The sequence below is a fragment of the Heteronotia binoei genome, chromosome 1 (genome assembly GCF_032191835.1).
Source record: "Heteronotia binoei isolate CCM8104 ecotype False Entrance Well chromosome 1, APGP_CSIRO_Hbin_v1, whole genome shotgun sequence".
Classification (NCBI taxonomy): Eukaryota; Metazoa; Chordata; class Lepidosauria; order Squamata; family Gekkonidae; genus Heteronotia; species Heteronotia binoei.
The window spans coordinates 283,580,472-283,723,817 of NC_083223.1; the positions used below are offsets into that span (position 1 = coordinate 283,580,472).

The 143,346-nt window shown below is 50.1% G+C and overlaps 1 protein-coding gene and 1 non-coding gene across 2 annotated transcripts; both read right to left on the minus strand.

Moving 5' to 3' along the window:
* Window positions 1–4,223: 4,223 nt before the first annotated feature.
* Window positions 4,224–88,274, minus strand: VPS45 (vacuolar protein sorting 45 homolog). The gene is made up of 15 exons (XM_060256594.1): window positions 88,042–88,274; window positions 84,196–84,330; window positions 80,999–81,059; window positions 73,997–74,076; window positions 71,097–71,165; window positions 69,070–69,207; window positions 67,338–67,448; window positions 64,142–64,276; window positions 62,221–62,334; window positions 57,973–58,140; window positions 52,436–52,594; window positions 51,676–51,783; window positions 48,996–49,117; window positions 29,705–29,836; window positions 4,224–4,651 (listed from the first exon to the last, which is right to left on the minus strand). Exons 1-15 carry the CDS (start codon window positions 88,132–88,134, stop codon window positions 4,564–4,566), a joined length of 1,713 nt encoding a protein of 570 aa, XP_060112577.1. The 5' UTR covers window positions 88,135–88,274; the 3' UTR covers window positions 4,224–4,563.
* Window positions 20,202–20,276, minus strand: TRNAL-GAG (transfer RNA leucine (anticodon GAG)). The gene has a single exon. It is a non-coding gene; the product is annotated as a tRNA-Leu (tRNA).
* Window positions 88,275–143,346: the final 55,072 nt, after the last annotated feature.

Below are 143,346 nucleotides of genomic sequence, written 5' to 3' on the forward strand. Positions count from 1 at the left end.
CATAAGAACATAAGAGAAGCCCTGTTGGATCAGGCCAGTGGCCCCTCCAGTCCAACACTCTGTGGTCTCATAAGAAAATAAGAGAAGCCATGTTGGATCAGGCCAAAGGCCCATCCAGTCCAACACTCTGTGTCCACACAGTGGCAAAAAAAACCCGGGTGCCATCAGGAGGTCCACCAGTGGGGCCAGGACACCAGAAGCCCTCCCACTGTGCCCCCCCCCAGCACCAAGAATACAGAGCATCACTGCCCCAGACATAAGAACATCAGAGAAGCTATGTTGGATCAGGCCCAATGGCCCATCCAGTCCAACACTCTGTGTCCCATAAGAACATAAGAGAAGCCCTGTTGGATCAGGCCAGTGGCTCCCCTCCAGGTCCCAACACTCTGTGTCTCATAAGAAAATAAGAGAAGCCATGTTGGATCAGGCCAAAGGCCCATCCAGTCCAACACTCTGTGTCACACAGTGGCAAAAAAACCCAGGTGCCATCAGGAGGTCCACCCAGTGGGGCCAGGACACCAGAAGCCACCTCCACTGTGCCCCCCCCCAGCACCAAGAATACAGAGCATCACTGCCCCAGACATAAGAACATCAGAGAAGCTATGTTGGATCAGGCCAATGGCCCATCCAGTCCAACACTCTGTGTCACATAAGAACATAAGAGAAGCCATGTTGGATCAGGCCAAAGGCCATCCATTCCAACACTCTGTACAACATAGTGAACCAAAAAAAACCAGGTGCCATCAGGAGGTCCACCAGTGGGGCCAGGACACCAGAGCCCTCCCACTGTGCCCTCCCCCAGAAGCACAAGATACAGAGCATCCCCTGCCGCAGACAGAAAGTTCCAACAATACACTGTGGCTAATAGACAGTGGTGGACTGGTTCAGAAACAGCAGGAGGAAGGCACGGCAGCATGTGCTGGAGAACTCCAACGTCTCCACCCCTGCGGCTCTTGATAGGGTACATCTGGGTCAGCTGAGGCTATCTAGATTGGAGCCTGTAGGCACAATGGAAACGCCCAACGTTTGCCCCCGGAGACTGTGAGTAAGAGCAAACAAAACCCAAAGATGGTTGACTTCTGGGCTCCCAAAGAGGAAAGAGCAAGGACTATTATTCATTTATTTACTTCATTTATGCCCCCCCCACACTTTCTTTCCAGTCTGAGCTCTCTGTTCACGACCTGAGTTCAATCCCCGGCAGAAGCTGGGTTTTCAGGTAGCCGGCTCAAGGTTGACTCAGCCTTCCATCCTTCGAGGTGGGTCAAATGAGTCCCCAGCTTTGCTGGGAGGACAGTGTAGATGACTGGGGAAGGCAATGGCAAACCACCCCGTAAAAAGTCTGCGTGAAAACGTTGTGAAAGCAACATCACCCCAGAGTCGGAAACGACTGGTGCTTGCACAGGGGACCTCCCTTTCCTTTCTTTAAGACCAACAAAAGAGAGCCCCGTGGCATAGAGTGGTAAAGCTGCAGTACAGCTAGCCCTAAGCTCTGCTCACGACTGAGTTTGATCCCCGGCGGAAGCTGGGTTTTCAGGTAGCCGGCTCCAGGTCGACTCAGCCTTCCAAGGTTGGTCCAAGGAGTCCCCAGCTTGCTGGGGGAAAGTGTGGAGGACTGGGGAAGGCAAGGGCAAACCACCCCATGAAAAATCTGCCGTGGAAACATCGTGATGCGACGTCACCCCCGAGTGCGAAACGACTGGGTGCTGTGCACAGGGGGACTGCCTTGACCTTTTTTTCTCTCTAGTAGCGACCCAAAACAGCTCATGTCATTCTTTCTCCTCTGCTTTATCCTCACCACCACAACCCCTGCGAGGTAGGTTAGGCTGAGAGGTGTGGCTCGAAGTCACTCAGTGACCTTCCAGGGTGGAGCGGGGAATCCAGCCCGGGTCACCTAGAACCTCGTTTGTGGCCGCCACCACCTCCTGTGGCAGTGAATTCCACATGTTAATCACCCTTTGGGTGAAGAAGGACTTCCTTTTATCCGTTTTTAACCCGAACTGCTCAGCAATTTCATCGAATGCCCACGAGTTCTTGTATTGTGGGAAAGGAAGGAGAAAAGTATTTCTTTCTCTACTTTCTCCATCCCATGCATTATCTTGTAAACCTCTATCATGTCACCCTCCGCAGTCGACGTTTCTCTCCAAGCTAAAGAGCCCTAAGCGTTTCAACCTTCTTCATAGGGAAGGTGTTCCAGCCCTTTAATCATTCTAGTTGCCCTTTTCTGAACTTTTCTCCAATGCTATAATATCCTTTTTGAGGTGCGGCGACCAGAACTGCACACAGTACTCCAAATGAGACCGCACCATTGATTTATACAGGGGCATTATGATACTGGCTGATTTGTTTCCTGCTTCCGGGAAATTAAACAATTATCAAAGGCGTGGCTTGGAATGCGATTAGTCACTGTGACTCTGGTCTCTGCAGAAAAGGTATTTGAAATAAACTGGTGTGCAGCTTGCTCCCTGGTCTTAGTGGGGGGGGGGGAATCAAGACAAGAAATGATGCAACTAAAACCACTTTCAATTTCAGCAAAACAGCAGCTCTTCCATTCAGGCATCGGGTTCCAGAGGAGTCCCACAAAAGCACTAGATTCTTTGGGTGGGGCAGGCATGAGTCCCTGTCCTGGCTCTTCCTCAAGGGTACCCCAAGCACAGATTCCCAGCCCCACCCTCCTCTCTCTCTCTCACACACACGCACACGACTATATGCCACTTTCGAGTCAGGTAGCATTTTTTCTCCAGGCCGGTTTCACCAGGGATCCTGAAGGGGTTTTTTGCCACCTTCTGGACATGAAGCAGGGCATCATAGAACCCTAGTATAAATCAATACATAAATCGATGGAATACTGTGTGCAATTCTGGTCGCTGCACCTCAAAAAAGATATTATAACCATTGGGAAAAGTGCAGAAAAGGGCAACTAGAACGATTCAAGGTTTGGAACACTTTCCCTACGAAGAAAGGTTGAAACGCTTGGGACTCTTTAGCTTGGAGAAACGTCGACTGCGGGGTGAACGTGATAGAGGTTTACAAGATTATGCATGGGATGGAGAAGGTAGAGAAAGAAGTACTTTTCTCCCTTTCTCACAATACAAGAACTCGTGGGCATTCGATGAAATTGCTGAGCAGTCAGGTTAAAACGGATAAAAGGAACATAAAGAACATAAGAGAAGCCATTGTTAGATCAGGCCAATGGCCCATCCATGTCCAACACTCTGTGTCACACAGTGGCCAAAAAAAATTATATAATCTATATACACACACACATTGTGGCTAATAGCCACTGATGGACCTGTGCTCCATATTTTTATCTAAACCCTTCTTGAAGGTGGCTATGCTTGTGGCCGCCACCACCCTCCTGTGGCAGTGAATTCCACATGTTAATCACCCTTTGGGGTGAAGAAGTACTTCCTTCTATCTCGTTTTAACTCTGTCTGCTCAGCAATTTCATCAAATGCCCACGAGTTGGTTCCACCTCTGAACTACTCTGACTGTAATTCCCCCCTTCCCACCCCTTAATATCCAGCCGGTACTTTTCTGCTTGTCATTTGAGCTCGTTGCTTCAGGTCCTATCCTCAGCTGCCAAGCAGACCAGCTCCTTGCCCTCCTCTAGATGGAAAGGAAGGTCCCCTGTGCCAGCACCAGTCGTTTCCAACTCTGGGGTGATGTTGCTTTCACAACGTTTTCACGGCAGACCTTTTTACGGGGGTGGTTTGCCATTGCCTTCCCCAGTCATCTACACATGCCCCCCAACAGCTGGGGACTCATTTTACTAACCTCGGAAGGATGGAAGGCTGAGTCAACCAGCTACCTGAACCAGCTTCTCCTGGGATCAAACTCACGTCGTGAGTAGAGGGCTCCGACTGCAGTACTGCAGCTCTACCTACCACCTGCGCCACGGGGCTCTTTTTTCCTCTAGATGACAGCCTTTCAAATATTTAAAGAGGGGCAATCATGTCCCTCCTCTCAATATCCTCTTCTCCAAGAACTAAACATTACCAGTCACTGGATGTTTCTGTGTCGGGGGGAGGTAGTTGTGAGTTTCCTGCATTGTGCAGGGGGTTGGACTAGAAGACCCTGGAGGTCCCTTCCAACTCTGTGATTCTATGATTCTTTCTACGGTAGGAGCCCACAGGGACAAGTCTGCCTCACGAGTAGGGCCAGCTTCTTCCGTCTGCAGGCCTGCCGTTTTCAGCCCCTCCACTCAAGAAGAGCCCACCAGCATCTGCCACAGAATCAGAAGAGCCTTTATTGGAATTCACACAAGGGCTTTTTTGAGGGAGGAGACCCCCACGTGACACGGGGCAGAGGGCTCGGTGCCTCAGAGGGGAGAGAGACAGCGAGGAAGTGGGGCCCACGGAAAAGATCAACAGGCGGCCCTTGTGAAAACACATCTGGAGAGCTGCACTTCCTGCCCACCTCTGGCTGCTCTTTCCCACCCCCCATCCTGAAGAATGTCGTGATGGAAGAAACAACAAGCGCGACGCCCGGCGTCCATGGACTGTGATGGCGCTTCTTGTCCCGAGCCGGAGCAGGGGGGGTGGGTGGATGGAGAAGGGCCAAGACTCATCGCCTGCTGGCTGCCCTGGCTGCCGCTTGAGAACTCTCCATGCCCCGTCCACGGAAACCGGCCGCCGAAACCTCTTCCAGGAAGCTGTGGAACACAACGACACGGGAGGAAAATGAGAAAAAGACGTGCGATTTCACAGGGATGGCTAACAAGCGCTTGAAATCCCCCCCCCCCGCAGCCCCCCTGCACTATGGGAGGGGGTGGTTAACGGATCCGGTCTGCAAAACACAGGCGGGGGGAGGGGCGGGTGCAGAGAGGCATGGAGGGGAAGTGATCCGTGGGAGCCGGTTTGAGGGAGGCCAGAAATAGAAAGCTGAACGTCAGGCGGCTGCAGCCCGCCCACCCCTGACTAGCCCCGATCCTGTGCGGAGACTGAAGCTGCGAAGGAAAGGCATTTTGCAAAAACAGGAGGAAGTGAAAAACGGAAAGCTGGAAACAGGAGACCCTGCCCTGTCCCCTCGGCTATTTAAGAACATAAGAGAAGCCATTTGGATCAGGCCAATGGCCCATGCAGTCCAACACTGTGCCACACAGTGGCAATATATACACGCACACACAGTATATATATACTGTGGCTAATAGCCACTGATGGACCTCTGCTCCATATTTTTATCCATCCCCTCTTGAAGCTGGCTATGCTTGTAGCCACCGCCACCTCCTGTGGCAGTGAATTCCACATGTTAATCACCCTTTGGGTGAAGAAGTACCTCCTTTTATCCGTTCTAACCCGACTGCTCAGCATTTCATCGAATGCCCATGAGTTCTTATATTGTGAGAAGGGAGAAAAGTACTTCTTTCTCTACTTTCTCCATCCATGCATACTTTTGTCACCTACTGTCATGTCACCCCGCAGTCGATGTTTCTCAAGCTAAAGAGCCCCAAGTGTTTCAACCTTTCTTCATAGGGAAGGTGTTCCAAACCTTTAATCCTTCTAGTTGCCCTTTTCTGGACTTTCTCCAATGCTATAATATCCTTTCTGAGGTGCGGTGACCAGAATTGTACACAGTACACTCCAAATGAGACCGCACCATCGATTTACGCAACACAAGCACATCACCTTGATCTGAGTCAGAAGAAGTCTTACCCTCCACAGGCAGAGGGACATTCCCTCCTGCTTCTGCTTCTCCTCTTCCCACCCCACCAAGCCAGGAAATAAAGCAGGAGTCACGTTGCACCTTTAAGACTAACAATTTTCATTGAGAATGTCAGCTTTCGTGTGCTCTTAAGCACGCTTCATCAGACAAGGAATCCAGCACAGTAGCTCACTGTGCTGGATTCCTCGTCTGATGAAGTGTGCTGAAGAGCACACGAAAGCTGACGTTCTCAATAAAACGTGGTTGGTCTTAAAGGTACCATTTGACTCCTGCTTTGTTCAGCTGCTTCAGACCGACACGGCTGTTTTTGGTTGCTTGCTGGAATTTCCTGTGTTGAAAATGTGGGGTTGTGGACCTCTCCTATCAATTTGTCCTGGGAAGAAGGAAACCACCCGGCTCACTTGCACAGTTGCTGAGTTCTCCCAGCAGCACAACTAAGCTTGCGACTGCAGAGATCAGAAAACGGCTGCTTTGGAGGGTGGAGTCTGCTGGGGACCCCGCCCCCCTTCTCAAACCCTGTTCTCCCCAGGCTTCACCCACAAATCTCCAGGAACTTCCCAACCTGGAGTTGACAACTCCACTCACTTGGCTACTGCATGGCTTCAATTATTATTATTATTATTATTACTACTACTGCCAGCTTAAATTTCTATCACGCCCTCTCCGCAAGCAGACTGAGGGCGGCTGACAGTTCAGACGTTTTAAATTTATAGTTAAAACACAATAAAATACAATTACAATTAAAACATTCCATGGCACTGTACAACTTCGATATAGCTGAGAACATAAGAACATAAGAGAAGCCATGTTGGATCACGCCAATGGCCCCTTCAGTCCAACACTGTGTCCCATAAGAACATAAGAGAAGCCCTGTGGGATCACACCAATGGCCCATCCAGTCCAGCACTCTGTGTCCCATAAGAACATAAGAGAAGCCCTGTTGGATCAGGCCAATGGCCCATCCAGTCCAGCACTCTGTGTCACATAAGAACATAAGAGAAGCCCTGTTGGATCAGGCCAATGGCCCATCCAGTCCAGCACTCTGTGTCCCATAAGAACATAAGAGAAGCCATGTTGGATCAGGCCAATGGCCCATCCAGTGCAACACTCTGTGTCCCATAAGAACATAAGAGAAGCCATGTTGGGTCAGGCCAATGGCCCCTTCAGTCCAACACTGTGTCCCATAAGAACATAAGAGAAGCCCTGTTGGATTAGGCCAATGGCCCATCCAGTCCAGTACTCTGTGTCCCATAAGTACATAAGAGAAGCCATGTTGGATCAGGCCAATGGCCCATCCAGTCCAACACTCTGTGTCACATAAGAACATAAGAGAAGCCCTGTTGGATCAGGCCAATGGCCCCTCCAGTCCAACACTCTGTATCACATAAGAACAGAAGAGAAGCCCTGTTGGATCAGGCCAATGGCCCCTCCAGTCCAACACTCTGTGTCACATAAGAACATAAGAGATGCCCTGTTGGATCAGGCCAATGGCCCCTCCAGTCCAACACTCTGTATCACATAAGAACAGAAGAGAAGCCCTGTTGGATCAGGCCAATGGCCCATCCAGTCCAGCACTCTGTCCCATAAGAACATAAGAGAAGCCATGTTGGATCAGGCCAATGGCCCCTCCAGTCCAACACTCTGTGTCACATAAGAACATAAGAGAAGCCCTGTTGGATCAGGCCAATGGCCCCTCCAGTCCAACACTCTGTATCACATAAGAACAGAAGAGAAGCCCTGTTGGATCAGGCCAATGGCCCATCCAGTCCAGCACTCTGTCTCATAAGAACATAAGAGAAGCCATGTTGGATCAGGCCAATGGCCCATCCAATGCAACACTCTGTGTCACATAAGAACATAAGAGCACATAAGAACAGAAGAGAAGCCCTGTTGGATCAGGCCAATGGCACCTCCAGTCCAACACTCTGTGTCACATAAGAACATAAGAGAAGCCCTGTTGGATCAGGCCAATGGCCCCTCCAGTCCAACACTCTGTATCACATAAGAACAGAAGAGAAGCCCTGTTGGATCAGGCCAATGGCCCATCCAGTCCAGCACTCTGTCCCATAAGAACATAAGAGAAGCCATGTTGGATCAGGCCAATGGCCCATCCAGTGCAACACTCTGTGTCACATAAGAACATAAGAGAAGCCACGTTGGATCAGGCCAATGGCCCATCCAGTCCAACACTCTGAGTCACATAAGAACAGAAGAGAAGCCCTGTTGGATCAGGCCAATGGCCCCTCCAGTCCAACACTCTGTGTCACATAAGAACATAAGAGAAGCCACGTTGGATCAGGCCAATGGCCCCTCCAGTCCAACACTCTGTGTCACATAAGAACATAAGAGAAGCCACGTTGGATCAGGCCAATGGCCCCTCCAGTCCAACACTCTGTGTCACACAGGGGCCAAAAAACCCCAGAGTGTGTGACTGGCCCAAGGTCACCCAGCCAGCTCCCATGGCAGAGTGGGATTCAAAACTGGGCCTCCCAGATCCCTCTCTGACACTTTGGCCACTAGACTACTCTGGCTCTTGCTATATAGAGGATGGGTGTGGGATTGTTTTCTGTGGCCCCAGAAGGTAGGACCAGAAACAGCGAGCTGAAATTAAATCAAAAGAGTTTCCGGCTCAACATTAGGAAGAACTTCCTGACCATGAGCGCGGTTCCTCAGTGGAACAGGCTTCCTCCTCAGGAGGTGGTGGGCTCTCCTTCCTTGGAGGTTTATAAACAGAGGCTAGATGGCCACCTGATAGCAATGAAGATCCTGTGAATTTAGGGGGAGGTACTTTCCTGCATTGGGCAAGGGGTTGGACTATATGACCCTGGAGGTCCCTTCCAACTCTAGGATTCTAAGTTCCCACAGGCTTCCTTGGGAGGTGGTGGGCTCTCCTTCCTTGGAGGTTTTTAAACAGAGGCTAGATGGCCATCTGACAGCAATGAGGATCGTGTGAACTTAGGGGGAGGGGTTTGTGAGTTTCCTGCATGGCGCAGGGGGTTGGAGTAGATGACCCTGGGGGTCCCTTCCAACTCCAGGATTCTATGATTTATATCCTACTTTCCCCAAGTGCTGGTATATAATCTTTACAACACTCCTGGGAGGTATGCACGGCTATCTGATAATGGCCGAAGGGTGGGACCAAATCCGAGAGAGAGGCCTGCCCAAGGGCGCCCTGTTTTGCTGGGGGAAAGCATCACCGTGGATAGAGTAGATCCACAGGACCTGACGCACGGGGCGGGAGGGGGGGGCAGGTGTCTGCAAGAGTATCTCATTAACAGCAGAAATAAAAATTTGACGACAAGCACGGTGACTTAAATAGAGTGCGATGCCCTGAGATTATTCCGTGCCAACGTGACTCATCCCTTTCAACACTATCGGACTGTTTGATAGCAATAAATTATCAGGGATTAATGCCAAGAGAACGCAACGCAGGTGAGACCGAAGGTGCAAGCACGGCTCCTGCGAAGACGTCACTGCGGTTTGCATCCTCCCCCTCCCCAAAAAAGCAGAGAGCACTTTGCTGAGGCCGTGAACCCTTCGGCCCCTTGCCAGAGCCAAAACCGGCCTGTCCCACTTCCAAGGCTGCAAACTCTGGGATGGTGAAAGCCGCAGCGGAGAGCTTCTGCAACGCGCTCTCTGGCCCACTCGGCCTCCTCGTTCAGTTACAGCTCCGGGTTCTCTCCCTCCCCCTCCTGTTTTATTTTTAGGCAGAGCAACGCTGCAAATCAGCTGGTGCTGCTCGGCGATTAAGAAAGCGAGCCAGGAGCCCGGCTGCAAACAGCACCCCCATCTTGGGAGTGTGGTGGGCCCCCGCAGGGTGGGCGGCAGGGAGGCTAGCTTCCAGCTGGGCCCCCCCCCGCAGAATTAGAGCTCATCTCTGGACCCCCCCGAGAGGTCAGGTCCCCAGGAGAAAAGGTTTATTTATTTATTTATTACCTTGGTGTTTTTATCCCACTCTCTCCGCAAGCGGACTCAGAGCGGCTAACAGTCAGTTCAAACGACTTCAGCAATAAATACAATTAAAACATTTTAAAACATTTTATGCTCAGCGACAACGTAGGTGGGATCGTCCTAACACTGAGCCCGTAGTGATCGCAATTGCTCAGTAGCGATCACAATTTCTCAGTAGTGATCGCAATTGCTCAGTAGTGATCACAACTGCTCAGTAGTGATCGCAATTGCTCAGTAGTGATTGCAACTTCTCGCAATTTCCTAGGTGCCAAAGGCCTGTCGAAACAACTCGGTTTTGCAGGCCCTGTGGAACTGAGAGAGACCCCGCAGGGCCCTTATGGCCACCGGGAGGGCATTCCACATTTCAGGTGCTGCCACTGAGAAGGCCCTGGTCCATGTACAGCCTGGCCTGCCTTGGTCCGGGGATGGACAATAGACGTTGTGTCCCTGAATGCAGTGCTCTCTGGGGAACATGTGGAGAAAGGCGGCCCCGTAAATAGAAAGGCCCTCGATCGTACAGGGATTTAAAGATCAGTACCAACACCTTGAAACAGACTCGGAGCACAATAGGGAGCCAGTGATGATCTTGGATTTATATCCACCCTATACTCTGAATATGAGTCTAAGAGCTGCTCACAGTCTCCTTTATCTTCTTCCCTCACAACAGATGCCCTGTGAGGTGGGTGGGGCTGAGAGGGCTCTCCCAAAAGCTACCCTTTCAAGGACAACTCTGCGAGAGCTATGCCTGACTTAAGGTCATCCCAGCAGCTGCAAGTGGAGTGGGGAATCAAACCCGGCTCTCCCAGATAAGAGTCCACACAATTAACCACCCTTTGAGGTGGGTGGGGCTGAGAGGGCTCTCACAGCAGCTGCCCTTTCAAGGACAACTCCTACGAGAGCTATGGCTGAGCCTAGGCCATTCCAGCAGCTGCAAGTGGAGGAGTAGAGAATCAAACCCGTTTCTCCCAGATAAGAGTCTGCACACTTAACCACTACACCAAACTGGCTCTCACAGAAGCTGCCCTTTCAAGGACAATGTGAGGGCTATGGCTGACCCAAGGCCATTCCAGCAGCTGCAAGTGGAGGAGTAGAGAATCAAACCAGTTTCTCCCAGATAAGAGAGCTCTGGCTGACCCAGGGCCATTCCAGCAGCTGCCAGTGGAGGAGTGGGGAATCAAACCCAGTTCTCCCTGATAAGAGAGCTCTGGCTGACCCAAGGCCATTCCAGCAGCTGCAAGTGGAGGAGTAGAGAATCAAACCAGTTTCTCCCAGATAAGAGAGCTCTGGCTGACCCAGGGCCATTCCAGCAGGTGCAAGTGGAGGAGTGGGGAATCAAACCCGGTTCTCCCAGATAAGAGAGCTATGGCTGACCCAAGGCCATTCCAGCAGGGGCAAGTGGAGGAGTGGGGAATCAAACCTGGTTCTCCCAGATAAGAGAGCTCTGGCTGACCCAGGGCCATTCCAGCAGGTGCAAGTGGAGGAGTGGGGAATCAAACCCGGTTCTCCCAGATAAGAGAGCTATGGCTGACCCAAGGCCATTCCAGCAGGGGCAAGGGGAGGAGTGGGGAATCAAACCTGGTTCTCCCAGATAAGAGAGCTCTGGCTGACCCAGGGCCATTCCAGCAGGTGCAAGTGGAGGAGTGGGGAATCAAACCTGGTTCTCCCAGATAAGAGAGCTCTGGCTGACCCAGGGCCATTCCAGCAGGTGCAAGTGGAGGAGTGGGGAATCAAACCCGGTTCTCCCAGACAAGAGAGCTCTGGCTGACCCAAGGCCATTCCAGCAGGTGCAAGTGGAGGAGGGGGGAATCAAACCTGGTTCTCCCAGATAAGAGAGCACTGGCTGACCCAAGGCCATTCCAGCAGGTGCAAGTGGAGGAGTGGGGAATCAAACCTGGTTCTCCCAGACAAGAGAGCTATGACTGACCCAAGGCCATTCCAGCAGGGGCAAGTGGAAGAGTGGGGAATCAAACCTGGTTCTCCCAGATAAGAGAGCTCTGGCTGACCCAAGGCCATTCCAGCAGCTGCAAGTGGAGGAGTGGGGAATCAAACCAGTTTCTCCCAGATAAGAGTCTGCACACTTATCGACTACACCAAACTGGCTGCAGGGCTTCCAAACGAAGGCTCCAGCAGGCAGAACCGAAAAATTAAACTTGGCCGTGGGGATGAGGAGGAAGAGAAGAAAGAAGGGCTGTAATTATACCCTGCTCTAAAAAAAGAGGATCTCCCATCCAGCGGCTCAGTTCTGTTGTTCCAGCTCATTGTGCCGCAGAAAGGACCAGATGGGATCTTTAGACGCAGATTTGTTTTTATTTAGCAACCGGTTCTGCCGCTGCCAGATGCAGAAAGTGAACCTAATCCTCAAACGTGGACACGCCGGGGGGGGGGGGGAATTAATCAAACAGGCAGATGTGGGGAGAGGAGGTCTCCTCTTGTGCCCACAGACTCCCCTGCAGGTTGCCAGCTGTTTTGTTTTTATGGGGGTTAGATCAAGGTGGGTAGCCGGGTTAATCTGCCTGTAGCCGTGCAAAAGAGCTGGAGCAGGGGTCCATCAGTGGCTATTAGCCACAGTGTATTGTTGGAACTCTCTGTCTGGGGCAGGGATGCTCTGTATTCTTGTACTGGGGGGGGGGCACAGTGGGAGGGCTTCTAGCCCCACTGGTGGACCTCTTGATGGCACTTGGGGTTTTTTGGGCACTGTGTGACACAGAGTGTTGGACTGGAGGGGCCCTTGGCCTGATCCAACATGGCTTCTCTTCTGTTCTTATGTGACACAGAGTGCTGGACTGGAGGGGCCACTGGCCTGATCCAACAGGGCTTCTCTTCTGTTCTTATGTGACACAGAGTGTTGGACTGGATGGGCCATTAGCCTGATCCAACAGGGCTTCTCTTATGTTCTTATGTGAAACAGAGTGTTGGACTGGATTGGCCACTGGCCTGATCCAACAGGGCTTCTCTTATGTTCTTATGTGACACAGAGTGTTGGACTGGATGGGCCATTGGCCTGATCCAACATGGCTTCTCTTCTGTTCTTATGTGACACAGAGTGTTGGACTGGATGGGCCACTGGCCTGATCCAACAGGGCTTCTCTTCTGTTCTTATGTGACACAGAGTGTTGGACTGGATGGGCCAATGGCCTGATCCAACAGGGTTTCTCTTCTGTTCTTATGTGACACAGAGTGTTGGACTGGATGGGCCACTAGCCTGATCCAACATGGCTTCCCTTATGTCTTACGCAGGTATGCTCTGTATTCTTGGTGCTTGGAGGGCAGCAACGGCGGGAGGGCTTCTAGTGTCCTGGCCCCACTGATGGAACTCCTGATGGCACCTGGTATTTTGGCCACTGTGTGACACAGAGAGTTGGACTGGAGGGGCATTGGCCTGGTCCAACATGGCTTCTCTTATGTTCTTCTATCTGGGGCATGGATGCTCTGTCTTCTTGGTGCTTGGGGGGGCACAAAGGGAAGGCTTCTGGAGTCCTGGCCCTGCTAGTGGAACCTCCTGATGGCCCCTGAGTTTGGGCCACTGTGTGACATGGAGGTGTTGGACTGGAGGGGCCACTGGCCTGATCCAACAGGGCTTCTCTTATGTGACACAGAGTGTTGGACTGGAAGGGCCATTGGCCTGATCCAACAGGGCTTCTCTTATGTTCTTATGTGACACAGAGTGTTGGACTGGATGGACCATTGGCCTAATCCAACATGGCTTCTCTTATGTTCTTATGTGACACAGAGTGTTGGACTGGAAGGGCCATTGGCCTGATCCAACAGGGCTTCTCTTATGTTCTTATGTGACACAGAGTGTTGGACTGGAAGGGCCATTGGCCTAATCCAACATGGCTTCTCTTATGTTCTTATGTGACACAGAGTGTTGGACTGGATGGACCATTGGCCTGATCCAACAGGGCTTCTCTTATGTGACACAGAGTGTTGGACTGGAGGGGCCATTGGCCTGATCCAACAGGGCTTCTCTTATGTTCTTATGTGACATAGAGTGTTGGACTGGAGGGGCCACTGGCCTGATCCAACAGGGCTTCTCTTATGTTCTTTTGTGACACAGAGTGTTGGACTGGAGGGGCCACTGGCCTGATCCAACATGGCTTCTCTTATGTTCTTATGTGACACAGAGTGTTGGACTGGAGGGGCCACTGGCCTGATCCAACATGGCTTCTCTTATGTTCTTATGTGACACAGAGTGTTGGACTGGATGGGCCACTGGCCTGATCCAACAGGGCTTCTCTTATGTTCTTATGTGACACAGAGTGTTGGACTGGAGGGGCCACTGGCCTGATCCAACAGGGCTTCTCTTATGTTCTTATGTGACACAGAGTGTTGGACTGGAGGGGCCACTGGCCTGATCCAACAGGGCTTCTCTTATGTTCTTATGTGACACAGAGTGTTGGACTGGATGGGCCACTGGCCTGATCCAACAGGTCTTCTCTTATGTTCTTATGTGACACAGAGTGTTGGACTGGAGGGGCCACTGGCCTGATCCAACAGGGCTTCTCTTATGTTCTTATGTGACACAGAGTGTTGGACTGGAAGGGCCATTAGCCTGATCCAACATGGCTTCTCTTATGTTCTTATGTGACACGGAGTGTTGGACTGGAAGGGCCATTGGCCTAATCCAACATGGCTTCTCTTATGTTCTTATGTCTGGGGCAGGGATGCTCTGTATTCCTGGTGCTTGGGGGGACAGCAACAGTAGGAGGGTTTCTAGTGCCCTGGCCCCACTGGTAGCTGCCACCACCTGCTGTGGCAGTGAATTCCATGTGTTAATCACGCTTTGGGTGAAGAAGAACTTCCTTTTACAGAGGCTGACCATGGACGACCCTGATGGGCTTCTGAGATCTGATGAGATCAGGCTAGGCTGGGCTACCCAGGCCAGTGGCGTAACACTACTATCTGGGAGACCCAGGTTCGAATCCCCAGCTCAGCCACGGAAGCTCGTTGGGAGACCCTGGGCCAGTCACATCCTCTCAGCGTGACCGACCCACAACTGCGATGAGATAAAATGGAGGAGAGCAGAAGGACATGGGTCATTTTGGGTCTCCATCGGTGTTCCCTCTAAGCTGAGTTAGTGAGAGCTAGTTCACAGCTTTTTAGCCTCCAGTTTATGCATTTTTGTCTTAGCCCAGGAAAAATGGCCCCAGTGCAAACTAATGTATGCAGGAGCTCACAACTTTAATGCCAGTAGCTCACAAAGTGGAATTTTTGCTCACAAGACTTCACAGCTTAGAGAGAGTAGAATCATAGAGTTGGAAGGGACCTCCAGGGTCATCTAGTCCAACCCCCTGCACAATGCAGGAAACTCACAAACACCTTCCTAAATTCACAGGATCTTCATTGCTGTCAGAGGGCCATCCAGCCTCTGTTGAAAACCCCCAAGGAAGGAGAGCCCACCACCTCCCGAGGAAGCCTGTTCCACTGAGGAACCGCTCTAACGCTCAGGAAGTTCTTCCTAATGTTGAGCTGGAAACTCTTTTGATTTAATTTCAACCCGTTGGTTTTGGTCCTACCTTCTGGGGCCACAGAAAACAATTCCACCCCATCCTCTATAGGACAGCCCTTCAAGTACTATCACCTCTCAGCTGCCTCCTCTCCAGGCTAAACATCCCCAGCTCCTTCAACCTTTCCTCATAGGACTTGGTCTCCAGACCCCTCACCATCTTCGTCGCCCTCCTCTGGACCCATTCCAGCTTGTCTAGATCCTTCGTAAAATGTGGTGCCCAAAACTGAACACAAGACTCCAGGTGAGGTCTTACCAGAAGAGAGTAAAGCAATACCATCACTTCACGTGATCTGGACACGAGACTTCTGTTGGCACAGCCCAAAACTGCATTTGCCTTTTTAGGCACCGCATCGCACTGTTAACTCATGTTCATTGTATGGTCCACTAAGACCCCTAGATCCTTTTCACACATACCACTACGAAGACAAGTCTCCCCCATCCTATAACCATGCATGGGATTTCTCCTACCTAAATGCAGAACTTTACATTTATCTCTGTTAAAATTCATTTTATTGGCTTTAGCCCAGTTTTCCAGCCTGTCATGGTCATCCTGGATGCTGTTTCTGTCTTCTACTGTATTTGCAACCCCTCCCAATTTAGCATCATCGGCAAATTTAATAAGCATTCCCTCTATTCCTCTAAATATTCTATTTAGTATTCTATTCCTAGAATACTAAATTATAGAATATAGAGTACTGGTCCCCATTGAGGGGAAAGATGGTGTATAAATGAAGGCAATAAAATAAAGAAGAATTTGCACTTTGAATTGTGCCCCAAAACTAACAAGATTGCCCACGAGAAACTCTCAATATTGGGCACCAAAGGTTCTCTACAGCTGCTGCCTACGGATAACTGAGCTGCAGCCTCCGGCACCAGCCGGGATTCCCAGACAGTCCCCAACGATAATGTAACCCCCCGCCTCCAAACTGGCTCCTGCAGGGGGATCCAACCTTGTCTAGACGGAACTCTCTAATTCTTTAATCCTTTCTCTGCTTTGTTGTCCAAGATGTAAGCCATACATGAGCAGGGAAACAGCAAAAGTCCAGTTCTGAGTTAATGCAGGGGAGGGAAGAATCCAATGGAAAACCTTTCCCTCCCTTTTAGGCGGGGTATTAATCAAATTAAACCTTAAAACCTTAAACCTTGGTGTAATGGTTAAGTGCACGGACTCTTATCTGGGAGAACCGGGTTTGATTCCCCACTCCTCCACTTGCACCTGCTGGCATGACCTTGGGTCAGCCATAGCTCTGGCAGAGGTTGTCCTTGAAAGGGCAGCTGCTGTGAGAACCCTCTCCAGCCCTGCCCACCTCACAGGGTGTCTGTTGTGGGGGAGGAAGGTAAAGGAGATTGTGAGCCGCTCTGAGACTCTTCGGAGTGGAGGGCGGGATATAAATCCAATATCTTCATCTACCTCATAGGGTGTCTGTTGTGGGGGAGGAAGGGAAAGGAGATTGTGAGCCGCTCTGAGACTCTTCGGAGTGGAGGGTGGGATATAAATCCAATGTCGTCATCATCATCTTCTTGCAGATGCTGGAATGGTCTTGGGTCAATCGTAGCTCTCGCAGAGCTGTCCTTGAAAGGACAGCTTCTGTCAGAGCTCTCTCAGCCCCACCTACCTCACAGGTTGTCTGTTGCGGGGAAGGAAGGTAAAGGAGATTGTGAGCCACTCTGAGATTCTGATTCAGAGAGAAGGCGGGGTATAATCTACATGTCATGGTATTCGTTATTGCTCTGTATGGGTTTGAAATTTGGATAATGAAGAAAGTTGACAGGAAGAAAGGGGATTCCCTGTGATATCTGGTGTTGGAGGGGAGTTTTTAATAGATACCGCCAGAAAGGAAAATTCGTGGGTTCTAGATCAAATTGAGCCTGAACTGTCCCTAGAAACTAAAATGATAGAACTGAGACTATCGTACCCGGGTCACCTTATGAGAAGACAAAAACTCACTGGAAAAGACAACTATGCTAGGAAATGTTGAAGATAGCAAGAAAAAAAGGAAAACCCCCCACGCCCCCCCCCACTTCCCCCATGTGCCTTCCCTGACACCCTGCAGTCGGGCAGATGCCCAGGAGGGCCACAAATAGGGCAGAGAGGCTGCTGCTGCCCCCTAACGGGCCTTTGGAGGTAGACTACCTCTACATGTGGAGGATTCATTCAGCCATGGGGGAGAGCCACTGCAAGCCATCTCCTCCCCCCACCCCACTGCAAAATTTAAAGCTCTCAGCTGGCAGCCAGTGCCATAACAGTTTCAGGAAGTTCATTTTGCGTTCATAGAATCCTAGAGTTGGAAGGGACCTCCAGGGTCATCTAGTCCAGCCCCCTGCAAATGCAGGAGACTCACAAATGTTGTTGTTAACCGCACAGTCAAGTCTGACTCTTTGCGACCCATGGACATGCCAGGCCCTCCTGTCTTCCACCATCCTCCAAAGTCTGCTCAAATTTGTGTTTGTTACATCAGTAACGCTATCCAGTCGTCTCACCTTTTGCTGTCCCCTTCTTTTGCCTTCTGTCTTTCTCAGCAGCAGAGTCTCCTCCAGTGAGTGCTCCCTTCTCATTTCGTGACTAAAGCATTTGAGCTTCAGCTTCAGCATCTGTCTTTTCCAGGGAACAGTCAGGGTTCATTTCCCTTAGGACCGACTGACTCACAAATACCTCCCCCTAAATTCACAGGATCTTCATTGCTGTCAGACGGCCATCTAGCCTCTGTTGAAAAACCTCCAAGGAAGGAGAACCCACCACCTCCCAAGGAGGAAGCCTGTTCCACTGAGGAACCGCTCTTAACAGTCATAGAATCCTAGAGTTGGATGGGACCTCCAGGGTCATCTAGTCCAACCGTTGCACAATGCAGGAAACTCACAAACATCTCCCCCTAAATTCACTGGGTCTTCATTGCTGTCAGATGGCCATCTAGCCTCTGTTGAAAAACCTCCAAGGAAGGAGAACCCACCACCTCCCGAGGAAGCCTGTTCCACTGTGGAACTGCTCTTAACAGTCATAGAATCCTAGAGTTGGATGGGACCTCCAGGGTCATCTAGTCCAACCCCTGCACAATGCAGAAAACTCACAAACACCTCCCCCTAAATTCACAGGGTCTTCATTGCTGTCAGATGGCCATCTAGCCTCTGTTGGAAAACCTCCAAGGAAGGAGAACCCACCACCTCCCAAGGAGGAAGCCTGTTCCACTGAGGTACCTGCCATAGAATCATATGGAAGGGACCTCCAGGATCATCTAGTCCAACCCCTGCACAATGCAGAAAACTCACAAACACCTCCCCCTAAATTCACAGGGTCTTCATTGCTGTCAGATGGCCATCTAGCCTCTGTTGGAAAACCTCCAAGGAAGGAGAACCCACCACCTCCCAAGGAGGAAGCCTGTTCCACTGAGGTACCTGCCATAGAATCATATGGAAGGGACCTCCAGGATCATCTAGTCCAACCCCCTGCACAATGCAGGAAACTCACAAACATCTCCCCCTAAATTCACAGGGTCTTCATTGCTGTCAGATGGCCATCTAGCCTCTGTTGAAAAACCTCCAAGGAAGGAGAACCCACCACCTCCCAAGGAGGAAGCCTGTTCCACTGTGGAACCGCTCTTAACAGTCATAGAATCCTAGAGTTGGATGGGACCTCCAGGGTCATCTAGTCCAACCCCCTGCACAATGCAGGAAACTCACAAACACCTCCCCCTAAATTCACAGGGTCTTCATTGCTGTCAGATGGCCATCTACCCTCTGTTGGAAAACCTCCAAGGAAGGAGAACCCACCACCTCCCAAGGAGGAAGCCTGTTCCACTGAGGAATCGCTCTAACGGTCAGGAAGTTCTTCCTACTGATGAGCTGGAAACTCTTTTGATTTAATTTCAACCCACTGGTTCTGGTCCTGCCTTCTGGAGCCACAGAAAACAATTTCACACCACATGGTGGGCTCTCCTTCCTTGGAGGGTTTTCAACAGAGGCTAGATGGCCATCTGACAGCAATGAGGATCCTGAGAAATTAGGGGGAGGTGTTTGTGAGTTTCCTGCATTGTGCAGGGGGTTGGACTAGATGACCCTGGAGATCCCTTCCAACTCCATAATTCTGAGTATTTATAACCCTCTCCCTTCTCCCAAAAGTGAGACCCAAGGCTGGACTAAGGGCATTATCAGAAGATGTTTGCATAAGTATGGCCAGGGCTTCCGGTCTGGACTGGGTATGAGGCAGTTCAGCCACCCCTCCTTCCATCACAAGGGCCCCCCAAGAGGGAGACTGTCTGGCTACGGGGCTTCACAGAAGAGCTGCTCAGTCAGTGGTGGAGCCGGGGAGAAAACCAAGCTAATAGCAGCAGAATTTGGTAAAAATCTGGGTTAATACAGACTTGCCTCGGTAACCTACTTTTGGGGAGTTACTCTAAGTCCGACATCCGGCTGAAGAGCTTGATTATTTGGTATTTCACTGACTGGAAAACTACCTTTCCCACCCCACACCCCCTGGGAGGGCAATCTCAGCCATTCCAGGAGCAAGAGACCCACGAATCATTTTGGGCTGTGAAGACTGGATCTGCAGACGGAGCAATTTCCGCAACCGTTTGGGAAGGAGAGAGCAGACCCTCACGTGCCCCAAAGATGTGCCACATCTTCAGCCACAGGGAGCCATGGTGCAAGGCCAGCCACCTCCCTAAATATCCTCCAGGCCTCCAGTAGAGGCTGACATGACTTCCAGAACATATGAAGCTGCCTTCTACTGAATCAGACCCCCCTCGATCCATCAAAGTCAGTCTTGTCTACTCAGACTGGCAGTGGCTCTCCAGGGTCTCAAGCTGAGGTTTTTCACACCTACTTGCCTAGACCCTTTTTTAGTTGGAGGTGCCGGGGATTGAACCTGGGACTTTCCTGCTTACCAAGCAGCTGCTCTGCCACTGAGCCACCTTCCTTCCCCAAACAGCTCTTCTGCTGCACCCTCTATTAACATATGAAGCTGCCTTCTACTGAATCAGACCCCCCTCGATCCCTCAAAGTCAGTCTTGTCTACTGAGACTGGCAGCAGCTCTCCAGGGCCTCACGCTGAGGTTTTTCACGCCTACTTGCCTGGACTCTTTTTAGTTGGAGATGCCAGGGATTGAACCTGGGACCTTCTGCTTCTCAAGCAGATGCTCTACCACTGAGCCACAGTCCCTCCCTTCCACATGCACACACACATGCACATACACAATACAAAATACCAAAAAACACATCCTTGCTTCCACCACCCATTAATCCACTGAGTGCATCATTAAAGGTCTCATTCATTCATTCATTCATTCATTCATTCATTCATTCATTCATTCATTGAGAGCCAGTTTGGTGTAGTGGTTAAGTGTGCGGACTCTTATCTGGGAGAACCGGGTTTGATTCCCCACTCCTCCACTTGCAGCTGCTGGAATGGCCTTGGGTCAGCCAGAGCTCTCTTATCTGGGAGAACCGGGTTTGATTCCCCACTCCTCCACTTGCACCTGCTGAGATGGCCTTGGGTCAGCCAGAGCTCTCTTATCTGGGAGAACCGGGTTGGATTCCCCACTCCTCCACTTGAAGCTTCTGGAATGGCCTTGGGTCAGCCAGAGCTCTCTTATCTGGGAGAACCGGGTTTGATTCCCCACTCCTCCACTTGCACCTGCTGGAATGGCCTTGGGTCAGCCAGAGCTCTCTTATCTGGGAGAACCGGGTTTGATTCCCCACTCCTCCACTTGCAGCTGCTGGAAGGGCCTTGGGTCAGCCAGAGCTCTCTTATCTGGGAGAACTGGGTTGGATTCCCCACTCCTCCACTTGCAGCCGCTGGAATGGTCTTGGGTCAGCCAGAGCTCTCTTATCTGGGAGAACCGGGTTTGATTCCCCACTCCTCCACTTGCACCTGCTGGAATGGCCTTGGGTCAGCCAGAGCTCTCTTATCTGGGAGAACCGGGTTTGATTCCCCACTCCTCCACTTGCAGCTGCTGGAAGGGCCTTGGGTCAGCCAGAGCTCTGGCAGAGGTTGTCCTTGAAAGGGCAGCTGTTGTGAGAGCCCTCAGCCCCACCCACCTCACAGGGTGTCTGTTGTGGGGGGAGAAGACAAGGGAGATTGTAGGCCACTCTGAGACTCTGTCCTTGAAAGGGCAGCTTCTGGGAGAGCTCCCTCAGCCCCACCTGCCTCACAGGGTGTATGTTGTGGGGGAGGAAGGGAAAGGAGATTGTAAGCTGCTCTGAGACTCTGTCCTTGAAAGGGTGGGTTCAGGGAGAGCTCTCTCAGCCCACCTCTCTCTTGCGGAAAGGGGGAAGGTAAAGGAGATTGTAAGCCGCTCTGAGACTCTGAGATTCAGAGGATAGGGCGGGATATAAATCCAATCCAATACCATAGTCATTTTGAAGACGAAAGCAGAAAGGATTAAAGAGAGGCAATGTTCTAGTTTGAGACTCTCTCCCTGCAAGGGTTTTGAACGCACCAGCAGGGGGAAGGACTCCAGGTTAGCATTCATGAAGCAATTCTACTCGGACTGTGGCTCTTGGGAGAGGGCTGGGGAGTGGCAGCGGGGGTGGGGGGAGAGTGGGGTTTAAGGGAGACAAGTCCCTCCCTTGTGCTTGACTTGATTCAGCAGGCAGAGTGCGGGCTGGCTCTCAAGTCCTGACGAAAGGGGGTTTCATTTATTTAATTAATTTGTTTCTGCCCCACACCTTCCTTCCCCGTGGGGGCTCACAGCCGCAGACATCCTTCCCCTCGCCTCCATTTTACTCTCACAACAACCCTGTGAGGTAGGTGAGGCCGAGAGCGTGCGGCTGGCCCAAGGTCACCTGGCAGGAGCAGGGATTCGAACCTGGGCCTCGCAGCTCCTAGTCCGACATTCTTAACCACCTCGCTGCTACCACAAGGGGTTGCGTGCTTTGCCTGGGCCCAGGGGTCATTTCGTAGAAAAAGAGGTTCTGGAGCTCATTGCCACAATTCATTTGCATATGCCACCCCTCCCCCGACATCAGCAGAAGGGGTACTAAATTATATCAGCTCAACATCTACTTTAAAATGCTTCTTGAATTAGAATTGTCAGGATAATGTTGTTAGCCGCCCTGAGTCCGCTTGCGGAGAGGGCGGGATAGAAATTTAAAGTAATACGTAATAAATAAGATAAAACTTTACTCCCATCATAGTTTCAAATATACGGCCCCAGCGGCATGAGGAAGATTTCCATCTGTCTAATTTATAGGTTTGGGTTCTTTCCCCATTTTTTGTGGGGAAAAATATTAGAAAGTTTGTCAAATCTTAAGCGTTCAGCAAAATTCTCACAGGAGGTTTCAACAATGGAGCCCAGAAGCAAGGGTTTTTTTGGGGTGGGTGGGTAAAGAAAGAAAGCCCCATGGCGCAGAGTGTTAAAGCTGCAGTACTGCAGTCCTAAGCTCTGCTAACAACCTGAGTTCGATCCTGGTGGAAGCTGGTTCAGGCAGCTGGCTCCAGGTTGACTCAGCCTTCCATCCTTCCGAGGTCGGTAAAATGAGTCCCCAGCTTATAGAGTGTAGTGTAGAGAACTGGGGAAGCGTAGAGAACTGGGGAAGGCAATGGCAAACCACCCCGTAGAAAAGTCTGCCATGAAAACGTGATGCGATGTCACCTCAGAGCTGGAAACGACTGGTGCTTGCAAAGGGAAGGACTGCTTTTACCTTTTCAAGAAAGAAGGAGCACAACAAAACTCAGAGGTCCCCAAGCGCTGCTCCTGTGAGCTGCTGCCCAAAATGAAGCTCCTCGTGCCAGGGCAGCAGCAACATTTAAAAAAATCTGCACAACCAGCCAAAGTCCCAATAGTGCAGGGGTGGCTGACGGTAGCTCTCCAGATGTTTCTTGCCTACAACTCCCATCAGCCCCAGCCAGCACGGCCGATGGCTGGGGCTGATGGGAGTTGTAGGCAAAAAACATCTGGAGAGCTACCGTTGGCCACCCCTGCAATAGTCCATCAGAAGGCTTGCTGGACAAGAGCCCTACCCAGTTCCTGAAAACATCTGGTGGGTGCCGGATATGGTGTCAGCAGGCAGCACTGCTGTGGGACGCCCTGATTTATAAGAATCCAAAGCTTCCCATTTCCCTAAACGTTTGTGGTGTTGTTGTTCAGTCACGCAGTCAACTCCAACTCTTTGCGACCCCATGGACCTTGTCACGCCAGGCCCTCCTGTCTTCCACCATCCTCCGAAGTCTGCTCTGAAGACAGCCAGTTTGGTGTACTGGTTAAGTGTGCGGACTCTTATCTGGGAGAACCGGGTTGGATTCCCCACTCCTCCACTTGCACCTGCTGGAATGGCCTTGGGTCAGCCAGAGCTCTCTTATCTGGGAGAACCGGGTTGCATTCCCCACTCCTCCACTTGCACGTGCTAGCATGGCCTTGGGTCAGCCATAGCAATGGCAGAGGTTGTCCTTGAAAGGGCAGCTGCTGTGAGAGCCCTCTCAGCCCCACCCACCTCACAGGGTGTCTGTTGTGGGGGAGGAAGGTAAAGAAGATTGTGAGCCGCTCTGAGACTCTTCGGAGTGGAGGACGGGATATAAATCCAGTATCTTCTTCTTCTTCAAATTTGTCTCAGTTAAGTGCGTGGACTCTTATCAGGGAGAACCGGGTTTGATTCCCCACTCCTCCGCTTGCAGCTCCTGGAATGGCCTTGGGTCACCCATAGCTCTGGCATAGGTGGTCCTTGAATGCTCTGGCAGAGGTTGCCCTTGAAAGGGCAGCTTCTGTCAGAGCTCTCTCAACCCACCTCACAGGGTGTCTGTTGTGGGGGGAGGAAGGGAAAGTAGATTGTAGGCCGCTCTGAGACTCTGTCCTTGAAAGGGCAGCTGCTGTGAGAGCCCTCTCAGCCCCACCCACCTCACAGGGTTCTGTTGTGGGGGGAGGAAGGTAAAGGAGATTGTGAGACTCTCTGAGACTCAGAGTGGAGGGCAGGATATAAATCCAATATCATCATCATCATCATCATCATCATCATCTTCTTCTTCTTCTTCCTTTTCCAGCATCAGGATCTTCTCCAGTGAGTGCTCCCTTCTCATTTGGTGGCCAAAGTATTTGAGCTTCACCTTCCAGTCTGGGTTGATTTCCCTTAGGACTGACTGATTTGATCTTCTTGCAGTCTGAGGGACTTCCAAGATTCTTCTCCAGCGCCACAACTGTGGTATAAAAAGCTAAATGAAGATGTCCGTCGCCTTCTTGTTAAGCAAGCTGTAATAGGAGCCTGCAGAGCACTTTTCTAAGGGATTCTGTAAACATTCTCTCCGGCACCAGACAATGTCTCAGTAAGACAGACAGCACTATTATTATCCCCGCGGCTCAAGAGCAAGAGAATTTGCAGCAGAGGCGATTTACAATCACCAGCACCTTGAAGTGAACACAGAAACCAGCAGGCAACAAAGCAAAGAGCACACCTAACAGCTGCCACATTTGCACACGCGGCAGTCCAAATCAACGTCAAGGGCAGCCCCATGTACATGAAGTTCCAGTAGTCAAGCCTCAAGGGAACCACTGCACGGATCAGAACCGCCAGATCTACGGGAGGCTTATGGGACAAATGCAGTTGGTAAGAAGCAGAAGAAGATTATATTGGATTTATACCGCACCCTCCACTCTGAATCTCAGAGCAACTTACATTCTCCTTTATTTTCCTCCCCACCCCCACAACAGACGCCCTGTGAGGCGGGTGGGTCTGGGAGGGCTCTCCCAGAAGCTGCCCTTTCAAGGACAACTCCTACAAGAGCTATGGCTGACCCAAGGCCATTCCAGCAGGTGGAGGGGTGGGGAATCAAGCCTGGTTCTCCCAGAAAAGTGTCCGCACACTTAGAAGAAGAAGAAGAAGATATTGGATTTATATCCCGCCCTCCACTCTGCAGAGTCTCAGAGCGGCTCACAGTTTTCTTTGCCTTCCTCCCCCACAACAGACACCCTGTGAGGTGGGTGGGGCTGGAGAGGGCTCTCACAGCAGCTGCCCTTTCAAGGACAACCTCTGCCAGAGCTCTGGCTGACCCAAGGTCATGCTAGCAGGTGCAAGTGGAGGAGTGGGGAATCAAACCTGGTTCTCCCAGATAAGAGCTCTGGCTGACCCAAGGCCATTCCAGCAGGTGAAAGTGGAGGAGTGGGGAATAAAATCCGGTTCTCCCAGATAAGAGAGCTCTGGCTTCTTCTTCTTCTTAAAGGTGTTGAGTTCTGTGCCGCACTCAACAATTCCACCTCTTTGATGGAAATCTACCGTAATTAGGTTTTATTTCTGAAAGATGACGACAATGATGATATTGGATTTATATCCCGCCCTCCACTCCGAAGAGTCTCAGAGCGGCTCACAATCTCCTTTCCCTTCCTCCCCCACAACAGACACCCTGTGAGGTAGATGAAGATATTGGATTTATATCCCGCCCTCCACTCCAAAGAGTCTCAGAGCGGCTCACAATCTCCTTTTCCTTCCTCCCCCACAACAGACACCCTGTGAGGTGGGTGGGGCTGAGAGAGCTCTCCCAGCAGCTGCCCTTTCAAGGACAACCTCTGCCAGAGCTATGGCTGACCCAAGGCCAATCCAGCAGCTGCAAGTGGAGGAGTGGGGAATCCAACCCGGTTCTCCTAGATAAGAGAGCTCTGGATGACCCAAGGCCATTCCAGCAGGTGGAGGAGTGGGGAATCAAATCCGGTTCTCCCAGATAAGAGAGCTATGGCTGATCCAAGGCCATGCCAGCAGCTGCAAGGGGAGGAGTGGGGAATCAAACCCGGTTCTCCCAGATAAGAGAGCTATGGCTGATCCAAGGCCATGCCAGCAGCTGCAAGGGGAGGAGTGGGGAATCAAACCCGGTTCTCCCAGATAAGAGTCCGCTCACTTAACCACTACACCAAACTGGCTCTCAGCCCCTTCTCAAGTAACAGACCTGGGCTGAGCCGGATTTCCAAGCTGTCAGCCCGAATCACAAGGCTCCCAGACTAGGACCACACAGAGGTCCATAAACAGCAAAGTCTTCCTCTGTGGCTCTGTGCAGCCAAAACCTCCAGAACGACACATGAAATCAAAGAAGGATGCGAGGGTCCCACATTCTCCAACCTTTCCCTAATACTTAGTGCTTTAAGGGCATATTTGAGGGGGAAAATCTCCGCGGGGAATGTTTCCAACCTGTCCTTCTCCACGCATCCACCGCATCTATGTTTAATGAGGTCTAAAAGCTTCCTTTCCCTGAGACGAGAGAGCCATCGCTCCAGAGCAGCTGCTGGGGATCTCCAAAGAGCTCTTGGATGTCACATTTGCTGAAGCAGCACCCAGGGAATGGATTCGGGTCCCTGTCCCCTGCCTTTTAAACTGTGGGCCTCTTTGATCAGCTGGCGGGACCCACGACAAAGGCAGCTCCACTCAAAGACGGGAGAGAGCACCATGTTTTGGAGGGGGGAATGGAGAGAATGCTTGCTTGGTAGCAGGCGGGCGCGGAAAGGAAGCTGCCCTTCGCCACTTTCCTTTTCCAAGAGAGGCCGGAAGGCAGAGGCCCAGAGGGACATTATTCTTTGGCCTGCTGCCGGGGGAACTCTCTCAGCCACCAGTTCGGACTGACAAGAGAGCTGGGAAAACAGCATTTCTTAGCAAGCACGTGGGATGGCTCTCTGTCTCCCTCCCCCCCCCATTTTTTAGCAACATACAACAGTGTTTGCAGAAAATGAGAGAGGACCCTAAGAGAACATAAGAGAAGCCCTGTTGGATCAGGCCAGTGGCCCCTCCAGTCCAACACTGTGTGTCACATAAGAACATAAGAGGAGCCCTGTTGGATCAGGCCAGTGGCCCATTCAGTCCAACACTGTGTGTCACATAAGAACATAAGAGGAGCCCTGTTGGATCAGGCCAGTGGCCCATTCAGTCCAACACTGTGTGTCACATAAGAACATAAGAGAAGCCATGTTGGATCAGGCCAAAGGCCCCTCCAGTCCAACACTGTGTGTCACATAAGAACATAAGAGAAGCCATGTTGGATCAGGCCAGTGGCACATCCAGTCCAACACTGTGTGTCACATAAGAACATAAGAGAAGCCCTGCTGGATCAGGCCAGTGGCACATCCAGTCCAACACTCTGTGTCACATAAGAACATAAGAGAAGCCATGTTGGATCAGGCCAGTGGCCCATTCAGTCCAACACTCTGTGTCACATAAGAACATAAGAGAAGCCATGTTGGATCAGGCCAGTGACCCCTCCAGTCCAACACTCTGTGTCACATAAGAACATAAGAGAAGCCATGTTGGATCAGGCCAGTGGCACATCCAGTCCAACACTGTGTGTCACATAAGAACATAAGAGAAGCCCTGCTGGATCAGGCCAGTGGCCCCTCCAGTCCAACACTCTGTGTCACATAAGAACATAAGAGAAGCCCTGTTGGATCAGGCCAGTGGCCCATTCAGTCCAACACTCTGTGTCACATAAGAACATAAGAGAAGCCATGTTGGATCAGGCCAAAGGCCCCTCCAGTCCAACACTGTGTGTCACATAAGAACATAAGAGAAGCCATGTTGGATCAGGCCAGTGGCACATCCAGTCCAACACTGTGTGTCACATAAGAACATAAGAGAAGCCATGTTGGATCAGGCCAGTGGCACATCCAGTCCAACACTGTGTGTCACATAAGAACATAAGAGAAGCCCTGCTGGATCAGGCCAGTGGCCCCTCCAGTCCAACACTCTGTGTCACATAAGAACATAAGAGAAGCCCTGTTGGATCAGGCCAGTGGCCCATTCAGTCCAACACTCTGTGTCACATAAGAACATAAGAGAAGCCATGTTGGATCAGGCCAGTGACCCCTCCAGTCCAACACTCTGTGTCACATAAGAACATAAGAGAAGCCATGTTGGATCAGGCCAGTGGCACATCCAGTCCAACACTGTGTGTCACATAAGAACATAAGAGAAGCCCTGCTGGATCAGGCCAGTGGCCCCTCCAGTCCAACACTCTGTGTCACATAAGAACATAAGAGAAGCCCTGTTGGATCAGGCCAGTGGCCCATTCAGTCCAACACTCTGTGTCACATAAGAACATAAGAGAAGCCATGTTGGATCAGGCCAGTGACCCCTCCAGTCCAACACTCTGTGTCACATAAGAACATAAGAGAAGCCATGTTGGATCAGGCCAGTGGCACATCCAGTCCAACACTGTGTGTCACATAAGAACATAAGAGAAGCCCTGCTGGATCAGGCCAGTGGCCCCTCCAGTCCAACACTCTGTGTCACATAAGAACATAATAGAAGCCCTGTTGGATCAGGCCAATGGCCCCTCCAGTCCAGCACTCTGTGTCACATAAGAACATAAGAGAAGCCATGTTGGATCAGGCCAGTGGCACATCCAGTCCAACACTGTGTGTCACATAAGAACATAATAGAAGCCCTGTTGGATCAGGCCAATGGCCCCTCCAGTCCAGCACTCTGTGTCACATAAGAACATAATAGAAGCCCTGTTGGATCAGGCCAATGGCCCCTCCAGTCCAGCACTCTGTGTCCCATAAGAACATAAGAGAAGCCATGTTGGATCAGGCCAATGGCCCCTCCAGTCCAACACTGTGCGTCACATAAGAACATAAGAGAAGCCATACTGGATCAGGCCAGTGGCCCCTCCAGTCCAACACTCTGTGTCACATAAGAGAAGCCATGTTGGATCAGGCCAATGGCCCCTCCAGTCCAACACTCTGTGTCACATAAGAACATAAGAGAAGCCATGTTGGATCAGGCCAATGGCCCCTCCAGTCCAGCACTCTGTGTCCCATAAGAACATAAGAGAAGCCATGTTGGATCAGGCCAATGGCCCCTCCAGCCCAACACTCTGTGTCCCATAAGAACATAAGAGAAGCCCTGTTGGATCAGGCCAGTGGCCCCTCCAGTCCAACACTCTGTGTCCCATAAGAACAGAAGAGAAGCCATGTTGGATCAGGCCAGTGGCCCCTCCAGTCCAACACTCTGTGTCTCATAAGAACAGAAGAGAAGCCATGTTGGATCAGGCCAGTGGCCCCTCCAGTCCAACACTCTGTGTCACATAACATAAGAGAAGCCATGTTGAATCAGGCCAATGGCCCATCTGGTCCAATGCTCTGTCTCACACAGTGGCCAAAAAAACCAGGTGCCATTAGAAGGTCCATCAGTGGGGCCAGGACATTAGAAGCCTTCCCACTGTGCCCCTCCCCCAAGCACCAAGAAGACAGAGCATCCCTGCCCCAGACATAAGAACAGAAGAGAAGCCATGTTGGACCAGAGCAGTGGCCCCTCCAGTCCAACACCCTGAGTCACACAGTGGCCAAAATACCAGATGCCATCAGGAGGTCCACCAGCAGGTCCAGAACTCCAGAAGTCCTCCCACTCTTGCCCCGCAAGCACCAAGAATAACAGAGCATCACTGCCCTGGACAGAGTTTTCCAGCTATACCTTGTGGCTCATAGCCACTCATGGGCCTCTGCTCCATATATTTCTCCAATCCCCTCTTGAAGCTGCTTATATCCACCCCCACTTCCTGCAGCAATGAATTCCACATATTCATTATTGTTTGGGTGAAGAAGCATTTCCAGCCCTAAATTTGTCTTGATGAAATTCACAGCACTCTTTAGAAATGAATGCTAAAACCTCGATGAAGCCTGGGGTTACCTTTTCGTGTTGTGGATGATGGTGCCGCCCAGCACGATTCGGACTCCAGGCGTGGTGCGATTCAGATTATACACCGTCAGGGCTTCCTCGTAGGTCGCCCCTCCGATAATAAACACGATGATGTCTTGCGGCCTGAGAAGAACAAGATACAGCTGTTTAGACTGGTGGAAAGGAAAAGGCAGGAAAACCAACTGAGCGGGCAAAATGGCAGAGCTGGCCTTACAGCGCCTGTGAGACTCTGGCCCCTTCCTCCCCCCCCCCCCCCCCGCCAAGAAACAGAAAAGCACTTTACATGGACTGGCAACGCTCCCATCACCCTGGTGTTAAAAAGCCCCACTTGCAAAGTAAAGAAATGTTTTTACTAACGCCTGGATGCTGCGATCAAGCGGAAGAAGGAACATGTCGACAGGCGTTCTGGAGGGAACTTGCATCATCCCCCCCCCCCCCCCGAAGGAAAGGGAATCTGCAAACGCTGGGGGTGGGGGTGTTACTTTACGCACAGTTTTGTTGCTGAAAAACCAGGTCGGGATGGTTGCGAGAAGGGCCTTTTCTGGTTACATCTTGTGCGTGAACTATTGCTTTTTCTAGAATCAGCCAGACAGGCTGTGCTGACTCCCCTGGGGTATGACTCTAAACCCGGGGGGGGGGGGGCAAACTTGCTAAATGTAAGAGCCACACAGAATAAATGTCAGGTGTTTGAGAGACACCAAGACATGAATGTCAGAGATTTGAGGACGGCAGGAAGGAAGGAAGGAAGGAAGGAAGGAAGGAAGGAAGGAAGGAAGGAAGGAAGGAAGGAAGGAAGGAAGGAAGGAAGGAAGGAAGGAAGGAAGGAAGGAAGGAAGGAAGGAAGGAAGGAAGGAAGGAAGGAAGGAAGGAAGGAAGGAAGGAAGGAAGGAAGGAAGGTAGATTGGGGGGAGAGAGGTGAAAAGAAAGCAACTTTAACTTTAAATGCATCTCCAAACTGCCAACTGGCTTGGCTTGGAGAAGTGATTTAAAAAGAGGACTGCCTTCTCCAAGTCCGCTGATGCGGTGGTGGGGGCTTTGAGAGCCGCACAATATGCATGAAAGAGCCAGATGTGGCTCCCGAGCCGTAGTTTCTGCTCTGAACTCTTGGAGTAGTAGAAAAGAGCACCTTAAAGACCAACCAAAGAGCTGGCAGGAGATGAGCCTCCAGGAGCCACCGAAGAAACATCGTGAGTTTCCTGCCTTGTGCAGGGGGTTGGACTAGATGACCCCGGAGGTCCCTTCCAACTAAGAAGGTGGGACTCACGGAAGCTCCTCCCCGGCCACCGATTCGCTTGGTCTCCGAGGCGCCACTGGACTTCGCTCTTTTCTGCTGCTCCGTAAAATGGACACCCGTCTCGATCGGAGCTCTCGGGAAAGAGGTGTCGACCGGCCAAGGGGAGACAAGCCCCTCCCTTGATTCAGACGGCAGAGTGCCAACTGACGACGACATCGGAGGGGGGGGGGGGGAGTCTGCCATGGCCTGCCTCTGCCCAGCAACCCTGGGCTTCCTTGGTGCCTTCCCACCCAAGTTAGTACTAACCAGTGCTGATCCTTCCTTCGCTTCCGAGATCGGATGAGGTTGGGCTAACCCTGGGCATCCAGGCCAGGGGAAGAGGGGTAGTTGGCCACGGCCTGCCTCTGCGTAGCAACCCTGGGCTTCCGCTGTGGTCTCCCATCCAGGGGCTAATCAGGGCTGACCCTGCTTCGCTTCTGATGAGATCAGGCTAGCCATTCAGGTCAGGGTGACACCACATTTTTTGCGGATGACACTAAATTGTTCAGGGTGGTGAGAACCAGAGAGGATTGTGAGGAACTCCAAAGGGATCTGTTGAGGCTGGGTGAGTGGGCGTCAACGTGGCAGATGCGGTTCAATGTGGCCAAGTGCAAAGTAATGCACATTGGGGCCAAGAATCCCAGCTACAAATACAAGTTGATGGGGGTGTGAACTGGCAGAGACTGACCATGAGAGAGATCTTGGGGTCGTGGTAGATAATTCACTGAAAATGTCAAGACAGTGTGCGTTTGCAATAAAAAAGGCCAACGCCATGCTGGGAATTATTAGGAAGGGAATTGAAAACAAATCAGCCAGTATCATAATGCCCCTGTATAAATCGATGGTGCGGTCTCATTTGGAGTACTGTGTGCAGGTCTGGTTGCCGCACTTCAAAAATATTTTAGCATTGGAAAAAGTCCAGAAAAGGGCAACTAGAATGATTATAAGTTTGGAACACTTTCCCTATGAAGAAAGGTTGAAATGCTTGGGGCTCTTTAGCTTGGAGAAATGTGGACTGTGGGGTGACATGATAGAGGTTTACAAGATAATGCATGGGATGGAGAAAGTAGAGAAAGAAGTACTTTTCTCCCTTTCTCACAATACAAGAACTCGTGGGCATTCGATGAAATTGCTGAGCAGACAGGTTAAAACGGATAAAAGGAAGTACTTCCTCACCCAAAGGGTGATTAACATGTGGAATTCACTGCCACAGGAGGTGGTGGCGGCTACAAGCATAGCCAGCTTCAAGAGGGGATTGGATAAAAATATGGAGCAGAGGTCCGTCAGTGGCTATTAGTCACAGTGTGTGTGTATATATATGTGTGTGTGTATATGTCTCTGTGTGTGTGTATATACACATACACATATATTGGCCATTGTGTGACACTGTGTGGCCATTGTGTCCAACACTCTGTGTCACATAAGAGAAGCCATGTTGAATCAGGCCAATGGCCCATCCAGTCCAACACTCTGTGTCACATAAGGACATAAGAGAAGCCATGTTGGATCAGGCCAATGGCCCATCCAGTCGAACACTCTGTGTCACATAAGAACATAAGAGAAGCCCTGTTGGATCAGGCCAATGGCACATTCAGTCCATCACTCTGTGTCACATAAGAACAGAAGAGAAGCCCTGTTGGATCAGGCCAATGGCCCATCCAGTCCAACACTCTGTGTCACATAAGAACATAAGAGAAGCCCTGTTGGATCTGGCCAGTGGCCCCTCCAATCCAACACTCTGCGTCACATAAGAACATAAGAGAAGCCCTGTTGGATCAGGCCAATGGCCCCTCCAGTCCAACACTCTGAGTCACATAAGAACATAAGAGAAGCCCTGTTGGATCAGGCCAGTGGCCCATCCAGTCCAACACTCTGTGTCACATAAGAACATAAGAGAAGCCCTGTTGGATCAGGCCAGTGGCCCCTCCAGTCCAACACTCTGTGTCACATAAGAACATAAGAGAAGCCCTGTTGGATCAGGCCAGTGGCCCATCCAGTCCAACCCTCTGTGTCACATAAGAACATAAGAGAAGCCGTATTGGATCAGGCCAATGTCCCATCCAGTCCAACACTCTGTGTCACATAAGAGCATAAGAGAAGCCATGTTGGATCAGGCCAGTGGCCCATCCAGTCCAACACTCTGTGTCACATAAGAACATAAGAGAAGCCATGTTGGATCAGGCCAGTGGCCCCTCCAGTCCAACACTCTGTGTCACATAAGAACAGAAGAGAAACCATGTTGGATCAGGCCAGTGGCCCATCCAGTCCAACACTCTGTGTCACATAAGAGCATAAGAGAAGCCATGTTGGATCAGGCCAGTGGCCCATCCAGTCCAACACTCTGTGTCACATAAGAACATAAGAGAAGCCCTGTTGGGTCAGGCCAGTGGCCCCTCCAGTTCAACACTCTGTGTCACATAAGAACATAAGAGAAGCCCTGTTGGATCAGGCCAATGGCCCCTCCAGTCCAACACTCTCAGTCACATAAGAACATAAGAGAAGCCCTGTTGGATCAGGCCAGTGGCCCCTCCAGTCCAACACTCTGTGTCTCATAAGAACATAAGAGAAGACATGTTGGATCAGGCCAGTGGCCCATCCAGTCCAACACTCTGTGTCACATAACAGCATAAGAGAAGCCCTGTTGGATCAGGCCAGTGGCCCCTCCAGTCCAACACTCTGCGTCACATAAGAACATAAGAGAAGCCATGTTGGATCAGGCCAGTGGCCCCTCCAGTCCAACACTCTGTGTCACATAAGAACATAAGAGAAGCCCTGTTGGATAAGGCCAGTGGCCCATCCAGTCCAACACTCATAAGAGAAGCCATGTTGGATCAGGCCAATGGCCCATCCAGTCCAACACTCTGTGTCACATAAGAACATAAGAGAAGCCCTGTTGGATCAGGCCAGTGGCCCCTCCAGTCCAACACTCATAAGAGAAGCCATGTTGGATCAGGCCAATGGCCCCTCCAGTCCAACACTCTGTGTCACATAAGAACATAAGAGAAGCCATGTTGAATCAGGCCAATGGCCCCTCCAGTCCAACACTCTGTGTCACATAAGAACATAAGAGAAGCCTTGTTGGATCAGGCCAATAGCCCATCCAGTCCAACACTCTGTGTCACATAAGAACATAAGAGAAGCCTTGTTGGATCAGGCCAATGGCCCATCCAGTCCAACACTCTGTGTCACATAAGAACATAAGAGAAGCCCTGCTGGATCAGGCCAGTGGCCCATCCAGTCCAACACTCTGTGTCACATAAGAACAGAAGAGAAGCCATGTTGGATCAGGCCAGTGGCCCCTCCAGTCCAACACTCTGTGTCACATAAGAACATAACAGAAGCCCTGTTGGATCAGGCCAGTGGCCCCTCCAGTCCAACACTCTGTGTCACATAAGAACATAACAGAAGCCCTGTTGGATCAGGCCAGTGGCCCATCCAGTCCAGCACTCTGTGTCACATAAGAACATAAGAGAAGCCCCGCTGGATCAGGCCAGTGGCCCATCCAGTCCAACACTCTGTGTCACATAAGAACAGAAGAGAAGCCATGTTGGATCAGGCCAGTGGCCCCTCCAGTCCAACACTCTGTGTCACATAAGAACATAAGAGAAGCCCTGTTGGATCAGGCCAGTGGCCCCTCCAGTCCAGCATCTTTTATTTATTTTTTATTTATTTTATTTTATTTATATCCCGTCCTACCCCACCGAAGCGGGCTCAGGGCACCTCACTGCATAAGTGGCCAAAAATACTAAGTGCCATCAGGAGTTCCACCAGTGGGGCTAGAAGTCCTCTCTGTGCCTTCCACTAAGCGCCAAGAATACAGAGCCTCTCGGTCCCAGACAGAGAGTTCCAACAATAGGCGGTGGCTAATAGCCACTGATGGACCTCTGCTCCAGATGCTTATCGAATCTTCCTTATCCATTGGCTGCTACAAGTCTACAAAAATCTCAAGGAAGCAAACTAGACGTTAATGAACATACAAAGTAAAGCAAAACGGTATAATAACAGATGCAGTACAATAGCAATAACAATGGAGATAAACACATAAATCTACAAATCATCCCTTCCCATTGCTACCTCGGCACGTATTTTCTTTGCTACGAGGGTGAAGACTGGAACTTTCTGGGAGATGTAAGCATCAGAGGAGGGCGGTCAAGATGGGGAGGGGTCTGGAGACCAAGTCCTATGAGAAAAGGTTGAAGGAGCTGGGGACGTTTAGCCTGGAGACGAGGCGGTTGAGAGGTGATAGGATCACCATCTTCAAGTCCCTGAAGGGCTGTCATATAGGGTGGTGTGGAATTGTTTTCTGTGGTCCCAGAAGGGAGGACCAGAACCAACGGGTTGAAAAATCCAAAGAGTTTCCGGTTCAACATTAGGAAGAACTTCCCAACAGTTAGAGCGGTTCCTCAGTGGAACAGGCTTCCCCCTTGGGAGGTGGTGGGCTCTCTTTCCTTGGAGGTTTTTCAACAGAGGCTAGGTGGCCTTCTGACAGCAATGAAGATCCTGTGAATTTAGGGGGAGGTGTTTGTGAGTTCAGGTTGGCAGTCTCCAGTCAGCCGAAGTTAAAGCTGCCTTCCAGGCAAAACTCCAGTCAAGAATTGAGGACCCCAGTTGCCCCACAGACCCTTCTCCAGAAGCACTCTGGGAACACCTAAAAACTACCGTCCTGCAGATCTCTGAAGAAGTCCTCGGGTTCTCCACAAGGAAGAACAAGGACTGGTTTGATGAGAACAATCAAGAGATCCAAGATTTACTGGCGAAAAAGAGATCTGCCTACCAAGCACATCTTGCTCAGCCCTCCTGTCCTGGGAAAAAAGCAACCTTTCGCGCTGTATGTAGCAACCTCCAGTGCAAGCTTCGAGACATTCAGAACGAGTGGTGGACCAAGCTTGCTGAGAGAACCCAGCTGTGTGCAGACACTGGTGATTTAAGAGGGTTCTACGAAGCCCTGAAGGCAGTATATGGTCCATCATATCAGACTCAGAGTCCCTTGCGTAGTGCAGACGGCCAAGTGCTCCTCACAGACAAGGCATCCATATTGAACCGGTGGTCGGAGTATTTTCAGGTTCTCTTCAGTGCCAACCGTGTAATTCAAGATTCAGCAATTCACCTCACCCCACTTCAACCAGTGAAAACAGAGTTGGATGAGATCCCCACTCTAGAAGAGTCTGTTAAAGCCATCAAGCAACTGAAAAGTGGCAAGGCAGCAGGAGTTGATGGAATTCCACCAGAGATCTGGAAGCATGGGGGCACAGTACTACATAGCTCACTTCACAAAGTACTTGTGACCTGCTGGGAACAAGGCAAATTACCACAGGACTTTCGCGATGCAATCATCATCACCCTATACAAGAACAAAGGGGAAAAGTCAGACTGCTCCAACTACCGGGGGATAACCCTGCTCTCCATCGCAGGCAAAATCCTTGCCAGAATACTCCTGAACAGACTGGTGCCCGCCATTGCAGAAGAACTCCTCCCAGAGAGCCAGTGCGGCTTCAGAGCTAACAGGAGCACCACCGACATGGTATTTGTTCTCAGGCAGCTCCAAGAGAAATGCAGGGAACAGAACAAGGCTCTGTATGTGACTTTTGTCGACCTTACCAAAGCTTTCGATACCGTTAGCAGGAAAGGCCTGTGGCAAATCTTGGAACGTTTAGGATGTCCCCCAAGGTTCCTCAGCATGATCATCCAGCTACACGAAGACCAGCGAGGCCAAGTCAGACACTGCAACGACCTCTCGGAGACCTTCCCAATTGGCACAGGTGTAAAGCAAGGCTGCGTTCTCACGCCAACTCTCTTTACGATCTTCTTTAGCATGATGCTTCAAAGAGCCGCAGTAGATCTAGATGATGACGATGGTGTCTACATCCGCTATCGCACCGATGGCAGCCTGTTCAACCTGAGGCGACTAAAGGCCCACTCCAAGACAATGGAAAAACTCATCCGAGAGCTACTGTTTGCTGATGATGCTGCACTCGTCTCCCACTCGGTATCAGCTCTGCAGCATATGACGTCCTGCTTTGCAGAGGCTGCCAAGCTATTCGGCCTAGAAGTTAGTCTGAAGAAGACAGAAGTTCTCCACCAGCCTGCACCCCAGGAAGATTATCACCCTCCCTGCATCACTGTGGGTGAATCAGTTCTGAAGACAGTCCAGCAGTTCAGCTACCTGGGGTGCATCATCTCCTCAGATGCTAAGATCGACAAGGAGATAGACAACAGGCTGGCAAAGGCAAACTGTGCCTTTGGCCGACTGCACAAAAGAGTGTGGAGCAACAAGCATCTGAAAAAAGGCACAAAGATCAATGTTTACAAAGCGGTTGTGATGACAACCCTCATCTACGGCTCCGAATCGTGGGTTTTATACCGTCATCACCTGCGACTCCTTGAGTGCTTTCATCAGCGCTGCCTTCGCACCATCCTCAACATCCACTGGAATAACTTTGTGACCAACACTGAAGTTCTCAAGCGGGCGGAGGTTACCAGCATCGAGGCACTGCTGTTGAAGACGCAGCTGCGCTGGGCAGGGCATATTTCTAGGATGGAAAACCACCGCCTTCCCAAGATTGCCCTGTATGGCGAACTCTCCACCGGCCATCGAAATAGAGGGGCACCAAAGAAGAGGTACAAGGACTCCTTGAAGAAATCCCTTGGCACCTGTCGCATCAACCATCACCAGTGGTCTGACCTAGCCTCAGATCGCAAAGCATGGAGGCACACCATCCACCAGGCTGTTCCTTCTTTTGAGAACGCACGCATAGCTGGTCTTGAGGACAAAAGGAGATTGAGGAAGAATCGCACTGCTACAGCACCAACCCTAAATCAGACTTTTCCCTGCAGCCACTGTGGCCGGACCTGCCTGTCCCGCATTGGTCTTGTCAGCCACCAGCAAGCCTGCAGCAGACGTGGACTATTGCACCCTTCTTAAATCTTTGTTCGCGAAGCCAAGCCGAGAGTTTGTGAGTTTCCTGCATTGTGCAGGGGGTTGGACTAGATGACCCTGAAGGTCCCTTCCAACTCTAGGATTCTATGACTGTTAAGAGCGATTCCTCAGTGGAACAGGCTTCCTCCTCGGAAGGTGGTGGGCTCTGCTTCCTTAGAGGTTTTTCAACAGAGGTTAGATGGCCATCTGACAGCAATGAAGTTCCTGTGAATTTAGGGGGAGGTATTTTTGAGTTTAGAGCAGTTTCTCCATGGAATACGCTTCCTTGGGAGGTGGTGGGCTTTCCTTCCTTGGAGGTTTCTAAATAGGGGCTAGATGACCATCTGACAGCAATGAGGATCCTGTGTATTTAGGGGGAGATATTTGAGAATTTCCTGCATTGTGCAGCAGGTTGGACTAGATGACTCTGGAGGTCCCTTCCAACTCTATGATTCTATCAGTATCCGATAAAAGAAATACTATTTTTTTTCTCATTTGAATAAGCACTTTGGCCTGACAGAATTCCATCTAAACATTTGGCCCTTGGACTAGAATAGAGCGGGCAGAAAAGTAAAGAGTGAAGTAAGTCCTCAATTGCATGAGAACTGCAAATGCATAAATGTTGAGCCACTGGAGTTAAAACGACCTTCCACGGCCGCTGTTGGCATTGACTGGAATCGCAAGGAGGTACAAGTTTGCTCTAAGAACGTGATTAGAAATGTTAGTTGTGTGAATGCCTCCTCTGAATGTCTCTTCCCCTGAAAAACCTACAGGGTTGCTATAAATCAGCTGTGACTTTCTTCCACAACCAGCCAGCCTTTGGGATTTCTGGTTCCCCATTTGCAAGCCATCAGCTGCGGAGTGAAAGCTGCTCTGCCTGACCCCAAGAACATCTGGCCAGCGTCCTCCCACTTCCTTCATGTTTGACTCTCTTCCATGGCCTTTCATCCCCCGCCTCTCCTCTCCCGTTGCCAGGCTCTGCGGCAGCTGTTAGCACTTCCCCGATGCCCCCACGCTTTCTGACGACAGATAAAAAGGACCCGGGCTTTGCAGCCAGGACGGATTCCTCTGCCGGAGGAAGAGGCCCAAAAGACGGTGCTAGAAAATGGTGCTCAGCCCCTGCTGGGAGGGGCCTTTTGCAGATGGTTAGCGAGGAAAAGGGGGCGGAAGAGAAAGGTTTCCGAGAACAGAAGCAGGTCCAGTTGAAACAGCAATGGCATCTCGGAATAGCAAGTTGTGCGGCGAGTGTCAGAAGTTCACGCGGCTCTCCCAGCGGGGATAAAAGAAGAGCCTCCTTGCATCCACCCCACTGGGAACAAAATGTAAGATCTTCCAGTACAGCAGCCCGAGGATTAAGCCAGATATATTTAGCAACTTCGGAGAGGCACATTGTGCGGGTCTGAATGGTTCGCTAACGCAGTGTGGAGGATTTGCGCACCAGCGCCAGCGTTAGTCACAGAGCATGCAGGGGGTGGGCAGAGCAGAGAGATAATCACTCTGCTGCGCGAGCATCCACCGAGGAGCTCTTTCGTTGGGGATCGGGCCCTGGCCCCAGCAAATCAGGACTCCTGTGCTCTTGGGGGCTCTTGCGCTGGTGGCATGGGGCCAGAGATGGGTCTGGCGTGCCACTTCCCCTAGCAAAAGTGTTTGGTCACCTTGCATTACCGCATTCTGCCGAGTCAGGCTCTTGGTCCATCAACGTCTGTCTTGTCTACTGAGACCAGAAGCAGCTCTCCAGGGTCTCAGGCTGAGGTCTTTCCCATCACCTCCTGCCCGGTCCTTTTAACTGGAGATGCCGGGGATTGAACCTGGGACCTTCTGCATGCCAAGCAGAGGTTCTGCCACTGAACTATGGCCCTCTCTATGGCTCTCCAGGATATCAAGCTGAGGTCTTTCCCATCACCTCCTACCTGGTCCTTTTTAACTGGAGATGCTGGGGATTGAACCTGGGACCTTCTGCATGCAAAGGCTCTGCCACTGAGCTATGGCCCTTCTCCATGGCTCTCCAGGGCTGAGGTCTTTCCCATCACATCCTACCTGGTCCTTTTAACTGAAGATGCTGGGGATTGAACCTGGGACCTTCTGCATGCCAAGCTGATGCTCTGCCACTGAGCTATGGCCCCTCTCCATTGCTCTCCAGGGCTGAGGTCTTTCCCATCACATCCTACCTGGTCTTTTTAACTGAAGATGCTGGGGATTGAACCTGGGACCTTCTGCATGCCAAGCTGATGCTCTGCCACTGAGCTATGGCCCCTCTCCATGGCTCTCCAGGGCTGAGGTCTTTTCCATCACATCCTACCTGGTCCTTTTAACTGAAGATGCTGGGGATTGAACCTGGGACCTTCTGCATGCCAAGCTGATGCTCTGCCACTGAGCTATGGCCCCTCTCCATTGCTCTCCAGGGCTGAGGTCTTTCCCATCACCTCCTGTTTGGTCCTTTTAAATGGAGATGCCAGGGATTGAACCTTGGACCTTCTGCATGCCAAGCTGATGCTCTGCCACCACGCGTCACGCACTCACAGTGACTTCAAGGTGACAAACTAGGCAAGAAAAGGCCCTGAATAATCCTAGTCATAATTACCCTATGAGCATATTAAGAAGATGATACAGGGAGAGGAGAGAAAGCACAAGCTGGTATTCAAAGGTTTGTTACTTCGGGACAAGTGCATGACACAAAGATGTTGTCATCAAAATCCACACCCCCAGACACACACACACACACACACACAGAGTCTTCATAACACGAAGCCTTCTGCAAAGGACAATGTGGGTGTCTTGCACGGAGACAGATGCCCAGAGGGGTGGGCACTGACTGATCGGATTCTCAGAAAGTGGGGTGGCTGTGTCTGATGGCAAAGATGGGAGCAGATGTGTTTTGAAAAAACAAGCTCTCTCTTGTGCCAATGAAGGCAGCCAGCTTACAGAGGGAAGCCGAGAACACAGACGGAAACAAGCCAAGACGGTGACTTGTGCTGAACAGCTCCAAGGCCTCCCCCACAACGTGCCAGAAAGCAACACAGAAAGAAGCCAGTTTTCTAACACAGACGTGGGGAGGCAACGGAAAGGTTGTCCCTCAGCCTCTCTGCCCTGTTGTTGGTCCTCCAGAGGAACTGGCTGGCCTCTGTGTGAGACAGGAGGCTGGACTAGATGGACCTTTGCTGGTCTGACCCAGCAAGGCTCTTCTGATGTTCTTCTCAGAGGAAGGCCTTGGCCTCTCTGCCCTGTTGCTGGCCCTGCAGAGGAACTGACTGGCCACTGTGTGAGACAGGAGGCTGGACTAGATGGACCCTCCCTGGTCTGACCCAGCAAGGCTCTTCTGATGTTCTTCTCAGGGGAAGGCCTCAGCCTCTCTGCCCTAATGCTGGCCCTCCAGAGGAACTGGCTGGCCACTGTGTGAGACAGGAGGCTGGACTAGATGGACCCTCCCTGGTCTGACCCAGCAAGGCTCTTCTGATGTTCTTCTCAGGGGAAGGCCTCGGCCTCTCTGCCCTAATGCTGGCCTTCCAGAGGAACTGGCTGGCCACTGTGTGACACAGGAGGCTGGACTAGATGGACCCTCCCTGGTCTGACCCAGGCAAGGCTCTTCTGATGTTCTTCTCAGGGGAAGGCCTCGGCCTCTCTGCCCTAATGCTGGCCCTCCAGAGGAACTGGCTGGCCACTGTGTGAGACAGGAGGCTGGACTAGATGGACCCTCCCTGGTCTGACCCAGCAGGGCTCTCCTGATGTTCTTCTCAGGGGAAGGCCTCGGCCTCTACGCCCTAATGCTGGCCCTCCAGAGGAACTGGCTGGCCACTGTGTGAGACAGGAGGCTGGACTAGATGGACCCTCCCTGGTCTGACCCAGCAGGGCTCTCCTGATGTTCTTAGGGGAAGGCCTCGGCCTCTCTGCCCTAATGCTGGCCCTCCAGAGGAACTGGCTGGCCACTGTGTGAGACAGGAGGCTGGACTAGATGGACCCTCCCTGGTCTGACCCAGCAGGGCTCTCCTGATGTTCTTAGGGGAAGGCCTTGGCCTCTCTGCCCTAATGCTGGCCCTCCAGAGGAACTGGCTGGCCACTGTGTGAGACAGGAGGCTGGACTGGATGGACCCTCCCTGGTCTGACCTAGCAGGGCTCTTCTGATGTTCTTCTCAGGGGAAGGCCTCAGCCACTCTGCCCTAATGCTGGCCTTCCAGAAGAACTGGTTAGCCATTGTGTGATACAGAGTATGGGACTAGATGGGCCACTGATCTGATCCAACATGGCTTCTCTTATTTTCTTATGACCCTCACTGGTCTGATCCAGCAGGGCTCTTCTTCTGTTCTTATGAGGGAAAATATCAGAAATGTGATGATGTGAGACCGATTCACCTTATATACATACACAATTTAATGGCCATCATCAGCACCTATATTACTATCTTGCAGAGGGACAACTGAAAGCAAAAACATTCTAACACTTTCACGCAACTCCTGAGATTCAATCCATATACCTGGCCTCAAGGCAAGTGGCCACACACGTCAAAGACGCCACACTCCAGCAGTGCTTGGCCTGCCTGCTAAAGCTTCACGACGAAGAAAGCTCAAAATGGCAGTTTCCAGTTGGCAGCTTCCGCCTCACATACACTTTCCAAAAAGAATGTAACATAAGAACGTAAGAGAAGCCCTGTTGGATCAGGCCAGTGGCCCATCCAGTCCAACACTCTGTGTCACATAAGAGCATAAGAGAAGCCCTGATGGATCAGGCTAGTGGCCCATCCAGTCCAACACTCTGTGTCTCATAAGAACATAAGAGAAGCCCTGTTGGATCAGGCCAATGGCCCATCCCGTCCAACCCTCTGTGTCACATAAGAATATAAGAGAAGCCATGTTGGATCAGGCCAATGGCCCATCCAGTCCAACACTCTGTGTCTCATAAGAACATAAGAGAAGCCCTGTTGGATCAGGCCAATGGCCCATCCAGTCCAACATTTTGTGTCACATAAGAACATGAGAGAAGCCATGTTGGATAAGGCCAATGGTCCCTACAGTCCAACACTCTGTGTCACATAAGAACAGAAAAGAAGCCATGTTGGATCAGGCCAGTGGCCCCTCCAGTCCAACACTCTGTGTCACATAAGAACAGAAGAGAAGCCATGTTGGATCAGGCCAATGGCCCATCCAGTCCAACATTCTGTGTCACATAAGAACAGAAGGGAAGCCCTGTTGGATCAGGCAAAGGGCCCCTCCAGTCCAACACTCTGTGTCACATAAGAACAGAAGAGAAGCCACGTTGGATCAGGGCAATGGCCCATCCACTCCAATACTCTGTGTCACATAAGAAAAGCCATGTTGGATCAGGGCAATGGCCCATCCAGTCCAACATTCTGTGTCACATAAGAACATAAGAGAAGCCCTGTTGGATCAGGCCAATGGCCCATCCCGTCCAACCCTCTGTGTCACATAAGAATATAAGAGAAGCCATGTTGGATCAGGCCAATGGCCCATCCCGTCCAACCCTCTGTGTCACATAAGAATATAAGAGAAGCCATGTTGGATCAGGCCAATGGCCCATCCAGTCCAACACTCTGTGTCACATAAGAACATAAGAGAAGCCCTGTTGGATCAGGCCAATGGCCCATCCAGTCCAACACTCTGTGTCTCATAAGAACATAAGAGAAGCCTTGTTGGATCAGGCCAATGGCCCTTCCAGTCCAACACTCTGTATCACATAAGAACAGAAGAAAAGCCCTGTTGGATCAGGCCAGTGGCCCCTCCAGTCCAACACTCTGTGTCACAGAAGAACATAAGAGAAGCCATGTTGGATCAGGCCAGTGGCCCCTCCAGTCCAACACTCTGTGTCACATAAGAACAGAAGAGAAGCCATGTTGGATCAGGCCAATGGCCCATCCAGTCCAACATTCTGTGTCACATAAGAACAGAAGGGAAGCCCTGTTGGATCAGGCAAAGGGCCCCTCCAGTCCAACACTCTGTGTCACATAAGAACAGAAGAGAAGCCACGTTGGATCAGGGCAATGGCCCATCCACTCCAATACTCTGTGTCACATAAGAACATAAGAAAAGCCATGTTGGATCAGGGCAATGGCCCATCCAGTCCAACATTCTGTGTCACATAAGAACAGAAGAGAAGCCATGTTGGATCAGGCCAGTGGCCCCTCCAGTCCAACACTCTGTGTCACATAAGAAGTGGACTGGACTGAAATAGCGCTATAGAATGGTTTTAAAGTTAATATATGTAAATTATGGTTTTATATGTTTTATTGGATTGATTGTTTTTATAATGTTGTAAGCCGCCCTGAGTCCGCTTGCGGAGAGGGCGGGATATAAATGGGAAGTAATAAATAAATAAATAAATAAATAAGAACATAAGAGAAGCCATGTTGGATCAGGCCAATGGCCCATCCAGTCCAACACTCTATGTCACATAAGAACATAAGAGAAGCCATGTTGGATCAGGCCAATGGCCCATCCAGTCCAACACTCTGTGTCACATAAGAACATAAGAGAAGCCCTGGTGGATCAGGCCAGTGGCCCTTCCAGTCCAACATTTTGTGTCACATAAGAACATAAGAAGCCATGTTGGATACACACACATATATATTCGCCCTCACAATCTCTGCTTCTCACCACCCTGAACAATTTAGTGTCATCCGCAAACTTGGCCACTTCACTGCTCACTCCCAACTCCAAATCATTTATGAACAAGTTAAAGAGCATGGGACCCAGTACTGAGCTCTGCGGCACCTCACTGCTTACCGTCCTCCACTGCAAATACTGCCCATTTGTACTCACTCTCTGCTTCCTTAGCCAGTTTTTGATCCACACGAGGACCTGTCCTTTTATTCCATGACTCTGGAGCTTACTAAGGAGCCTTTGATGAGGAACTCAATGTCCGAACATTTCTAGCCACTCTATTTGGTTTTCACCAGGAAATCGCCTCAGCTTTTGCGGCCTGTGGACACCTTTGGGATTGTGACACAGCACGGAGTGTGCAGTCACAACGCAGTTGCCACAAAATGGCTGCTGCAGGACATGGAGGCAGCCGCAAAACGGCTGCCACTGCTTACCTTCAGACACACACTGGTGTGGGGGCAGACTGCTACAGAAACTGTTGGTCTTAAACTTTGCTCAGCCATAAATATATTTCATTAATTCAGACATCGCTTCAAATCATGGTCAGTATAAACCAGGGATGGCTAAACTGTGGCTCAGGAGCCCAGTGGCACGAGCTTTAAGCTGCCACCGGACTTTTATTTCGTAGTTTTGAAATGGTAAACAGCAATGAATCAGGCCACATAATAATCCTCCTTTGAAATCTTGTAAGAGCCAGAAGAGTTTAAAGGGAGGTTCAGATTTATGACATAAGCTGTAAGCTCCACCGTCCATTGTCTCTATTCCTTGCACATTTTTAGCATAAGAGCATTACAGGGGCTTATTTGGCAGCCAATGTGAATGCCACGACGCTTCCCCTCCCCACAAAGAAGGGGGGGGGGGAACCTCCTCTAGGCAAGTTTAAAGTTCTGAGGCACAAACTGAGTGAAAATGAACACACTGTTGAGTTTCTCCTTTGGTGAAGAAAAGAGGCATACAGATATTTCATCCCAGACATAATACAGCAATGGTTTCCCCGGAAGCACAGCCCTAGGCCAAGAAATCTCTCTCCCTGGCAACAGGGCCTGTGAGCGGCCACCCTTTCTCCAACAAGAAGGGAAGAGAGACACTGAGGACCCCTTCTCCCCTCAGGGAATGAGGGCGAAAAAAACACCACAGGACGGTGAGGACCTTGCGGAGCTCTGAGAAGTCCTATCTGAAGCCAAGGCAATGGACACGTGACAGACAGAATGAAGCGGGAAAGAAATGGGCTGCACTCCATTCAGCCAGCAATGGTGTAGCAGTTCAGAATCACGGAGTTGGAAGGGACCTCCAGGGTCATCTAGTCCAACCCCCTGCACAAGGCAGGAAACTCACAAATTGGTGGTTCTTCAGTCACACAGTCGAGTCCAACTCTTTGCGACCCCATGGACCAAGTCACGCCAGGTCTTCCTGTCTTCCACCATCCTCTGAAATCTGCTCAACACTGAGTCACACAGCGGCCAAAAAATCCAGGCGCCATCAGGAGGTCCACCAGTGGGGCCAGGACACTAGAAGCCCTCCCACTCCCCACCCCAGCACCCAGAATACAGAGCATCACTTGCCCCAGACAGAGAGTTCCAACAATTGTTGTTCAGTCGCACAGTTGAGTCCGACTCTTTGCGACCCCATGGACAAAGTCATGCCAGGCCCTCCTGTCCTCCACCATCCTCTGAAGTCTTCTCAAGATTTGTGTTAGTTACATCAGTAATGCTGACTAACCATCTCCTCTTTTGCCCTCCCCTTCTTCTTTTGCCTTCTGTCTTTCCCAGCATCAGGGTCTTCTCCAGGGAGTGCTCCCTTCTCATTTGGGGGCCAAAGTATTCGAGCTTCAGCTTCTGACCTTCCAGGGAACAGTCTGGGTTGATTTCCCTTAGGACTGACTGATTGGATGTTCTTGCAGTCCAAGGGACTCTCAAGATTCTTCTCCAGCACCACAGCTCAAAAGCATCTATTCTTCTGCGCTCAGCCTTCCTTATAGTCACAAATCCCTCCCCCTGAATTCACAGGATCCGCATTGCTGTCGGCCATCTAGCCTCCATTTAAAAACTTCCAAGGAAAGAGAGCCCACCACCTCCTCTAGATTAGAGTAGGCTCAGGTTGAGTGGGCTAACGCTGAATCCAGCGAAGACAGAGGTCCTTTGCGTGGGTCGCAGCGGGCCAGGAAGGGAGGTCTCCCTACCGACTTTTGACGGTGCGTCACTGATACCAGTGCGCAGGGTCAGGAGCTTGGGAGTGCTACTGGAGCCTTCCTTGACAATGGAGGCCCAGATAGCTGCCACTGCCAAATCCGCCTTCTTCCATCTTAGGAGGGCGAGGCAGTTGGCCTCCTTCCTGGAACACGGCGACCTGGCAACTGTGATCCACGCAACGGTCACCTCGAGGCTGGACTACTGTAATGCCCTTTACATGGGGCTGCCCTTGTACCGAACGCGGAAATTGCAGCTAGTGCAGAATGCAGCGGCCAGGCTGTTAGTGGGACTACCACGGTGGGAACACATACAGCCTAGGCTGCGGGAGCTGCACCGGCTGCCAATTGTGTACTGAGTTCGTTACAAGGTGTTGGTCATTACCTTTAAAGCCCTATATGGCCGAGGACCTGCCTACCTTAGGGACCGCCTCTCTCCATATGTTCCCCTGAGAGCACTGAGATCCAGTTCCCAAAACCTACTACGAATCCCTGGACCAAGGGAGGCCAGACTGAAAATAACAAGGGAGCAGGCCTTCTCCACAATGGCTCCCCAATGGTGGAATCAACTACCAGAGGAGGTGCGAGCCCTGAGAGACCTAAATCAGTTTCGCAGGGCTTGCAAGACTACCCTCTATCAACTCGCGTTTAAGATGGAACCCGGAAATGACACCTAGCTATCCTATACATATATATCGAACTGTGGCACTTATTTTGTAGCTGTTAATAATCTCAATTGTTTATTTAATTTAATTGAATGTATTTAACTATTTTAATTGTTTTTTATTGCAATGACTGGATTTTAGTGTAATCATGGTGTAAACCATGTCATGTAAGCCGCTCTGAGCCCGCTTTGGCGGGGGAGGGCGGGATATAAGAATAAAATTATAATTATTATTATTATTATTATTATTAATCTAGAGAACCAGGTTTAATAACCTTGGGACAGACCCATTTCTGGGTGACTTTGGGTCAGCCCCAATTCTTTCGGAACACTCTCAGCCCCACTTGCTTCACAGGGTGACTGTGAACGGGCATCCCAAAGAAGTGAAGGGCGCCTCTCATGGAAGATTTTCAGGAGGCACCTTGTTTGCCTACTCGTTTGCCAGCGCTCTGGAGGGAGTGTGAAGGACAGGCCGCATAAGAACACAAGGGAAGCCATGTTGGATCAGGTCTCTTTTAAGGGGGAGAGGGGAAAGGTGTGGTATAACGTTTTAATGAATATATAAATAGTGGTCAGGGGAGGGGAATATAAAAACATAAGAACCTAAAAGAAGCCATGTTGGATCAGGCCAATGGCCCCTCCAGTCCAACACTCTGTGTCACATAAGAACAGAAGAGAAGCCCTGTTGGATCAGGCCAATGGCCCATCCAGTCCAACACTCTGTGTCACATAAGAACATAAGAGAAGCCCTGTTGGATCGGGCCAATGGCCCATCCAGTCCAACACTTTATGTCTCATAAGAACATAAGAGAAGCCCTGTTGGATCAGGCCAATGGCCCATCCAGTCCAACACTCTATCTATCTATCTATCTATCTATCTATCTATCTATCTATCTATCTATCTATCTATCTATCTATCTATCTATCTATCTATCACTTTCCATTTATATCCCGCCCTCTCCGGAAGCGGACTCAGGGCGGCTTACAATGTCACATAAGAGAAGCCATGTTGGATCAGGCCAATGGCCCATCCAGTCCAACACTCTGTGTCTCATAAGAATATAAGAGAAGCCCTGTTGGATCAGGCCAATGGCCCCTCCAGTCCAACACTCTGTGTCTCATAAGAATATAAGAGAAGCCCTGTTGGATCAGGCCAATGGCCCATCCAGTTCAACACTCTGTGTCACATAAGAACATAAGAGAAGCCATGTTGGATCAGGCCAATGGCCCCTCCAGTCCAACACTCTGTGTCACATAAGAACATAAGAGAAGCCCTGTTGGATCAGAAAAGTGGCCCATCCAGTCCAACACTGTGTCACACAGTGGCCAATATATATGTGTGTGTATATACACACACATATACACACACACACATATATACACACTGTGGCTAATAGCCACTGATGGACCTCTGCTCCATATTTTTATCTAAACCCCTCTTGAAGGTGGCCATGCTTGTGGCTGCCACCACCTCCTGTGGCAGTGAATTCTGCATGTTAATCACCCTTTGGGTGAAGAAGGACTTCCTTTTATCCGTTTTAACCTGCTTGCTCAGCAATTTCATAGAATGCCCGTGAGTTCTATGTCGCAGTCATCACCGCTGAGGGAAGGGATGAAGCTGCCCAGATGGCTGTACCTGTCGCGGAGGGTGCTGGGCCCCAGGTAGGGGTACTGGTTGTCCTTCAGCTTGCCCTTGATGAGCTGGTCGAGGGTCTCGTGCAACAACGGCTGGTGCTGCGTGTACACATTCTCCACCCCCTGTGGACAGAGAACAAAAGCACAGAAGGAAGCCGGTTCCAAGCTTAATAGTGGAGCTGGAAGGAGCACACAGACACAGAAATCAGCAGACAGGCTAATGAGGTCATGGATCCACGAGAGCTTGCAGTCTCTAAGACTGAGTCAGACCTCCGGAGTTGAGGCCAACTTGAAGGAAGGGTACGGCTGGCACAGTGCCTAGGTCCCTCAAGACTTTTAGGAGCCCATAAAAACGTTTTGATTTTTTTTAAAAGCAGAAGAGAGGGAAAAAACCTTTTCTTTTCTCAAATCAGGAAAAAACCCTGAAATATTTAGGGCAGGGGTGTCAAACTCAGGTTTTAAATGGATTTATTAGGTTTTCAGGTAAAGTAGGAATGGGGGGTAGAAGGGAAAGGGAAAGGGTGGGGTACAGGAATTAAAACTTTATAATATTTCTACGTATACATTATTTATTTCATATCCTCATCATCAGTCTCAGTCATCATAACATTTGCTGCAATTACATCTTATAATCCATTAATCATTCATATCGCTTAAAACGCCTACTGACAAGAATATATATTTACACTGCAATAATTGTCACAAATCACATTATGTTACTTTGGAAGTTCGTATATGATACTATAGCCAGCTATATAATGGTCCCCGTATTTTCTTAGTTTCACACAGATTAACATCTTTCAATGTATCTATTTCTGCGAAGTCTAAAGCTTAGCTAGCAGCTCCTCTTTTCTCAGGATTTCATATAATTTCCAATACTTAGTGAAAATAATTCCAGCTGCAGTCACCAAGAACAGAAGAGAAGCCATGTTGGATCAGGCTAATGGCCCATCCAGTCCAACACTCTGTGTCACATAAGACCATAAGAGAAGCCCTGTTGGATCAGGCCAATGGCCCATCCAGTCCAACACTCTGTGTCACACAAGAACATAAGAGAAGCCATGTTGGATCAGGCCAATGGCCCCTCCAGTCCAACACTCTGTGTCACATAAGACCATAAGAGAAGCCCTGTTGGATCAGGCCAATGGCCCCTCCAGTCCAACACTCTGTGTCACATAAGTCCATAAGAGAAGCCATGTTGGATCAGGCCAATGGCCCCTCCAGTCCAACACTCTGTGTCACATAAGAACAGAAGAGAAGCCATGTTGGATCAGGCCAGTGGCCCCTCCAGTCCAACACTCTGTGTCACATAAGAACATCAGAGAAGCTCTGTTGGATCAGGCCAATGGCCCATCAAGTCTAACACTCTGTGTCACATAACAACAGAAGAGAAGCCATGTTGGACCAGGTCAATGGCCCATCCAGTCCAACACTCTGTGTCACACAGTGGCCAATATGTGTGTGTGTATATACACACACACACTGCGTGTATCAAACTCATTTGTTACGAGGGATGGATCTGACATAAATGAGACCTTGTCAGGCTGGGCCATGCATGTCATAAAATGTAATGCCAGGTAGCAGAGATATAAACTTAACAAAGGAAAGAGAGAAATACTATTAAAGGGGTTGAACTGGATGTCCTTGGAGGTCCCTTCCAATTCTACGATTCTATGATATTATTTTTTACCTCAAAATACAAATATGCTTAAAACTATTGCGATATTTTGTTTAAAACGGAAAGGCGGTGGGGGGATTGGCAATGCAATTTTAAAAATAAAACAAAAAAGCACAAGGATCACAGCAGAAACGGAAATAAAATGCTCTGAGCCTAGGAAAACATGAAATGGCTGGGCATTGCAAGCCTCCCCCCTCCACTTGAGCTCCTCTTCGTTACAGCACAGACAAAGTTGCAAGGAAAACGTGGAGTGGATTTTCCATTACAGTCTCTGGGCTTAATGAAAAATCCATTCTGCATTTTCTTTGCAGCTTTGCAAGCCCAGAATTGCTTCCTGCTGAAGCATGCAAAGACAAGGCAGAAGGAGCTGTGAACTGTGGCAGCCTTGGAGCTTCAAAGGGTGAGGACTGGAGGGGGTAGAGATGGGAGAAAAGAGCCACGGGCCAGCTTAAAGCCATGGGTGGGCCCGTTGCGGCCTGCAAGTTTGACACACTTGATTTAGGGGTCACAAAGGTCTATTAAATTTTATTTATTTATTTATTTATATTTAGACTTATAGCCCGCCCTTCCCACCGAAGTGGCTCAGGGCGGCTTACAACATAATAAACTTACATAAATTTAGCATAAAAAAACATTTACATAAGAAGATTAAAACAATAAATTAATAAGACATAAAAACATAAAAACCAGCGGTCTATTAACTGCATTTTAGTTCCATCTAAAAATTTCTCAGTGTCAGTTAGTTGTTGTAGGCCTGCCGGAAGAGGGCTGTCTTACAGGCCCTGCGGAATTTTGCCTAAAACAGGGGGGGAAATGTTGAATTATTTAAAGTTATATCAAAAATTATTTTAATATCAATATTATTCTGTTGGGAAGGGCCCATGAAAGCATAAGTACCTTGTGCCCACAAAACTTTTAGGGCCACTGCATGGCAAGTCCATCCATTTTGGTAATGTCACTCAGCTAAGTATCCAGATATCACTACGTAAATCAGCCATGATACCTTCAGCCCTTTGAGGAACTGCTTGGTGATAGCAACGGCATCCTTGGGACTGAAGAGGTCACTCCCTCGAACTCGCTTCCCTCCGTATTCTATAACAGCAGACACCAGCTGTTCCGAGAGAGAAGCAAAACACAGCCTGGTTAAGGTCAAAAAATCACATAGGAGGAGTTATTAGATGAGCACTCTTTGAAACCTTGGCCATCCTTCAGAACCGTATTCATTAAAAATATTTCTACCCCACTCCTCCCACAAAACTTACTAAATTAAAATAAACAGTAGTAAAACTATAATGGGAGCAACAACAAAAAAGAGCAGCTTTAGCAGTATTTTTTTTTTTAAAAAAGACATGGTCGGAGGTGATACAAGGTGTACCCAGAAAGAGAAGGTGCCCAACAACCTCAGTGTGGAACATAACTCTACCACCATGGCACCACCACTGAGAAGGCCCTGAGCCTAGACCTCCCCACAACAGACACCCGGTGAGGCAGGTGAGGCTGTGGGAGCTCTGACATAAACTGCTCTTGAGAGAACAGCTCTGGCAGTGTCATGACTGACCCAAGGTCACTCCAGCGGGTGCATGTGGAGGAGTGGGGAATCAAACCCGTTTCTTCCAGATGAGAATCCGCGCACTTAGCCACTACACCAAACTGGCTCTCAGGCAGCTGTTCTTCTCGCAATCGCCTCTTTGTTTTCAGCTCTGCCCTCTCCCCCTCAGCACAGGAGCCTCTGCCCCAGAGGAAACCCCCGGCCAGCCACGTACCTTGCGATGTCTCTCGGAAACTCCCCTGCTCTTTAGGTCCGCCATGAGGGTGGGGAGACTGTTGCTGCTATGCCGCTCGTAGTGAAGGGCGTAGAGCATCACCAGCCTGGTGGCATCCAGCTCGCTCACTTTGGGGTTCTGCAAGAGCCGCCGAACGTTCTGTAGAGAGAGAAGAGAGCGCTCTCACTGGGGCGCAAGCCAGTGCCGCTGGTTGGCTAACCTGAATCTTCACAAAGGGAAATCGTTGTCTCTCAAGCACAGTTTAATAAGCACGTTCTCTTCTGGGACACTCATTCTGCCAATCAGCTTTCTAGGTCTTTCAGAACATTTCTCGCAGCAAAAAAGGAATCATGGGAGAAGATGGAGGAGGAGGAGAGAATCAAACCCAGTTCCCCAGATTAGAACATTTCTCTCAGCAGAAAAAGAATCAAAGAAGAAGAAGAATAAAAGGAGGAGGAGAAAGGAAACAAACCAGGTTCTCCAGATTAGAGTAAGAAAATAAGAGAAGCCATGTCGGATCAGGCCATAAGAGAACATAAGAACATAAGAGAAGCCATGCTGGATCAGGCCAACGGCCCATCAAGTCAAACACTCTGTGTCGCACAGTGGCAAAAAATTTTATATACACACATACACTGTGGCTAATAGCCATAGATGGACCTGTGCTCCATATTTTTATCTAAACCCTTCTTGAAGGTGGCTATACTTGTGGCCGCCACCACCTCCTGTGGCAGTGAATTCCACATGTTAATCACCCTTTGGGTGAAGAAGTACTTCCTTTTATCCGTTTTAACCTGTCTGCTCAGCAATTTCATTGAATGCCCACGAGTTCTTGTATTGTGAGAAAGGGAGAAAAGTACTTCTTTCTCTACTTTCTCCATCCCATGCATTATCTTATAAACCTCTATCATGTCACCCCGCAGTTGACGTTTCTCCAAGCTAAAGAGTCCCAAGCGTTTCAACCTTTCTTCATAGGGAAAGTGCTCCAGCCCTTTAATCATTCTAGTTGCCCTTCTCTGGACTTTCTCCAATGCTATAATATCCTTTTTGAGGTGCAGCGACCAGAACTGCACACAGTACTCCAAATGAGACCGCACCATCGATTTATACAGGGGCATTATGATACTGGCTGATTTGTTTTCAATTCCCTTCCAGTGGCCCATCCAGTCCAACACTCCGTGTCACAGAGTGGCCAAAAAATCCAGGTGCCATCAGGAGGTCCACCAGTGGGGCCAGGACACTGGAAGCCCTCCCACTGTTGCCCCCCCCGAAAGCACCAAGAATCCAGAGCATCACTGCCCCAGACAGAGTCCCAACAATATACTGTGGCTAACAGCCACTGATGGACCTCTGCTCCAGATGTTTATCCAGTCCCCTCTTGAAGCTGGCTATGCTTGCGGGGGGGCGGGTTGCAGTTTAAAGCACAGTTAGATACTAAAACTATGGTTACCATGTGAGGATGGAAATAAAGCTCACTGTCTGGAATCGAAGCCCCACGAACTTCAACACAAGAGAATGAAGCACTCGCTTACATCTCTCTTGGTGAAATTCACCAGTGTTAAAATGCTCAGCTTTGATCAGACAGCGCACAAACCCTAGAACTGTCCCCCGAAACATGAGCATGCGAACAATGGAGCGCCTCTGGCACAAGCTTCTGTCTGGATGTATGGAGCACTTTTTAAGGATCTCTGAGAACCGGGGACATCCCTCGAGCCAGGTCTCTTGGCTCCTTGCTGTTGGGCCAGTACCGCTAGTGCTAACTGCACTGATATTATCTGGACCTTTTCTGGGGTGCCACTGAGCTGTTGTCTACCAGTTTGGTGAGAGCCAGTCTGGTGTAGTGGTGAAGTGTGCGGACTCTTATCTGGGAGAACCGGGTTTGATTCCCCACTCCTCCACTTGCAGCTGCTGGAATGGCCTTGGGTCAGCCATGGCTCTAATAGAGAGCCAGTCTGGTGTAGTGGTTAAGTGTGCAGACTCTTACCTGGGAGAACCGGGTTTGATTCCCCACTCCTCCACTTGCAGCTGCTGGAATGGCCTTGGGGCAGCCATAGCTCTGGCAGAGGTTGTCCTTGAAAGGGCAGCTGCTGTGAGAGCCCTCTCAGCCCCACCCACCTCACAGGGTGTCTGTTGTGGGGGAGGAAGGGAAAGGAGATTGTGAGCCGCTCTGAGACTCTGATTCAGGGAGAAGGGCGGGGTATAAATCTGCAGTCTTCTTCTTCTACCCATGAGGGCACCGCAGAGCCCTTAAGCCCTGTCTTCCAAAACTATATCCAAACAGGAAGGGGGAAGAGGGTGTCTGAATGGGGTGGGTTTCCAGCGGTCAGGAGCCCTAGAAGAAGAAGATATTGGATTTATATCCCGCCCTCCACTCCGAAGAGTCTCAGAGCAGCTCACAATCTCCTTTCCCTTCCTCCCCCACAACAGACCCCCTGTGAGGTGGGTGGGGCCAAGACGGCTCTCATAGCAGCTGACCTTTCAAGGACAGTGAGCAGTGAAGTGGCCAAGTTTGCGGATGACACTAAATTGTTCAGGGTGGTGAGAACCAGAGAGGATTGTGAGGAACTCCAAAGGGATCTGTTGAGGCTGGGTGAGTGGGCGTCAACGTGGCAGATGCGGTTCAATGTGGCCAAGTGCAAAGTAATGCACATTGGGGCCAAGAATCCCAGCTACAAATACAAGTTGATGGGGTGTGAACTGGCAGAGACTGACCAAGAGAGAGATCTTGGGGTCGTGGTAAATAACTCACTGAAAATGTCAAGACAGTGTGCGTCTGCAATAAAAAAGGCCAACGCCATACTGGGAATTATTAGGAAGGGAATTGAAAACAAATCAGCCAGTATCATAATGCCCCTGTATAAATCGATGGTGCGGTCTCATTTGGAGTACTGTGTGCAGTTCTGGTCGCCACACCTCAAAAAGGATATTATAGCATTGGAGAAAGTCCAGAGAAGGGCAACTAGAATGATTAAAGGGCTGGAGCACTTTCCCTATGAAGAAAGGTTGAAACGCTTGGGACTCTTTAGCTTGGAGAAACGTCGACTGCGGGGTGACATGATAGAGGTTTACAAGATAATGCATGGGATGGAGAAAGTAGAGAAAGAAGTACTTTTCTCCCTTTCTCACAATACAAGAACTCATGGGCATTCGATGAAATTGCTGAGCAGAAAGGTTAAAACGGATAAAAGGAAGTACTTCTTCACCCAAAGGGTGATTAACATGTGGAATTCACTGCCACAGGAGGTGGTGGCGGCCACAAGTATAGCCACCTTCAAGAGGGGTTTAGATAAAAATATGGAGCACAGGTCCATTAGTGGCTATTAGCCACAGTGTATGTGTGTACATAAAATTTTTGGCCACTGTGTGACACAGAGTGTTGGACTTGATGGGCCGTTGGCCTGATCCAACATGGCTTCTCTTATGTTCTTATGACAACTCTGCCAGAGCTCTGGCTGACCTAAGGCCATTCCAGCAGCTGCAAGCGGAGGAGTGGGGAATCAAACCCGGTTCTCCCAGATAAGAGTCTGCGCACTTAACCACTACCCTAAACTGGCTCTCCACACAAACCTCCTGTCTCTTTTCTACATGGCACCTTTCCAGATTTCCGCTCCCTGCCCCTCCAGCACTCCACTGACCCTCACACACACACATTCCCCCTTAAAAGGGCAGCATTGTTCCCAGTCGACAGTCACAACTCATTCTGACTCATGCGATGTCCCAGACAAGGGTCAGTTTCTGAAGTCCACGAACTATGAATAGAAGTTCGAGTCGTGCCCTGTCGCCAAACAGCGGATCCTTGCAGAAAGCTTTCGGCCAAGTTCTCTCACCAAAGATCCTTTATTTAACGCTGCGTTTCTCTATTAAATTTGCAAATGGGAAGGGTTTGGGTGCAGATGAGAACATGTCCTCCAAAGGACACCAGGGCTTCGAGCTTTCCAAGTTCAGGGCATTACAAACCTCCAAAATTCAGCACAACTTACGTAACTGAAATTTGTGGAAAGGCCGCCCCTCCTTCAATTAAATGCCACATTTAAAATAATTATGAGCTGAGGGGGAGGCGTGTGCTTAAATTCCAGCCCACAAATTTAAGAAGCTGGATCCATTCCAGGAGGAGCTGTGAGAGATGGAAGTCGGGGTTTGTGTGTCTGTTTAGATAATCCCCCATCCTGAATCTGCAGGCAGCTGGGGGTGGCCACAACTCAAAGGCCCTGCTGTCTGGGCCAGGCCAAAGATCTGGTTTGGATACACAGGAATCCAGACATGTGATGGGCTTTTTCTAATCTAGGGTCCCCACAATCTCTTGCTAGGACTGGTAGAGGTTTACAAGATTAAGTATGGGATAGAGAAGGTAGAGAAGTAAGTACTTTTCTCCCTTTCTCACAATACGAGAACTTCTAGGCAGTCAATTAAATTACTGAGCAGTCGGTTTAGAATGGATAAAAGGAAGTACTTCTTAAGAATATCAGAGAAGCCCTGTTGGATCAGGCCAACGGCCCCTCCAATCCAACACTCTGTGTCCCATAAGAACATAAGAGAAGCCACGTTGGATCAGGCCAATGGCCCCTCCAGTCCAACACTCTGTGTCTCATAAGAACAGAACAGAAGTCATGCTGGATCAGGCCAGTGGCCCATCCAGTCCAACACTCTGTGTCTCATAAGAACATAAGAGAAGCCCTGTTGGATCAGGCCAATGGCCCCTCCAGTCCAACACTCTGTGTTGCATAAGAACATAAGAGAAGCCCTGTTGGATCAGGCCAGTGGCCCCTCCAATCCAACACTCTGTGTCTCATAAGAACATAAGAGAAGCCCTGTTGGATCAGGCCAATGGCCCCTCCAGTCCAACACTCTGTGTCACATAAGAACATAAGAGAAGCCATGTTGGATCAGGCCAGTGGCCCATCCAGTCTAACACTCTGTGTCTCATAAGAACATAAGAGAAGCCATGTTGGATCATGCCAATGGCCCATCCAGTCCAACACTCTGTGTCACACAGTGGCCAAAAAACCCAGGCGCCAACAGGAGGTCCATTAGTGGGGCCACGACACAAGAAGCCCTCCCACTGTGCCCCCCCCCACACCAAGAATACAGAGCATCACTGCCCCAGGCAGCCACTGATGGAGCTCTTTCATAGATTACATAGCATCAGTGTTCCCTCTAAGCTGAGTTAGTGTGAGCTAGCTCAGTTTTTTAGCCTCCCGCTCACGCATTTTTGTCTTCGCTCAGGAAGGATGACCCCAGAGCACAATAATTTATGCAGCGGCTCACAAAGTGGAATTTTTGCTCACAGGACTCCGCAGCGTAGAGGGAACACTGCGTAGGACTGACCTATACGAGAGTCTAACAAACAAACAACAAAGCAGCCTTAGACTAATGAGGCTTCAGACAATCTCTACCTTTCAGCAGATGCAGATGGCACACCTAGGTGGGAAAATCTACCTACATCAGCAGCGCATGAACTTCAGCGGCATAAACTGCTATCAAACACAACGTCTGCAGGTGTTTGTTGTGTGCAGGCCTCTGCTCCCGGGGCTGGCTACCTGCAGAGCACTGGAGTGGTCGTTCTGGCAAGCCAGCTCCTGCTCAACCTCGGACACCTCCAGAAGGTTCCTCTCGCTGACCAGCCGGGAAAGCTCCCCCACCACAGTGACGTGCTTTGAGACCGTGCCGGACATCTTCTTGAACTGGGGGTAGTTCTCCACAAAGGCCTGAAATGGAAAAGGGAGAAGAAGGAGATATTGCAGGTTTCAACAAAGCAGGAAGCAGAAGATCATAAGCACATCAGAAGAGCCCTGCTGGATCAGACCAGTGAGGGTCCATGCAGTCCAGCCTCCTGTCTCACACAGTGGCCAGCCAGTTCCTCTGGAGGGCCAACAACAGGGCAGAGAGGCCGAGGCCTTCCCCCCAGAAGAACATCAGAAGAGCCCTGCTGGGTCCGACCAGGGAGCGTCCATCTAGTCCAGCCTCCTGTCTCACACAGGGGCCACCCAGTTCCTCTGGAGGGCCAACAACAGGGCAGAGAGGTCGAGGCCTTCCCCTGAGAAGAACATCAGAAGAGCCCTGCTGGGTCAGACCAGGGAGCGTCCATCTAGTCCAGCCTCCTGTCTCACACAGGGGCCAGCCAGTTCCTCTGGAGGGCAACCACAGGGCAGAGAGGCCGAGGCCTTCCCCTGAGAAGAGCATCAGAAGAGCCCTGCTGGGTCAGACCAGGGAGCGTCCATCTAGTCCAGCCTCCTGTCTCACACAGGGGCCAGCCAGTTCCTCTGAAGGGCCAACCACAGGGCAGAGAGGCCGAGGCCTTCCCCTGAGAAGAACATCAGAAGAGCCCTGCTGGGTCAGACCAGGGAGGGTCCATCTAGTCCAGCCTCCTGTCTCACACAGGGGCCAGCCAGTTCCTCTGAAGGGCCAACCACAGGGCAGAGAGGCCGAGGCCTTCCCCTGAGAAGAGCATCAGAAGAGCCCTGCTGGGTCAGACCAGGGAGCGTCCATCTAGTCCAGCCTCCTGTCTCACACAGGGGCCAGCCAGTTCCTCTGGAGAGCCAACCACAGGACAGAGAGGCCAAGGCCTTCCCCTAAGAAGAACATCAGAAGAGCCCTGCTGGGTTAGACCAGGGAGGGTCCATCTAGTCCAGCCTCCTGTCTCACACAGTGGCCAGCCAGTTCCTCTGGAGGGCCAACAACAGGGCAGAGAGGCTGAGGCCTTCCCCTGAGAAGAGCATCAGGAGAGCCCTGCTGGGTCAGACCAGTGAGGGTCCATCCAGTCCAGCCTCCTGTCTCACACAGTGGCCAGCCAGTTCCTCCAGAGGACCAACAACAGGGCAGAGAGGCCGAGGCCTTCCCCTTAGCAGAATCTCAGAAGAGCCCTGCTGGGTCAGACCAGTGAGGGTCCATCCAGTCCAGCCTCCTGTCTCACACAGTGGCCAACCAGTTCCTCCGGAGGACCAACAACAGGGCAGAGAGGCCAAGGCCTTCCCCTGAGAAGAAACTTAGAAGAGCCCTGCAGGGTCAGACCAGGGAGGGTCCGTCTAGTCCAGCCTCCTGTCTCACACAGAGGCCAATCAGTTCCTCTGGAGGGCCAACAATGGGGCATGGAGACCATGGATGTTGCCTTCTGGCTCTGGGATTCAAAGGCTGACTGCTGCTCAGTGTGGAGATTCCCTTCAGGCAGCAGACCTTGAAGGACCTTTCCTCCACAAATCAATTCCTTCTTCAAGCTATCTGTTTTCATGACCATCCCTAGCTCCGTGGGCAGTAGATTCCATAACTCAATTGCTCCTTGTGTAAAGAGGAATTTCCTTTCATCTGTCCTGTACTTACTGCCCATCAGCTTTATTTGGGTGACCTCAAGTTCTAGTATTATTATGGGAGAGAAGAATAAATTGCTCTTTGTCAACTCTCTCAACCTCGTGCATAACTTTAGAAACTTCTGTGATGTCCCTCATTAGTCGCCTCTGTTCTAAACGGAGAAGTCCCAGACTCTTCAGCCTTTCCTGCTAGGGGAGGGGCTCCAGCCCCTCATCCTCTTGGTCACCTTCCGCTGTACTTTTCCCAGCTCTGCAATGGCGTTTTTGAGATATGGTGGCAAGAACTATACAGGGTATTCCAAAGGAGGCCACATCATAGATATCTACTAGGCTTCCCAATCCCCATGTCCCAGCGGGGGATCCTCTGGTTTTACAGGCTCCACCCCACCCCCAGTCAGCTGGCTGGTGGGGGAAGCCTCGCCCCCACAGCCACCATGTACCTGTAGATCTCCAGCAGTTTTAGAAACAGGTCCCGTTTTAAAATGTGTGTGTGTGCCTTTAAATTTGAGCAGGAAACAAGAAGTACTTCATGGGGAAGGGTCAGCAGCAGAACCTCCTGAGAGCGCAGTCCCTCCGTTTGTTTTGCTTTCGTTTCAGAGCAACTTAGCATGTGTGTGTGTGTGTGAGTGTGAGAAAGAGAGCAGCGTAGCCACTGTACTTTTCAGATGTCCTTGTGGAGGAACCACAGCCAGTAAGTGTGTGTGTGTGAGAGAGAGAGAGCACGCACAGCCCCTGTACTTTTCAGAAGTCTCTGTAGACCCAGTAAGAGAGTGTATCTCTCTGTGTTTGTTTTGCACTGTTTTCAGACACTTTGTATAGGAACATGTTTGTGGGATGGACAGTGGTCAGTGTCAGCCCACTATCTGGAAAGTCTAAATTCAAGACCCGCAATCAAAGGAAAATATGAAAGAAAAATTAAGGAAGATTTGCTGGGTAAACCTGGGGTGGAACACACTCTCAGCCTAATGCTGATATTTCTCTTCTAAGTAGTTCACATGCTTTCCTATTGAGAAAGACTGGAGGGCATGAAAAAGAGGAGGGGAACCCAGTTACAAGCCCAACAAAACTCTCTCTCTCTCTCTCTCTGTAGCAAGGCAAAAAGCTCATACCTTCACTAAAACATTGCTAGTCTTAAAAGCATTCTTTGTAGCTCTCCTGATGGTGGGGACTGTGCAAAGGAAGCTCTGGCTCTTTCTTTCCTTCCCCAGGGCATGAGGAGGGGGAGGAGCCTCAGCCATTCATTAGAACTGGGGTAGGGAACGGTGGCTCTCCAGATGTTTTTTGCCTACAACTCCCATCAGCCCCAGCCAGCATGGCCAACGGCTGGGGCTGATGGGAGTTGTAGGCAAAAAACATCTGGAGAGCCACCGTTCCCTACCCTGCATTAGAAGGAAGAGAAGCTTGTCTCAGTAGCTCTGCAGAGTGATTAACTGAGCCTGGCAAACTTAATCAACCAGCAGAGCTATAGAGCTCACCTCCCTCATTGGCTGAGGCTGCTCCTCCCTTTGGGAAAAGGGAGTGGGGAGAAGGAAAAGCTGCTTTGCTGCTCTGGCTTATCTGGGGAGAAACACAAAATGGCGACTGAAAAAAACAGGTAAGGGAAAATGAAGCAGATGGCAGCCAGTCACTGGAGGACCTGATTGGAGCCCTCTGTGGGCCTGATCCGGCCCGCAGGCCGTATCTTTGACACCCTTGGTTCATTTGCACCCACCTTTACTTTTTCATATTCACCATAGCACTGGATCTTGATCACCCACTTATTATTTTTAGAGCACTAATAAATAAACTTCCTTTTGTTATTATCCTGCCAGGATTCTCATGTCTCCTTGGTCACAGTAAAGAGGTATTTACTAATAAGGAAGACAAGTAGGGTGGCCAAGTCCGATTCAAGAAATATCTGGGGACTTTGGGGGTGGAGCCAGGAGACATTGGGGGTGGAGCCAAGAGCAAGGGTGTGACAAACATAATTGAACTCCAAAGGGAGTTCTGGCCATCACACTTAAAGGGACCGCACACCTCTTAAAGGCCTTCCTTCCATAGGAAATAATGAAGGGGACACCTTCTTTGGGGGCTCATAGAATTGGACCCCCTGGTCCAATTTTTTTTGAAACTTGGGAGGTATTTTGGAAAGAGACACTGGCTGCTATACTGAAAATTTGGTGCCTCTACCTCAAAAAACAGCCTCTCCAGAGCCCCAGATACCCATGGATCAATTCTCCATTATTTTCTATGGGAATAAATCTCCATAGGGAATAACAGAGTTCCCAGCAGACATTTCCCTCCCCTCCCCCCGCTTTCTGATGACCCTGAAGCGGGGGGAGGGCCTCCAAACCGGGGGATCCCCTGCCCCCACCTGGGGATTGGCAACCCTAAAGACAAGGGTAGTTGGGTGCTCTGGCCCCTCCCAGACCTTTACTTTCCTAGGCCGCAGCTGTGTGACACACCCCAAGCAAAAGTGCTTTCAACCCTCGGTTTCCAAATCACCTTCATGTCTGCAATAGATTCGAGCTTCTGCTGCTCCTTGGGCTTCCTCCGCTGGAAGTCTTCCATGAGGTTCTTGATATTGCTGCCGATCTCTGCGAAGTTCAGGTACATGTTCTATGGACAGGGAAGGGGACTGTTTGAAGAGGACAACCGAGCTGGGAAACCTGGACACTTGGACAAGCCAGGAGATACCACAATGGCTCTACGTCTGTGACCAGGACATACTGGAGCGAGTCTGAGGCCATTAAAACCCCACAGAAGTCTTTGTGGAGACGGGAGGAGGAGTCTGGGGATGGTTTCAAGGCACAGCAACAGCTGGGATGGGGTCCCAAACCTTTTTGAGCCTTCAGACACCTTTGGCATTCGGATACAGGTTAGGGGGCATGACCACAAAATGGCCACCACAGCTGACTTTCAGTCACGCAGGGACAATCCTTGGGTTTCGGTGGCAGCTTCTGCCAAAGCCATGTTTTTAAACGTCGGCACAGCTAATCAAAGGGCCAATCCGAAGCCTTTGGGGGCAAAACTCCCCAATGGGTGCGCCACAGTTTCTAAAAAAGACTTGGTGGGTGACAGGAACAGCGGGTCTGCTGGTGCCATGTCGACAAAAACACATTGAGGGGGATCTCAGAGCAAGGCCGCATTCTTCTGAACATGACATTTCAACATAAGTGGGACAGTGGCTCAGTGGTAGAGCATCTACTTAGTAAACAGAAGGTAACAGGTTCAATTCTCAGCGTCTCCAACACAAAAGGGTCCAGGCAAATAGGCATGAAAAACATATGAACATATGAAGCTGCATTATAGTGAATCAGACCCTGGGTCCATCAAAGTCAGTCTTGTCCACTCAGACTGGCAGTGGCTTTCCAGGGTCTCAAGTGGAGGTTTTTCACGCCTACTTCCCTGGACCCTTTTGAGTTGGAGATGCCAGGGATTGAACCTGGGACCTTCTGCTTACCAAGCAGATGCTCTACCCCTGACCCACTGTCCCTCCCCCAAAGTCAGTCTTGTCTACTCAGACTGGCAGCGGCTCTCCGGGGTCTCAAGCTGAGGTTTTTCATGCCTACTTGCCTGGACCCATTTTTAGTTGGAGATGCTGGGGATTGAACCTGGGACCTTCTGCTTACCAAGCAGATGCTCTGCCACTGAGCCACCGTCCCTCCCCTAACTGGCAGTGGCTCTCCAGGGTCTCAAGCTGAGGTTTTTCATGCTTAATTGCCTGGACCCTTTTTAGTTGGAGATGCTGGGGATTGAACCTGGGACCTTCTGCTTTCCAAGCAGATGCTCTACCACAGAGCCACTGTCCCTCCCTTAACTGGCAGCGGCTCTCCAGGGTCTCATGCTGAGGTTTTTCACACCTCTTTGCCTGGACCCTTTTTAGTTGGAGATGCCGGGGATTGAACCTGGGACCTTCTGCTTACCAAGCAGATACTCTGACACTGAGCCACTGTCCCTCCCCTTAGCCTGAGACTCTGGAGAGCCACTGCCAGTCTGAGTAGACAAGACTGACTTTGATGGACCGAGGGTCTGATTCAGTAGAAGGCAGCTTCCTATGTTCATTTATATATATATAACACCTAGGATAGTAAAACCTCCCCAAGCTGGAGTTTCCAACAAGGAGAACCAGATAATGGAACCGAAAAAGGAATGCAAATTCATGTCTTATTCAGAAAACAGGAGATCCCCAAAAGATTCAACAAAGTCTGAAAGAGAAAACAAATTTTTTTCCGGGGGGGGGGGGAGGGAATTTACACCCAAATGAGACATTCACCTTCGGCAGATGCTGGAAGAAGCGGGTCTCGTGTTTCATGCTGAGCCTGGCAGGAGCAATTTCCTGCCTGCAATCCAAGCTGTCCTATCGGTTGAGGTTCACAAAGCAGTGAAATTTGAACTCAAAACACGCAACGGCCGGTGTACTCACGTTGGCATAAAACTCGTCGTTTTCGGCAGACAAAACCACTTCCCGGAGATCTTTGCTGATGCCCGGGACGCGCGAGAGATCGATCCGGTTGTTGTTAATCCCAAGTAGTTCGTGGACCATGGCCTGGTACGTCCACTGCAGGGGCGGAGAGAGGAGGAGACGACACAGGGCATCATTTCCATGCCCAGACAGGCTGCAGTCCACGAGCACCTCAGACAGCAACTGAGGCAGGATTTACTTTTGTACCCTCAGTAAACCAAAGAACTCGTAGTTTTCAGAAACTCACACATAGGACCAAGTTAGGTTTCCAGGCTACACATATAAACTTTATTAGACTCCAAGCTTTTCCTTTGGAAAGGAGGCTTAAAATATAGGTAGAAAGGCAAATCAATTAGACAACGTCTGTACAATTTCAGAATACAGCATTAAGAAAGTAAGAACATAAGAGAAGCCATGTTGGATCAGGCCAGTGGCCCCTCCAGTCCAACACTCTGTGTCACATAAGAACAGAAGAGAAGCCATGTTCGATCAGGCCAAAGGACCCTCCAGTCCAACACTCTGTGTCACATAAGAACATAAGAGGAGCCATGTTGGATCAGGCCAAAGGCCCCTCCAGTCCAACACTCTGTGTCACGTAAGAACATAAGAGAAGCCCTGTTGGATCAGGCCAATGGCCCATCCAGTCCAACACTCTGTGTCACATAAGAACAGAAGCCATGTTGGATCAGGCCAATGGCCCCTCCAGTCCAACAATCTGTGTCACATAAGAACATAAAAGAAGCCATGTTGGATCAGGCCAGTGGCCCATCCAGTCCAACACTCAAGAGAAGCCCTGTTGAATCAGGCCAGTGGCCCCTCCAGTCCAACACTTTGTGTCACATAAGAACATAAGAGAAGCCATGTTGGATCAGGCCAATGGCCCCTCCAGTCTAACACTCTGTCACATAAGAACAGAAGAGAAGCCATGTTGGATCAGGCCAATGGCCCATCCAGTCCAACAGTCTGTGTCCCATAAGAACATAAGAGAAGCCATGTTGGATCAGGCCAATGGCCCATCCAGTCCAACACTCTGTGTCACACAGTGGCCAATATATGTGTGTGTGTATACACACACACACATACATACATACATATACACACACACACACACACATATATATATGTATATACTGTGGCTAATAGCCACTGATGGACCTCTGCTCCATATTTTTATCCAATCCCCTCTTAAAGCTGGCTATGCTTGTAGCCGCCGCCACCTCCTGTGGCGGCGGCTACAAGCATAGCCAGCTTTAAGAGGGGATTAAGAACATAAGAGAAGCCATGTTGGATCAGGCCAACGGCCCATCCAGTCCAACACTCTGTGTCACACAGTGGCAAAAAATTTTATATATAAACACACACTGTGGCTAATACCCACTGATAGACCTGTGCTCCATATTTTTATCTAAACCCCTCTTGAAGGTGGCTATACTTGTGGCCGCCACCACCTCCTGTGGCAGTGAATTCCACGTTAATCACCCTTTGGGTGAAGAAGTACTTCCTTTTATCCGTTTTAACCTGTCTGCTCAGCAATTTCATCGAATGCCCACGATTGGATAAAAATATGGAGCAGAGGTCTATCAGTGGCTATTAATTCTATGAAAAGCCTAAGTCCCTATTTCAGGGACCTACACCCTGCTAGTCTACATTTTCTTGGTTAGAGTCTAAGTTCCAAGTCCCATTCTATATTAGAGGCCTCTAACAAGAGTTGTTCATTTCATGGTTTGACAAGCACAGAGACCCTCCCTCTGTCTCTAATGCAAGTCAGCAAGCTTCCCCTAAATCTCAGGGTTCATAAGGAGTTTCCACATTCCACATCCCAGAACCACCAGCTTCATTTACACCCTCTGCCAACGGACCAGTTATCTTCACTCTATCTGGTTCTTCTCATAACATCAACAATGATGCAGCCAAATCAATCTATATAAGGCTAAGATTGCCCTCAGACAACTTCTACCTTTAACCTACTTTTCCATCAGCTAGCTCAAAGTCTAAGTGCTTGACAGTGCTGGATAGCTTATGGCCACTTTCATAAGAGAACCAACCCCAAAAGAAATTCTGCCACGTATCCCCTCCTTTTGGTTCTCTTATGAAACAATCACATATTCCCCAGTTATCTTATCTTATCAAGCTCAGCATCTGTTGTTACATAAGGTTTCTTCCAGCCACCACCACGTTACCTTGGCCCGCCCCTGAGCTCCACAAAGCTTTCAAATCAAAGAATCCTAGAGTTGGAAGGAACCTCCAGCGTCATCTAGTCCAACTCCTGCACAATGCAGGAAACTCACAAACACCTCCCCCTAAATTCACAGGATCCTCATTGCTGTCAGGTGGCCATCTAGCCTCTGTTGAAAAACCTCCAGGGAAGGAGAGCCCACCACCTCCTGAGGAAGCCTGTTCCACTGAGGAACCGCTCTTAACAGTCATAGAATCCTAGAGTTGGAAGGAACCTCCAGGGTCATCTAGTCCAACCCCTGCACAATGCAGGAAACTCACAAACACCTCCCGCTAAATTCACAGGATCTTCATTGCTGTCAGACGGCCATCTAGCCTCTGTTTAAAAACCTCCAAGGAAGGAGAGCCCCCCACCTCCAAAGCAGGAAGCCTGTTCCACTGAAGAACCTCTCTAACAGTCAGGAATCGTAGAATAGGATTGGAAGTGACCTCCAGGGTCATCTAGTCCAACCCCCTGCACAATGCAGGAACTTCAGAAATACTTCCCCCTAAATGCACAGGATCTTCATTTCTGTCAGATGGCCATCTAGCCTCTGTTTGAAAACCTCCAAGGAAGGAGAGCCCACCACCTCCTGAAGAATCATAGAATCCTAGAGTTAGAAGGGACCTCCAGGATCATCTTGTCCAACCCCTGCACAATGCAGGAAACTCACAAATCCCTCCCCCTAAATTCACAGGATCTTCATTGCTGTCAGATGGCCATCTAGCCTCTGTTTAAAAACCTCCAAGGAAGGAGAGCCCACCACCTCCCAAGGAGGAAGCCTGTTCTACTGAGGAACCGCTCTTAACAGTCATAGAGTTGGAAGGGACCTCCAGGGTCTCTAGTCCAACCGCCTGCACAAGGCAGGAAACTCACAAACCCCTCCCCCTTCCCTCCCTCTGAGCCCTCCAATGGCCTGAGAGGGGTGCAAAGGAGACTTGCCTGGTTCAGGAGGGGCGTGATGGCATCATCTGAACGGTCCAGGAGAAGCAGCAACGGAGGGACTTCAGTACGCCGGAAGTCAAAGAGTTCGTATTCTTTGGTGATCATTTGCTGTTTGGGGAAGGAAGAAGGGTTTCACTTGGTCAGCCCCCGTTACGCAAGATGGAAAATGCCCCCTGAGATCTCACTACGGCTCGAGAATACCACCTGGGGCCTGTGGGATCTTTGACAACTGAGGGTTACCTTAGAACAAGCAGCCCCAACCTTTTTGGGCCTGTGGACAACCTTCAGAATTCTGACACAGGATGGTGGGTGCAGACACAAAATGGCTGCCGCAGCCTCCCTCTTCTTTGGAGAGCCAGTTTGGTGTAGTGGTTAAGTGTGCGGACTCTTATCTGGGAGAACCGGGTTTGATTCCCCACTCCTCCACTTTTCAGCTGCCGGCATGGCCTTGGGTCAGCCATAGCTCTGGCAGAGGTTGTCCTTGAAAGGGCAGCTTCTGTCAGAGCTCTCTCAGCCCCACCCACCTCACAGGGTGTCTGTTGTGGGAGAGGAAGAGAAATGAGATTGTGAGCCGCTCTGAGACTCTTCAGAGTCGAGGGCGGGATATAAATCCAATATCTTCATCTACCTCACAGGGTGTCTGTTGTGGGGGAGGAAGGTAGAGGAGGTTGTGAGCTGCTCTGAGACTCTTCGGAGTGGAGGGCGGGATATAAATCCAATATCTTCATCTACCTCACAGGGTGTCTGTTGTGGGGGAGGAAGGTAGAGGAGGTTGTGAGCTGCTCTGAGACTCTTCGGAGTGGAGGGCGGGATATAAATCCAATATCTTCATCTACCTCACAGGGTGTCTGTTGTGGGGGAGGAAGGGAAAGGAGATTGTGAGCCGCTCTGAGACTCTTCGGAGTGGAGGGCGGGATATAAATCCAATATCTTCATCTACCTCACAGGGTGTCTGTTGTGGGGGAGGAAGGGAAAGGAGATTGTGAGCCGCTCTGAGACTCTTCGGAGTGGAGGGCGGGATATAAATCCAATATCTTCATCTACCACACAGGGTGTCTGTTGTGGGGGAGGAAGGGAAAGGAGATTGTGAGCCGCTCTGAGACTCTTCGGAGTGGAGGGCGGGATATATATCCAATATCTTCATCTACCTCACAGGGTGTCTGTTGTGGGGGAGGAAGGGAAAGGAGATTGTGAGCCGCTCTGAGACTCTTCGGAGTGGAGGGCGGGATATAAATCCAATATCTTCATTTACCTCACAGGTGTCTGTTGTGGGGCAGAAAGGGAAAGGAGATTGTGAGCCGCTCTGAGACTCTTCGGAGTGGAGGGCGGGATATAAATCCAGTATCTTCTTTAGTCAAACAGCGAAGATCCAGGTGCTGTGGGGGCAGCTGCTACCAGAGCGGTGTTTTTAGAAATCTGCACAGCCAATCAAATCTGTGAAAGACGCAGTGTCCTCAGGAGGGCGGGCAGCAGAGCGGCAAAGACAGTCACATCTGAGCCGGCAAGGCCCCTGACAAAACCTCGCCTCAACCAAAGTCCTTCAGCAGACGCACCTCCCTCGGCCTCTCCATTCGGAAGACAACCTGAGCTGGCCCACCTCACAGAGCGGCCGAGAGCAGGACTGAGGGAATGGGCGCGCACGAGAGCTTTGAACACACAAAAGGTGCTACGTTAAACGTGATTCTTCCTGAAACGGAAGAGCCTGTCAGTCTGGGAAATCAAGACGCACCTTGACACACTCCCCAAGCCTCTTGGCCGTCTCGGAAGAGAGCTGGTAGCGGATCATGGGGCATTTCTTCAGAGACAGCAGCAGGGACGTCAGCCCTTGGGTTGCCCGCGACAACTGGGCGGGATCCCAGCTGTGGCCCTAGGGAAAGAGAAGCCAGAGAGACTGGAGAAGAGAGACGGTGAATAAAGTTCCGGCCCAACACCCCCTGGGCAATCCATGGCACTTTCCGGCAAGAAGACCCTCAGTAACAGGCCGGAAGGGGGGGGCCTGGCTCTGAGGAGACTCTAGAGAGCTCCATCACTCAGGAAGACAGTGCTAAGATAGATCAGGGGGGAAACCTGCTTCTACCTCACTCAGGACGGTCATAGAATCATGGAGTTGGAAGGGACCTCCAGGGTCATCTAGTCCAACCACCTACATGATGCAGGAAACTCACAAACACTTCCCTCTACATTCACACGATCCTCATTGCTGTCAGATGGCCATCTATCCTCTGCTGAAAAACCTCCAAGGAAGGCAAGCCCACCACTTCCCAAGGAGGAAGCCTGTTCCACTGAGGAACCTGTCATAGAATCATATGGAAGGGACCTCCGGGGTCATCTAGTCCAACCCCCTGCACAAGGCAGGAAACTCACAAACACCTCCGCCTAAATTCACAGGATCCTCGTAGCTGTCAGAGGGCCATCCAGCCTCCATTGAAAAACCCCCAAGGAAGGAGAGCCCACCGCAGAAGCATAGAGTTGGAAGGGACCTCCAGGGTCATCTAGTCCAATCCCTGCTCAATGCAGGAAACTCACAAACACCTCCCCCTAAAACCACAGGATCCTCATTGCTGTCAGATGGCCATCTAGCCTCTGTTTAAAAACCTCCAAGGAAGGAGAGCCCACCACCTCCCGAGGAGGAAGCCTGTTCCACTGAGGAACTGCTCTAACGGTCAGGAAGTTCTTCCTAATGTTGAGCCGGAAACTCTTTTGATTGAATTTCAACCCGTTGGTTCTGGTCCTCGCTTCTGGGGTCATAGAAAACAATTCCGTACTATCCTCTCTAGGACAGCCCTTCAAGGACTTGCAGATGGTGATCCTATCACCTCTCAGCCGCCTCCTCTCCAGGCTAAACATCCCCAGCTCCTTCAACCTTTCCTCATAGGACTTGGTCTCCAGAGGAAAGGTTGTCGCAGAGGGTAGCTGTGTTGGTCTGGAATACAAGAGCTGCATTTGAGTCCAGTAGGGCCTTCGAGACGTTTTGCAGGAGAAGGTTTCAAGACCAAAGTTCCCTCTAAGTTGAGTTAACGTGAGCGAGCTCACAGTTTTTTAGCCTCCGGCTCACACATTTTTGTCTTCACTCAGGAAAAAGGGCCCCCAGAGCAAACTAAATGAAGCAGCAGCTCCCAACTTTATTGCCAAGAGCTCACAAAGTGGAATTTTTGCTCACAAGGCTCCGCAGCTTAGAGGAAACGTGGACTACTTTCCCCCTTAACCTGCCTGTGAGCATCCCATTTCTTCCTTGCCAAGGGAAAAGGGGAAGAGAATTTTTGCTCACGAAGACTCTCACAGATGAGTTTTAAGCCTGCCCCAAGTGACCTCAGCATCTAGGGCAGGAGGGGGGGGGGCAGCTTCAATCCCACAACTGTATCTGAATGAGGCTGCAGATATTCTGACCCACTGAACCAAAGGCAAAGTTATGAAAACAGAGTCGACCCACACCCTCCCCTTTCGCCAACATAGCTCTGTCCTAGTTTTGGGTTCTTGGCTCTGGTACAATATGATAAGCAGAAAGGATGCTGGGAAATGACACCAGCTCCCATTTCCAAAATGCTGCCCAAACTAGCCAGCGTTTCCTCCAGCGTCGGGTCTCCAAACGCTAACATTTGGCGGCCGTAGAAGCTGAAGATGGCGGAACTCCGCAGCATGGCTGTCAATAACCCGCCCCCCTTTCAGCCAGACACACGAAGGAGCTCATCTGCCCAAGGAAACGGAAGTCAAAGGAAGCATCGTGTCCTCTCCCCCCACCCCGCCCCCCTCCCGTACCTGGCAGGAGCCCAAGAGGTTGAGGGAAAACACGTGCGGGTTCACGGCAATGAAATCTCCGTAGAATTCCTGCCAAACAAAAGTAAGTCAGGGTTTGGGCTCCTAGCAAGACAGTCACATTTATTGCTATTCTGACCGATGTAAGGCTTGAATCCGTGAGAGTGCTTAGAGATTTTGGAAAGGAAGATAAGGAAGTATTAGCAACAACTGTAGCTGCCATTGTTCTTCCTTTGGAGTCCAAATACAATTTTGAAGCTTATGCCGCTGTCGAAGGTTTTCGAAGAATTGAAACGGAGCAATAAAAAACACCCGGGGTCTTCGTATGAGCTTCATGGGCTAACAGAACTTCTGCGTGGAAATGAATATTTATTGATAATTAACCGTTGCCTGGTGTCAGTCAGGTGGAGAGCCAGTTGCCTGGTGGAGAGCCAGTTTGGTGTAGTGGTTAAGTGTGCGGACTCTTATCTGGGAGAACCGGGTTTGATTCCCGACTCCTCCACTTGCACCTGCTAGCATGGCCTTGGGTCAACCATAGCTCTGGCAGAGGTTGTCCTTGAAAGGGCAGCTGCTGTGAGAGCCCTCTCCAGCCCCACCCACCTCACAGGGTGTCTGTTGTGGGGGGGGAAGGTAAAGGAGATTGTGAGCCGCTCTGAGACTCTTCGGAGTGGAGGGCGGGATATAAATCCAATATCTTCTTCTTCTTCTTCAGTCATAACTGTTTTCGTTATTGGCAGTTTGCTGAGACATGAACACCTGGGGCTGCCTTCTACTGAATCCGTGGTATTGCCTACTCTGACTGACAGCTGCTCTCCAGGGTCTCAGGCAGAGAAAGGTCTTTCCCAACACTTCCTGCCTGGATCTTTTCACTGGAGATGCCGGGGATTGAACCTGGGACCTTCTGCATGCCAAGCAGAGGCTCTGCCACTGAGCTATGGCCCCTCTCAATGGCTCTCCAGGGTCTCAGGCTGAGGTCTTTCCCATCACCTCCTGCCTGCTCCTTTCATCTGGAGATGCTGGGGATTGAACCTGGGACCTTCTGCATGCCAAGCAGAGGCTCTGCCATTGAGCTATGGCCCCTCTCCAGGGTCTCAGGCTGAGGTCTTTCGCATCACCTCCTGCCTGGTCCTTTTAACTGGAGATGCTGGGGATTGAACCTGGGACCTTCTGCATGCCAAGCAGAGGCTCTGCCACTGAGCTATGGCCCCTCTCCAGGGTCTCAGGCTGAGGTCTTTCCCATCACCTCCTACCTGGTCCTTTTAACTGGAGATGCTGCCGGGGATTGAACCTGGGACCTTCTGCATGCCAAGCAGAGGCTCTGCCACTGAGCTATGGCCCCCTCTCTCCATGGCTCTCCGGCTGAGGTCTTTCCCATCACCTCCTGCCTGCTCCTTTCATCTGGAGATGCCAGGGATTGAACCTGGGACCTTCTGCATGCCAAACAGAGGCTCTGCCACTGAGCTATGGCCCTTCTCCATGGCTCTCCAGGGTCTCAGGCTGAGGTCTTTCCCATCACCTCCTGCCTGGTCCTTTTAACTGGAGATGCTGGGGATTGAACCTGGGACCTTCTGCATGCCAAGCAGAGGCTCTGCCACTGAGCTATGGCCCCTCTCCAGGGTCTCAGGCTGAGGTCTTTCCCATCACCTCCTACCTGGTCCTTTTAACTGGAGATGCTGGGGATTGAACCTGGGACCTTCTGCATGCCAAGCAGAGGCTCTGCCATTGAGCTATGGCCCCTCTCCATGGCTCTCCAGGGTCTCAGGCTGAGGTCTTTCCCATCACCTCCTGCCTGCTCCTTTTTAACTGGAGATGCCGGGGATTGAACCTGGGACCTTCTGCATGCGAAGCAGAGGCTCTGCCACTGAGCTATGGCCCCTCTCCATGGCTCTCCAGGGTCTTAAGGAGAGGTCTTTCTCATCACCTCCTGCCTGGATCTTTTCACTGGAGATGCCGGGGATTGAACTGGGGGTTCTGCATGCCAAGCAGATGTTCTGAGCCCCAGCCCCTTCCCTCTTCTGGACTGACTGCCACATTTTGACCATCCTTCCCTTGCAAGACAACATTTTGCACAAAACAAGGCAAGAGAAAAGGCAGCAAGCGCACTATGCTAGCAGCCCTCTGCTCCAAAATGCTCCTCACTCTCCGCTAACAAAACAAGAACCCGATACTGTGTGGTGCGACTGCATGATGTCAAATGAGGCCAAGGATCTTTTACACATGATCAGCGCAGGCTGTCTTTGAACCAGACCGCAAAGCCAAGTGAGGCTAGCCAGTTCAACACAAGAGCTCTTCTTGGTCTGAAGCACTTCCAAGCGATAACATATTCAAATATGTTGTTGAAGGCTTTCACAGCTGGAGTCCATTAGTTGTTGTAGATCTTCCGGGACGTGGTAGCATTTCAACAGCCAAACCGTATACAAAAGAACCCCCTCAAGTAAGCTCCTCCATTAGCGTGCCACAGCCTGGGAAGCTCCCACAAGATAAGGACTCAGCCCTACCTCACCTGCCTGAGTAGATACCAATTACCCGCCTACCAACTTCTTCTCAATTTGACCCAGAGAGAACTCCAGTTTTCTGGGTTACACCTCTGAGGATGCCGGTCACAGTTGCTGGCGAAACATCAGGTCTCACAATGCCAAGACCACGGCCACACAGCCCGGAAAATCTACAACAACTAAATAGTCAAATATTCCCAATGTCCAAAATCCGAAGAGTCGTTTTAGACAAACACAAGGAGGTTCTGACCCTCTTTTCGGATCCTTTGCTGGGAGACAGTCACACCAAACCCCACACATCTTTTGGCACCCCTCCTCAGTTTAGCTTGCCACGTAGCACAGAGAAGCAACTGTTCCAGAAGCAACGGAAGGGCACTCTCAGACACCTTGTTCTCTGGCGTCACGTACCTGGACTTCGGCGACCACTTCCTGCTCGTCCGCCTCGGCCAGCGACTTAATGTCACTCTTGCTGATGACATTGCTGAAATCTGAAACGAGGCAGCAAAGAGGTAGACGCAGGGCAAGCAAATGGGGAGCACGCTCAGCACCAGTTCACAAAGGCTTTCAAGTTTCCTTACGGGAAATGTGGGCCGGAGACAAAAATTCTCACGACTCCAGGGGAAAGGGCTACCACCGGCCTCCCTTAACTATTCTGCCAGCCAGAGGCCAAGGGATTATTTTAGGTTTGGAGCTGTTGATTTTTTAATGGCTTTAACAGACAGACTCACTTTGCACTGAGTTGTGCATGCCTCTGATTTTTTTTTTTTAAATTAAAAACCAGTAAAAACTTTGGTACAAAACCGAATAAACAGCACTGTCTACTGGTCAGGGGTATCGTAGCTCCTGCATTGACAAGGGCTAGACTAGATGATCTTCATGGCCATTCCCAACGCTGAGATTCAATAAATTATTCAATGAGCAGGACAGTAGAGATGGCAGGTGTTACAAATCATTATTCACTGTAGAACTTCTAATCGTTTCCGCCAAACAAACTTGTTACAGGCCACACAGCAGAAAAATCGCCTTTCTCTCTCTTTTGTCTCTTCTCCCTAAATCTCCATTAAGGTCTTTCGTGTCACTGACCTATTACTATTTCAGAGAAGCTCCAAGAAGAAGGAAACAGAATCTGCAAACGATGCATTTCCATGGGGCAACCATGACATCTAGAGGCCAGACTAGGTTCACTCACACTAACTAATGACTCAGCCCACAAGTTTGGCGGGGCTGATAGTAAGAGATTCGTTTGTTCCTCCGTGGATTCCAAGTTGGGTCATTATGAACTATCTAAACAATTTTTGCTCAATATGGAGCATAATCTGGTTAAACCCTTTCTCAAACAGAGGATCGTGGATGTCGAAAGACAGCATGATCTGAATCAGCTTAAAGGTTATCTACCAGGAATAGAGGAGCTACACAAAATAACACTGATGCCATACTTGCGAAACCTTGACAAAGCAGAGTATAGGAGAGCATTTACTCTTCTCAGATTTGATATGTTACCGTCAGCTATTATTGAAGGCAAATACACAGGACAATTATATGAGGAGAGATTGTGCATTTGTGGGGACAATAAACCGGAAGATAGGGAACATGTATTATTCCAGTGTAAATTATATCAGCGCATTAGGGCCGATTACATATTCCCGATCTGTTCCAGGGTCCCTGGAAGGAATATTAGATTTCAGCTAGATAAATTATTGGCCGATAGGAACAATAATTAAAGGAATCACTTTAAGTGTGGCAAAATTTGCTTCGCGAGCAATAAGACTCCGGAAGCAATTTCTAAGGGAAATACCCAGTTGAACGCCTCGGTTCTGGAACTTAATCAGTGTTTTGGGGAGGAAATCATATTTTATACCGTGTATGTCTTATTTTCATTATAGTACTTTTATCTGATTGTATTTTATTGAGTTATTTGTATTTAATTGATTGGTCTTTGACCGTATTAAACTTTGATTGACAGATACCAATAAATGCTGATCCTTTCTGTAGAACAACGTTGGGAGCCCAGTGGCGCCTTTAAAACCCACAAAGTTTAATTCTGGGTATCAGCTTCCATGCGCATTCATGAAAGGCACCACTGGACCCAAACTCTGTTCTGTTGCTTCAGAACAACATGGCTACTCACCTGACCCTTTCTGTAACAATTCAGTAACAGCAACAAAAGGAAGAGTCCTGCGGAACCTAAATACTAGCAAAACGTATTCCAGGTAGGTAGTCCTACTGGTCTGAAGCAACAGAACAATTGAACTCTGACTCAGAAAAGCTGATGCTGGAATCAGGCCTGGTTGCCTTTGAGGTGTCACCAGACACCTGGTTCTATGTGGCTAGTGCCGACCAACCTGGCTACTCATCTAGCATGAATAATATTTAATAGCACAGCCATGACACACACATACAAACTAAACAAGAAAAGGGTTCTGTCTTCCCTCCTTCACAGCCTAGAGATTTGAACTCACTTTGAGAAATCTATACCAATTTTGTCCTGAGCCAAAAATTACTATTATTATTATTATTATTAGTTTATTTATATTCTGCCTATTCCCCCACAGGGGCTCAGAGAGGAGTACAACATAAATAATAAAATCACAAAAAAATCACAACAGCATCACAATAAAAACCAATTACAATATTCAGTACAACAGAATCGTCCATAAGAACATAAGAGAAGCCCTGTTGGATCAGGCCAATGGCCCCTCCAGTCCAACACTCTGTGTCACGTAAGAACATCAGAGAAGCCATGTTGGATCAGGCCAATGGCCCATCCAGTCCAACACTCTGTGTCACATAAGAACATAAGAGAAGCCATGTTGGATCAGGCCAATGGCCCCTCCAGTCCAACACTCTGTGTCACATAAGAACATAAGAGAAGCCCTGTTGGATCAGGCAAGTGGCCCCTCCAGTCCAACACTGTGTGTCACATAAGAACATAAGAGAAGCCCTGTTGGATCAGGCTAATGGCCCATCCTGTCCAACACTCTGTCTCATAAGAACATGTTCTTATGTTCTTAGGTGCCACCACTAAGAAAGGCTTGTCTCGGTTTGCCCCCCATCCCTCCTCTGTTAGAGGGGGCCCAGAGAGCAGGCCTTAAGCTGCTTATCAGAGCGAATTTTAACGTCAAGTAGAACAACCTGGTCTAAAAGCGGTGGAAAACCAGTCCAAGTGGGATTAATAAAAGGGAACACAGGCTGTGGCAAATCAAATGCAAGACTGTGATCAGGCAGGCAAAAAGGGACTATGAGGAGCATATTGCAAAAAACATAAAGACCAACAATAAAAATTTCTTCAAATATATTAGAAGTAGGAAACCAGCCAGGGAAGCAGTGGGGCCCTTGGATGACCATGGGGTAAAAGGATTACTGAAGAAGGATAGGGAAATGGCTGAGAAGCTGAATGCATTTTTTGCCTCCATCTTCACCATGGAAGATGAGAAGTGTTTGCCCGCCCCAGAACCACTAATGTTGGAAGGGGTGTTGAAAGACCTGAGAGATTGAGGTGACAAAAGAGGAGGTCCTACAACTAATAGATGAATTAAAAACTAATAAGTCACCGGGTCCGGATGGCATACATCCGAGAGTTCTCAAAGTACTCAAAGTTGAACTTGTGGATCTTCTAACAAAAATCTGTAATCTTTCATTGAAATCTGCCTCCGTTCCTGAGGACTGGAAGGTAGCAAATGTCACCCCATCTTTAAAAAGGGTTCCAGAGGAGATCCAGGAAATTACAGGCCAGTCAGTCCGACTTCAATACCGGGAAAGTTGGTAGAAACCATTATCAAGGACAGAATGAGTAGGCACATTGATGAACACGGGTTATTGAGGAAGACTCAGCACGGGTTCTGTAGGGGAAGATCTTGCCTCACTAACCTGCTACATTTCTTTGAGGGGGTGAACAAACATGTGGACAAACGAGACCCGATAGATGTTGTTTACCTTGATTTCCAGAAAGTTCCTCATCAAAGGCTCCTTAGAAAGCTTGAGAGTCATGGAGTAAAAGGACAGGTCCTCTTGTGGATCAAAAACTGGCTGAGTAGTAGGAAGCAGAGAGTGAGTATAAATGGGCAGTCTTCGCAGTGGAGGACGGTAAGCAGTGGGGTGCCGCAGGGCTCGGTACTGGGTCCCATGCTCTTTAACTTGTTCATAAATGATTTAGAGTTGGGAGTGAGCAGTGAAGTGGCCAAGTTTGCGGATGACACTAAATTGTTCAGGGTGGTGAGAACCAGAGAGGATTGTGAGGAACTCCAAAGGGATCTGTTGAGGCTGGGTGAGTGGGCGTCAACGTGGCAGATGCGGTTCAATGTGGCCAAGTGCAAAGTAATGCACATTGGGGCCAAGAATCTCAGCTACAAATACAAGTTGATGGGGTGTGAACTGGCAGAGACTGACCATGAGAGAGATCTTGGGGTCGTGATAGATAATTCACTGAAAATGTCAAGACAGTGTGCGTTTGCAATAAAAAAGGCCAATGCCATGCTGGGAATTATTAGGAAGGGAATTGAAAACAAATCAGCCAGTATCATAATGCCCCTGTATAAATTGATGGTGCGGTCTCATTTGGAGTACTGTGTGCAGTTCTGGTCACCGCACCTCAAAAAGAATACTATAGCATTGGAGAAAGTCCAGAAAAGGGCAACTAGAATGATTAAAGGGCTGGAACACTTTCCCTATGAAGAAAGGTTGAAACACTTAGGGCTCTTTAGCTTGGAGAAACGTCGACTGCGGGGTGACATGAGAGAGGTTTACAAGATTATGCATGGGATGGAGAAAGTAGAGCAAGAAGTCCTTTTCTCCCTTTCTCACAATACAAGAACTCGTGGGCATTCGATGAAATTGCTGAGCAGTCGGGTTAGAACGGATAAAAGGAAGTATTTCTTCACCCAAAGGGTGATTAACATGTGGAATTCTCTGCCACAGGAGGTGGTGGTCGCTGCAAGAATAGCCACCTTCAAGAGGGGTTTGGATAAAAGTATGGAGTAGAGGTCCATGCAGTGGCCAAAGCATATTGTCGGAACTGTCTGGGGCAGTGATGCTCTATATTCTTGGTGTTTGGGTGGAGGAGGTAAAGTGGAAAGGCTTCTAACCCACTTGTGAACCTCCTTTCTTTTTTGGCCACTGAGTGACAGAGTGTTGGACTGGATGGGCCATTGGCCTGATCCAACATGGCTTCTCTTATGTTCTTATGTGACACAGAGTGTTGGACTGGATGGGCCATTGGCCTGATCCAACAGGGCTTCGCTTATGTTCTTATGTGACACAGAGTGTTGGACTGGATGGGCCATTGGCCTGATCCAACAGGGCTTCTCTTATGTTCTTATGTGACACACAGTGTTGGACTGGAGGGGCCACTGGCCTGATCCAACAGGGCTTCTCTTATGTTCTTATCTGACACAGAGCGTTGGACTGGAGGGGCCATTGGCCTGATCCAACATGGCTTCTCTTATGTTCTTATCTGACACAGAGTGTTGGACTGGAGGGGCCACTGGCCTGATCCAACAGGGCTTCTCTGATGTTCTTATCTGACACAGAGTGTTGGACTGGAGGGGCCATTGGCCTGATCCAACAGGGCTTCTCTTATGTTCTTATCTGACACACAGTGTTGGACTGGAGGGGCCACTGGCCTGATCCAACAGGGCTTCTTTTATGTTCTTATCTGACACAGAGCGTTGGACTGGAGGGGGCATTGGCCTGATCCAACATGGCTTCTCTTATGTTCTTATGTGACACAGAGTGTTGGACTGGATGGGCCATTGGCCTGATCCAACAGGGCTTCGCTTATGTTCTTATGTGACACAGAGTGTTGGACTGGATGGGCCATTGGCCTGATCCAACAGGGCTTCTCTTATGTTCTTATGTGACACACAGTGTTGGACTGGAGGGGCCACTGGCCTGATCCAACAGGGCTTCTCTTATGTTCTTATCTGACACAGAGCGTTGGACTGGAGGGGCCATTGGCCTGATCCAACATGGCTTCTCTTATGTTCTTATCTGACACAGAGCGTTGGACTGGAGGGGCCACTGGCCTGATCCAACAGGGCTTCCCTTATGTTCTTATCTGACACAAAGTGTTGGACTGGAGGGGCCATTGGCCTGATCCAACTGGGCTTCTCTTATGTTCTTATCTGACCCACAGTGTTGGACTGGAGAGGCCACTGGCCTGATCCAACAGGGCTTCTCTTATGTTCTTATCTGACACAGAGCGTTGGACTGGAGGGGCCATTGGCCTGATCCAACATGGCTTCTTTTATGTTCTTATCTGACACAGAGCGTTGGACTGGAGGGGCCACTGGCCTGATCCAACAGGGCTTCTCTTATGTTCTTATGTGACGCAGAGTGTTGGACTGGAGGAGCCATTGGCCTGATCCAACAGGGCTTCTCTTATGTTCTTATCTGACACAGAGTGTTGGACTGGAGGGGCCATTGGCCTGATCCAACATGGCTTCTCTTATGTTCTTATCTGACACAGAGCGTTGGACTGGAGGGGCCACTGGCCTGATCCAACAGGGCTTCTCTTATGTTCTTATGTGACGCAGAGTGTTGGACTGGAGGAGCCATTGGCCTGGTCCAACAGGGCTTCTCTTATGTTCTTATCTGACACAGAGTGTTGGACTGGAGGGGCCATTGGCCTGATCCAACATGGCTTCTCTTATGTTCTTAAACCTCGGTCCCAGACCGCTCACGGCCTTAAAGGTCATAAGCAGAACCTTAAATCTAACTCGGTACTCAATTGGAAGCCAGTGTAGCTGATTCAGCACAGGTAGAATGTGTGCTGTCTGTGGCGTTCCCATCAGGACTCACGCCGCCGCATTCTGGACCCGTTGGGAGTTTCCAGTTTGAAGTCAAGGGTAGGCCAGCGTAGAGTGAGTTACAGTAGTCTACCCTGGGGATGATTCTCTAATTCTATATCTATGTAAATAATACATGTAGTCAAGATGGATTTATATGAAGAAGAAGAAGAAGAAGAAGATATTGGATTTATATCCCGCTGTCCACTCCGAAGAGTCTCAGAGCGGCTCACAATCTCCTTTTCCTTCCTCCCCCACAACAAACACCCTGTGAGGTGGGTGGGGCTGGAGAGGGCTCTCACAGCAGCTGCCTTTTCAAGGACAACCTCTGCCAGAGCTATGGCTGACCCAAGGCCATGCTAGCAGGTGCAAGTGGAGGAGTGGGGAATCAAACCCGGTTCTCCCAGATAAGAGAGCTCTGGCTGACCCAAGGCCATGCCAGCAGGTGCAAGTGGAGGAGTGGGGAATCAAACCCGGTTCTCCCAGATAAGAGTCCGCACACTTAACCACTACACTGAACTGGCTCTCCAGTTTGAAATGCTGTGGCACAGTGGACCGCTGTGAATACAGTCAAGGGGCAGGGAGGAGGTATTCAGAGACAATGCGGAAAAGGATGACGCATACTTACAAATGAAATAGATGCTGTATTTTGGCCTGCGCAGCTCCTGGATAAGGTATTCCACGTTTTCCTAAACAACCAAAGGAGAACATAAGAGAACATAACCATAAGAGAAGTCCTGTTGGATCAGGCCATTCCTGTGACTGTCTCTACTGCCTTTTGTGACCGCTACTGCCACACAGTAGCTGAAACCCAGGTGCCATCAGGAGGTCCACCAGTGGGGCCATAACTCCTCCAGAAGCCTTCCCACTCTTGCTCCTCGAACACCAAGAAGGCAGAGCATCCCTGCCCCGGAGAAAGTGTTTCCACCTAATAGCTACCGATGGGGCATGGGCAAGAAAGCAATTTTATCTGAAACATGTTCTGACCCACCCTTGTTCAAACCAAAAGTGTTAGGAGACCAGTTCGGCAGCTGCGGAGTCTAAGAGCTGGCTAAGAGCAGTGCTCCCTCTAAGCTGAGTTAGTGTGAGCTAGCTCACAGGTTTTTGGCCTCCGGCTCACACATTTTTGTCTTAGATCAGGAAAAATAGTCCCAGAACAAACTAAAATGCAGTAGCTCAGAAGTTTAATGCCAGGAGCCAGGGTTAGAATTCTAGCAGGAGCTCCTTTGCGTATTAGGCCACGCACCCCTGATGTAGCCAATCCTCCAAGGCTCTTTTTTGTAAGCTCTTGGAGGTCTCGCTACATCAGGGGGTGTGGCCTAATATGCAAAGGAACGCCAGCTAAAATTCCGCCCTGCTAGAATTCCACCCCTGCCAGTAGCTCACAAAGTAGAATTTCTGCTCACAAGACTCCATATTGAACAAACATATTTGAACATATTGAACATATGAAGCTGCCTTATACTGAATCAGACCCTCGGTCCATCAAAGTCAGTATTGTCTACTCAGACTGGCAGCGGCTCTCCAGGGTCTCAAGCTGAGGTTTTTCACACCTATTTGCCTGGACCCTTTTTTTTGGAGATGCCAGGGATTGAACCTGGGACCTTCTGCTTCCCAAGCAGATGCTCAACCACTGAGCCACTGTCCCTCCCCGTCCCTCACCCACCCTCCATGGCTTAGAGGGAACACTGACTAAGAGATTTTCCAAGCTGACCCAATGTCTAGCCATCACAAGGAGGGCAGGGAGCAGGTAGGCACCACATCCCCCGCACCGGGCCTGGATCCAGCTCAGCTAAAAGTCCTCTCCCACAAAATATCAGTACAAGAGCCCCTCTACATGGGGCTGCCCCTGTGCCGAACTCGGAAACTGCAGCTAGTGCAGAATGCAGCAGCCAGACTGCTATTGGGCCTACCCCGGTGGGAACATGTGCAGGCTAGGCTGCGGGAGCTGCATTGGCTGCCAATTGTTTACCGAGTTCGTTACAAGGTGCTGGTTATTACCTTTAAAGCCCTATATGGCTGAGGACCTGTTTACCTTAGGGACCGTCTCTCTCCATATGTTCCCCAGGGAGCACTACGATCCAGTTCACAAAACCTTCTGGAAGTACCTGGGCCAAAAGAGGCCAGACTAAAAACAACTAGAGAACAGGCCTTCTCTATAAAAGCACCCCAATGGTGGAACCAGCTGCCGGAAGAGGTGCGGGCCCTGCGGGATCTTGGCCAATTCCGTAGGGCCTGTAAAACTGCCCTCTTCCGGCTATCCTTCTAAGATGGAGCTTGGAATAAACATCACGCCATCATTAACATTAACATAACTGAGATAGCAGCACTATTAGATTATATTTTTTAGACTGTTTTTAGATTATTTAAATATTTAATTGTTAACTGTATTGAACTGTATAAACTTGTTTTACTGTTTTAATATGGCTTTTGCCATGTCCTGTAAGCCGCCCTGAGCCTGCCTCGGCGGGGAGGGCGGGGTATAAATAAAATTTATTATTATTATTAAGAGTTACCTGCTCTGGGTTATGAAACGCCTGAAGATTAGGGAGCGAAGCCTGAGGGAGGCTGGGGTTTGGGAAAGGGCAGGGCTCAGCAGAGGATAATGCCGTAGGAGGCAGCCTCCAAAGCTGGCATTTCCTCCAGGGGAACTGAGCTCTGTAGTCTGGAAATCAGTCCAGGAGATCTCCAGGGGCCCCCTGGAAGGTGGCAACCCTGAATTCTGTACAGAATGTCACTGTCACTTCTGTTGGCACTCTGTTCCTGCAAAGAGCTTGCCAAAAAGTGTTGCCTCTCCCAGGTTGGGAAATTCCTGGAGACTTGGGGGTGGAGGCCGGGGACACGAGTGGGATACAAGGCCATCGAGATCGCCCTCCAAAGCAGCCATTTCCTCCAGGGAGAGAGCCAGTTTGGTGCAGTGGTTAAGTGCACGGACTCTTATCTGGGAGAACCGGGTTTGATTCCCCACTCCTCCCCTTGCAGCTGCTGGAATAGCCTTGGGTTAGGCATCGCTCTGGCAGAGTTGTCCTTGAAAGGGCAGCTTCTGGGAGAGCTCTCTCAGCCCCACCCACCTCACAGGGTGTCTCTTGTGGGGGAGGAAGGGGAAGGAGATTGTAGGCTGCTCTGAAACTCTGTCCTTGAAAGGGCAGCTTCTGGGAGAGCTCTCTCAGCCCCGCCCACCTCACAGGGTGTCTGTTATGGGGGAGGAAGGGAAAGGAGATTGTAGGCCGCTCTGAGACTCTGTCCTTGAAAGGGCAGCTTCTGGGAGAGCTCTCTCAGCCCCACCCACTTCACAGGGTGTCTCTTGTGGGGGAGGAAGGGAAAGGAGATTGTAGGCCGCTCTGAGCCTCAGTCCTTGAAAGGACAGCTTCTGGGAGAGCTCTCTCAGCCCCACCCACTTCACGGGGTGTCTCTTGTGGGGGAGGAAGGGGAAGGAGATTGTAGGCCGCTCTGAAACTCTGTCCTTGAAAGGGCAGCTTCTGGGAGAGCTCTCTCAGCCCCACCCACCTCTCAGGGTGTTTGTTGTGGGGAAGGAAGGTAAAGGAGATTGTAGGCTGCTCTAAGATTCTGTCCTTGAAAGAGCAGCTTCTGGGAGTGCCCTCTCAGCCCCACCCACCTCACAGTGTGTCTCTTGTGAGGGAGGAAGGGGAAGGAGATTGGAGGCCGCTCTGAGATGCAGAGTTAGGGTGGGATATAAATCCAATATCATCATCATCATCTTCTTCTCTGCAGCTGTGATTCTGGGGGATCTGCAGGCCCCACCTTGCAGCTGCCAATTCTACTATCTGGGAATCAATCTGGGCTAAAGCAGGGAATGCAAAATACCTTCGTAGGCCGCAGGAAGCAAATCGCTTTCAAGTGCTTCATGTTCTCCCGGTTGGCCGAATCGATGCGCTCAAAGAGGTAAACTTCCTTCTGCAAGATTTCTGACTGGGTGTACACCACACTCACAATGCTGGTCTGCCAAAGAGAACACCGAGGGAGGAGCCGTCAGCAAGATCTCCACTCACCTGTCCATCCTGTGTGATGCTCAGTGGGGGAAGGGGAACTACCTTCTCCAGTTATCTGAAGCAAAAAGACAGTATCCTAACACTCTGAGCCTAAGAGTCTTAGCTCCCAGGACTCTGCTAAATAGAATCAGAGAATCATACAGTTGGAAGGGGCCTCTAGGGTCATCTAATCCACCCCCCTGCACAATGCAGGAAACTCACAAACACCTCCCCCTAAATTCCCCCCTAAATTGCTCTCAGATGGCCATCTAGCCTCTGTTTAAAAACCTCCAAGGAAGGAGAGCCCCCCACCTCCCGAGGAGGAAGCCTGTTCCACTGAGGAACTGCTCTTAACAGTCATAGAATCATAGAATTGGAAGAGACCCCCAGGGTCATCTAGTCCAACCCCCGCACCATGCAGGAAGCTCACAAATACCTCCCCCTAAATTCACAGGATCTTCATTGCTGTCAGGTGGCCGTCTAGCCTCTGTTGAAAAACCTCCAAGGAAGGAGAGCCCACCACCTCCCGAGGAGGAAGCCTGTTCCACTGAGGAACCACTCTTAATAGTCATTGAATCATAGAGTTGGAAGGTACCTCCAGGGTCATCTAGTCCAACCCCCTGCACAAGGCAGGAAACTCACAAACCCCTCCCCCTAAATTGACAGAATCCTCATTGCTGTCAGATGGCCATCTAGCCTCTGCTGAAAAACCTCCAAGGAAGGAGAGCCCACCACCTCCCGAGGAGGAAGCCTGTTTCACTGAGGAACCGCTCTAACTGTCAGGAAGTTCTTCCTAATGTTGAGCCAGAAACTTTTGATTTAATTTCAACCCGTTGTTTCTGGTCCTCCCTTCTGGGGCCATAGAAAACAATTCCACACCATCCTCTAGATGGCAGCCCTTCAAGTACTGTCATATTACGTTTACTAGCAGTGTGATTTTAATGTCTGGTTTTATGTTTTTAATGTATTTAATTCTAAGCGTTTTGTCCATGTTTATAAGCTGCTTAGAACTCTGTAAGAGAGAAAAGTGGTTGATAAATGTTTTAAATAAAGAGAACATAAATAAGATCTGCAGCCTCATTTGGAGTACTGTCTACTGGTCACCGCACCTCCAAAAAGATATTGGGAAAAGTCCAGAAAAGGGCAACTAGAATGATTCAAGGGTTGGAACACTTTCCCTATGAAGAAAGGATAAAACGCTTGGGGCTCTTTAGCTTCGACTGAGGGGTGACATGATAGAGGTTTACAAGATTATGCATGGGATAGAGAAGGTAGAGAAAGAATGACTTTTCTCTATTTCTCACAACAGAAGAACTCGTGGACAATCAATGAAATTGCTGAGCAGTCGGGTTAGAACTGATAAAAGGAAGTCCTTCTTCACCCAAAGGGTGATTAACACATGGAATTCATTGCCACAGGAGGTGATTGTAGCTACAAGCATAGGGATTGGATAAACATCTGGAGCAGAGGTCCATCAGTGGCTATTAGCCACAGCTTATTGTTGGAACTCTCTATCTGGGGCAGTGATGCTCTGTATTCTTGGTGCTTGGGGGGCACAGTGGAAAGGCTTCTGGAGTTCTGGCCCCACTGATGAACCTCCTGATGGAACCTGGGTTGTTTTGGCCACTGTGTGACACAGAGTGTTGGACTGGATGGGCCATTGGCCTGATCTAAAAGGGCTTCTCTTATGTTCTTAAGACCAATTCAGGACTAAATAAATTAGTCGAGAAGGACAGGCATTCCACAAACTATGTTAATGACAAGCAGGCTTGGAACCAACAGGCAAGAGGAAGTCCTTCTTAAACCAAAATGACTGACATGTGGGATTCACTGCCACAGGAAGCAGTGGTGGCTACAAGTATAGACGGGTTCAAGAGGGGACTGGAGAGAACAGCTGGAGCAGAGGTCCATCAGTGGCTTCTAGCCACAAGGTAGAGATGGAACAACCTGTCTGGGGCAGGGAAGCTCTATATCCTTGATGGTTGGGGGGCAGCAGTGGGAGGGCTTCTGGAGTATTGGCCAAGCTGGTGGACCTCCTGATGTCCACTGGCTACAGACTGGATGGGCTACTGGCCTGATCCAACATGGCTTCTCTTCTGTTCTTATGTCAGGGGCAGTGATACTCTTTCTAATTGGTGCTTGGGGGGCAAAAGTAGGAGAGCTTCTGGAATTCTGGCCCTGCTGGTGGACCTCCTGATGGCCCCTGAGGTTTGGCCAGACTGGATGGGCTATTGGTCTGATCCAACATGGCTTCTCTTATGTAAAACAGGTGTCCAGCAGGGCTTTTCTATGAAGGCGATACAGTCAAAATACAATAGTTTGGGAAGGCATTTTATAAAGAGAAAAAGGACTGTGGACTATAGCACTGTGTACACAATTTATCGCATCTGTATGCTGCATGTATTATCTTGCAGTCCCTTGTTTTCGACTGATGTAATGTTTTTCAGCACTGCCTCTGTACTCTGTATCATGGGAAATATGTACAAGGCTAGATTCGTGAAGGACAGGTCTACCAGCAGCTACTGGCCATCATGACTAAGAGGAACCTCCACATCCAGAGATAGTCAACCTCTGAATCCCAGAGCCAGGAGGCGACACTAGGGGAAGGCCTCGGCCTCTGTGCCCTGTCGTTGACCCTCCAGAGGAACTGGCTGGCTCCTGTGTAAGGGAGGATCCTGGCCTGGAACACATGAAAATGCCTTCTACTAAATCAGACCTGTGGTCCAACACAGTCGACTATCACAGGTTGTTTTGAAGACAAATAGGTGGTGGAGCTCATTAGCATCAGCATATGCCACCCCCCACCAGCCAAAAGCAACCCGATGCAAGAAAGGAGAGCCCTGGGGGAGCGAGGCCTGGTTGGGCTGGCTAGAGATCCAGCCAGTTCAATTAGGCCTCGCTCTCTTGGGGCTCTCCTGGGCCGCCCCCTCCCCACTCAAAAGGCCAGCAAGCCACCTGCCACCCAAAATCATATAAGTGGAGAAAGGGTGGCATGGGCGTCTCCAGGAATTAATGAGGGCTGCTGGGGGCGTGGCAAAGCGCTGGTGGGTGGGTGGGTGGGTGGCTGCTCGCTCTCCTAATCCAGGGATTGTTATGCAGCTGCACCTGCTATTCAATGGACAAGGGAGGTAGGTGGGGAGCCATCAGAAAGGTTCAGGAGCTGTGCTCCTGTGAGCTCCTGCTGAATTCAAGGCCTGACAGTCAGTATTGCTTGCTCAGCCTGGCAGCAGCTCTCTGGGGTCTCAAGCAGAGGTCTTTCCCCTCCTCCCCTCCTGCCTGGTCCTTTGAACCGGAGATGCTGCCGGGGGGTTGAACCCAGGACGGTGGGTCTGCCTGCCTGCCAAGCCGCTGCCTCGCCACAGACCCCTCCGGAGGGCTCAGGTTCTCACGAGCATCTGTCGGGAATGGAAGCCAGGAGAACCCTAGGCAGGGTCTGACCTTCCCCGAAGGAAATGCTGCCGGCCTTCGCAGGTGATGCTGCCAGCTGCTGCAGCCCCGGGCAGGTGAAGCCTCCATGCGGGGCAGCAGTCTACCGCTGCGCTCCAGCGCTGGGGAAGGAAGGATCCGCTCGCTGGGGAGAGCTCTCGCCTTCGTCCCTTGCAGAGAGGGTCTTCTGAGGAGGGGGTCGGTGGGTGGATGGGAGGGACCCCTGCAAGGCAGCCCACCCCCTCTCTGCACTCACCGTGTCCTTGTCCATCAGCAGGACCTTCATGCCGGGCCCGCTGTCCTCGATCATCTTGGCCACGTACTGCTTCACTGCAAAGACCACGTTCATCTTGCACAGCAGCCTCCCGGCCCTCGGCCAGCCAGACGCCACCCGAGCCCGCACCGCCCGGGAAAAAGGAGGCCGCCGCTCCTTTTCCTATGCGGAGGCTGCGTCCCGGTGGATGCAGCGCAGCACGCCTGCTGGGAAGTGGAGTCCGGGAGGAGGCTCCGCCGCCCCGGAACCCCCCACTGGGACTACAACTCCCAGCAATCTCCGCTCCGCCGGCGGGCGGCGCTTGGAAGAGACGAAGCCCGGGCATTTCCCCGCCTAGCCTTACCAAGGTGCGGGGCTTTCGCCGGGGAGCGCGAGGGCGCGACCGCCGAGACCCTTGCCCCTTTTCCCATCCGGTTGGAACCGGTTCTTTAGTCCGAATATAGGAAGAACCAGGGCTTCTTTTTGTAGGAAAAGCTCAACAGGAACTTATTTGCATATTAGGCAAATGACATCACTTCTGACATCACCATTGCTTCACAAGGCTTTTTTTTTTTGTAAAAAAGGCCCAGCAGAAACTCATTTGCATTCTAGGCCACACCCACTGACACCAAGCCAACCGGAACTGCGTTCCTGTGCATTCCTGCTTTTAAGAAGAACAAAATATCCCTATATATCGGTAAGAAAGGTAAAGGTCATCCCCTGTGCGAGCACCAGACATTTCCGACTCGCGTGATGTCGCATCATGACTTTTTCTTGGCAGACTTTTTACGGGGTGGTTCGCCCTTGCCTTCCGCAGTCCTCGACACCAGGGGTGGCCACCGGTAGCTGTCCAGATGTTTTTTGCCTACAACTCCCATCAGCCCCAGCCAGCATGGCCAATGGCTGAGGGCTGATGGGAGTTGTAGGCAAAAACATCTGGAGAGTTACCGTTGGCCACCTCTGCTCTACATTTTCCCTCCAGCAAGCTGGGTCCTCATTTGACCGACCTCGGAAGGATCATAGAATCCTAGAATCATAGAGTTGGAAGGAACTTCTAGGGTCATCTAGTCCAACCCCCTGCAAAAGGCAGGAAACCCACAAATACCTCCCCCTAAATTCACAGGATCTTCATTGCTGTCAGGTGGCCATTCAGCCTCTGTTTAGAAACCTCCAAGGAAGGAGAGCCCACCACCTCCCAAGGAGGAAGCCTGTTCCACTGAGGAATCGCTCTTAACAGTCATAGAATCCTAGAGTTGGAAGGGACCTCCAGGGTCATCTAGTCCAACCCCTGCACAATGCAGGAAACTCACAAACACCTCCCCCTAAATTCACAGGATCCTCATTGCTGTCAGGTGGCCATTCAGCCTCTGTTTAGAAACCTCCAAGGAAGGAGAGCCCACCACCTCCCAAGGAGGAAGCCTGTTCCACTGAGGAACCGCTCTAACGGTCAGGAAGTTCTTCCTAATGTTGAGCCGGAAACTTTTGATTTAATTTCAACCCATTGGTTCTGGTCCTACCTTCCGGGGCCACAGAAAACAATTCCACACCATCCTCTATAGGACAGCCCTTCAAGTCCTTGAAGATGGTGATCCTATCACCTCTCAGCTGCCTCCTCTCCAGGCTAAACATCCCCAGCTCCTTCAACCTTTCCTCATAGGACTTGGTCTCCAGACCCCTCACCATCTTCATCAACCTGGAGCCGGGTCAACCTGGAGCCGGGTACCTGAACCCAGCTTCCGCTGGGATCGAACTCAGGTCGTGAGCAGAATGCTCAGATTGCAGTTCTGCAGCTTTACCACTCTGCGCCACATTGCCATTTAAATGCAGGGCATAAGATGGTCTAGAGCACTGGTGGCCAAACCTGCTTAATGTAAGCCACATAGAATAAATGTCAGATGTGTGAGGATCACAAGACATGGAAGGAAGGAGAGGTGGAAAGCAAGCAACTTTTAACTTTTGAAATAAATTCTCCAAGCAGGTGGCTGGCTTGGCGAAGCGATTTGAAGAGAGAAATGCCTTCTCTGAGCTGGCCAATGAGGCAGTAGGGGCTTAGAGAGCCACACAATATGTGCAAAAGAGCCAGTTTGGCCACCCCCGGTCTAGAACTGTGGCTTGGGAGCCCATGTGGCTCTTTCACACATATTGTGTGGCTCCCCAAGCCCCCATCACCTGGGTCAGAGAAGGCATTTGTCTATTTAAATCACTTCTCCAAGTCAAGCCAGCTGATAGCTTGGGAAATGCATTTAAAGTTGTTTTCTTTCCACCTCTCTCCAGGCTCCCAGACATCAGGCGTTCATGTCTTGTGGCTCTCAGACACCTGAGGTTTATTCTATGTGGCTCTTACCTTCAACTAGTTTGGCCACCCCTGGTCTAGAGCGTCAGAAAACAGCTTAAGTCCTCCAGGGGCACCTTTAAGACCAACAAGGATCTGTTCCGAATATAAGCTTCTGTGTGCATGCACACTGCTTCAGGTGGTGACCCCTTGAATTAGACTTTGATGGCCTTAAGGTGCCACTGGACTCATACACGGCGACATTTAGGCCACAAAGCAAAATTTGAGTCCAGTGGCTCCTTTTTTGTTTTTTGAATAACTTTAAAATTTTGGCTTTGACTACATTCTTAAAGAAGTTAACTTTCCCTCCTGCTCTGCACAGATGGTGTCTGCCAGCCCACTCAGGGCATCTGAAGAAGAGAGCTCCCATTCCTGAAAATATCCCTATCACCTGTTTCCTGTTGACACCAAAGTCTCCCTTGGCAAACACAAGTGCAGGGAGACAGGGTGTGTGTGTGCATCTCCCGACACAAGGGGTCCTGTGCCAGAGAACCATGACTTCGTGGGGCTCCTGGACATCACTGCACTGCACGTTTTCAGATGTGTTCTTTTCCTGCTTTACAATGTTAATTGCAGCGGCCTGACTATTCGAACAGAAAGGCAGGAAGAAAGTTGATTCCTTTGAAATGTAGTTCCAATTGGCAGCCGTGTTGGTCTGAAGTAGAACAACATAGGAGTCAAGCTGCACTTTTAAGATCAACTTAGTTTCAATCAGAACGTAAGCTTTCATGTGCTCTCTAAGCACACTTCATCAGACGAGGAATCCAGTAGAGTGAGCAAAGCCACAGTTTGCATTCTGAGCCACTGGCTACCAGCTACATACGGCTTTGCTCACTGTACCAGATTCCTCATCTGATGAAGCGTGCTTAGAGAGCACACGAAAGCGTACGTTCTGAATAAAACTAAGTTCGTCTTAAAGGTGCAACTTGACTATTTTGTTTGAAATGTAGTGTTGGAGGAGAGTTGTATGGACACTGTGGACTGCCCAAAAGACCAATGAGTGGGTTCTAGGTCAAATCAAGCCTGAACTTTCCCTAGAAGCTAAAATGACCATCTGAGGCTTTTGGATTTTGGTCACATTATGACAAGACTCACTGGAAAAGACAAGAATGTCAGGAAAAAGTTGAAAGCAGGAGAGGAGGAAGACTCAACAGGAGATGGACAGACTCTGTGAAGGAAGCCACAAGGCTGTTAAGAGGATGTTCAGAAGACATTGATTCATAGGGTCACCATAAACTGGAAGTGACTGGGCAGTCCCTCTCGTCAAGGAAGTGTTTTGTTCCAATGGCTTTATGTTATTTCATGTTATTTGATTGCGATGGCTTTGCATTTATACTTGTCAGATCTAATTTGAGTTAACATGGCTTGGCAGGGAGATTGTCTAACACAGGCAATGTTAAGACTGAAACAGAAGCTGCGCAAGAGAGGCGCCCCATCCTTTTTCTCTTTGACCTTGACCGTTCTAGCTTTCATTTTCAAGGGAAAGATACCTAGCAGCCATGGGGAGGGAGGGGGAGGGAGTGTTTCATGGGAATATGTTTTAAATACTTTGGCCACATTTCCTTGTGCACCGAGAACTGCTTATGTGTAATAATGGCTATGCCCAGTGCATAACTACCTGGCCCTACCTTAGAAGGGCAGCTCTAACAAGGAAGTCATTTACTGTGAACATGTATCTCTTTCAATAAATACCTTATTTGATAAAAATCAAAGCGGCTGAGTTGATGAGAGCTGCACAGAAGCTGACACCTCTAGCTAGGTGAGGTTTGGATTGCACCTAGGAAATTAGATAAATCATTGCTGTGCTCCCTTAAAGGCAGTTAGGGCTTAGCTGTGGCTAATCCCAAGGGCTTTGCCGTAAGTTTCATTTGCCATGCTAAGAATCCACCCTGGAAAGCAGAAATTGATGGCAAATACTGCACTGCCTTTGAAGAAGAATACTGCAGATTTATACCCCACCTTTCTCTCTAAATCAGAGACTCAGACCGGCTTACAATCTCCTATATCTTCTCCCCCCACAACAGACACCCTTGTGAGGTGGGTGGGGCTGAGAGGGCTCTGACAGCAGCGGCCCTTTCAAGGACAGCTCTGCGAGAGCAATGGCTGACCCAAAGCCATTCCAGCAGCTGCAAGTGGAGGAGTGAGGAATCAAACCTGGTTCTCCCATGTAAGAGTCCGCTCACTTCACCACCACACCAAACTGGCTCACTGATTCACTGAACATGAACAGAATCTGTTTTTCTCAGGACAGCAGCGGTGTGTTCTTTATTTTGCCTTTCTCCAGCCTGCTCAGTATGACAGTACTAACGTAACAAGGAGAGGTGGGGCCTGAGAGAGCATAACAGTTTAAAAGCAAGCTTCTTGTCTGAACGTACAATGCCGGACAGAAAGGTTTTAACTTCTAATTGGTTTAAGACAGGAACAGCACCTAATCCTTCATATAACAGAACAGACAGGCCTCCTTTTAAAATTTTATTTGTTTGTTCGACTTCTATTCTGCTCTCCCCCACAATTGTGAGGCTCAGAGCAGATGACAGCATAAATAGACAAACATTAACAATTTAACAACGCTAAAAAGCAAAATAACCTGTACTGTCGGATGGTACAACCTGGCAGCTGCAATGAATGTCATTAACGATGGCCCCGAGGGCCTAGTCTGTGAGGCAGATTCACGCTAGGTGTTTCAGGTTCTCAGATTTTTTGCCCCGTGCTAATCTCCTGTTCCAGTTCTTGTGCGTTCACTTCCTCCATCTCCCTGTGCACTGTAGGTTGGCAAAATATTCTCCACAGTCGCTGGCCTGAGCACCACTGTGACGTCATCAGCACAGAGTATTCTGGAGGCAAAGCTGCTGTGGCCCAAGAGAGGCTGGTTAAGTTTTCCAAAGTGTCCTGGGAGGCTGAAAACACACAGAGAAATCTTGGTCAGTGTGCTGCTCTGCTTGACCTGAGCCCCCAACCTTTTGCTTCAATCAGACAGGGCTGGAGAAGATGATGATATTAGATTTATAACCTGCCCTATACTCTGAATCTCAGTGGGGCCACAATCTCCTTTATCTCCCCCTCACCCACAACAGACACCCTGTGAGGTAGGTGGAGCCGAGAGTGTTCTCCCAGAAGTTGCCCTTTCAAGAAGAAGATATTGGATTTATATCCACCCTAAGCTCTAAATCTCAGAGTGGTCACAATCTCCTTTATCTTCCCCCCTGCCCCAGAACAGACACCCTGTGAAGGAGTTGGGGCTGAGAGAGCTCTGACAAAAGCTGCCCATTCAAGGACAACTGCGATAGAAATGGTGGACCCAAGGCCATTCCAGCAGGTGATAGTGGAGGAGTGGGAAATCAAACCCAGTTCTCCCAGATAAGAGTCGGCACACTTAACCACTACACCAAACTGGCTCTCAGAAGCCCTGGGCTGCTCAGAAGTCAAAGGCTGGGGGGGGGGGGGGAGGGAGATGTGCTGGTGAGCATCCCCAGATCTTCATCCCTGTAGGTCGAGACGGGTGACTCGCCTGATGTGGCATGCAGCAAAACCCACCATGCAAATGGCTCACAGCTATGCTGCCAGCCAATTCAGTGGTCCATTTCGCTTCTTCCCGCTTGGAAATGGGGAGAAGTGAAGCCAACCACTGAAGAGGCTTGCACAAGCCTGCTAGGCTGCAGGAAGCCATTTCAGTGCTCCCTTTTGCTTCCCCCCCACACACAAATGGCTGACCTGGACCCTCCCCCCTTCTGGAGCAGCCTTGGCCATGGACTAGCAGGACTGGGCTGCTGCCACTGCACTGGATGGGGAAGGCGCTGCGGAGTACCTGATTCTCCATGCAGATTCAGCCGCTCATCTTCAGCTTTTATCTCCTTCTCCAGATGGTCAAAATGGATGCCCCCTCAGAGCTGTCCTGTGAGGCAACCACCCCAGAGTATGCTGCCGAGCTCTTAGCAACAGGCTGCACCCGCTGGGTATCGCAACCAATCTGGTGGGATCAAGCGGGCTCCTCGAAGTGTAGAAGACAAAAACCACACATTTGTCCTATTTTATCTCAACCGAGAAGCAGAAATCAAACATGTCCCCCACCATCACTCAGATATGGTGCCTCTACCTCAAAAAACAGCCCCCCCAAAACCCCAAATACCCGTGGACCAATTCTCCATTATTTTCTATGGGAATAAGTCTCCATAGGGAATAACAGAGTTCCCAGCAGACATTTCCCTCCTCCCCAGCTTTCTGATGACCCCGAAGTGGGGGGAGGGCCTCCAAACCGGGGGATCCCCTGCCCCCACCTGGGGATTGGCAACCCTAATCACTGGACTCAACTTCCAAGCAGATGTACTTGGGATTGCTTCCGTGCTCAGAAGGGATGCGTATTTCTACGTATCATGTGCTTTGCCTTGTGCTGTGTTCCTCTAATTCTTAAACTCCTCTAATAATATACAGAGGAGGAGGAGGAAGAAATTGAACTTCTACTCCACCCTCCACTATCCTAAGGAGCCTCAGAGCGGTTTACAATCTCCTTTTCCCTTCCCCTCCCCACAACAGACACTTTGTGAGGTAGGTAAGGCTGAGGGAGCTCTGACATAAACTGTTCTTGAGAGAACAGCTCTGGCAGAGTTATGACTGACGCAAGGTCACTCCAGCAGTTGCATGTAGAGGAGTAGGGAATCAAACCTGGTTCTCCCACATAAGATTTTGTGCACTTAACCACTACACCAAGCTGGCTCTGATGCCCTTCACATGAGAAGCATCACACATACTTAAATACAGTCTACATACCCTATCAGAGCTGGTTTGGGCTCCCGCAGGGCTCTTTATTCCCCGCGTCAGGATTTTGGGGAGGGAGATCAAAGCCCACTGCTGACCCACTCAGATGAAGGAGATGGGATTTATATCTCGCCCTTCCTTCCTTCGGTGTCTCAAAGCGGCTTCCAGACTCCCTCCCTTCCTCTTCCCACCAGACACCCTGTGAGGAAGGTGGGACCAAGAGAATAGCTCTGAGAGAACCTGTGACTATTTTAATTTTCATCCTACTGTATACCTTCACCAAAGCAAGTATCATGAGAATCCACTGTGATCTGTGATTTGGACCACGGTCTACCTACTCATTTCTTTAGCTTCAAACAGTTCCGTCACATGTTCCCTCCATGTTATGTTGGTCCTGCTCCAAAACGTGGCCTCAGACCATTCCTGCCCTTGCCGATACTGCGGGCTCCGTGTCAGAAAACAGAGTCTTCCCTAGGGGGGTAAGGATTTCAGGGAAGGGGTCAGAATTTCTTTTGCCAAGGGAGCAGGGTGGCGAATCCCCAGCTGGGGCAGGATCCCGTGGCTTGGAGGTCCTACCTATGTTTCAGGGTTATCAGAAAGTGGGGAGGAAGAGTGACACTGACCTGCTTTCCTTCCCCCTGAACTTCCCAGTCGCCCGCTGGGGCAAGGCCGAGAGGGGGAAAGGAAGCCTTCTTTAAAGCGCTCCCCTCACCCTCCCTTCCTTTCCCCACAAGAGACCCCCCTCCCTCCTGGTCTACGTACTTGTTCAGGGTGCCTCCTAACATAGAACATCATCTCTGGGGGTCTGGTCTTCCGGCACCTTCTGCCCAATTCTCAGCGCTGCCTGTTTTTTTGGGGGGGGGAGGGGGGGGAGAGAGAGAGACCAGACTTCCCCGAGTCAGGATTTTGGGTAAGGATCAGAATATTTTCTGTGGGGTGGAGGAAGAAGATATTGGATTTATATCCCGGCCCTATACTCTGAATCCAGAGTCTCAGAGCGGTCACAATTTCCTTTACCTCCCCCCTTTACCTCCCCCCTACCTATAACAGACACCCTGGGAGGTAGGTGGAGCTGAGAGAGCTCTCACAGAAGTTGCCCTTTCAAGGACAACTCCTACAAGAGCTATGGCTGACCAAGGACATTCCAGCAGGTTCAAGTGGAAGAGTGGGAAATCAAACCTGGTTCTCCTAGATAAAGAGTCCACGCACTTAACCACTATAACAAACTGGCTGAACCCACTGCCGACCCACTCAGTTGAAGGAGGAGGTGGGATTTATACCCGTCCTTCACTACCTGAAGGGGCTTCCATTCTCTTCCCCTTCCTCTCCCCCACAGCAGAGAGATGCCCTCCCTGTGAGGCGAGGAGTGAGGGGAACAGCTCTGAGGGAAATGTGACTGAGCCCAACTCACTAACCAGCTGGCTGGAGATTTGAAGCAGGCATGGGCGTTGGGCGAAGGGGTGGGGGAGGTCGTTCCAAATACAGGAAGGGATGACGTTAATATCCGCCATAATAATCTTCAAGCATTTGACAAGAAGGCAGGAACAATCTATAGGCTGGCTGCAGTCAGCTCTCTCCTGCCTACAACAAAGTCGGAGGAAACGGTGAAAGAAAGTACATCAGCATTACAGCAGGGATTCCCTGACTGGGAATTAAGATCACTAGGAGAGAAACCCTTAATAAATCTATGCAATAGTATTTTAAAATCAGGACTCTACACCCATAAGAACATAAGAGAAGCCATGTTGGATCAGGCCAACGGCCCATCAAGTCCAACACTCTGTGGTCACACAGTGGCAAAAAATTTTTATATACACACATCCAGGTTTTGCTTCACCCAGGGATTCCCCTCTCCTCTTTTTTTTGTTCATTCATCTATATGAATGAAGAGCCCCATGGCGCAGAGTTGGTAAAGCTGCAGTAATTCTACCTTCATGACAGCTTTTAACTATACAATCCTCCCTTTATAAATCCTTTTGTGTTTATGTGGCTCTCCTTCTGGAAAGTCTACTTACCTTATTGGGAACACAAGGAAACTAGGGATCCTGGTTTCTGGTCCTTCCTGAGCTTTTTACAGGGCCCCAGGCTAAGAGTCACAGGCCAAGAGCTCTCTGGCAAGGTGGAGAGAGGGTGGGACCAGCAGTCCAGCCCAGGCAACACAAGCCATTCCCAATGAGCAACAATCACCTGCAGCCCACTCAAAACAAACAGCAGTTCCCCAGCAACCACACAAACTCAGACTCTCAGCAACTTCCCCAGCTGTTTAGAAAAGGGCAGTTAAGAAAGGCAAACACTCACCTTTGCAGAAGCCCCACCTTTCCCTGCCCTCTCCCAGAGCTCTTTAAGATTGATGGGGTGGAGAAGGGTCTCCTGGATCACCTGAAAGCCCTGCTGGACCCAAACAGAAATTCTCTTAAGTACTCCTGAGTCTGTTGCAAGGAACCCCTCTAGTTGCAAGGGTGTCAAACTCGTTTGTTATGAGGGCCGAATCTGACATAAATGAAACTGTGTCAGGCTGAGCCATACTGGGTCATGTCGGATTGGGCCCTGTGTGTACCTATTTAAAGTTAGGTAGCAGAGACATAACTTAATAAAGGGCAGACAAACACAATTTAAAGGGTTTTAAAAAAACCCTTAAAAACATGCTTACAACAATTAGCCCTCATTGGTCTTAAAGGTGCTTTCTTTGTAGCTCTCCCATGGGATCCAGGGATCTGGGCAAAGGAAGCTGTGGCGCTTTCCCTTCTTCCCCAGGGGATGAGCTTCACTCAGCCAATAGAAGGAAGAGAGGCATTGCTCAGTAGCTCTGCTTTGCAACTGAGAGCCTGGCAAAGCAAGCTATCCCTCCCCACTTTCCTCCCCATGGGAGGAGCCATCAGCCAATGTTGAAAATAGAGGTTTTGCTCTGTAGCTCCTGTGCGATTGAGCAAGTCTTGCAAAGCAAGTTGCGCACAAGGAAGCAAGAGAGGGAGAAGGAAGCAGATGACAGCCAGTTGCTCGGGGGCCTGATAGGAGCCCTCCAGGGGCCTGATTTGATCCCCGGGCCACATGTTTGACACCCCTGCTCTAGAATGTAAGGAGTACCTCAGAGCAGAGAAGTAAGGGTCTTGCCTCTGGCAGGAAGAGACTCAGCCTGATTGGAGGAACCTTCAAAGCGCCCTGACGCTGGTGGCCCAGGCTGGAGCTGATCTCACCAGGCCTCCGAAGCTAAATAGGGTCAAACCCTGCTTGGTATTTGGATGGGAGCCCGTCCAGGGCCACGACACAGAGGCAGGCAATGGCAAGCCCACCTCTGTTCTTCTGCCCTGAGCTGGGTGGCCCCATCTTGCCAGACAGGAGAAGCTGAACAGGTACAGCCTAGCTAGTCCTTGATGCGAGACCACCAAGGAAAGGCCAGGGCCACGACAGAGGCAGGCAATGGCAAGCCCACCTCTGTTCTTCTGCCCTGAGCTGGGTGGCCCATCTTGCCAGACCACAGAAGCTGAACAGGGCCAGCCTAGCTAGTCCTTGGATGCGAGACCACCAAGGCAGGCCAGGCCACGACACAGAGGCAGGCAATGGCAAGCCCACCTCTGTTCTTCTGCCCTGAGCTGGGTGGCCCCATCGTGCCAGACCAGAGAAGCTGAACAGGGCCAGCCTAGCTAGTCCTTGGATGCGAGACCACCAAGGAAGGCCAGGGCCACGACAGAAGGCAGGCAATGGCAAGCCCACCTCTGTTCTTCTGCCCTGAGCTGGGTGGCCCCATCTTGCCAGACCGGAGAAGCTGAACAGGGCCAGCCTAGCTAGTCCTTGGATGCGAGACCACCGAGGAAGGCCAGGGCCACGACAGAGGCAGGCAATGGCAAGCCCACCTCTGTTCTTCTGCCCTGAGCTGGGTGCCCCATCTTGCCAGACCGGAGAAGCTGAACAGGGCCAGCCTAGCTAGTCCTTGGATGCGAGACCACCAAGGAAGGGCCAGGGCCACAACACAGAGGCAGGCAATGGCAAGCCCACCTCTGTTCTTCTGCCCTGAGCTGGGTGGGCCCCATCTTGCCAGACCACAGAAGCTGAACAGGGCCAGCCTAGTTAGTCCTTGGATGCGAGACCACCAAGGAAGGCCAGGGCCACGACAGAGGCAGGCAATGGCAAGCCCACCTCTGTTCCTCTGCCCTGAGCTGGGTGGCCCCATCTTGCCAGACCACAGAAGCGTGAACAGGGCCAGCCTAGCTAGTCCTTGGATGCGAGACCACCAAGGAAGGCCAGGGCCACGACAGAGGCAGGCAATGGCAAGCCCACCTCTGTTCCTCTGCCCTGAGCTGGGTGGCCCCATCTTGCCAGACCACAGAAGCTGGACAGGGCCGGCCTAGCTAGTCCTTGGATGCGAGACCACCAAGGAAGGCCAGGGCCACGACACAGAGGCAGGCAATGGCAAGCCCACCTCTTGTTCCTCTGCCCTGACCCAGATGGCCCGATCTGGCCAGATCGCAGAGCTAGTCCATTGGATGCGAGACCACCAAGGAAGACAGGGTTGCTATGCAGACCAGGCTAAACCACCTCTCCGCATCTCTTGCCTTGAAAACTCCATGGGATTGCCCTAACTCAGCTGTGACTTGTTGGCGAAATAAATAAAATTTTTAAAAAAAGTACAGGAAGAGAGAGTTGCGCTTGAGAAACCCATCTGGCCGGGAGCACCTCGCGGTCATTCGGCTGTATGCCCTCGCGAAGGAAAGTGCTTCATCTAAGCTCCACGGCAAGATTTCTCTCTCAGATCTGGGAGCTTCAACAGGATTCCGAAGGTCCCTTGGAAGCTCTTTTGTCTAACTTCTGGAAAGGTTCTGATCCAGCCCAGAGCACCAGGAAGAAAGTGCGGACCGATCAGTAGTAACTAATTTATCCTGACACTCTTGGTGCTGGCTTCGTGCTCCCACAGTGCCCGACTGCCATTCCACTTGTGCCCATTTCCTTGACTTGTAACACTCAATTTGCTTGAGGCCAGGCACAGGTCCATCAGTGGCTATTAGCCACAGTGTATATGTGTATATAACATTGTTTTGCCACTGTGTGACACAGAGGGTTGGACTTGATGGGCCGTGGGCCTGATCCAACATGGCTTCTCTTATGTTCTTATGTTCGCCAGTTTCAGCCCTTCACTCCTGAGATGGACTATCCACCTTCAGTGGAGGATGCCCCGCCTGCCTCTGCCCAGAAATTTCTGGCTATGGGCCTGCCTCGCAGGGCTGTGGTGAGCACAGAAGCGCCTCAGGGGCTTTGGCTCGCCTGCCACTGAGGAGAAAGCGCGCCAAAACCGCGAGAGAAAGCTCCAGTCTAGAAGGTTCTGCGGGGCCCGCGCAGGCGCAGTGACGATGTGTCTGCTCGGAAGCCGCGAAGAACGCCTCTCGCTCGGGGGGGGCGGGGCTTCCTCGCCTCAGTTCCTCCCTCCTCCTCCTCCTCACAGCGGCCAAAAGTTCGGGCGGGAAAAAGCCTCGCCGCCCGCCGCGCCTCCATGGCAACGGAGCCCTTTCCCCCCCCCTCTCTCCAGCGCCTGCGGGCGGGGCCAGCGGGAGAGGGAAGCACCGCAGTGGCTGGAGAGGGAAGCTGACGTCCCGCCGCGCCAATCCCCTTCGAGCTCGCTCTCCCCGCCCCCTTCCCGCTGCCTCGCCAACCAGAAGCCGGTCAGAGTCAAGTTATTATCCCTCCAATTACTATACAGCAGGGATGGCCAAACCATACATGCTGCGGGAGCTCTCCAGATCTTCGTTGCCTACAACTCCCATCAGCCCCAGCCAGCATGGCCAATGGCTGGGGCTGATGGGAGTTGTAGGCAAAAAAAAATCTGTTTAAAACCATTTTTGTTACGTAATATATTGTAATAACGTGTCATCATTTGTCATTAAGTGTTAGTACACATATATAATATTTTCTCCACCCCCCCCCCCTTTTGCAACCCCCAGCATACCCCCTTAGCAAACGTCCCCCTATTACTATCTGATCTAATTTGTTATAAGGTAATAAACTCTTATCTATTAAAGAATCTTTCTCCCAAAAAACCCAAAGGTTATAATTATAATCCATCTTCAGGCAAAAAAAATCTGGAAAGCTACCGTTGGCCACTCCTGGCTTAGACAATACATTTGACGTCAAAGTTGCTTTCTTTCCACCTCTCCCTCCCTTATCTATTTCCTTCCTTCCTTCCTGTCGTTCGACTTTCAAATATATGACATTCAAGTCTTGCAGCTCGCAAACGTCTGACGTTTACTTTATGCAGTTCTTAACGTGAAATAAGTTTGGCCACCCCTGCTATATACAGTGTAACGTTTGCAAGTGAAACCTCTTGCCTACATAATTCTCTAGCTAAACAGCACAATGTTTTAATTACATTAATACAAATGTGTCTTCCTTTAACATAAACCCAACCTCAAAGGGCAGGAAACGTTTTTAAACATTCGCTCTTTATTCTGCCTAGGTTTTTTTTTTTTTTACACGGTGTCTGTTTCTTCATTTGCAAGTTCTTGCATCTCCCTTGCAAGCGGAGAAAATGGATTACTTATTTATTTCTCCCGCCCTCTGCGCTGTCCTGCTATATGATCCCTTAAGGCAGACAGAAACAGGCTTCAGGCCAAACGCCAGGTTCATCATTTATTTACGTACTAATTAAAATATTCATATTCCACCTTTCCGCTTGGCTCCAGGCGGCTTCAGGTAATAAAACGGCACCAGCTAAAACAAAACAGCAAACACGAGATGCCCCCAACAACTGGAACATGCCCAGCAAAAGCCCGGGCAAACAAACCAATCCTGTTGCGCCTCCTGAAGATCTCTAGTAAGAGCCGCTTTATTAGGCAGCTGCTGCTGCTGCTACAGAATAGGAGCCGCTACGGAAGAGGCCCCTGCCTATGGTCAGTTTGGTTCGCTCCAGTTTTGAAATGCCCCGGGCCTCCAATTCTTTGTGGCACAAGAACTGCGGAGGCCAAAACCCCCGCCTGTCCAAAGCATGCGTAGGGAACTCCCTTGAAGTGCATCGGGCCAGCCGTGCAGCAGGGAGCGGTCTGGAAGCGCTTTGAGCCAGTCCGGGGGTTGGCGCGCCTGAATTGCAACCGGTGCAGCCTGAAATCCACACACTTCTATTCCCTGGAGATGGCGGGGCCCGGGGGATGGGGTGCCCGTAGAGCCCACCTTCCAAAAACGCCATCTTCTCCGGGAGACCGATTTTGCATCCCGGATGTCCAGGCGCCACCTGGAAATTGGCACCGGGAGGACTCTCAATGAAACACCGCTGAACCTCTCATGCAATCCGACACACAAGGGTGCAACAGGGGCGGAGAAGCAAGCGGCCGCCGGCGTGGCCTTGGGTCCAAGGAACCGCAGCAAGGGTTTTTAATTTCCTTTTGGAAGAAGGTCCGGAGCAGAGCGCGCCATTCGAAGCGCCTTTTCCCGCCATACGGGGAGGGGGCGGGGCGACTCCGCCCCTTCTCTCCTCCCCGACGGCAGTTAACGGTCTTCGCCCCTCGCAAGGCGGGAAGGAGGCGCCGAGAGCCGCCCCGGCGGGTGGGGGGCGCAGATTGGCGGAGGGTGGGCTGGGAAGAGGGAGGGGGCCAACCTCCAGGCGGGCCCTGGGGATCCCGGGAGCGGGGGCTGACCTCCAGATCAGTCCTTGCCAACCTCCCGGCGGGGATGCAAAAATAGCAATGATAATAATACTGGCATGGATGAATAATGAATATGCTCTATAACGGGGGTGGCCGACGGTAGCTCTCCAGATGTTTTTTGCCTACAACTCCCATCAGCCCCAGCCAGCATGCTGGCTGGGGCTGATGGGAGTTGTAGGCAAAAAACATCTGGAGAGCCACCGTTGGCCACCCGTGTTATAGGGTATGTTCATAGCAATTCATCCACAGTAGTATCATCGAGTTGGAAGGGACCTCCAAGGTCATCTAGTCCAACCCCCTGCACGAGACAGGAAACTCACAAATCCCTCCCCCTAAATTCACAGGATCTTCATTGCTGTCAGATGGCCATCTAGCCTTTGTTGAAAAACCTCCAAGGAAGGAGAGCCCACCACCTCCTGAGGAGGAAGCCTGTTCCACTGAGGAACCACTCTTAACAGTCATAGAATCATAGAATTAGAAGATACCTTCAGGGTCATCTAGTCCAACCCCTGCACAGTGCAGGAAACTCACAAACACCTCCCCCTGAATTCACAGGATCTTCATTGCTGTCAGATGGCCATCCAGCCTCTGTTGAAAAACCTCCAAGGGAGGAGAGCCCTTCTTCTCCTCCTCCTCATTGTTATTGGCATGATCTTTTCAGAGATCTCTCCTGGGTTGCTACAGCCTCCAGGGGCGATCACCTACTATTCAAGCAGATATTACACTGGATCTCCAGGGTGAGAGAGGGCAGTCCCCCTGGAGGAAATGGCGGCTTGGGAGCGGGTACCCCCTGGAGGTCCCCTCCCCTCTCCTGGCTTCACCCCCAAATCTCCAGGAGCTTCCCAAAGTGGAGCTGGCGACCCCCACCCCTCCTGGAGACTGGGGGGGCCGGGCAACCTTACTGTGGAAAGGCTCTCCGAGCATGTACTGAGTGCCCAAGTTATATGCTACGGCTGCCAGCCTCCAGATGGAGCCTGGAGATCTCCTGCTCTTACAGTGCATCTCCAGGCAAGAGAGACCAGTCGCCCTGGAGGAAGCTGATGCTCTGGAAGGAGGGCTTCCTGTTGTCCCCAGGCTCCGCCTTCAGATCTCCAGGAGTTTCCCAACCTGGAATTGACTGCCCACCCTGGATGGGGGGAGCGACTCTCTCATCTCAGGGACGAGAGGCAGGGCCCCCACCCCGTTGCAAAAACTGATTGGGGTGGTGCCGTTCTCCCCCAGTCTACTCTGAGGCCCTCGCCTGCCCTCCTGGGGCGACCCCAAGGAGTCTCTTGTTGGGGGCTTGTCCGGAGAAGCAGCCCAAGATCTTAGCAGTCCAGCAAAAAGCTGAGAGCATGAAGGCTGATGGAATACTTGCCCCAGTTTGGTGTAGTGGTTAAGTGTGCGGACTCTTATCTGGGAGAACCGGGTTTGATTCCCCACTCCTCCACTTGCACCTGCTGGAATGGCCTTGGGTCAGCCAGAGCTCTCTTATCTGGGAGAACCGGGTTTGATTCCCCACTCCTCCACTTGCACCTGCTGGAATGGCCTTGGGTCAGCCAGAGCTCTCTTATCTGGGAGAACCAGGTTTGATTCCCCACTCCTCCACTTGCAGCTGCTGGAATGGCCTTGGGTCAGCCAGAGCTCTCTTATCTGGGAGAACCGGGTTTGATTCCCCACTCCTCCACTTGCAGCTGCTGGAATGGCCTTGGGTCAGCCAGAGCTCTCTTATCTGGGAGAACCGGGTTTGATTCCCCACTCCTCCACTTGCAGCTGCTGGAATGGCCTTGGGTCAGCCAGAGCTCTCTTATCTGGGAGAACCGGGTTTGATTCCGCACTCCTCCACTTGAACCTGCTAGAATGGCCTTGGGTCAGCCAGAGCTCTCTTATCTGGGAGAACCGGGTTGGATTCCTGACTCCTCCAGTTGCAGCTGCTGGGATGGCCTTGGGTCAGCCAGAGCTCTCTTATCTGGGAGAACCGGGTTTGATTCCCCACTCCTCCACTTGCAGCTGCTGGAATGGCCTTGGGTCAGCCAGAGCTCTCTTATCTGGGAGAACCGGGCTTGATTCCCCACTCCTCCACTTGCAGCTGCTGGAATCGCCTTGGGTCAGCCAGAGCTCTCTTATCTGGGAGAACCGGGCTTGATTCCCCACTCCTCCACTTGCAGCTGCTGGAATGGCCTTGGGTCAGCCAGAGCTCTGGCAGAGGTTGTCCTTGAAAGGGCAGCTGCTGTGAGAGCCCTCTCCAGCCCCACCCACCTCACAGGGTGTCTGTTGTGGGGGAGGAAGGGAAAGGAGATGGTGAGCCGCTCTGAGACTCTTTGGAGTGGAGGGCGGGATATAAATCCAATATCTTCATCTACCTCACAGGGTGTCTGTTGTGGGGGAGGAAGGGAAAGGAGATGGTGAGCCGCTCTGAGACTCTTTGGAGTGGAGGGCAGGATATAAATCCAATATCTTCTTCTACCTCACAGGGCGTCTGTTGTGGGGGAGGAAGGTAAAAGAGATGGTGAGCCGCTCTGAGACTCTTTGGAGTGGAGGGCGGGATATAAATCCAATATCTTCATCTACCTCGCAGGGCGTCTGTTGTGGGGGAGGAAGGGGAAGGAGATTGTGAGCCGCTCTGAGACTCTTCGGAGTGGAGGGCGGGATATAAATCCAATATCTTCTTCTTCTTCTCACCCCAAGAACCAGGTTTACTCCTTGAGCTGAAATACTTAGATGCTGCTTTTCCCATTTGCTTAGCTTGCATGAGTCTTTTGGATGCCACAAGACTCGCCCCCCCCCCCCGCTTATTTTTGCAGCCACAGACTCGCCGCACTCCCAAGCGTGTGTTATTTCATGGGAGGGAAGATATGAACATGTGAAGGTGCCTTCTGCTGAATCAGACCCCCCTGGGTCCCTCAAAGTCAGTCTTGTATAGTCAGACTGGCAGCGGCTCTCCAGGGTCGCAAGTTTTTCTTGCCACACAAGGAAGATCAGGTGAATTTAGGGGGAGGGATTTGTGAGTTTCCTACCTTGTGCAGGGGGTTGGACTAGATGACCCTGGAGGTCCCTTCCAACTCTAGGATTCTATGACTGTTAAGAGCGATTCCTCAGTGGAACAGGCTTCCTCCTCGGGAGGTGGTGGGCTCTCCTTCCTTGGAGGTTTTTCAACAGAGGCTAGATGGCCATCTGACAGCAATGAGGATCCTGTGAATTTAGGGGGAGGTCTTTGTGAGTTCCTGCCTTGTGCAGGGGGCTGGACTAGATGACCCTGGAGGTCCCTTCCAACTCTAGGATTCTATGACTGTTAAGAGCGGTTCCTCAGTGGAACAGGCTTCCTCCTCGGGAGGTGGTGGGCTCTCCTTCCTTGGAGGTTTTTCAACAGAGGCTAGATGGCCATCTGACAGCAATGAGGATCCTGTGAATTTAGGGGGAGGTCTTTGTGAGTTCCTGCCTTGTGCAGGGGGCTGGACTAGATGACCCTGGAGGTCCCTTCGAACTCTAGGATTCTATGACTGTTAAGAGCGGTTCCTCAGTGGAACAGGCTTCCTCCTCGGGAGGTGGTGGCCTCTCCTTCCTTGGAGGTTTCTTAAACAGAGGCGAGATGGCCATCTGACAGTAATGAGGACCCTGTGAATTTAGGGGGAGGTCTTTGTGAGTTTCCTGCATTGTGCAGGGGGTTGGACTAGATGACCCTAGAGGTACCTTCCATATGATTCTGTGACAGGTTCCTCAGTGGAACAGGCTTCCTCCTTGGGAGGTGTTGGACTCTCCTTCCTTGAAGGTTTTTCAACAGAGGCTAGATAGCCATCTGACAGCAATGAGGATCCTGTGAATTTAGGGGGAGGTGTTTGTGAGTTTCCTGCAGTGTGCAGGGGGTTGGACTAGATGACCCTGGAGGTCCCTTCCAGCTCTAGGATTCTGTGGTGGGCTCTCCTTCCTTGGAGGTTTTTCAACAGAGGCTAGATGACCATCTGACAGCAATGAGGATCCTGTGAATTTAAGGGGAGGGGTTTGTGAGTTTCCTGCATTGTGCAGGGGGTTGAACTGGATGACCCTGGAGGTCCCTTCCAACTCTATGATTCTATGACAGGTTTCCCAGTGGAAGAGGCTTCCTCCTCGGGAGGTGGTGGTCTCTCCTTCTTTGGAGGTTTTGAATCAGAGGCTAAGATGGCGATCTGACAGCAATGCTGATCCTGTGAACTTGGGTATATCTTGAGAGAGAGAGGGCAATTATGGACCACCAGCCACATTTATACAGGCCATGTGAGGAAAGCACACGAGTGGTCTTGCCTCAGAGCATAATTGCACTCCCCCTCCCCCATCAGCTCTGGCCTCTCCCTGGACATAGAGGTGCTAACCCTGCCCACTGCTGAGGCTGATTTGGGGGGTGTTGTTCTTCCCCACATCTATGAAATAGGCTTTTCGATGCCTCTTGTGAGCATTTTGTGGGCTGGCAATTAAAATCTGTGAATAACCATCTGTGGGCCTTGCTATTTGGGGGTGGGGGGGAAGAGCTGATGAAAGTAAAATAGTAACCTGAAAGAAATAACCGTTAATGTCAGATTTATTTCTGGTTCCAGGTTTTGGTTTTAAAATGCCGTTGCTTGAAAAGCAGGGTAAGAAAGACTTATTAAAATATACTTCATGTCGTCTTTTTGGTTTGCTTAATGTCAAAACAACTTGAGACCATCGCAGAACAGCAGGTGGAGGGGTGGGTGCCTTGCATGGATCAGGGCCGCCCGTTGCTTCTGTTTTTCCATAGAAACGTTGGAGATTCATTTGTAGATCTTCCAGTTTCTCCCTTGATCCTCAGTGGGGTCAGCTGTGGGGCAGGCTGAAGAGAGGGTCCACCTCCTCCCACCCTCAGCCATGCTGTGTCAAGGCCTCCTGGAGCTCCAGGAGACAAACCGACACACAAATCTGGCATGTTCACTCCAGTGTGACACATGGCATAAGAACAGAAGAGAAGCCATGTTGGATCCGGCCAGTGGCCCCTCCAGTCCAACACTCTGTGTCACATAAGAACATAAGAGAAGCCATGTTGGATCCGGCCAGTGGCCCCTCCAGTCCAACACTCTGTGTCAGATAAGAACAGAAGAGAAGCCATGTTGGATCCGGCCAGTGGCCCCTCCAGTCCAACACTCTGTGTCACACAGGGGCCAAAAAAACCCAGGTGCCATCAAGAGGTCCACAAGTGGGACCAGGACAGTAGAAGTCCTCAGTGTTCCCGCTAAACGAATTTTTATTACTATTATTAAACTGAGTTAGTGTGAGCTAGCTCACAGTATTTTAGCCTCTGGCTCACACATTTTTGTCTTAGCTCAGGAAGGAGGACCTCAGAGCAGACTAATCTATGCAGCAGCTCCCAGCTTTAATGCCAGTAGCTCACAAAGTGGAATTTTTGCTCACAGGACCCCGCAGCTTAGAGGGAATATTGACGGCAGGTATGGGAGGCATTTGAGGTCAGGAAAAGTGTAAGGAAGGGACGAATTCCCATCTCCCATGCATTCATGGATCATGGATGGAGAAAGTAGAGAAAGACGTACTTTTCTCCCTTTCTCACAATACAAGAACTCGTGGGCATTCGATGAAATTGCTTAGCAGACAGGTTAAAACGGATAAAAGGAAGTCCTTCTTCACCCAAAGGGTGATTAACATGTGGAATTCACTGCCACAGGAGGTGGTGGCAGCTACAAGCATGGCCACCTTCAAGAGGGGGTTAGATAAAAATATGGAGCAGAAGTCCATCAGTGGCTATTAGCCACAGTGTGTATGTGTGTGTGTATATATATATATATATTTGGCCGCTGTGTGACACAGAGTGTTGGACTGGATGGGCCATTGGCCTGATCCAACATGGCTTCTCTTATGTTCTTATGTGACACAGAGTGTTGGACTGGAGGGGCCATTGGCCTGATCCAACATGGCTTCTCTTATGTTCTTATGTGACACAGAGTGTTGGACTGGATGGGCCACTGGCCTGATCCAACATGGCTTCTCTTATGTTCTTATGAGACACAGAGTACTGGACTGGATGGGCCACTGGCCTGATCCAACATGGCTTCTCTTATGTTCTTATGTGACACAGAGTGTTGGACTGGAGGGGCCACTGGCCTGATCCAACATGGCTTCTCTTATGTTCTTATGAGACACAGAGTGTTAGACTGGATGGGCCACTGGCCTGATCCAACATGGCTTCTCTTATGTTCTTATGTGACACAGAGTGTTGGACTGGAGGGGCCACTGGCCTGATCCAACATGGCTTCTCTTATGTTCTTATGTGACACAGAGTGTTGGACTGGATGGGCCGTTGGCCTGATCCAACATGGCTTCTCTTATGTTCTTATGTTCTTAGCCAGTATCTTGGCTGGTTCTACTCTAAAACACCCGAAGCTCCACAAGCTTGATGCTGCAGGGAGGGAACCGCTTGTTTGAACCGTCTTGGCCGGTGGAACTTGCTGCAGGTGGATGAGCACCATGTCCTGTAGAAAGAGAGACTTCTTGCTGATGTGCTAGCTTTCCACATGCGTGGAATGCTTTATGTAGGCTCCTAGTCTGCAAGCTCGGTCTGGGGAGACTGTAGGTTGCCACTCTTCATTGACAGAAGTGTGCCATCTGAGAAAATGAAACTGTTTGGCTGCCTTTGCGCATGCCTACAAATAGGCATAGGGTTGCCAACTCCAGGTTGGGAAATTCCGGAAGGTTTAAGGAGTGGCGCCCAGGGAGGGTGGGCTTTGTGGAGGGGAGCAAGCTCCTTGGGGCAGATTTCCCTAGAGACTGCTTCCTCCCACCCCCCAGCCCAAAGTGGCCACTTTCTCCAACCTTGTGATCAACTGTAATTCCTGGGAATCTCCGGGCCCACCTGGAGATGGCAGCCCCCCCCAAGCACTGTCACTCATGGTCAGAATAGACACCTCTGCAGTGTGCCAGAGAGTGTGCCTCTTTCTACAGGGCATGGCGCTCATCCACCTGCAGCAAGTTCCACCGGCCAAGACGGTTCAAACAAGCGGTTCCTTGCCTGCGGCATCAAGCGTGTGGAGCTTCAGGTGCTTTAGAGTTGAACCAGCCAGTTTGGTGTAGTGGTTAAGAGTGCAGACTCTTATCTGGGAGAACCGGGTTTGATTCCCCACTCCTCCCCTTGCAGCTGCTGGAATGGCCTTGGGTCAGCCAGAGCTCTCTTATCTGGGAGAACCGGGTTTGATTCCCCACTCCTCCCCTTGCAGCTGCTGGAATGGCCTTGGGTCAGCCATAGCTCTCTTATCTGGGAGAACCGGGTTTGATTCCCCACTCCTCCCCTTGCAGCTGCTGGAATGGCCTTGGGTCAGCCATAGCTCTCTTATCTGGGAGAACCGGGTTTGATTCCCCACTCCTCCACTTGCAGCTGCTGGAATGGCCTTGGGTCAGCCAGAGCTCTCTTATCTGGGAGAACCGGGTTTGATTCCCCACTCCTCCACTTGCAGCTGCTGGAATGGCCTTGGGTCAGCCAGAGCTCTCTTATCTGGGAGAACCGGGTTGGATTCCCCACTCCTCCACTTGCACCTGCTGGAATGGCCTTGGGTCAGCCAGAGCTCTCTTATCTGGGAGAACAGGGTTTGATTCCCCACTCCTCCACTTGCACCTGCTGGAATGGCCTTGGGTCAGCCAGAGCTCTCTTATCTGGGAGAACCGGGTTTGATTCCCCACTCCTCCACTTGCACCTGCTGGAATGGCCTTGGGTCAGCCAGAGCTCTCTTATCTGGGAGAACCGGGTTTGATTCCCCTCTCCTCCACTTGCAGCTGCTGGAATGGCCTTGGGTCAGCCAGAGCTCTCTTATCTGGGAGAACCGGGTTTGATTCCCCACTCCTCCACTTGCAGCTGCTGGAATGGCCTTGGGTCAGCCAGAGCTCTCTTATCTGGGAGAACCGGGTTTGATTCCCCTCTCCTCCACTTGCAGCTGCTGGAATGGCCTTGGGTCAGCCATAGCTGTCTTATCTGGGAGAACCGAGTTTGATTCCCCACTCCTCCACTTGCAGCTGCTGGAGTGGCCTTGGGTCAGCCATAGCTGTCTTATCTGGGAGAACTGGGTTTGATTCCCCACTCCTCCACTTGCAGCTGCTGGAATGGCCTTGGGTCAGCCATAGCTGTCTTATCTGGGAGAACCGGGTTTGATTCCCCACTCCTCCACTTGTACCTGCTAGCATGACCTTGGGTCAGCCATAGCTCTGGCAGAGGTTGTCCTTGAATGGGCAGCTGCTGTGAGAGCCCTCTCAGCCCCACCCACCTCACAGGGTGTCTGTTGTGAGGGGAAAAGATATAGGAGATTGTGAGGCGCTCTGAGTCTCTGATTCAGAGAGAAGGGCAGGGTATAAATCTGCAGTCTTCTTCTTCCTGCAGATGGTGGCCTGGGGGAAAGGCCAGCTCTGTACATGAAACCATGAGGCCAACGTCTGAAGGAAGTTCTGCAGTGGTCGAGGGCAATGTACCCAAGTTGCCGCTGTACCCATAATTCCCCCCAGTCCGCCCCCTTCTGTGCCTGCCTGCTTGTTTCCATGCTGTAACCTTCTGCTCTGTGCTTCTGTTATTACAGAAAACTGTGAACTGGTGAAAAATGAAACCTATCTCCAGATTCTGTAAGCATCGTTTTATAGTAAACTCTGGAAAGAAAGTTTAAAAAAAAAAAATCATAACCCCTCCCCCCCAATTAGCATTCATTCAACAATAGGGAAATATTACTTTTTTTCATTTTGAAGAAAAAACAAAGAGCAGAGGAAGAGGCTCGTGCAGGAAATCCTCACCTTTTTGGACAGCAGCCAGTCTGTAAGTAATTTATGGGATGAGTCTTCTTCATACCGCTTATGAAAACTGAAGCCCTGGTGGAGCACCTGACCACTTCTTTGGGGTGGGTGGTTGGGGGTCTTTCCCGAAAGGGGGAAGTGCTGCTGCACTAAAGCCTACTTCACAGTTTAGGCCCTACCGGGAATTTTCTCTCTCCGCACGCCCCCTCCCCCTTGCCCAGTGGCCTGTTTCTTAACTGGATGCATGAGGTTTAGGGTCGACAAGTCCAATTCAAGAATTATCTGGGGACTTTGGGGTGGAGCCTGGAGACTTTGGGGGTGGAGCCAGGAGACACTGGGGTGAAGCCAGGAGCAAGGATGTGACAAGCATAATGGAACTCCCAAGGGAGTTTTGACATCATGTTTAAAGGGACCGCACACCTTTTTAAATGCCTTCCTTCCATAGGAAATAATGAAGGATAGGGGCACCTTCTTTTGGGGCTCATAGAATTGGACCCCCTGGCCCAATTTTTTTGAAACTTGGAGGTTATTTTGGGGAGAGGCACTGGATGATATATACAAAATTTGGTGCCTCTACCTCAAAAAGCAGCCCCCAGAAAGCTCCAGATACCCGTGGATCAACTCATTATTTCCTATGGGAATAAGTCTCCATAGGGAATAATGGAGTGCCCAGCAGACATTTCCCTCCCCCCCCCCCGGCTTTCTGATGATCCTGAAGTGGGGGGAGGGCCTCCAAACCGGGGGATCCCCTGCCCCCACCTGGGGATTGACAACCCTAATTGAGGTTAGATTGTGGCTACTCTGCAATTGAAGAAAGGCACTCTGCAAAGGGCATCTATTCTGAAACGCTGATTTTCCAGGGCTGTCTGCCTCAATTCTTGGCTAGGACTGATCCAGTGGGGCTGCCTAAGCAGAAATGCAGTACATTCACCTGTCAAGTTACTTTTCTTTTAGGAAAGGTCCCCTGTGCAAGATCCCTTGGCAAATTTGGAAAGAGCCAAATTACGTCTTGCGGCCCCGTGGCGCAGAGTGGTAAAGCAGCAGTACTGCAGTACTGTGATCTGAACACTCTGCTCACGACCTGAGTTCTATCCCAGCGGAAGCTGGTTCAGGTAGCCGGCTCGAGGTTGACTCAGCCTTCCATCCTTCCGAGGTCAGTAAAATGAGTCCCCAGCTTGCTGGGGGGAAAGTGTAAAAGACTGGGGAAGGCAATGGCAAACCACCCCATCAAAAGTCTGCCGTGAAAACACTGTGAAAGCAACGTCACCCCAGAGTCAAGAACATAAGAGAAGCCATGTTGGATCAGGCCAATGGCCCATCCAGTCCAACACTCTGTGTCACATAAGAACATAAGAGAAGCCATGTTGGATCAGGCCAATGGCCCCTCCAGTCTAACACTCTGTCACATAAGAACAGAAGAGAAGCCATGTTGGAGCAGGCCAGTGGCCCCTCCAGTCCAACACTCTGGGTCACATAAGAACATAAGAGAAGCCCTGTTGGATCAGGCCAGTGGCCCCTCCAGTCCAACACTCTGTGTCACATAAGAACATAAGAGAAGCCATGTTGGATCAGGCCAACGGCCCATCAAGTCCAACACTCTGTGTCACACAGTGGCAAAAATGTTATATACACACATACACTGTGGCTAATAGCCACTGATGGACCTCTGCTCCATATTTTTTATCTAACCCCCTCTTGAAGCTGGCTATGCCTGTAGCCGCCACCACCTCCTGTGGCAGTGAATTCCACATGTTAATCACCCTTTGGGTGAAGAAGGACTTCCTTTTATCTGTTCTAACCCGACTGCTCAGCAATTTCATCGAATGCCCACGAGTTCTTGTATTGTGAGAAAGGGAGAAAAGGACTTCTTTCTCTACCTTCTCCATCCCATGCATTATCTTGTCAACCTCTATCATGTCACCCCGCAATCGACGTTTCTCCAAGCTAAAGAGCTCCAAGCGTTTTAACCTTTCTTCATAGGGAAGTGTTCCAAACCTGTAATCATTCTAGTTGCCCTTTTCTGCACCTTCTCCAATGGAAACGACTGGTGCTTGCACAAGGGACCTTTCCTTTCCTAAATTACGACTTGCTGCTAAGTGAGAAGCAATGTGCTGCTATGTACCTGTCTGACCAGCACATACAAAGATGGCCGACTTGGTTGTGTGCATCGCTGTATCGTATGACAACTTGAGCAGTGAAAGAACGACACCTGACTGGAAGGCTAGAGTGTGAAAGTGCCTCGTTGCATGATTAAAGGAAAGAGCACTAATGAAAGCCTTCAGAAGTCTGACAGTGACCTGAAAATAGATGAGATTCTCCTTTGACAGAAACAGTAATTCACATTTTCCCGTTGGTACAGGTCCAGGAGACTGATGCTCTGAGAACAGAGAACAGGAAGCTGAAAAACGCGGTACCTTTCTGACATTCTGTATAGCTTTTAACGGATTGCTTTTATCTCAGTTGTCCTGCAGTTCGTAGCAGGAGGGCGCTTCAGGGCCAGAGACCCGAGGTCACCAGCCTGTGTTTCTCTGCTGGGGCTCACCTTGCTGAATTGTGTCACGCAGTGCTCAGTTTGAAAGCCTTGCCTGGTCCTCTCCATCTGGTTAATTGAGTGGGTTTGTTTTGGGGGGGTAGCTTCCTTCAGACGGGGTGCAAATAAGGGGCGTTAAATTGTTTATCAAAAATACAGAGTTAACATTATTAAACAATAAGGAACTATCAAAGATTTCAGGTTTTCACGGCTGGCAACATCATTAGGGTTTGTAGAATCTTTCGTGCTCAAGTGCCGTGTTCTACTGGAGAGAGTTTTTCTTCCAGACGTTTTGTTCTCCACGTCTGGAAGAAAAGCTTTCTCCAGTAGAACATGGCACTTGAGCCCGAAAGATTCTACAAACCCTAACGATAAGGAACTGTTTCGGACTGCAGCTGGGTCGTATAAAGCTCCGTAGCGTTCTTTTTTATTATAATTGGAAAGATCACAATATTTAGTTTTAATGTTCTTTGTTACATATTGTAGCAAATATCGTCATCTTCACAAGAGATCAGAACATTTTTGTCTCATTTAGGGGTGTCGAACTCATTTGTTATGTGCGCCGGATCTGACATAAATGAGACTGTGTTGGGCCGGGCCATGTCAGGTTGGGCCAAGTGTATACCTATTTAAGATTAGGAAGCAGAGATATAGACCTTATTAAGGACACAGACAAACACAATCAATTTTTTTTAAAAAAATAAAACATGCTTAAAACATCAGCACTCAGTCTTAATGGTGCTTTCTTTGTATTTCTCCCATGGGATCCAGGGAATGGGGCAAAGGAATCTCTGGCTCTTTCCTTCCTTCTCCAGGGGACTTGGGGGGGGGGGAGCCTCAGCCAATAGAAGGAAGAGAGGCTTGGCTCAGTAGCTCTGCTGTGCAATTGAGAGAGCCTGGAAAGACAAGCTCTGCCTTCCCCCCTTCCTCCCCAAGGGAGGAGCCTCAGCCAATGGAGAAAACAGAGTCTTTGCAAGCCTTGCAAAGCAAGCTGTTATGCAGGAGGAAGCAAGAGAGAGAGAGAGAGAAGGAAGCAGTTGACAGCCAGTTGCTTGGGGGCCTGATAGGAGCCCTCCAGGGGCCTGAATCAGCCCCCGGGGTATACGTTTGACATCTCTTGTCTAATTGGTATAATAAGGAATTCTCTCAAAACAGGACTGCATTTGGATTCCTGGCTGTAATCTGTGAACTGTCTTTGTATGTGAATTGCCATGTCCTCAGTCATTGTAATATTGTACTTTCCGTTGCAAGAACTGCAGTCGTCATCATTCTGAATGTCCCCGCAGTCTTTGCTGCAGGACTGTATTTTTGTATTCTGTTTATCTACTTATCTGTTTCTGAATACTGATGGTGCCGTTCTGGGCTGAGTTATACCCTTCTCATTGCCACTGACGTCAGTGGGTTTAGAAGAGGGTGAACTCTGCTCAGGATGGCACTGTGCAGCCATGTTTTATCCGCAGTGGCAGCTGAAGCTATTTCGTAGGATCTCAGCAACAGAATCATAGAGTTGGCAGCAGGCATGCAGCCACGGGGGGGGGGGGGGGGCCTGCGGGGGCCCTGCCCCCCTGACTTCCAGGCAAGCCCCCCCCCCCCTGACTCCCAGGGAACCCTCCAGGGCGTAGCTCACCTTTTCTTTTCTTTTTGCTCTGGCTGAGCTGGCAAAGCATCGTCAGTGGCAGCCGGAGCCAAGAGAGCTGAGCAGGGCACAGTGCAGTGCAGCAGCTAAAGCAGCAAGCAGAGAGGAGGAAGGCGGAGGAGCAGGGAGTGGAGGAAGCCACAAGGAAAGGGCTGGGGAGGGGGACGGATGGAACTGCTGGCTGCATAGTGCCGGGGCGGGATGGGGGGGGGGAGGCAGAAGGGAAAACCTCTGCTTGTGCACAAGATGCAGTTGCTTCTTGACTCCAAAGCTTTTGGGTTGGCAGCCTTGACCTGGCCACATTCAGAGCCTCCACCTTTTGCCCCTACCCCAGAAAGCTTCTGAGAAGCGGCAAGCCCCGCGGTGGACGGGAAAGGGGGCCCCCTGATGTTTTAAAAAGCTCCACAGCTTTTAAAATCCTGGCTATGGCCCTGGTTGGTAGGGACCTCTAGGGTCATCTAGTCCAACCTGCTGCACAACGCAGGATAATCGCAAATACTTCCCCGCCACCCCCCCCCCCCCCACACACACACAGTGACCCCTGTTTCATGCCCGGAAGATGGCAAAAAAAACCCTCCAGGACCCCTCGCTAAACCGGGCAGGAGACAAAATGGCTGCCTGACCCCAGAGTGGCGATCAGGATTCCCTGGGCGTTTAAGGAAGGGCCACGAGATCGAAGCACTGAAGCCCCCCTTCCTGCCCTCCTTCTCATGATCTGCCTAAGTGTGATAGAAGTCAATAGGATTTTATATACGAGACTGATAGGCTTTCTGTTCTTTTTCAAAATTAGAACTCAAGGCTGCGTTATAAAACAAAAGGTACGTATTAGTTGGCATGCATTAATAAGCGGCAACCAGTGTCGCGTAAGTGGTAATCAGTGAAAGCGCTACAAGAGCATCCGGGTTCAAATCTGTAACCGTGGAGCCCAGCTGGATGACCTTGTGCTTGACACCCACTCTCTGTCTCACAACCTCCACTGCGCAGGCTGGTTGTGACCGGGGCCTTTTTTTTGAGCAGGAACACCCCGGAACGCAGTGCCGGCTGGCTCGGTGGCAGGGGGTGCGGCCTAATATGGAAATGAATTCCCGTGGGCTTTTCCTACAAAACAAGCCCTCTTTGAAACAATGGTGACGTCAGGGGTGTGTGGCCTAAATATGCAGATGAGTTCCTGCTGGGCTTTTTCTCCCAAAAAGCCCTGGTTGTGACAAAAAAGTCGGGGAGAGAGAGCTAAACAGATCTTTTTGGAGGAAGGGCAAGATAAACACGTAATAAATAAATAGCCCTTGTCTATAAGTTTGAGTGGCTCTTCCTTCCTTCCTTTCCTCCCTTCCTTTAGAGCCAGTTTGGTGTAGTCGTTAAGTGTGCGGACTCTTATCTGGGAGAACCGGGTTTGATTCCCCACTCCTCCACTTGCACCTGCTTGGAATGGCCTTGGGTCAGCCATAGCCCTGGCAGAGGTTGTCCTTGAAAGGGCGGGTGCTGTGAGAGCCCTCTCAGCCCCACCCACCTCGCAGGGTGTCTGTTGTGGGGGAGGAAGGTAAAGGAGATTGTGAGCCGCTCTGAGACTCTTTGGAGTGGAGGGCGGGATATAAATCCAATATCTTCTTCCTCCCTCCCTCCCTCCCTCCCTCCCTTCCTTCCCTCTCCCTCCCCCTCCCTCTGAAGAAGTGTGCATGCACACAAAAGCTCATACCTTAAATAACACTTTATTGATTTCAAAGGTACCACTGGACTCTAAACAGTAAAAGATTTAAAAAATGAAGGCGGTAGCATCTCTTGGGAAAACAGTCTGTTTATTCCATTTGCTATGTTTAGTATCTGATCAGCATCCTGCAGGGTTCTTCTGTCCAGGTAACCTAGGCAGCCTCAGGTTTGCTCAGCTTCAAAAGTGGGCCTCTGTCACTTGCTTTAGAGTTCATTGACACCTGGGTAAAAATGCCTCCGTTTGATTGGATACAAGGCAGGAGACGAGTCCAAACGAATCCATCAGCCTTACAGCATAGGTGAATGAGAACCAAATAGCATTTGTAGCGATTACTGTCATATCCTGCTGTAGCTTAAAATAAGAGACAACCTACTGTGGGGAGAAGATGTAAGATGTGGGTCAGCGGCACGGCTCACGCTGTTGCAAGGAGAAGGACCCAGGAATAACTTCTGGCCTCTCCAGTGAAGGGGAGAGAGGTTTTTGCTCTTCCTTGGGAGAGCTGGAGATCTGGGAGATCTAGAGAGCCCAAGGGAACAGGGCTGGGGCGGAGAGTGTGAAGCATATTCATAATTCCAGTCCTTTTTGTTCTTCTTAGACTGGGCACTAAAGAAGGAAGAATATGAAAAGTAAGTTCTGGTATATTACAATTAGCTTTGAAGCACAACTAATTGGAATTTTCCTACAGCCCAAAACTACCGAATCAGGACATTGATTTTCAACAACACAAGAGTTTCTTACAGTCTTATTTATTTATTTTATTTATATCCCGCAAGCGGGCCCATGAAGTACCTTAGTATTAACATTGTTTTGAACCAGCAAGCTTCTTGGTTTTGGTTTTTGATCTTGGAGCGGTTCTTTTTTCTTATTAAGAATAAGTTGGAATGGAAACTATTAAATGGGAATCTTGAACTCTTGGACTAGTGGCATATTTTTAAGCCTTTTTTACTTAACCATTTTTGCGAACTGAATTCACATGGCAAGCAGTGCTTCTAACTTTAACGTTACTAATGTTGCCATATTCTGCTTCATTTCCACAGTGAGATTGAGAGACTTTCTGGTGAAATATCCAATTACCTGAATGTCACCAATTTCTGGGTAAGTATAAGATGACTGGGGTGGGCACGATCTGGCCCCAAGGGAGAGAAAACGGGTGGTGATGAAAAGCCTCAGTTGCTGGCTGCACATACAGGCTGGGAGGGCTGCAAGCAGGGGGGAAACTGGGCGGGGGGGCTAAAGGTGTGGGGGCCCACAGGCCAGTGCCTAATTGTTAATCCAGCTCTGGGCAGCCCACTGCCACACCCCTGCTGGCATCTGGGGAGGGCTGGTGGGGATGGACAGAAACAAGCCCACGGGGTGCAGGTGGAAAACAGTGGGCAGGGCTTGGTAGCTAAAATGATGGGCATGTAGGGCAGCCAATCCATGAGTACACGTGTGGGTGGGTGGGTGAGAGAGACAGCGCAAAAAGCCTGGGAAAAGCAGGGGACAAATATGTTTTTGTCCCCATATTTTCTTAGGACTCCCCCCCCCCCCAGTTTTTCTGATGGAAATTTGGGGGAGCAGCAGAAAACCCCCCCCCACCCTGCCATTAAATACTTCTTTGAAATTAGTAAAATGCTTTTATAGATAAAGTTTTAAGTATTCAGAATGTATAGCATGAATGTCTGAGTAAACTAGGGTTGCCAATCCCCAGGTGGGCCCAGGGGATCCTCCAGTTTGGAGGCCGCCCCCCCCCCCCGCTTCAGGGTCGTCAGAAAGCGGGGAGGGGGGGAGGGAAATGTCTGCTGGGAACTCTGCTATTCCCTATGGAGATTTATTCCCATAGGAAATCATGGAGAATTGATCCGCGGGTATATGGGGCTCTAGGGGGGCTGTGTTTTGGGGTAGAAGCACCACATTTTCAGTATAGCATCTAGTGCCTCTCCCCAAAATACCCCCCAAGTTTCAAAAAGATTGGGCCAGGGGGACCAATTCTGTGAGCCCCCAAAGAAGGTGCCCTTATCCATATATATATGTACGTGTGTGTGCGTATATATATATTTGTGTGTATATGTGTGTGTGTGTGTGTATATAAATATATATATATATATATATATATATATATATATATATATATATACACACACACACAAACATATATTGGCCACTGTGTGACACAAAGTGCTGGACTGGATGGGCCATTGGCCTGATCCAACATGGCTTCTCTTATGTTCTTCTGTGACACAGAGTGTTGGACTGGAGGGGCCATTGGCCTGATCCAACAGGGCTTCTCTTCTGTTCAGTTTTCTGATGGAGACGGATCCGCCTCTAGTGTCAACAATCGCATAAGACAGAATTCTTCCTGAAGACCTTTAATTGGAGGCACTAAAAGGTTGAAAAATAGATGAGGAAAAAGCTGACCGTGGGCCTTTTGACTTAGGAAATCCCTTTCTGGTTCTTCCTCTGCCAGCTTGGGGTGGGGCTGATGCCTTCTAATCAATGTTCCCTCTAAGCTGTAGAATCTTGTGAGCAAAAATTCTACTTCATGAGCTACTGGCAGTAAAGTTGTGAGCAACTGCAGAAATGAGTTTGCTCTGGGGCCCTTTTTTCCTCAGCGAAGACAAAAATGCGAGAGCCGGAGACTAAAAAACTATGAGCCAGCTCACACTCACTCAGCTTAGAGAGAACACTGCTTCTAATCCACAGATGAGAAGAAATCTTCATGGCAAATTCAGTGTTTCATTTTGGTGTTCGTTGATCGAAAGTCAGAAAACGCTTCATTCCTTAAACAAATCCCATGTTCTGTGTGGGAATTTCCGTTTTGACTTCATATCTCTTTGGCCGTTTCCGATTAATTGCAAGTTAAATTGTGTTTTTTCTTTCAGTACGAAGAGTCTGAGCTTCTGAACGGCCGAGGTACGTTGTTTTATTCAGTGCGGTGATACTCTGTGGCTCGGGAACCACCTGCGGCTCTTCTGAGCACTGTTCCCCCACAAGGCACGTGTCCCCTGTTTCAAGAGAGTGCGTAACCTGTGTGTAACCTGTGCGTAACCTGTGGCCCTGAGGTGCTGAGCTTGCAGGAGGGTTGGAAGTAAATGTGTCTCTTTCTGAGTGATCATGATTGCAAAGATGTCCAGAAAAGGGCACCTAGAATGATTAAAGGGCTGGAGCACTTTCCCTATGAAGAAAGGTTGAAACGCTTGGGGCTCTTTAGCTTGGAGAAACGTCGACTGCGGGGTGACATGATAGAGGTTTACAAGATAATGCATGGGATGGAGAAAGTAGAGAAAGAAGTACTTTTCTCCCTTTCTCACAATACAAGAACTCGTGGGCATTCGATGAAATTGCTGAGCAGACAGGTTAAAACGGATAAAAGGAAGTACTTCTTCACCCAAAGGGTGATTAACATGTGGAATTCACTGCCACAGGAAGTGGTGGCGGCCACAAGTATAGCCACCTTCAAGAGGGGTTTAGACAAAAATATGGAGCAGAGGTCCATCAGTGGCTATTAGCCACAGTGTGTGTGTATATATATATATTTTTTGCCACTGTGTGACACAGAATGTTGGACTGGATGGGCCATTGGCCTGATCCAACATGGCTTCTCTTATGTTCTTATGACTGTCCACCAGCAGTGGTGTAAGGAACGCTTATAAATCTGAATAGTGTTTTTGCATGTAAGGATTGGGTTTAACGGCATATAATGAAGATAGATAACATTAAGAATTAAATATAATAAAAGTATAAATGGATTATTAATCAAGATAGATAATAATAGTAATAAGGTACTTTTACATGTATTTTATTACAGTTATAAGTTTTTTAACAGGTTTTTTTTTAAAATTAATCTTACCTTTTATTCTTTATATTTTAAGTAGAATGCACCGGGGAAGTCACAGGAAGGGGGGTGGGAGGTGGGAAATGTGATGCAATATTTTTGATGTTTATTTTTGGATGATAACTGATTAATGTTGCTGAATAATAAAAAATGTATTACAAAAAAAATAATAAATCTGATTTACTTTAAGGCCATCTCAGTGTCCTGCTGCTCCTGAAATCCTTTTGTGCCTCGCAGGGTTTTTTTTTTTTAAAGCAGGAATGCACCGGAACACAGTTCCGGCTGGCTTGGCGTCAGTGGGGTGTGGCCTAATATGCAAATGAGTTCCTGCTGGGCTTTTTCCACACAAAAAGCCCTGGTGCCTGGAATTACCATTACAAGGATGGTATGGCCAGGGCATAACGACAAGAGGCTCACATTTCTCTCTGGTTTTGTTATCTGCGGTTCTGGATGACATTCCTGAAGTGCCTTTGCCCCGCCCAGTTTCTGATCTCGCAGTGCCCTCCACCTGGTGTAGCATCATGCTGTTTGATCAAGCGAGCAGAAACATTCCAAAATGCGATTAACTCTAACATCATCCTTACCTGTATAGATAAAAGAACCCTGAGTGAGCAACGGAAACATGCCAGGTGAGTCCCACTTGCAAATAAAGAGGGGCTTAGTCTTTAACTGTGCAGGGGGAGCCTGTCCTTTATAAATGCAGTTATTTCCACTCAAAATTTTGGTTTTGTATTATCCTAATATTTTTAAAAAGAGCCCCGTGTCGCAGAGTGGTCAAGCTGCAGTGCTGCAGTCAAACTCACTGCTCATGTCCCTGGGAGGGACGGTGGCTCAGTGGTAGAGCATCTGCTTGGTAAGCAGAAGGTCCCAGGTTCAATCCCCGGCATCTCCAAAAAAGGGTCCAGGCAAATAGGTGTGAAAAACCTCAGCTTGAGACCCTGGAGAGCCACTGCCAGTCTGAGAAGACAATACTGACTTTGATGGACCGAGGGTCTGATTCAGTATAAGGCAGCTTCAGATGTATTTCCATATGACCTGAGTTCGATCCCAGCGGAAGCTGGGTTCAGGCAGCCAGCTCGAGGTTGACTCAGCCTTCCACCTTTCCGAAGTCAGTAAAAGGAGTCCCCACTTTGCTGGAGGGAAAGTGTAGATGCTGGGGAAGGCAATGGCAAACCACCCCGTCAAATGTCTGCCATGAAAACGTGATGCGACATCACCCTAGAGTCAGAAATGACTGGTGCTTGCACAGGGAACTACCTTTTTTTTAAATATAAACTTTCAAAATGTTGAGTGAGTTTATACCTGCATATGAGTGTAGTTTTGAAATTTGCTTGTTAAAACTGGTCCAGAGGGGGGTGATGAAGATGGTGAGGAGTCTGGAGACCAAGTCCTGTGAAGAAATGTTGCAGGAGCTGAGCATATTTAGTCTGGAGAGGAGGCGGCTGAGAGGTGATAGGATCACCATCTTCAAGTCCTTGAAGGGCTGTCCTAGAGAGGATGGTGTGGAATTGTTTTTTTGTGGCCGCCAAAGGCAGGACCAGAACCAATGGGTTGAAATTAAAGCAAAAGAGTTTCTGGTCAACATTAGGAAGAACTTCCTGACTGTTAGAGCGATTCCTCAGTGGAACAGGCTTCCTTGGGAGGTGATGGGCTCTCTTTCCTTGGGGGTTTTTAAACAGAGGCTGGATGGCCATCTGAGAGCAATGAAGATCCTGTGAATTTAGGAGGAAGTGTTTGTGAGTTTAGAGCGGTTCCTCAGTGAAACAGGCTTCCTCCTGGGGAGGTGGTGGGCTCTCCTTCCTTGGAGGTTTTTAAGCAGAGGTTAGATGGCCATCTGACAGCAATGAGGATCCTGTGAATTTAGGGGGAGTTGTTTGTGAGTTTCCTGCATTGTGCAGGGGGTTGGACTAGATGACCCTGGAGGTCCTTCCCAACTCAACGATTCTATGAAAACTGCTGAGTTAAAGAGGGGAAAACACTTCTTTCCCTTGGGCTACATAGCTGGATAAGAAATGTGCTCTTCCAAATATCAATCTGTCTTGTGATGTTTCAAATGATAACCTTTTCGTTTGAATTTCCCCAGCACTCAGACAGAGGGCACCCTTGGCCTGGAGAAGAGGTAATGGAAACTGTAATGTGCTTGGCTTTGACAAAACTGTTCCGTGAGGGCTTCTCTGATGGAATTTCCTTAGGAGATTAACAGCATGCAGAATTACACCAGCAGTCTTAGAGTTCCAGTGACTCTGCATAGGATTGCTCTTTTAAGAAAGTGTAATGTACTGAGGGACGAGACGTGTGGAAGGCAACATGCTTTATTAGCGAGTACATCACAAGGCAGGGCAACGTGGGCCGGGTCCCGATTATATACATACCCCAGAACAACCCTCCGTCTGGCCAGGTCCAATCCTGGCCAGTTAAACTTCCCGCCACAGATCTTGATTGGAGGAGTGTATTTGCGGAGCTACATCCGGGGACCGGTGGACTTCCACTCGTCACCTCCGTAGCGTCCGCTGTGTTGTAATTTCAAGACACAACAGAAAGGCTATTCTGCTCAGAAGAATCGAGCCATCTCTTGTGACATTCTAAGGCAGCCCTGGGCATATATGAACATATGAAGCTGCCTTATACTGAATCAGAGCCTGCGTCCAACAAAGTCAGTCTTGTCTCCTCAGACTGGCAGCGGCTCCCCAGGGTCTCAAGCTGAGGTTGTTCACGCCTATTTGACTGGACCCTTTTTAGTTGGAGGTGCCGGGGATTGAACCTGGGACTTTCCTGCTTACCAAGCAGATGCTCTACCACTGAGCCACCTTTCTTCCCCAAGCAGCTCTTCCGCTGCACCCTCTATTAACGTATGAAGCTGCCTTCTACTGAATCAGACCCCCCTCGATCCCTCAAAGTCAGTCTTGTCTACTCAGACTGGCAGCAGCTCTCCAGGGCCTCACGCTGAGGTTTTTCACGCCTACTTGCCTGGACTCTTTTTAGTTGGAGATGCTGGGGATTGAACCTGGGATCTCCTGCTTATGAAGCAGATGCTCTACCACTGAGCCACCGCCCCTCCCCTAACTGGCAGCAGCTCTCCAGGGTCTCAAGCTGAGGTTTTTCACGCCTACTTGCCTGGACCCTTTTTAGTTGGAGATGCTGGAGATTGAACCTGGGACCTTCTGCTTACCAAGCAGATGCTCTACCACTGAGCCACTGTCCCTCCCCAAAGATTAGGAACATATGCAGCTGCCTTATACTGAATCAGATCCTCGGTCCATCAAAGTCAGTCTCGTCTACTCAGACTGGCTGCGGCTCTCTGGGGTCTCCAGCTGAGGTTTTTCACACCTACTTGCCTGGACCCTTTTTAGTTGGAGATGCCGGGGACTGAACCTGGGACCTTCTGCTTACCGAGAAGATGCTCTACCACTGAGCCACCGTCCCTGAGTTGTTCCAGAAAATAGGCAGGGAACCCCGCCCCCCTCTGAGGTATATGAATGCACCTCAGTGCTGGGAGAAAGTGAGAAAAAGGCCTGCCTCCCAAAACCGTTGAATTTGGGGCAGATAACCCGGGCAGAAGCAATCTTAGTTACCAGCAGGCCTCAGATTCAGCAGGAGTTCACAGGAGCACAGCTCTTGAACCTTTCTGAGGGTTCTCCCTCCTCCTCCTCCCCACCTCCCTTGTTCACTGAATAGTAGATGCAGCTGCATAACAATCCCTGGATTAGGAGAGTGGGCAGCCAGCCAGCCACCCACCAGTGCTTTGCCACACCCCCAGCAGCCCTCATTAATCCCTGGGGAAGCCCGCGCCACCCTTGCTCCACTTCTTATGTGATTTTGGGTGGCGGGTGGCAGAAGAGCCCCAGGCGAGCGAGGCCTGCTTGGGCTTGCTGGATCTCTAGCCAGCCCAAGGAGGCCTCGCTTTCCCGGGGCTCTCCTTGCCTTTGGCTGGGAGGCATATGCTAATGAGTTATGCTGATGAGCTCCACCACCTGTTTTTCTACAACGCGACCCCTGGTTACCAGACCTTTTTCTCACATAGCTCTGTGCGGTCAATGAGCAACTCCAGCAAGGGACTTGCAAGGCGGGTGAGAAGCAGCCTGCGGTGCCATTGACTGAGATGGGATAAGATCGGACTGCACCAGGAGTGGCCAAACAGCGGCTCGGAAGCCACATGTGGCTCTTTCACACATATTGCGTGGCTCTCAAAGCCCCCACCGCCTTGCCAGCCGGCTTGGAGCAAGCATTTGCCTGCCTCAAACGCTTCTCCGAGCCAACACAGCCAGAGGCTTGTAGAAGTCATTTAAAGTTGCTCTCTTTCTGCCTTTCCCTCTCTCCCTCCACCTGTGTGTTTCCTCCCTCCCTCGCAGCTCTCAAACATCTGGCGTCTATTCAATGGGGCTCTCACATTAAGCACCATGTCGCCTTCCTGTGTGGCAGCACATCCCTGCCGCTCTTCTTTTTCCAAGACAAATGAAAGGATGTTTCCCTCGGTTATTGCAAACGCAGAACGGGATCAGGTGACCCGTCCTGGCCTTGCTTTGGCATAACCGCGGCTCTCAGCAAGCCAGCCGAGCTTCACTCCCTCAGGGGTCGATCTGGCACCGGCAGCAGCTGGGACGAGTGTGGAAACATTCGATCAGCCCCTCCACTTGGGTGCGAGAGGCTTCACTGCATCGCCTGTCTTTGCAAACCATCCAAATCGATAGAGGTCTCTGACTGACTGACTGACTGAGAGCAGACACGTCCCGGCGGCTGACAAAGACCGTGCCCTCTGGTCTCCAAGTGCTGCCTGGGATTATTTGCTTTTCAATCGAAACGCACCTAGAAAGATTCAGAAACGTTCCGGGGCTGCGCTTGCCTGTGTTCATCTCAAAATATGTGGGACCAGCTGCTGCTCCTCCCAAGACAGAAATGACTAAGGAACGCGGGATACGATGTTCCCTCTAAGCTGCAGTCACTTGTGAGCAAAAATTCTACTTTGTGAGCTCCTGGCATTCCAGCTGTGCGCTATTGGCATTCCAGCTGTGAGCTCCTGCATCCGTGAGTGTGCTCCGGGGTCCTCCTTCCCGAGCGAAGACAAAAATGTGTGAGCCGGAGGCTAAAAATCTGTGAGCTGGCTCACGCTCACTCAGCTCAGAGGGAACACGGGCAACGATCCCCTTTCACTGCTTAGATCGTTATCGGTAGATTTATTTTGAATGGTTTTTTTGCAATTCAGTGATTCCCCTTTCTTGTTGTTCCCTTGTGTGGGTTCCCTCGACGTGCAGCTTTGGCTTCCGTTAAAAGTAATCCTGGACTCAGACTTTGTTTTAGTGATAATTAATACGGCAAGAATGCTTTTGCTGTATACAGTAATTTTCTTTCAGGCTGAGATGCCCTTTTGTGGCCATTTTGAACTGGGCTACCAAACTTAAAATCTCCATACATGGAAGTGGAGAAATACGTTTTTCTCTTTTGGGTTGTCATATACTGATTGTAAGATCTGATTGTGCTGCAAATACTATCGCTAGCATTAATTTTACCCTTATTCCATCCTGCCTAGAACTGTTGCAACTCAGACTTCAGAAGACGGCTCCAGGTATCTACAAGAAATGCATTAATTTCTTCCTTAAAACCACGTTGGCCTGCAGTTGAACAGCTGGATTTAAAGGTTAAAGCGCTTGGGGCTCTTTAGCTTGGAGGAATGTCGACTGAGGGGTGACATGATAGCAGGCCTGTAGCCACAGGGCGGCCTGCAGGGGCACTGCCCCCTGACTTCCAGGCAAGGCCCCCCACCAACTCCCAGGGAACCCTCCAGGGCATAGCTTTTTGCCCCTACTCCAGAAAGCTTCTGAGAAGCAGCAAGCCCCGCAGTGGATGGGAAAGGGGGCCCCCTGATGTTTTAAAAAGCCCCACAGCTTTTAAAATCCTGGCTATAGGATAGTCATAAGATAGTCACAAGATTATGCACGGGATATGCATGGTGCTGGGGGGGGGCAAAGTGGAAGGGCTTCTAGACCCACTTGTGAACCTCCTGATGGCACTTGGATTTTTTGGCCTCTGTGTGACACAGAGTGTTGGACTGGAGGGGCCACTGGCCTGATCCACGTTGGAGGGGCCACTGGCCATTGGTCCCTGATCCAACATGGCTTCTCTTATGTGACACAGAGTGTTGGACTGGATGGGCCACTGCCGTGATCCAACAGGGCTTCTCTTATGTTCTTCTGTGACACAGAGTGTTGGACTGGATGGGCCACTGGCCTGATCCAACAGGGCTTCTCTTATGTTCTTATGTGACACAGAGTGTTGGACTGGAGGGGCCACTGGCCTGATTCAACATGGCTTCTCTTATGTGACACAGAGTGTTGGACTGGAGGGGCACTGGCCTGATCCAACGTGGCTTCTCTTATGCTTTCCAGAGTCAGTGCTCCCTTAATCAGAAAGAACCATTTGATTCTTCTGGAGTGGTGACAAGGACGTCAAAAGCTGAAAGGTGGCTTTGGGGCTAGTACTGAAGCCATCAGGGGCTCCTTACTAGAGTGGAAATGATTATCTGTCGGCCATTTAAGGACCATGTTTTTCACTCATTGATGTAGACTGGCAGAAGACCTGAGCCCATTCCGTTTAAAGGCCTTCGGCACTGATGAAAACCTGGGGTGCATATTTGGGGAAGGAGGGGAGGGCCATCCTACCACGTCAGATAACTTGGAGGCTTTTGGAATCTTGCCTATCTACCAGACGGCGTAGTCAGGCTCACCTTGAACCCAGAACCTGGTAGCTGCCACGGTGGCCCTTTACTCACAGCGGCCCTCTCTGTGCAAATACAGCCTTTAAAAGTGGGGTTTACTCTCCGGTCGATGTGCACGGGATGGCGGCTGAAAGCTTCGAGAAAGCAGCCAGCTGTATTTCAGATAACAAACCTGGCTAATTGTCTTGTTCTTGTTCTCCCCCCTGCAGCTGCATTGTTGAAGACTCCTTGTCCCAGGTAAGGAGAGCGCCTTGGTTTCCTTGCATCAGGCAGGTGGCTGCTTGGCAGGACAGCTTTGAGCCCCCCCCCCCCCGCTGTCCCCGACCTTCCAGCTTATGCCGGTCCTCTGCTGAATGGATTTCCTCAGCCTTTCCAAAAAGGATGACACTCAAACGTGGAGGGCTCTCACGTTCGCCCTTGACGCTAGCTGAGAAACGGGAAGGATTCTGTGGCCCCCTGGTACTCCTGGGGCGGTTACAAGATTCCTAGGCCTGCAAGTGCTCCGGTGCTCGTGTCCCAGCTCTCCGATTACCATTGTGTGGCAGGGGTAGTCACTGAATTGTGAAGGACCGATATTTTTTAAAAAAAGATGTGCCATTTATTTCAACTGGACGGGTTCAGCAAGTGTTGCGATTCCTGCTCGAACAGCACAAAAGGACTCCGCTCCGGCTGGATCGTGCCCATCGTCCCTTTTTAAGAGTAGTTTCTGTACAATCCGCAGGCCACTGCTTCTTTTAAAGACCCATTTTTAAAACAGAGACGTTTAAGGTTCTAAAAGTGAGCAGGGATCTCTCTACCCCACACAGCCCCAAGGGTCACGTAAGGGCGGGTCTGTTTGCGGGGAAGAATCAGGAGGGAAGGGATACTTTAATCAGATTCTCACCTGCAATCAAAGTGATTTTCCTCTACTGGAAAGCTCGCTGATTTGGGGGCGGGGGGAGTTGGAAGAGTGGAGTCAGGGCCGGACTAACAAAAAGGCCAAGTAGGCAATGCCCTTAGGGGCCCTGGGCCAGCTTTTCCCCCTGGTTCCCCCCCCCCCCCGCTTGCAGCCCTCCCAGCTTGTGAGCACAGCCAGCAACTGAACTGCTCTTTGCAAGGGGGGGGGGTCCTCGAAATTTCGACTGCCTAGGGCAGGGGTCCCCAACCCCTGGGCCGGGGACCGGTATTGGGCCGCGGCCTGTTTTCTATGGGCCACACAGCCTGCCGCCCCCCACCGCGGTGCCTTCCCCTGTCTCCTCCTCCCTCCTTCGCCCCTCCACACAGCCTCCCCGCCTCCTCCCCCTCCCACCGGTCAGCTGATCAGCCGCGAAAGCTGCTGCTGCACGTTGCCCTTGCCTCCTTCTCAAGTGGGCAGCTTCGCTCGACGCTGCTGCCGGCCACCGGCCGTCATTCCTTTCCTTTCCCAACCTTCTGTGCAGCTGTGCGCCTGCCTCCTCCTCCGACACCCGCCCCCACCCTGCCAGCCGCGGTGTGTCCACTTCCTCCTCCGAGCCCCGGCCCTGGCGGTGGCAGTGCGCTGTGATTGCGGGCAGGGAGGCGACGGGTAGGGTTGCCAATCCTCAGGTGGGGGCAGGGGATCCCCCGATTTGGAGGCCCTCCCTGCGATTCAGGGTCATCAGAAAGCAGGGAGGGAGGGAAATGTCTGCTGGGCACTCATTATTCCCTATGGAGATGTATTCCCATAGGAAATAATGGAGAATGGATCCGCGGGTATCGGGGGGGCTGTTTTTTGAGGTAGAGGCCCCAAATTTGCAGTGTAGCATCTGGTGCCTCTCCCCGAAATACCCTCCAAGTTTCAAAAAGTTTGGACAAGGGGGTCCAATTCTATGTGCCCCCAAAGAAGCTGCCCCTATCCTTCATTATTTCCTATGGAAGGAAGGCATTGAAGAAGTGTTCAGTCCCTTGAAATGTGATGGCCAGAACTCCCTTTGGAGTTCAATGATGCTTGTCACAGCCTTGTTCCTGGCTCCACCCCAAAGTCTCCTGGCTCCACCCCCAAAGCCCCCAGATATTTCTTGAATTGGACTTGGCAACCCTAACGACGGAATGGGACAGGAAGGGAAGGGAAGGAGGGGGCAGCTGTTTGGGGGGGGGGCGGCAGCCTGGGAGGACTTCACCACCCCTTCCCCAGCCTTATAATGGAGAAAACGGGGGGAGGTGGTGAACCTGTGGGGGGGGGCAGGGAGGAAAACAGGGGGTGGAGGGTAGATCCAGGTGGGCAGCTGTGATGGTCTGAAGCAGTAGAACAAAGTAGGCGTCAAGTGCACCTTTAAGAGATGGTGAGGCTGCACGAGGGGAGGGAGGAGGAAAATGGGGGAGGAAAACAGGAGGGAGGAGGCACAGTGGGGGGGCAGGCTGAATTGGGTCCTGCTCTGGGCCGAGGTAGGCGGGCTGGCCCTGGAGCCAAAAAGGTTGGGGACCGCTGGCCTAGGGGTCTCTACAGGGTTTAGTCCGGCACTGAGTGGAGTGGAATGGAGAAGCTGGAGGATCCAAGAACTAATGAAACTCTCTCACGCACACAAACACAAGCTTGTGGTCGTTAATTCTCTGATGGCTGAAATTAGGAATGAACGGCAGAGCATTAGCTTTTTGAAAGATCGATTCAGATGCTTTTATATCTGAATAAGGATATATTTTGAGGCACTTTTATATCTGAATAAGGATATATTCTGAGGCGCTTTTATATCTGAATAAGGATATATTCACCAGTTCTAAGGTGGCCTTCTGTGTAGCGTCCTTCGCAGGTCTACTCAGTGAGGCATACTTCATGGAAAGTGTCTTTAGGATTGCGCTAGAACACTTGTTTGAAATTTGGATTTTTGTTAGTATATGCCAGGGGTGGCCAACGGTAGCTCTCCAGATTTTTTTTGCCTACAATTCCCATCAGCCCCAGCCAGGATGGGAGTTGTAGGCAAAAAAACATCTGGAGAGCTACCGTTGGCCACCCCTGGTATATGCCAATAAAGGTCTATGTATGTAATGTATGTATTAAGACTAGCAGAGGGGTTCGTGGAGATACTTAGCATTTTGAGAAAAAAAACACCTTTCTCTTTACAGGATGAGTATGAATAGTGGAAGCACAATGTCGTGCTCTCTCTGACCGCTGGAAAACTTTTGTGTGTTGATATTTTAAATTTCCTTGAGCTCATTATAATATTTATCTAAACAAATAAACCTATTTTAATGCTGGCGTAGTTTTGAGGCAGTACATCTATGAACATTACCGTTCCAAAAGCATCAAACGGGTTTCTCTCTCCTTGGAAGAGACCTTCTCCCTTGCATTTTGCAAAGCGTCTACATTGCATCACGTTGTCACCCCCCGCCCCAGTATTCTTTTTCTGCTCTCCTGAGGCCTCTTCCCTGTCTTCAATGAGCAGCTTTAGCCTGAGAGTGCTTTGTTCTTTGGTTTCTGGCACAGAGAGACTCTGTGGTCCTTCTTCGCCATGCAACGTAGGCTGAAAGGACAGTGCATTCAAAGGCAGCGATGTCATCTTGGGATGCTGGCCATAAATTCCACACGCAGTGAGGACAATAGGCCCGGCTGGCTGGACAAGAGGCCTCCCTTCACCTCCTCGAGTGTCCTGGTGTGCAGGCCATCTGCTATCCCGTCTTAATCCCCTTTCACTCCAATCCCTTATCCTCTGCTCTGCGCTCTTCCCATTCCGTCCTGGGGCTGGCAACAAGCCGTCTCCCCTCCTTGCAAGGCCTGCATCATAATCCCTCTTTATTAAAGTGATCCCAAGGAGGACCGGGGAAAGGTTCCCGGGCACTGCTGCGGCATCCGTCCCTTGCCCCTGAAGGAGTGGAATCCAGCTGGGCGATAATAATTAGCTTGTGTTAAGCAGCAGCGGGCCATCAACCTCCACGGAAGCGGTGGGTAGAGAAAGCCCGAGGGGGAAAGGAGCACAGACATTCCTGCTCCCTGACAGGACGGCCTACAGTCTGCATGAGGACAACCAGGCCCCTGGCTTTTGCCTCCTCGTCCAACGCTTTCCTCTAGAGCAGGGGTGTCAAACGTGTGGCCCGGGGGCTGAATTAGGCCCCCAGAGAGCTCCTAGCAGGCCTGCAAACAAGTCTTTGTAGACTGGGGGATTTTTAACCTTGGCTTTCCAAACAAATAGGCTGATACTGAGACCACTATATATTGCTGTCTCTGTATTCTTGCAGTGCCTCATAGGAATTGTGGTAATTTCCCTGGGGAAGACTATAGTTTGGTGGACAAACACATAGCGCTCAGTCTGTGTCACGGTGCCTTCGCATGGTCTTCACCACCACATGAAGCAACTTGTGTACAAAAGCTCACAATGCCCAGCCATTTCATGTTTTCCCGTGGGTTTTGGCTCAAAGCGTTGGCCATGAGAGTTCTGTCACGAATGTCAATAAATCAAAAGTAGGTTTGCAACTTACAGACACACACACCTGAACAGCCTACTCGAGATTGCTACAGCACAGACACTGTCTCCAGATTTTGACGCCGTAATTCAGAGCAAGAGGGGTCAGTCATCAGAAACTGTTGAACAAACAAAATATTGCAAGCGTGCTAATCTTTTGAGCACACTTTAAGGGTTTTTTTTAAAAAAAATCCTTAATGGTATTTGTCTGTGACCTTTATATCTCCGCCACCTGGCATTCCGTTTTATGACACAAGTGGCCTGGCCCGACAAGGCCTCATCGACATCCGATCTGCCCCTCGTAATAAATGAGTTCGGCACCTCTGCTCTAGAGGACTGGCTTAGGGTCAAAAGACACCTCACGTGTGATGCAAGGAGGGTCTCCAGTGCCAAGTCTGACTCGGTTCTCAGTTCATGTGAAGACTAACCTTTAGAAAACTCTTTCTCCCTCCGTGGGGCTCTTGGGCTGCAAGAGGGAAGGAATGACTTCATGGCCAAACCCCAGCCCCAGGCCGTTCCAGCTGGTGAAAATGATGGGGGAGGGAAGCCTGAAGCCCCTCCTTCCTGCTCAGTGTTGGAGCCACCTGGAGCGATGGAGAGGTTTTCCAAGTTTAGTCCCTATGTGGATATATGACAGAGCTGAGTCATAGAATCCTAGAGTTGGAAGGGACCTCCAGGGTCATCTAGTCCAACCCCCTGCACAAGGCAGGAAACCCACAAACACCTCCCCCTAAATTCACAAGATCCTCATTGCTGTCAGATGGCCATCCAGCCTCTGTTGAAAAACCTCCAAGGAAGGAGAGCCCATCACCTCCCAAGAAGGAAGCCTGTTAGAATCATAGAAGAGTTGGAAGGGACCTCCAGGGTCATCTAGCCCAACCCCCTGCACAATGCAGGAAACTCACAAATACCTTTCCCTAAATTCACAGGATTTTCGTTGGTGTCAGATGGCCATCCAGCCTCTGTTTAAAAACCTCCAAGGAAGGAGAGCGCACCACCTCCCGAGGAAGCCTGTTTCACTGAGGAACCGCTCTAACGGTCAGGAAGTTCTTCCTGATGTTGAGCCGGAAACTCTTTTGATTTAATTTCAACCCACTGGTTCTGGTCCTGCCTTCCGGGGCCACAGAAAACAATTCCACACCCTCCTCTCTAGGACAGCCCTTCAAGGACTTGAAGATGGTGATCCTGTCACCTCTCAGCCGCCTCCTCTTCAGTCAGCTGGGCCCCTACTTGTCTCACATCACGTAGTGTGAATTTTAGCCACCAGTAAGTTCCCCCTGACAGAAGAGATTTTGGTCAGCGGACAGTGATTTTCTTGTTTCCTTCCTCTCACCTCAGCCCAAAATGCTGTCCCTGGTGACTCCCAGGAGCATGGTGGGGTGGGGGTGGGGCTGGAGTCAGCAAAAATCATCATCTACGAAAATCCACTGGATCCAACCCACTGACATATTCCCAGCGGTAGCTGGTACCTTAGTCCTAATCTTTGTGGTGGCCTTGTCGTTTTACGCTCACTGCGGACCCAGGAAACATATTAAAATTTTGTTCCCATTCAGCAGACATCTCCTCAGCATTAAAGCCTCTCCACCAGCTTGGAGTTTGTTTCTTGAGGGCTAAATGGGTTGGAACCAGGTGACCAGAAGGGCCATCGGCTCCCATGTGGACACGCCTGATCTTTAACATCCTGTTACTTGGCCCTCTAGCAAGTTCCTCTGTTGTGCCAGAAATCAGGCAGGTAGAAAGTAGGGGAAGGGTCTCTTTTTGGCGATGTTGGTTCTCCTTATGGAACACCTGGGGCCTTTTTATGCTGAGTTTTCAGCGACAAAAACATTTTTATTTGCCTCCGTTTGCTTGCTATGTGTTTATCTGACATAATAGCTGCTGCTTAATTGTCTGTTGTATTTTATTGGCTGTTTTTTGGTGTGGTGTTGCCATATTTTTATTTTTTGCTAGAAATCATCTTAGAAGGCAGACTATAAATTAATTCCACCTCCGCGACTGCCTCCTTCCGTAGCAAGACCTGCCTCTTGAGCCCCTGCTCTCTCGGTGCCCCTCTGCCTTCAGAGACTGGTGGGGACTTTAAGAGGGTGTTCATTCCTTGCGGTGAGACCTGGCTTCGAAAGAGCTCTGTCCCTGGAGGCTCACCTGGTGCCCACTTTGCTGCCATGTAGGATGAAATACATCTTTTGACCCAGGCCGTTAATCTGCTTTTAAAAATCTAGCCAGCTTAGAATAATAGAATCAGAGTTGGAAGGGACCTCCAGGGTCATCTAGTCCAACCTCCTGCACAATGCAAGAAACTCACAAGTACCTTCCCCTAAATTCACAGGATCTTCATTGCTGCCAGATAGCTGTCTAGCCTCTGCTTAAAAACCTCCAAGGAAGGAGAGCCCACCACCTCCCGAGGAGGAAGCCTGTTCCACTGAGGAACCGCTCTAACGGTCAGGAAGTTCTTCCTAATGTTGAGCCGGAAATTCTTTTGATTTAATTTCAACCCATTGGTTCTGGTCCTGCCTTCTGGAGCCACAGAAAACAATTCCACACCATCCTCTATAGGACAGCCCTTCAACCTTGGTTGCTTCTGTTTTAGGAATAATGTTTATGCTGTTAACGCCCATTGGCTTTTTTGGGGGGGGGAGGGGCTTGTTTTTTATGTTGTGATATTGTTTTGAATGGGGCGCACATGTCTGGACTCCAAGTCTGCTTCTCTGAACGCTTCTGGATGTTGGTTGGGTTTTTGTTACCTGTCCCAGGTACAGAGGGGCTATAGACTAAACAGCTGTGAAGCATCCTCCTTTGATCAGGGCAGGCTGGGAACTGAAGCAGGTGGCCTTTCCTTCCTTCCTTCCTTCCCCCCAGCGAGGCACCAGTATTCTATGAAGTCTTCCTTCTACGGAGCAACACCATGTTTGGGCCACAGCTCGAGGTAGCAGCGGATGTTCAGTGTCGCTGCAAACAGAATGCTGGGAGTTGCCGGTTTTCAGCTGGGTGCGCAGCCAACAGTGACCGTTTTCCTTGCTGTTGCACCGCATCGCCTGTGCTGTTCTCTTAGCGTCCTTTCATGGAGCCACATTCCCATGAAGGCTTATTTGCTCCTCTTCACCTTGTTTGCTTGCACATGCATTCCCGGTCAAACTGCAGAGGGGTTCTTTGCTTTCCCACGACACTGTTGTGCCTTCTGGGCGTTCCCCAGGACCAGCCTCACTGTGTAGCCTCCCAAACCTGCTTTGGTACGGTCTTTCCATAAAGATCATACTCAAAGTGGGTTTGATGGCAATACCTTCCTTGCCCACATCTAGCACAATATCCTCTCTGGTCTTTTTGACAGTCCACCGTATCCGTAAAACTCTCCACTGATTCCACATTTCAAAGGAATCTGCTTTCTTCATTGTCCAAGTTTCGCCCTCATACATAATAATGGGGGAACCATGGCATGAATTCACTTGATTTTAATTGCCAGTGACACATTTTTACACTTTAGAATCTTTTCTAGTCCCTTCCCAGTCTCCATCTCTTTTGATTTCTGGGGTTCAGTCTCCAGTTTGGTTGGTAATACAAAACCAAGGAATAGAGAATCTTGAACGACTGCAGTTTCTTCATTGTCAGCCTTAAGGCCGAGTAATTCACCAGTAGTCATTACTTTTGTCTTCTTGGTGTTCAGCTGCAATCCTGCTTTGGCATTTTCTGCTTTAACCTTCACCACTAGTCTTTTCAAGTCTTCACTGTTTGCAGCCGGCAATATGGTGTCATCCACACATCTCCAATTGTTAATGTTCCTTCCATCATTTTTCTCAACTTCCCTTATGATATGTTCAGTATATAGATTGAAGAGATGGGAAGATAAAATACACCCTTGTCCGATACTTTTGCTAAATGGAAACCATTCTGTTTCCCCATATTCTGTCCTAACAGTAGCCCCTCGTCTGGAGAATTGGGTGTGCATTAAAACATTCAGATGCAGTGCACACCCATTTTCTTTAAAACCAACTGTAGTTTTCATGATCCACGTAGTTGGAAGCTTTGCTGTAATCTATGAAACACAGGCTGATTTTCTTCTGAAATTCTGTTGTATGGTCCTGTAGCCAATGTAAATTTGCAATAAGATCTCTTCCTTTTCTGAATCCTGCTTGAAAATCTGCCATTCCCCATTCCATATATGGTAACAGTCTTTGTTGTAACATTTTGAGCATCATTTTACTTGCATGAGAAATTAATGCAACGGTCTGAGAGTTGCTGTAGTTTTTGACATCTCCTTTTTTTGGGAATTGGAATCAAAGCTGAGCTTTTGTAATCTATGACCATTGTTTTCATATTTGTTGGCACGATCTTGTTAAGATTTTGATGGATTAGCTCTATTGATATCCCATCTGCTCTTGGTGATTTGTTTCTCCTAATGCAGCTTCACTTTCTAAAACTGCAGGTTCTTCTTCAAAAGATTTTTCCTGGAATAAATCTGCCATTTTTTAAAAAAAATATATATCCTGCTCCTCCCCGGGTCATATGGCTCAGTGTGGCTAACAACATCCAATAAACAATCTATAAACAAAGTTAGAAGCATACTGCAAAAACATTAAATTACAATATATAAAATAGCACCCTAACTCAGGCATCAGAATAAAACAAGGTTTCATTTCTTTTACACAGTTCTCAATGTATTGTTCCCATCTCTTCTTTATTTTGTCCAGCATGCCTAGCCGTGCTTTAAATTTCCCTTTGATTTCTGGGATCTCTTCTTCCTTTTTTGTTTTTCTCTTCTGTTTCTTCACACTGGTTATTATAACTGTTCGATATGTCTCTGAAACACTGCATGTAGACTTTTCATTCTGTTTCTGTCACCTTTTACTCCTGGCTGTCTTTAGCAATTTTAAGAATTTCATCAGTCATCTCATCCATCTAGGCTTTTCATTCCTTTTGGATGCAGGGATAGTCTGTGCACATTCTTGCCCGATAATACCTCTGGTTTCAACCCATAGCGCTTCTGGTTCACTTTCACTTGAACTTAGTAAGAACGTAAGAACATAAGAGAAGCTATGATGGACCAGGCCAATGGCCCGTCCAGTCCAACACTCTGTGTCACATAAGAACAGAAGAGAAGCCATGTTGGATCAGGCCAATGGCCCCTCCAGTCCAACACTCTGTGTCACATAAGAACATAAGAGAAGCCATGTTGGATCAGGCCAGTGGCCCATCCAGTCCAACACTCTGTGTCACATAAGAGAAGCCATGTTGGATCAGGCCAATGGCCCATCCAGTCCAACACTGTGTGTCACATAAGAACATAAGAGAAGCCATACTGGATCAGGCCAGTGGCCCATACAGTCCAACAATCTGTGTCACACAGGGGCCAAAAACAAAAAAACCTCCCAAGTGCCATCAGGAGGTTCACAAGTGGGGCTAGAAGCCCCCCCCCCCGCCCCAAAGCACCAAGAATACAGAGCATCACTGTCCCAGACAGAGTTCCAACAATATGCTGTGGCTAATAGCCACTGATGGACCTCTGCTCCGTATGTTTATCCAATTCCCTCATGAAGCTGCCTATGCTTGTAGCTGTCGCCACCTCCTGTGGCAGTGAATTCCACATGTTAATCACCCTTTGGGTGAAGAAGTACTTCCTTTTATCCATTCTAACCTCACTGCTCAGCACTTTCATTGAATGTGCACGAGTTCTTGTATTGTGAGAAAGGGAGAAAAGTCCTTCTTTCTCTGCTTTTTCCATCCCATGCATAATCTTGTAAACCTCTATCAGTGTTATAGAGACAAACCTCGCAGTCGACATTTCTCCAAGCTAAAGAGCCCCAAGCGTTTTAACCTTTATTCATAGGGAAAGTGTTCCAACCATTTAATGATTCTAGTTGCCCTTTTCTGCACCTTTTCCAATGCTATAATATCCTTTTTGAGGTGTGGTGACCAGAATTGTACACAGTATTCCAAATGAGACCGCACCATCGATTTATGCAGGGGCATTATGATACTGGCTGATTTGTTTTCCATTCCATTCCTAATAATTCCCAGCATGGCGTTGGCCTTTTTTATTGCAATCGCACACTGTCTTGACATTTTCAATGAGTTATCCACCACGACCCCACGATCAGTCTCTGCCAGTTCACACCCTATCAACTTGTATTTGTAGCTGGGATTTTTGGCCCTAATGTGCATTACTTTGCACTTGGCTACATTGAACCTCATCTGCCACATTGACGCCCACTCACCCAGCCTCAACAGATCCCTTTGGAGTGCCTCACAATCCTCTTTGGTTTTCACCACCCTGAATCCAAATCATTAATGAACAAGTTAAAAAGCATCAGACCCAGTACTGAGCCCTGTGGCACCCCCTTGCTTATCATCTTCCACTGCGAAAATTACCCATTTATACTCTCTCTATTTCTTATTAATTAGCCAGTTTTTGATCCGCAAGAGGACCTGTCCTTTTACTCCATGACTCTCGAGCTTACTAAGGAGCCTTTGATGAGGAACTTTATCAAAAGCTTTCTGGAAGTCAAGGTAAACAACATCTATTGGGTCCCCTTTGTTCACCCCCTCAAAGAACTGTAACAGGTTAGTGAGGCAAGATCTTCCCTTACAGAACCCATGGTGAGTCTTCCTCAATAACTTGTGTTCATCAATGAGCCTACTCATTCTGTCTTTGATAATGCTTACTATCAACTTTCCCGGTATTGAAGTCAGACTGACTGCCCTGTAATTTCCCAGATCTCCTCTGGAACCCTTTCTAAAGACAGTAATACAGTAATACAAATCTGTTCTTTTCATGGCTTTTAGTTTTCACTGTTAGTTGGATTGGATTTTGGCACTATTAATGTTTTAGTGAGTTTTTTCCAGCTTTATTCTAATTTTTGATATTATCATGATCTGTATTGCTTCTGGTCTTGTTTTTTATCAGAGAGAACAGAGCTTGCTCATTTTCTGCTTCTGTAATCTATTTGATTTCTATATTGGCCATCCCATGATGGCCACATACATAATCATCTGTTTGGTTGCCAGAAACATGCATTTGCAATAAACAAATTGCTGTCTTCACAGAATTCTGGGACTCGCTGTCTTGCTTCATTTTGTGTTCCTAGCTCAAGTCTTCTAACGTTTGACTCTGCTTTGCTCCCTGACTTTGTGTGTTCCAGTCAGCTATGATTATCAGCACATGTTGTTTGGGTGTGTGTTCAATTCCTTTCTGAACGCTTGCGTGAAAGCTTTCCATTTCTTTCTTATCAGCATCTGTAGTTGGGGCATAAACTTGAATGATGTTTACACTAACAAGCTTTCCATGAAGTCAGACTGATATTCTTCCGTCCGGCTTTGCCTTATAGCTTCGACAGCCTGTGCTGCATCTCAACCCACTGTCAGAGTGGCTCCATTTCTTCTGTATTTGTCATCCCCGGAGTAAAAGGCTTTGTAATTTCCTGACGGGCAGTATCCTAATCGAGTCCACATTAGTTCACTCACTCCCGAGATTGCAATGTTAAATGTTCCATTTCTCTTTTTATGGTTTTGAGTCCACCTCGATTCAGACATTGCACATTCCGTGTTCTTAGAAGCGTCAGCTTTCCTTTTGCATCCATTCACGTCGACAACGGAATGTCCTTTTGGCTTTAGTCCAATTGCGTCATTAGGCATAGTGTTAATAGTAGTTGTCCTCAGCTCTTCCCCGATAGCTGATCGAGGGTCACCTGGCCTGGGGGCTCTGCCTTCCACCACTATATCGGGGGGGGTTCACTCGGATTGTCTCATCATAGAGTTTTCACGATAAGAGTTGTTCAGAAGTGGCTTACTATTGCCGCTTTCTGCAAACCAGGATAAGCGGGAGTGTCTACTGCCAATGGCCCCTCCAGTCCAACACTCTGTGTCAAACAGTGGCCAAAAAAATCAGGCGCCATCAGGAGGACCCATCAGTGGGGCCAGGACACTAGAAGCCCTCCCACTGTGCCCCCCCCCCAGCACCAAGAATACAGAGCATCACTGCCCCAGACAGAAGAACATAAGAGAAGCCATGTTGGATCAGACCAATGGCCCATCCAGTCCAACACTCTGTGTCACAAAAGAACATAAGAGAAGCCATGTTGGATCAGGCCAATGGCCCATCCAATCCAACACTCTGTGTCACATAAGAACATAAGAGAAGCCATGTTGGATCAGGCCAATGGCCCATCCAATCCAACACTCTGTGTCACATAAGAACATAAGAGAAGCCATGTTGGATCAGGCCAATGGCCCCTCCAGTCCAACACTCTGTGTCACAAAGTGGCGAAAAAACCCAGGTGCCATCAGGAGGTCCCATCAGTGGGGCCAGGACACTAGAAGCCCTCCCACTGTGCCCCCCCAAGCACCCATAAGACGGAGCATCACTGCCCCAGACAGAAGAACATAAGAGAAGCCATGTTGGATCAGGCCAATGGCCCCTCCAGTCCAACACTCTGTGTCACAAAGTGGCCAAAAAACCCAGGTGCCATCAGGAGGTCCCACCAGTGGGGCCAGGACACTAGAAGCCCTCCCACTGCGCCCCCCTAAGAACCTTCTGCAACTGCTGCTGCCCCAGTAACCACCCCTTTAAGGATTCCTCCACCTTCGTCACCAGGGCTTTTTTTTTTTTGTAGCAGGAACTCCTTTGCATCTTAGGTCACACACCCCGCCCTCCCGATGCAGGGCCTTCTGTAAGCTCCAGGAGGATTCGCTACATCAGCGGTGTGTGGCCTAAGATGCAAAGGAGTTCCTGCTCCAAAAAAGTCCTGCTCATCGCCATTGGAACCCTCTGCTCTCACTTACCAGCGTGGCCACTGACCCCCTAAGGGGGTGAGTGCATCGTAGCTTGCTGTCTCAGCTGGGGCCACTCTGCTAGGAGTTTGGACCCCTTATGAAAGCCAGTTTGGTGAAGTGTGCGGACTCTTATCTGGGAGACCCGGGTTCGATTCCCCACTCCTCCACTTGCACCTGCTGGAATGGCCTTGGGTCAGCCGTAGCTCTGGCAGAGGTTGTCCTTGAAAGGGTAGCTTCTGGGAGAGCTCTCTCAGCCCCACCCACCTCACAGGGTGTCTGTTGTGGGGAGAGAAGCTAGAGGGGATTGTAAGCCGCTCTGAGAGAGAAGGGCGGGGTATAAATCTGCAATTTGTCTTCTTCTTGTGGTGCTGCTCTCAGCTACACTGACCGCATACAACCCCCCTGGTCATGGTCAGGTGTGTATCCACGAGGGTTTTTTAAAATACAACCAGTGGAAACCGCTCTGGTGGCAAGAAGGGCAGGCGTGGGGGAAGGCACGCAGAGCTGCCTTCCTGCTCCCCCTCCTAGTATGACTAGCTAGGCAAACATCCAAGTCATTTTGCTGGGACGGGACTTCAATTAGTGGTATCGTTTTCTCTTTCTTCTCACGAAAACCACCTCTTCGCACTGCTCAGTCTATTCAGCAGCCTGCCCTAAAAACAGCCACATGAAAGCTTCTGCCCAGAAGAAAACTTCAGTCGGCTTTAAGGTGCTCGACTGGACTCAGTGTTGTTGCTTCAGACCAACACGCCCCCCCCGCCCCAATCAGTCCGGCTTAAAAAGCAGAAGGGGTGAAATAAGACTAAAAAGGTCAAGGTAGTCCTCTGTGCAACCACCAGTCATTTCCAACTCTGGGGTGATGTTGCATCACCATTCACAACATTTTCATGCCAGACTTTTCCATGGAGTGGTTTGCCATTGCTTTCCCCAGTCATCTACACTCCCCCCCCCCCCCCCAGCAAGCTGGGTACGCCTTTTACCGACTTCGGAAGGATGGAAGGCTGAGTCAAGCTTGAGCCAGCTACCTGAACCCAGCTTCCGCAGGGATCGAACTCAGGTCGTGAGCAGAGAGCTCCGACTGCAGTACTGCAGCTTTACCACTACGCGCCATGGGGCTGCTGAAATAGGACTAGGTGCACCTAAACTAACAGATTGGGAGTGAGCAGGATTAATCAGAAATTCCACTCTTCTCTCCCTCTGCATTTCGCAATAAAACACCACGCAACTGGGTGTGTTTACAGTAAGAAACTGGCAAATAGCAGTAAGCCAGCCAAGAGTGTTCTGAATAACATTGAGTTCAGCTCCAACCTCACCAAACTGGGCTTTCGGGGAGACGCGTGTGTCAAAAGGCCATCTGTCACGATGAATTCTTCTAGTGTTTTATTTTTTGTAAATGCTCCGGAGTCTATTTCTTAGTGCTGTTAGAGGCAAAAGAGGTATGTTAATTTTATGGGACCATGAGACAAGAAAAGGAAGAAACTACTGGAACAGGTTCATGCGATTGTGTGGCTGGTCACTTGCGGCAAATAAGAATTTCCTCTCGGTGACTGAGCAGGGAATCTCTTCCAGACTAGGGGAGCCAATCAGTCATCCACGTATTAATTGTCGAAGACTGACTACTACTAAAAAGATATGACGGGGAGTTGTTTTTGAGAACTTAATAGCAAGAGTGCATTGTAAAATCCTCCTCTGCCAACTCGGTGCACCAAATGGAATCTTTCACTTAGCAAATCAAAGTGGTTATAGCAACTCTGCAAAACCCTAGGTTTGCCAGGTCTCTCCATCAATCATCTTCCATTTGTTTTGAAGACCACAAATATTATTTTGGCAATTATAGGTTCATAAAGCAGGCCCCGTGGCGCAGAGCGGTAATGCTGCAATACTGCAGTCGGAGCCCTCTACTCACGACCTGAGTTTGATCCTGGCAGAAGCCAGGTTCAGGTAGCCGGCTCTAGGTTGACTCAGCCTTCCATTCTTCCAAGGTCGGTCAAATGAGTCCCCAGCTTGCTGGGGGGAAAGTGTAGAGGACTGGGGAAGGCAAGGGCAAACCACCCCGTAAAAAGTCTGCCGTGAAAACGTCATGATGCGACGTCACCCCAGAGTCGGAAACGACTGGTGCTTCCACAGGGGACAACCTTTACTTTTTAAAAAGCGGTCCTGCCCCTTTCCCCAGATATGATGTCAAGAAATATTTTTAAGGACCATGCATTGCTTCCAAGATTACCTACGCAGCAGCCGCTGGGTAGAGCTGATCGTGATTGCCAGGCGACATCCTGGATTCTTCCTCCTCAGAACATTTTGAGCGGAAGTGA

Excerpts from the sequence above, each read along its gene's own strand:
- VPS45 (XM_060256594.1), bottom strand. The coding sequence starts at position 88,134 with ATGAACGTGGTCTTTGCAGTGAAGCAGTACGTGGCCAAGATGATCGAG. Across the intron at positions 81,060-84,195 it reads GCTTCCTGCGGCCTACGAAG|GAAAACGTGGAATACCTTAT; the intron begins GTATTTTGCATT and ends TTGGTTGTTTAG. Across the intron at positions 62,335-64,141 it reads ACGACGAGTTTTATGCCAAC|AACATGTACCTGAACTTCGC; the intron begins GTGAGTACACCG and ends CCCTGTCCATAG.